At 35.5% G+C, this 144,179-nt stretch overlaps 1 protein-coding gene across 1 annotated transcript; it reads right to left on the reverse strand.

Moving 5' to 3' along the window:
- Positions 1-4,759: 4,759 nt before the first annotated feature.
- On the reverse strand, positions 4,760-111,451 carry TUSC3 (tumor suppressor candidate 3; the record flags this gene model as incomplete). Its single annotated transcript, XM_082282677.1, has 9 exons — positions 4,760-4,854; positions 7,171-7,245; positions 19,331-19,394; positions 54,589-54,678; positions 62,669-62,809; positions 63,348-63,488; positions 65,878-65,995; positions 74,670-74,839; positions 111,326-111,451. The coding sequence occupies 9 exons, from the start codon at positions 111,449-111,451 to the stop codon at positions 4,760-4,762; spliced, it is 1,020 nt and encodes a 339-aa protein (XP_082138803.1).
- Between the last annotated feature and the right edge of the window lie 32,728 nt (positions 111,452-144,179).

The raw sequence follows: 144,179 nt of genomic DNA on the forward strand, positions 1-144,179 counted from the left end.
TTCATATTCTGTAGGCTTTTTGGACTGAAACTGCCTAAGGTGTGGTTTCCAGAGAGCCCTCCAAGCTCCTTCCTGACTAGCAAAGTTAACTTAGAGTTCATGCTTTTGGTTTATAGGGAAGAATAGTCTCTCTGTCACTCCCATGTGTATGAGTTGACTGATGAAATCCTGTGTTGATATAATGAAATTTTATTACTCAGTCACTGAGTATCTGATATTTAATGTATCATTTATTCACTTTAATACTAGGGTGAGAAGGCTTCAAAAAAACATTCTCTAACATATATCAACACACTTTTCTTATCCAGAAAGAATTATAAAGGGAAAATGTTCAACAGTATAAAATAAAATTATTACATAATCTTTCAATAGTTAATTATATCAATTAAAGTGAAAGTTATAGCAAAATGAAAAATTTCATCTGGTTCTCATAAAAAAGGTGGATTACTACAGCCATGAAAAAGTCCTGCCATGGCAAAAATGGCTCTTGCAGAGAGATTTGCTCTATGTGAGCTCATCCATCATGATTGTGTTCGCTCAGTGAGTAACCTTCATGATGACCCCCACTTTGCATCACCTTTCCCATTTGAATGCTTTACTGTATAAGGGTATTTTACCAGAATATTAATTAAACAATTTTTCCCAACCCTAGCCTTCAAGAAGAAAATCATGGGAAAAAATCAAATCCGAATTGGAAAATGTCTGAGGTGAATCAAAAAACGTCCGTCAAAATTACTGTCCCTTCCTACACACATGCCCTCTAAAGAGCACCTTATAGACCTGCACTCATATCTAGCACACCTAGGGACAGTTTGCTGTTATAGAAATTAACAATGGCATTACTAGGGTCAAAGAAAGTACAGAATTCTCAGAACTTGTATTTATGCACATTAGAAAAAAAAAGTCTTTCTCCATTTTTTGACTCCGGCTATGTTTATCCACCTCAGTTTTGATTTATCTTTGCTACATGGAGGTCACTGCAGAAAAGAGGATGCACAGCAGGTTCTGTTACTGTTTCATTTTTTACCACCGCATGATGTTTCACACAGGCATGACTGAGTTGTTCAGTTCCAGAGAACAGAAATAATTTAGGACATTTGAATTTTTTTCTTTTTTAAGTAGGATAGTGAAGTTGATGCTTGAGGTCATGCATATAGCATTAAAGCAATTTCAGTTTTCTTTAACTGTTGCTTTAGGCAGGCCAACATAATGTTACATTTTTCCTGACAGATCATCAGTATGCATTGTTGTTAGTATTGTTAAAGGCAAAGTTTTACTAGCCTGAGGACAATTCATCACATAAAGACCGATAGTTTCAAGGTGAAATCTACAACCAGTGAAAGGAAAAGGATAGACAGATTTCACGTCTTAAGATATAACTGCACTGGGATCAATTGATGAGGCATCAAACAAAAAGATTAATGTATTTTAGCATATATGACTGAAGTTAAAAAGCAGGATACTAAATTAAAAGGGGAATGAGAAAATATCAGAGTTTATATACTTGGTCCTCTCTAGTGTTTTGCATGTTTAGTAAAATTCATAAGAACGATCCACAAAAAATGAAGAGGCTTCTCTAAAAAACACTATGGGATTGTGATGAAGATGACATGGTTGAGACCACTGAAGGGTCAAAGAATCAACAGTATGTTTATTTAAAGTAACAGAAAATTAGGTCAGAGCTACCCAAGAGACCAACAGAAGCATAAAAGATTTAACACTGGAAACCAGATAAACAAATTACACATTTGTGAAACTAATAAATGAAATTTGATAACAGCAGAGCAAAAGGATCAGCTCTAGTGATGGTTTCCAATAATTCTGCATTGAGTGAGGATTTAAGTTTGAATGATTAAGTTATTACCATGAAAACTCAGAAGAATCTAGGACAGACCAACTAAGCACAAAAGATCTTGCTTAAATGTGCAGAAGCCGTAACATTATAAAAAATACCCCAAGAAAACTGTGTAACACTTAGCCAGCTATTAAATGTTTCTCATGAATTTATGCATACACACTGTTCATTTCTTTATGAATTTACTTGATCAGTGTTACTGACTTGTAAGTTGTGGTATTGAGTCTACTTAGCTCCTTAAGACAGAATTTGGTTTATGGATCTAATAATTTCATCACAGTAACAACATGATGTGGCACTACTTGATTTTATCAGGATTGTGATGAATCATCCTTTTCAGCATTGCCCTGGATTTATTTCTTTTTTAAGCAGCTTTAGCATACTAACAGGTACACTTATTTTTGATATGCATCACCTATCAAACGAAATATTTTTAAATTAAGCTTTTAATAGAATTGTTCCTGTTGCAGCGGTTGAGGCCGCAATGGGACCTGTTGGGGAGTTGCAAGGCCCTGGATCAGTCAGAGATTGTTGGCGGGCCGGTACTGAAGTTTAGAATCTCACCCTTGGTTATGGTGAGATCTTTGCTGTGCTATATAGATTAATGTCAGCTGGTTGGCCCGTTGGCCACCCTCCCCTTTTTCTTTATGTTCCTTATTGAATATCCATGTTTTCTAGAACCTCCCACATTGTTTGAAGCCTTATTGGTTTGTGGTTCCCCGGTCCCACCCCTTTCCTTCCCTATTGGCTCCAACCCTGTCAGTTTGTGTCTGCTCCTCCCCCTGGCCCTCACCTTATTGGTTAAGGGCGCTTTGCCTGCCCATGGTACCTCCCCCTATATAACCTTGGAACCCCCGATTGTTCGGATCTTTCGTCCCTGGATCTCTCCAATAAACCTATCCTTTGGAACTCTGTACGGAAGACTCCTCCTGCCTCTTTGTTCCTGGACTGCTCTTTTGGCTTCTATCTCTGTGTGTGTTTGGCTGTGTGCTGCCACGGCACCCGGTGTGTGTGTGTGTGTGTGCTTGTCTGTGGGTGTGCACAGCATCACCCTGGTGTCCCTGACGGGGAGTGGCTGCTGAGGACCAGCTCTTATGAAGGACACTCAGGGAAGTCGCAGCGGCAAAGACATTATCTGGGCTAAACACTGCCGTGAGCATCAGCTCCCCCTACCTCCAGTTCTTGCTGTCCTTTATTCTTAGCTTGGATACTAAAAGAGAAGTATGAAATCTACATACACCTCCAACTTCTGCTAGAAACTCCCATTAAAAGATGTCTGGTATTTCAATAAATTCAAGATTGATTGTGGGGAGAATAAAATAAATCCACTCCACCTAGTATTTACAGCAAACAGATTAGCAAGAAAAGAGGTAAAAGTCCTACATTATTTAAATTAAGATTCCCAAAGGTTATAGTATCTGATACTACAAGATACGTAATAGACCTCAGTGATTAAGTTTGCAAGAACACCAGTGGTATTGTGTTGGCATGCAAACTCACAGAGCAAACTAATGCTCACAGTGCTGTTCAGCACCAGACATCCTAGGTATTAGACAGCAGCCAAAAAACCCTATTGCAAACATTCACAAATGCAACGCAAGGTCTGGCACAGATATATAAGCATGTTGTTAAGAGGTGATATGAACATTCCTAAGATGAAAGAACTAAAAATGAAACTATGCAACTGTCAGGTTCTCTTCAGTAGTTACTAAATTGCATGGCAAGGAACCCACCACCACCACCAACTGCCTTTTCCATTTAATTAACTTGTTATTAGAAGATGGAAGGGAGCTCAGACCATGGATTGCCATTCTTTGGCAGTGCTTCTCAAGTGAGCTCTGAGCTGCAGATTAAGCTCATAATTCATGCTTCTTTAAAGTTTAAGACTTAAGTAGCTAATGGGAGGTAAGAATACCTCACACTTAGGAAAACTGGATCCTGCCTTTCACCCAGGCAGGTGAAAATCAAGCTAGATGTAATCTCCAGAGAGTATACTGACAGGCGGGACAGACTATCCCAAATGGCAAACTGCTAGCTCTATACTGATGAAATTTTGCAGTATGATGCTACTGGGCCCTTTACAGACCTCTTTCCTTACCAGAAATTACTAAAAAGCAGGAGCATACCTTGTGCACATATTGCAACGGGAAGAATTTCCTTGTTTTCAGTATGGTGTTACTAAATGCTAAAACTAATCTGAAGCAACCTAAATGTCAATTAAACAGCCTAAAGAGACCATGCTCTGTAAAAATGAAAGTAGTTGTAAAGTCTCAGAGCAAATTCTAACAGAAAAATTGTAATAGCTGAAATTACATCTAAGTTGGCATTGCAAGGCTGAATCCTTTTTAGTAGAACATAACACAGAATATAAAACTGGCTGTTGTACTAATCATGTGGCTTAATCAGAGAGATCTACTTTTTCATTTGTCAGAAAAATTGCAACTGTTTAACTAACAGGTGTATGTATAATTTAGAAAAACTACAATCCTTTCTCTCCTCCATGGTGTGGCTGACAAAAGAAAAGGGTACTTTTAGTGAAGTCAAAGCTTAGCACTGTACACCACTTTGTTGTTTTGTGCCCTGTCTTATGTACAGCTTAGTTACACAAAAATAAACATTTAATAAAGCCTTATAAACTAAAGCATGTTTTCTTTTTGCATTTTTCCGGGGGCACTGAATATGTCACACATCTGAGCTCAAACCCTTTTAACTGGTCTGCCTTAACAGTCATGCCAACAGTAGCATTCCAGCCCTTTTTGGTTTCCTTAAATTAATCACCATTCTTCCTGCTTCTACCACCTTCCATTGGTTTCAGTGGTAAAGATTAAAGATTGTTTACCTGAAAGCAATTCTTAAACTTCTATAAAGCTATTACAATCTTTAAGATGAGAATTTAATGACAGATTACCTGTATGGGTAGCCATGGTATTTGGAGCGAAATATTGACAGCAGGAAGCTGAAGAAAAAGACCACGAGACCGAGGCCTACCAGACATATTACTGGAAAGAAAACAACTTTGTTTATTAGCACAGAAAAGATTTAAAACTGCAATCTCTACAAAGAATATTATTTATGTCAATCATTTATAGAGAATTTGACACAGTTAAATAGAAAATGTTACTGCCTTGACTACTGAAGCCCACTATCTTCTGACAGGATTTCAAACCAATATGGAAATAATATTTATGGTTATTAGTAAAAAATTACCTGTCAGGGTAAATGTATTTTCAAGAAAAAAAGAGTAGAAATTTGAAAGTCAAATGTATGTGGGTGCAAACACCTTACTGCTGATAATGGATTTAATAACCCATTAAATTATACATATCAAATAATGTCATTTCAGGTATTTGCTTTTTCTTTTTCAAAAAAGAATTACATTTAGAAAAATGTCCCTTGACTAATGGAATCATGTTCTCTCTAGTCAACCATCTATGGCTGAAGTAGCAGTAAAAGCAGCTTAGAACTACTTTATCTATTTATTAATGGCTAAAAATTTCACTGTTCTAAGTTCCAAGGCTGGCAGCCAAATCACTTTTTACTCTTAGCTCACTAGCAATATAAATCTTCAGGTTCTGAAGGTAAATAACAATGATGCAGACCTTCTGATAGCATCCAGGTGAAAGTGCTTTGAGTCTTTTCAGGCAAAGAATGAACTAACAAAGTAAATGCTTAAACAAAAAAAAATTTGGAACATCTGTTTGCACCCTGCGGAGTAATAGCATAAAACCTTCTTGATTGTGATAGCCTGCTCTACTGCGTGTAAATAAATTTTTTAAAAAGGGGGACATATTACAAACTGGTGCATATAACTGAAATGCAGCTCATCTACATTAATGTTTTGATTCTAGTGAGCTACTTTGATTTTTAAAACTCTTCTTATACTATTCCTACTTTAGCCAACTTTTTGCTATTTAATTGCAATATTCATGCTTCAAAAGTATGCTGACTTTGAGCGAAGGATGAGCAAACATAAAGCCCAGGAAACTGACAATGATGCATTTTTTCATTAAAGCAGACCATGTGGAAAGTGACACATGTCAACTGGAATATAAAATTTCTACAGTTATTTTGAGAAAACTAGCCATGTACAAACCTAATAAACATTATATTCATTATAAAGAAATCACCACTGACAAATATGATTTCCAAGCATGGATGAATAAATTGGAAGCGTGAACAGTGCAAGGCAGATACACAGAAAGCATTCACATAATGCCCACAAAGAGCAGAGTCTGAATTTTTACTGCAGTCCCCTGATATTTCACTGTGCCTGTGTTCACAGGCCCAGATGTAAGATCATATTCCAATTAAACTTTTGTCACTGTATCCTTTGACATCCCTGTTAAAGCTAGTTACTGTAGAAGATACTCAGAATTAAATGATATATCTACAGCTTGCTGAAGGAGACCCTCAAATCACTATAGATTAGAGAGATCTCAAGCCATTCAACCAGCTATTATGAAGAATTCTAGAATGCTTTTAAAGAAAATAGTTGGCCAGCTCTATCTGCAATACTGTGTATTATAGAGAAACTAAAGAACTGATCTCAAAAGAAAGAGGAGGCAGAGTAGGAAATTTGGTATATTCCAAAGACCTTTAATGGCTTATATGAGAAAAATAAGTCAGGGGATATAAAAGGTGCAAAGGCAGATGGGCATATTTGTTTCAACCTATGTCATACTCAGAAAAACCTTGTTTGATGTAACAGTGAGGAAGTTTGATTCTGGATAAAACAGTTTCATATTGTGTGTTTATGTGATTCATTGACAAAAAATCTCACAAATATTCTGAGTAACAACAAAATTCAGAAAAACATAAAAATTGAACTTCAAGCTAAATATCTTTAGACATTACAGATTAGGATATGTTTTGTACTACACCTACTGCTCGGTTTCCACCTTACTCTGGAGACATGATACTGACAAGAGTACTGAATAAAAGAATTTTCACACTCTTTTGGATGTTGTCATCTTAAGTACATAAATTCATTTTGAAAACAATGTTTTGAAACTCTTATTCTTTATATCACTGACTTCTGATATAACTGAAGAGCCAAAAAGCATTTCTGCAATGTAGCAGAGATACTGTGTCAACCTGTCCCTTGACTGAGAATGCTTAAAATACTTTTTTACTGTTACTACTTCATGTGAATGCAGTTTTATCAACAGAATTTTTATGCTCTCCTCTTTTCCAACCCACTAAAGGTAAATATGGTTTAAGGCAGAGACTTCTGAAAACTTAATCATATATTCACTTGTAATTTCACAGTGCCTTCTAACTGTCTAAGCATTGCCTTAGCTATTCAGTCAACTTACTTCTCCTTTTTCCAACATCCCCTTTGGAGGTAGCAGCTTCATTCAGGAGTACCATTCCCATGGTGATAGCAGCATCTGTATTGTCATTGTCAAGGAAAGCAGCAGATGTGTTGATACCTCAGAAAGCCACCAAGGTACATCTATGAACTACAGCTTTCAAGTTCATAAAACAAAAGAAGGTATTTACATATAACAACTGCATATCACAATCTGTACTGTGCCAATACACTCACCTGTGGCAAAAATGTGTAGGATTTTTCTTTGTGCATTCTGGATTAAAAAAAAAAAAAATTAAAGAAGGTTCAAGAAACTTTAAAGGACAAGTCATCAAGTAGGACACACAAATTTTGGAAACAGCCATTCCCCAATATTTTACAATATTCTGTATATTGGTACTAAAGGATTTTTTAAAAATGAAAACTATAAGATCCAGGAATCATTCACTGCAATTGCACACAATTCACTGGTTATTTGACACAAACTGAAGCAGTTGGACTGCTTTATCTTCCTCTGCATTTGGATAAGACATTAACTCCCTCTTTAGTGTCATATTGCCTAATAGTTTAGCAGAGAAACATCTCAGAGGCAAAGTCCTCAGTCACTTTCAGTGTTTCGTTGTCTCACTATAACTGTTAGAAATGTGAACACGTACATAACAATAAAACAATTTCACTGATCTAGCAAGCTCTTAAGCCATTCACTTAATTGTTTATTTGAAACTGTATAACCGAAAAGGAATGGTTACTACTGTGCATAACATCTGTTCTGAAGCAGAGGCAAGCCTGAATGCTCCGAAGCAGGTGTGAATCATGAGAGCTAGAGGTCACAATATCAGGAAACACAAACTTCAACACGCTTTACAGATTGTCAAATAAGGTTGGAGTTTTCAACATTACTTACCCCAGAGCATGATAACTACAAACTTCAAGAGTAAGATGTTATTATTTATGCACACAAATAATTCACAGAAGATACTTCAAACATGCTAGAGCCATAAATAATATCTGCATCTTGTAACATTACACTTGCAGTGATCTTGTAATATATTAATATTTTTCATTTTAGGAATGTCAAAATTAGACCAAAATGCTCAAAGACAGCTGAAATTTTCATTATAAAATTTTAATTAAGCAGAGCTTGAGCAAAAGGATTTAGAACTGTCAATGCTAACACAATCACACTTCATCAGAGATGAGCAGCCTGATTCATGTTTGACTTCCAAATTTCATACACACAGACTGAGAAACAACAAATGAAGAACAACAAGATTTTAAAAAGTAAACATCAATAGTGAAAGATGGCAGAAGCAAATAGGCAACATGAAGGAAACATAATTTTTAACATCACCTCTTTGATACAGACATCTACATACAGTCCTAAATTAAGCTCTAGTTAAAAACACACTAGTAGCTCAAATTAAATTCCTCACACATGTACAAGCTGCAAGGCATAGAGTCAGTCTATGAATAATTGGTTGTGTTCAAGCCTTCCAAAAGCTTATGACTGCACTTGACAAAATAGAAAAAAAAAGTGCAAAATATTGTGAAAAAAATAATCTTGGAATCCATGACATAAAAATTGCTTTCTAAAAATTTTATGTGTTACGATTCAGATTCATGAGCATATGGGGCTGGGAATCTCCTGTTTTACTGCTATGCTTCCAGTAGGGAAAAAGAACTGGGGAGAATGTCTTGAGAATCATTCAATTCTTTGTTTTCTGATGTTACAAAAGCATGAAGATGAATTAATTGAGAGAGTTGTCACAAAAAGGGATGAGAAAAAAATTCCACAGGTATTTCTACCCTATTAAAGAAAAGCCCCTAAGGTAGCACTATCTAATAACTTTACCAATTCCTCACTTAGATTTATAGGAGTATTTATGTCCTGAGTTTAACAGTCATGGGAAAAAAAAAAAAAAAACAGTCCCAAGATGTAAAGATAACTTACCAGGCCCTCTTGGGGAAGTGCTATTTTTTGCAAAGATTTTGAAATGCCTTGTAAATGTTTTTTTTGCTTGATTATCTCATGCAATATCAGTACATAATGTGGTCCTTTGCTATTCCCTTACCTGGCTGCTTCTGAGAAACAAACCAACCAACCACAAACTAAAAAGCCATTTGGGAGACATCCCTTCTGTAACTTAGTTCTTATTTTCTTACCAGACCATGAGTTTAATTCACTTTTCTTACCATCAAGAATAACAGTCTCGCAAAGGTAACTTGTTTGCTCTGTGACTGAGAATTATAGATTTGTAACCACCTGAATTGTGCTTGGTTTTTTTCCCCTCTCTTTTGGAGCTTCACATCATTACCCCTAAAGCTCCCCTCATGCTGTCACTATTTTTGCTTCAGTTGTTGCTTTCTAACTTTAGTCATCATTGCTGAGCTTTCAGCCTCATTGGCTGCCTTTTACCTTCAATGATATCAGCTTCATAGCCACAGTGTAACATGGTACTTGCCTCAGCTCTCTGATGCTGAAGTAAAAATTCAACCTGAGTCGTCATTTCAATACTTAGCTTCAATAATTAGCTTTTTACCACAGAATATATAGCTGTCACTCATTTCTCAATATATTTTTCACTCATTTCTAACATTCTCTGTCACGCCTTTACACTATTTTGATATTCTACAATATAAAGCAACAGTCCCAGCTCTGAAAACAATCTTTTATGGTATCTCAATTCTCTAACAGTGCAGAATGTAAAATTTTAGCAAGTGGTTACTTGGACAGTTTTTCATCTGCAAAAAATGATGCATCAAAAGATGTACTTATTTTCCAATTTCTCTTTATCTCCCTCACTATGCATTATGAAACTGTTTTGAAAAGATGAGGGGAATGTAGCACTCAGATAAGCCATGGCAAGCAAATGTTTTAAATTCAGATGTTCATGTTTTCTGATAAATTTATTTGTCTATTGATTTTTTTCTGTGTAAATTCTGTTATTTACCTTCTCAGATTATTACACTTTTACATATGAAACTTCTGCTCTTCCTTTTCCCAGCTGATACATGATTTTTGTAAAAATTGAAAACAACTTATTTACATAGGGCTTTTGAAAAGGTTTCGAATTTTGATTCAGGAAGAACAGTTTTAAGTAGGATGAAAAAGACAGTGATCATCACAATTTATAAGTTTATACAAAAAATGATCAGTAGTAACAAATTAAATATTCAGCCCTGAAAAAATCAAGATGCTTTATCAGAAGTAGGAAAAAAAACAGGCCACCAAATCGAAAACGAAACAAAACAAAACATATTGGATCAATAAAATCCAAAATTATAGATATCCTACAAAATGAAACTAATTACTAGTCAATTTGGGATACTTTTTAATTAGCATATTTTAATAGAAAATTAAATCACAGGATGCCCAAAAGGAAGAAAACCTGATCGTTCCAAAGTTTATTAATGTAATACATAATTTATATTTTTACATCACAAATTGATTCCTAATTAGTAGTAAGTGAGGAATTAAAGAAGGACAGATAATAGCTTGACTAGCACTTGGTTACTTCTGTGAAAAAAGTTTGGTGTTCTCACTCATATTCAGTTGTGTTTCTGCCAAGAGTACAAAATCTGGTATTAGCATTACAAACACATAAAGAAACAACTACCTTTTAAATTGCAGATCATGCAGTTGCTTAATAACATAGGAGCAAGAAAAACTAGAGAACAAAATATTCATCCACTCGAGCCTGTGCTCAGTTTATTGTTACCTAAAATGGGTATAGATTATCAGGCAATCTTTAAAAATTGCTGGTTCAATTTATCAGACATGGAACAAAGAAAAGCCCATACTTTTTTGTCAAGGAGTACATGATCAACAGAAACATCTGTGGAGGTTTCTGAGGTTTCTTCTCTTTTTTTTTTTTGTGCGTGCTTTTTTTTTTTTTTCTTTTCTTTTCTTTTTTGTTTGTTTGGTTGGGTTTTTTGCTGGGGGGGGTGACAATTAGAACATGAGAAATTCTTTGCTGGTCCCCTACCAAAGGGCATATTATGCTGATAGAGATATTTAACTTAACCTTTTCCTACTAAAACTTCTATGTTTAAGATGCCAACTACTGTATGTTTCATCTCACTGAAGAAGGATGATTCCTAACTCTACTGAAGAAGTAGAGAATAGTCTGAAAATGATTTGATTATGAATTTATGGATGAATTGTACACAATCAAGATGTATTTAAGTATTTTTTAATGGCCTGAAATCCATTTGTAAGATACTAACAACAACCCTGAACATACTTTCTGTTTAAAAACCTTCTGGCTTCAGCTACACTGAATGGTTTTTCAACAATTTTAGGAAATATTACATGAGTCTTGGCACTGGAATTCTCCTCAACTCCTTGAAAATTCATCTCAAAACAGTGAAGTAGCTCGAAGTTTGCATTTCAACCATTGAAATGCCAACTATACTACACCACTTTCCTTTTGATGCTTTTTAATAATTTTAATAGAGCAGAGAACAGATGACACACTAATATAGAATTTCCTATAGTGAAAAAGTTTATTATTGATTTGATTCGTTTCAGCTTCAATTCTGAGCCTTTCTAATCCACAGATAATCTGATGGAACCATTGCTCTTGTGGTGCTCTTAGATACCTGAGAATGGAAAGGCCATATAAAAGATTCAGAAGAAGAAAAAGACTCTGGAATCTGTTTTAATTCAGCTGCAAAATAGAGCATAGAGATACCTGATTAAGTTTATGTTAAATCAATAATCAAACATTCAGGGTTTTTCAGCCTGATTTACATCCTAATTATTCACATTTAGGATCAGCTAAAACTAACTCTGGGGAGATGATTTTTACATTTATTATTTTTGACCTTTTTGGTTGTATAGATTACATCTGATGAAATTTCAGGTTTAGTCCTGTCCATCTTGCAAATTTTTATAGTGTGGTTTGCCCCTAAATATCTTTTTCTAGCTTTATTTATATTTTGTAATCCATTACTCTAAATTTTCTTGTCTAGTGATATTCAAATCACAAAAGTATAAACATCTCCAGAACAGGTAGACAAATAACATTACTTTCCTTAATGTTAAGCATACCAGAGAAACAAATAAATGACGGAATTTCTTAACAGTTTAATTTAACTTTTAAACAGAGATACATTTCCTAAAACAAACTTCATTTGAGCTATTTGTATTTATGAGGCTATATAATTTTCTCTTACTATTCTAACACTGTATTACAAACATCTACCTTATTTTCAAGCACTTTATTTCAAACACTAGACCTAGTATGTCTCATCTGTTTGTTAGCACACACTTGATACTTGCATACAGACATATAATCTCCCTTACTTTCCCTAAAAGCCTCTAAATTTTTTTAAGAATATCACACATTCTTTTTCTACACCGTAAGTCATCATCCATATGAGTCTAGGCTGTCTTTTTTACTGTCCATCATTGCTAGGATCTACGCAATATAATTTTATTCTTAGCTGAATGAACTTGAGGACTATTCCACTTAGTAAAAGGTATCTGTGGATCCAAACCATAAAACATTTAACTTTGGACTAGATTTCTGCATCTTTTAGCCATTCAAGCAAATATATTTCTCAACCATTAAAATAATTAACTGAAGCCTAAAGAAACCCTTAAAAATGTCTTCAGCCTGTGGTCAGTGAATGCCTCTTGTTGTTTGGACTAGTAGTCAGCTATTTGCGAAGGACAAATAAAAACAGGCCAATTGCCAGAGCAGCTGACAGCTAAATTAGCTTTACAAGGGTCTGCATTTCCAGTGGAAAATTTTAGTCAGAAACTGAGACTGGTTGAAAATCACTGAAATTCAGAGTTGGTAAATTCATGCAGAGGACACACACCATATGTGAAGGCAATTCATCAATTCCAGTGTACTGAAATTAGCTGATGAAAGAGTATGAATTATGTTTCGTGTTAACAAATGCCCAGCTGTAAATTTAAGGTCTCTGCATATCTCTCTCACATTTAAGACCCTTTAATGTCTTTTCTAAAGGGCCATATTATGAATTGTTTTAAGGTCAAGCAGTAGGAGACTTAGGTAATGTAAAACTGTCTTGATTTTTCTAATTACCTCCTTACACTTCATTACATTTAGGAGGAATCAGACAGCTTCCAGAAGAATCAGAATAAGTTACAAGGTTAACAGGCAGTACTGGTAGATAACACAAGTAAAACAATAGAAAATGTGCAGTATGTTCTGCTGCTTTGGATGCTGATTTCCATATTTAATTAGGAAGCATGCTTAAATATGCTTTAATGTTATGCTTTTAGTCCTACCTTTATCCACCGTAGTCTTCTTTCTTTTTTTCTTATCCTTAAGATCCAGAATACAATAACCCTGTCTCACTGCTTTAGTTACCATCCCCACTCACTCTACCATCATCTCTGGGGAAGATCACAACTAGTTGTGCACATTGATGCACAGCTGACAGAATCTAACTATCAAGAGCTAAGTATTGTTCTACTGACTTTTGACTCAAAGTTTCAGATTCTTATGGTCAGTGACTCTGACATACAGAAAGTCATCTCTTTACATTTGTCCTCTGGAAAAGTTTCCTCACACCACAGAGGCACTTAATACACTTAATTTAAATTCCCTCTGTACGATAGGAAATCTCTTTCATAATAGGTGTAATTTTAATGCTACCAAAAGGATTTGTCTTTTTCCTTTTCAAGCAATATCTTGTATCCACCTACACAGCTGTCCCATTAAACTTTGCCTTGGGAATTCAAATTAGGAAACTGAAATGACATTCCATTTTTACTTAGCTGCATGTGTTTATTCAGCATCAATGTTTAACAGTTTAGTAAGTTTAATAGTAATAATGAAAAAACCAGGTTAATCATAACTGCTAATTCCTATAATAATGGTTTAGATTTATGTCCTGTAAAATAAATAATTTGCTTAATACCTGAAACTCCTTTGGTAATGAAAATATTTACTTTTAAATTTACTCCTTAAAGCAAGGATCCACTGTTACTACAAAAGGGAAAAACTTTTGACAGATTACATTCAAAGCAGTTTTATTTCTCCAGGGAATGACATAAAAACTTGATGAAAATTCATTAGAAATACTGAGTAGTGTCTACAAAAAGGAGGAATAGAAGAATTGAAGAAACCTTTCAAATTCAACACAGTCTATCCAACATTACTATTCCTTTTATTTCTTGCTGTATCTCGACACCCAGAGCAATATTTACAGCTGAACACTGCACACTTCAATGTCTATTTGGTTGCAACAGTCATATACACTATCTGTATTCAACTGTAGTTAATTACAACAGTAATACTGATTGTGCAGTTTATTGCACGTCGTTTCTCTTAGGCAATGACAGCTCTTCATTCCAAAGTCATCTCTCTTTTGCCTTTATGTCTTCTTAATAACTCTAGCAAAAGTACTTCAATATCCTTGTCTTTAGTTCCTCTTTCTTGTCTCTCCAAGAATGTCAAACTACTCAGCATTTAAAAAAATTTTATTAGTACACGATCACTTCTGCTGACTCCTCTTATCTTTGACCCCATTTCTGTCAGAAGGGGGTTGCAACAATAGACAACACAAGCCTGGAACATCTTCTGCATGGGGAAAGAATAGAATTTTTCACCTTGGAAAGGAGAAAGAAAGAGAAGTATGTTTGGCGAACTCTATAAAGCTCCAAATAGAAGGGGAAAAAAAAGAGAGAGAATGGATTATTTCCCATGACTTATATACCAAAGTCACACAGTACATTTATTGTGCAAATTATAGGCTAAAAAAAATCCCAAAGGAATAATTTCTGCATACTACATGAAGTTTACATTGAAAATTTATTGCTATAGAATATTATTCCATAATTAATTCAAAAAAGGATTTAAAAGAAATAAGAATTTATTAATTGATGACTAGAAGCTATATTAATTGATGACTAGAAGCTATAATATTCTTTATGGTCAATCTGGCTCAAAAATCCCTGAATCATTTATTCTGGTTGGTTATTTCGTTTTGCACAATTTTTCTCTATGTTTTTAAAAGTCATTGCTGCACTAATACACATGGATGCAAAGTGATGATAACTTGAGGAGATGCTAAACTTTATTGCTAAATCACAATGTGTTTAGATATGTGCTCTTTTTGCGTGGTAAAATTGGATATCTAGCACACAATCAGACTGCTTTACCAGGATTGTGACTGTGAACAAAGTTACTTCTCTGTGTAAACTATGTAGGCCCTAGGGTCCATAGAGATACTCGGATGCTTCAAAAGCAAAACCTTGAATTACAGACTGCACAATGCCTAGCATGTTCATAGCTCCACAGAAGTTACTGCTTTTATATAATTTAACAAAAAAACCCAAACCAAAGCAAAAAATCACTTAAAAAAAAATCTATTCCATGCTCTTATTTAAATAAGTTTTCTTTGTGTCATTTGCCATATTTATTCTACAGCAGTTATACATCTATTTCCGTAATGACTTTTTGACAAATTTTCTACCTCATCAGAAATTCTCTATACTGAAATAATTCTACAACCCACCCCAAAGTAGTATGTGTGTAAATTGAACCCAGTTGCTTGAAGCACTGATAATCAAGCTGATGTGGGCATATATATTACATAAAACTTCCTTCTCAACTGCATATAATAACAAGGTTTTATTGTTTGTGGAGAAGATATAAAAATTGGCCAATTTCAAAGAACAGTGAAAGCAGATATTGAAAAGACTGGCATATTTTTATGGCTATAACCTCAAATTAAATTTATACCTAACTCTTATTCAGTATTACTTTTTCTCTGGAAATAATTATAAAACTTCTTTCTTTTTAAAAAAAATTTTTAACCTGTCAATTTATGGTGAACAATGAGCTATAATGTGGCATGAATAAAAGCAAACCTTGACTTTTGTTTTATTCCTAGGCAATAAAAAGCTAAAACATAATGGATCTAGTAATTCTACTCCATAGAGTGTTCTGTTCATTTTTAAATGAAAGCTTCACTAAAGCTATTTCATGAATTCTATAAAGCTGGCAAAAGAAATACAAAGGGAAGCCAAAAAGTTATGTCAAACAAGATTGTAATTCACACCCGAATGTGCCATGAACTGTAGTTTGGAAGGTTCAGACTGGATGAAAAACAATTTCACGTCTGAAATTCCCCAGAGAGATTGATTATGTGATCTCCTTCCTTGAAGTTTTGAAAAAATTGCACCAGACAAAACCAAGAAAAACCAGATAGAGTGTTAGTGATAATCCTTCATTAAGAGGAAGATTACAGTATGCGATCTTCTGAGATCCCTTTCAACCAACATTTATATGATTTCCATGACTATTTCCTGAAGTTAACTCTCCATTACAAGAGAAAGGGGAGCCAAATAACAAAACTAAATAAGAGTCATCTTGTCAGCATAACACAAACTGCTCAAAGTAATAGCCTGGAAGTCACAAAAATGTATAATATACAAGCACCACGATGTCTTGGAGATCTTTTCCAACCTTAATGATTCTATGATATCCAACCATGTCTTTTCACTGTTCTCTGCTACATGCTCATGAAGAACTGCAGCCCACAGGAAAGGCTCATATTGGAGAAGTTCGTGGAGAACTTCCTCCGATAGGAGAAAGTAAGGGAAGAGTGTGATGAGTCATCCTGAGGAAGAAAGAGAAGCAGAGACAATTGAGATGAACTGGACATACTTCCATTCTCCATCCCCTTGCACCACTGTGGGAGAGCAGGGAGATAAATCAGGAGTAAAGTTAAGCCCAGGAGGAAGGGAGGGGTGGGGGGAAAGTTGTTTCATGATTTGTTTTTTATTTCTTACTACCCTTCTCTGATTTGACTGGTAATAACTTCAGTTAATTTCCCTGAGTCTCTCCCAGTCCTTATCTTGACTCATGAACCTTTACCTACATTTTCTCTCCCCTGTCCAGTTGAAGAGTGACAGAATGGCTTCGGCGGGACCCTGTCCAGCCAGGGTCAGCCCACCCCAAGTGCCAGTGAAGTTCACCCCTATTACCAGTCCTAGGTGAGTACACTGTATGTGTACATATACCTGGTATGTAATCAGTAACTCTGTATAGATTTTACTGAATTTAATTTTGCTTTATAAAATTATTTAAACTGAGTAGCTGACATCTTCACAAGTCCTTTTTACCCAAGTCCTAATTATGTAGCTACAGCATGGAAAAACAGATCTTTATATAGAAATCACCTAGCAGATGAGGTAAAAACACTATCTAAAACAAAATAAAAAAGGGCAAAGGAAATTAATATTTTTTCATCTGAGGTATTAAAAATTCACTTTATAGAGAAACACAACATTGCATTTCAACATCTAGAAAGAAGTGACAAGCTTACTACTACAAAGCAAAAGAAACAACCAAATGAAACATGTACATTACCAGAATAGTAATATCCTGTTTTAAAATTCAATGCATCTTTTAAACTTTAAAGGATAAAGTGAATGTACTACTTTTTATCCATCTGGCATATTTTTTTCTATTTCCCACATTTTCTAACAACATTTTCTGAATAAACAAATAATGAAGAAGCAATTGAGCAACTCATAATTACTACCAACATTGAAAGAATAAAGGAATATTAATTTTCACAAGTAACTGTTAAAACTCTGTCAAGATTTTGTGTAAAAGATTTCGTTGTGAAATTTGTGTGTGACTAAAAACTCATCCCAACAGTATTGAGGCATGAAATGAAACCTTAGAGAATTCTTTTTGCATGTGGCAATGCACAACATCACTCAAAGGATTCTTTCAGACAGCTGCATTAATGTAGCTCGCCAACTTCCTGGTTTAAAGACAGTATCTGCCAACAAAAAGTTATCACTTCCATGCCTGAGTCAGAGAAACAAAGTATGTCATCAATGAAAATTTTGTTTTTTATCTACTCTGGTTTGGGGATTTACTTTTCTCATTCTCAAGCAGTCAACAGGACTGGTCTAGATAACAGATTTGTTTAAATTGTGGCAGTTCACAAAAAGCAAAAAACCATGAAAACATAAATTTCAGCTCTACAAAGGAAAGCAGAAAGATGATACTAGTAAGATGCATACTTTATCTATTAAACAAGAAACGTTCCTGTACTGGGGGACCCAGAACTGGAAACAGTATTCCAGTTCAATTGCAAATATTACATTTACTCTGCAAAATAAGATCATAACTTTGAAACTAACTATAATGGCTATTTATGAAGCATATAAAGTTTCACAGGTAGCAAAACAGATGCCAGGCAAGTGAATGTAATGAAAGTGTAATGATGGTGGTGTCTTTGGATAGCAAATGGCAAAGACAAAGGTAGACAGGGAAGTTTGAGGAAGGGCAGGTTCGAAGGCAGTGTAACTTCAGAGAGAGAACAAGAGAGTAGCCACAATCATAAAACTGGGATCTGTCTATTACTGCAGATTGGGAAATATTACTTTCTTTTGCTTGTTCCCCTTAGAGAAAGGTATTTGTGATGGCACAACTAAACTTTAAAAATGGTTAATGGTGACTAGAGTCCTCACTAAATGAATAAAGCTGATGAGAATCAGGGTTTAAAAACCCCAGAGAGCATGTGAGTTTTTCTTACAGTTTATTAAAACTTTCACCCAAAAAAGCCCCAGAAAACCCCAGCTTAACTTTCTCTGACTCAGTTAGACTGAAAGAATAAAAGTAGGTCTCAAAGTCTGTCTGTGAGGATGTGATGTCAGAACAAATGTGATTGAGTTATTTGTTCCAAGAAGTAATAGTAAACTGTTTAGATTAAGTGGGGGAAAAAAAATCCAAGGACTATTGGAGGAAAAATAATGTTCATGCACAATTGATAAATTTCTGGATGGTTCTCTGGTAAGTAAAAAGAAATAAAATTATTTTTTCATTGCATTTTTAATTATTATAAGAAAGAGTAAAAAAAGAAGAAAATTAGTTTCTGCTACTGGAAAGGTAACACTTAAAAAAATTAAGAATAGTAACCTGGCACAAGACTAACAAAGGAGATAACAAGCTGCACATCAGTGAAAAGCAATGCCAGTGTGACTTGGCACTAAATAGCAACAACAATGAATATTTATTTCAACATATAATAAGTAAACCAAAATACAATACCTGCTTAAATGTTCAATGACATTCACTGCCAGAGCAATTTTATTTAAGAGCACACCGTGCCTCAGCTTGGTTTTTTAATATTCATTCATTCACCAGTTTGAAGGATACTCAGCAGAAGAATAATATGCGACTCTGCCACAAACTGAGCCTGACTGCTTCCATGTATGTAACTCTGTAAAATAAAAATGAAAAACATTCCTCTTTAAGAAATCCATTGAAAACAGCACAACCTTATATTGTGAGAATAAAACCTGTTTTGCAGAAAAATGCAGGCAGCAACAGCTAGAAATTAATAGCACAGTTTATATAGGTTTAGTAAAAAGGAATGTTAAAAATAGTATATTTAGGCAAAGCACATATATACAGTAAATGTAATGTTTCAAACACGAAAGCATTACGCTGAGCTCTTTTTCACACTGCTGCTACTGTGGAATAAAGAACATGCATTTATTTGCTCAGGTGATACATTTTCCAGAAGGGAGGTGATAAAATCAAGGGCATGCCTCAGCACGGTTTTTACAAAAATGAAAACTGAAGCCTGCCTTAAACAAATCATTCTACTTTAGTCTTTCTCAGATTAAGCGAAGTTTCTTCATACAAAGTCTATTTCATCTTTCTCCAGTAAGGTACAATTGTGTCCATCAAAGTTCCTAATGCATAAACCATCTTATTTTATGGAAATATTGTAAAATAAATGTTAATATTAAAACTAAGTCTAACACAGTCTACTACCCTCTATCCCAAATAACCTTGGTAATGGGCTCCCTTTGTATATTTATTTCAAGAACCTGTAGTGTATTAGTGAAAAGCTGTCAGTGTTTATTGTCAACTTTCTATGACAGCAATAAAGGAAGCAAAAATCTGAAGGACTGTCAACATGCACAAAATGAGGGATATTCTCTCTTCCTCTCCTATATCAATTACAAACACTGAGTACAGTTTTTCATAGCATGCTATGTGAAATTAAATATATCCATGTTCTGAAAGTATTATTTATATATATTCTTCTTAAGCATAAATAAAATTTTCACCCACCCCAACTAAATACAAAGAAAAATGCTCACTAGTAAGGCAAAGAAACAGAAAACTTTTGCCCTCATTCTGAATGTAGGGTTTTGTTAGTTTGTTTATTTTATTAACTGATACATGTTGCTTTAGTTCAGTTTATTCTGAGTAATTCTGGCAGAATACCATCCTTGTCATGATTCGGAACAACTCAGATTTGAAATAATTGGATGCTTCAGCATACAAAAGAATGCCTTCACCCATGCTAGTAAAAATCTGTTTGATGCAGTGTCAGATCATGTAATTTGTATTTACTCAGTATAATTCTATCTATTGTTGTCAAAATTCAATCATATTACGCTCCTTCAAATAACCAATTCAAACCTCAACCAGGTAAGACCTTCATGTAGCTGAAGTTTCCATTTCTCAGAGATACTGTTTTTCCTTTAACAAGATAAAAATCACTGATCTCATAAGAATATCTCATTGAAGTATGATATGACAGTGAGCCAAACTGTATTTCTTGATTTTTTTGCATGATTTCTTATAAATTTCACTAAGACTACATATACATATATACACATATACATATATATATATATACACACATGATACACATGCACACATATACATAACAGAAAGGAAGGAAATAAGAATATTTCACATTAATAAAAATTAATGAAAAAGTTAAAATGCTTGATAGATTGGGTATTCTGATTCAGTTGTGACCACTCTCCTGTGAATAGTGACCTTCTGTCCTTATCTCTCATGCAGCTAAAGCAATATATATACATGTAGGGATACATGTACACTTGCAGAATCTGGATTCAAGTGTGCCTAACAGACAAACATCTGTTTCTTCTAATGATCACAGCACAAAGTTATAGTCTAAAGCTTACAATGATTACATTTTATATAGTGTATTTGTTATTACAGTGTGAACTGAAATAAAAAATGAGCCTTTCATCAGAAATGCATGACAGGGTCTAGTAGCACTATTTAGTTATTATAATCACTACTATTTGTTCTCTACACACATGCTAAATTGCATGAAAATGCACACTGGGAACTAAAGAAATACACTCTATGTTAAATATACACTGTTATTATCACTAGCTAATAAAACCGCTACCTGACTCCTCAGATTATAAATGCTGTCTGTAAAACATTTACATGAGAGATGTCATTTTTATTCATATGCTCTATACTTTCACAAAGTAAATTACTTTTCTTCTTATGCTAGCAATTTAATTTACCATAACACCATTGGAGGAACAGAATGCAATGTTTGTACAAAAATACATGTACATGCAGACACTATAGACAGAAATTATTCCCTTCCTCAAAATAGTTTGCTGACATTACATTGTTTAGTTTTCTTAGTTACTAGGAACGAAGAGAGTCACTTCCAGAAATTTTATGCTACTGTTTCTGATGACAAAAACCTATTCCATGCTGGGGAGGAACCACATTTTAAGCGCTAGTCTTCACTGACCAGCATAGTAACTTTATTTAAAAATATCACTCAAGCTTGTGTGACTTCTGGTTTCACTTGGCAATAAAAAATAACTACAAAGAATTTTGTTAATGAAATAGGACAGTTTCATAACCATGTAGCTGTCAAACCTGTACAGTAATGATGGTTTTAAAAATGCCAACAAATATCTCTCAACTCTGAAAATTTCAAGCATGATTTTTCAGTAGCTATTCATACTTGAAAAAATGACTAAAAAATCTAAGGATGATCAGAGTCTACAGGAAACTCAGTTTGCAATATTGTCCATGTAGACTACTTACAATGCAAAGCTGAAACACCACAAAAAAATACTAAAAGCTTAAAAAAACTAATTACATGGTTACTGCTTTTAAAATAATATTCTGATTTTAAAAAGATGAAAAAAAAATCAGAAGAAATTCTGATTTAAAAAACTTTATGGCAAGTTTTTGAATATTACTGAAGTGGTATACTGATTTAATGTAATGCATTAGCAGGGCTCGTATCTCAAGAATATAAGGATACAGCTGTTGGAAAGACATTCTCAAAAATCTCTCATTAGAATAATAGAATCATAGAATGGTTTGTGTTGGAAGGGGCCTTTAGAGATCATCTAGTCCAATCCCCCTGCAGTGAGTAAGACCATAAAGTAGGTTAGGTTGCTCAGAGACCTGTCCAACCTGACTTTGAATGTTTTCAGGGAGGGGGGATCTATCACCTGTGCATGGGCAACCTATGCCAGTGTCTCACCACCCTCATGATAAAAAATTTCTTCCTTGTACCTTGTCTAAATCTACTCTCTTTTAGTTTAAAACTATTACCCTTTGTCCTATTGCAAGAGGTCTAAAACATCGATCCCCATCTTTCTTATAAGGTACCTTTAAGTACTGAAGTCTGCAATAAGGTCTCCCCAGAGCCTTCTCTTCTAATTCATTGCTAATCATTATGATAAAATCCTAATAACAACAAACAATTTAGAGCAGAATCTCTTTCCCTGCCTTTTGGTTAAATTAAAAGACCAATTAGTTTTATTACATGACGCAAAATATGCATATTTATATCAGAATTTGAACAGTCTCTCAAAAGATAAAAGTCCTTAAGAAAGTAATGGAAACAAAGATATATTCATTATCACTATTAATTAGGTGAAAGATAAGAGTCATAACTGCCATCTGATACTCAGTACAAAGAAAACAACATGAACTAGATACAGTGTATTTGCAAATGTGATACTTGAACCAACCAACCAAAAATCTGACACAAAAAAAAACCAGACAAAAAAACTAGAATATTAATTTCTGGCCAAATGTTTCATAGGGATACATGTTATAACTATATTTCTTTAAATGCGAGTTGCTAAAGGCATAGCCTTGCTTACAAGGAAGTGGATGTTCTTTGATTTAGTTCTGGAAATCTTATGTGTATATTAAAAAGCTAATAGGAGACAATTATTACATTCCCAGAGAGGGGACAGAAATGGATAAAAGCAACGGTAGTAGCCACCTTAAACACAGAAGCCAAGTTTCATTTTTGAGAGGGCAAGACACCTCAGGTGAACAGAGAGAGTTGAACTAATTGAAAGCACTAGCTGAAAGCCACTCTGTTAAAGAATTAAATAAGGCAGATGTTTACTGTATGGTATTGCCTTCAAAAAATAAAAAAGGAAAAATTATCATTTTAACTACTAACTTCTTTGTTCTATTACAATGTTCTTAGGTAGATTACTCTTAACAGTTACCTAACAGTAGAACTGTGTGTGATTAATAGGGTCCTCAAATTGTTTCCCCAAGACATCGTTCTCCAAGTACTCAAAACAGTAACATGGCACATTTCCTCTACAGCCATGGGTCAATTAGAGCAATGCTAGGTAAGTACAGAAAGTGACAGACTATTCCAGGGATGAAGATTAACCAAAATAATTTGCATTTGACAATGTATTGTGAATCACCTGAATTTATGGCAGTAACTCATCCCATTTCTTATAAGGGATGGATCTTAACCACTTCACTAAAGAATTACAGGGTGTGTATTTTCCTCAATGAACCTATTTTCTAAACAGACCAAAAATAAAGTAGAAGTTTTCAGACGACAGAAGAACAGTATTTAATGTAAAAAATTATGGCAAACAACTTTTCTTGAAGAGAGAATGGTGAGAACTGTATGGCATTTGTCTTTGTGTCTTTCCCCACAGGCATATGACAATACTGTGAGGCCGCTTGAAGCATGGATTATGTGTGTATTGAGACATATTTATGCAAATTTAGCCCCCAAACACCAGTTTTGTACACTGCAATGGCCATTGACTCATCAAGTTTTGAAATTCATGGCCATCTGTGGCTCATACTTACCTAAAATAAAATGTATTTAAAGAAACTTCTTTAAAGAATGATTGAAGAATTAGCTACTTATCAATTCTCAAGCTAAAGAAAAGACCTGGTTACATGTGAGGTTTCTTAATTTTCATACTACTTCTTTCCTTCTATAAGAAGATTGCTGAATGACCCCCATGCAAGGCACAGATTCTCATGAAATTTTATTCGAAGCTACAAACCCTTAAGACACTGAGAAGTATAATTTCTGGTTTTGCTATCTTTTCTGCTTTTTCACACTGAATCCACTTAATATTTGGAAACTCTGTGAAGTCTATCTGGCTGCAAGTGCTTTAGGCAAATGCTTTAAATAAATTCATGAATAAACTCAGCTTCTCTCTTTGATTTTGAAGGCAGCAAGAGGGAGGACCATGTAAGATGAAAAGATAAAGTCTATCAGAAGAGAGGAAACCATAGCTTGAGCAGAAAACTGTACACCCACACAATTAACACTGTCACACAACAGACAACAGCAAATGTCATGCTGGTAGGACTAACAGGAGAACCAAAGCCTGAGTAACTCACACTTTGAACAACCAGTCCTTTTCTAACTCCAACATTTTCCCATCTCATATCTTATTTCACAGAAGCTATTTGAATTCTGAACTGGAATACTCATATCCCTAAATCAGGCCATTTTCTTTAGCAGTGACAAACAATTGTTCAATGCATGCATATTTTTACAAAACTGTTTTAAATGTTTATCTACTATTCATAAATTCATTAAATATTTAGTGTTATTGAACTGCAGATGGTACACACACATATATAAAATCCCACACCAGGATACTTAAGGATAACAGCAATGTAGTAGCCTTTTAAATTCCCCTAAATGCAGCATATGTTTGTGATTTCCCTTCAAGAGTGATGGTTGTCATGGTTCAGTAATATACTTAAGTATAATCTGTCCTCTTTTATTCCTTTCTGTTAATGCAATGTAAATAAACCAGAAACAAGGTAAGGGGAAATAAGGCCCCTGCAAGACGTGCTAATTCTTAAGGCAAGAAGAATTTGTGGAGTACTCAAAATTAAAACACGATTTCAGGTGCTTCAGTAATCTTTCCTAAAACAAACATAATGATGTTTATTTTCCATTAGAATGTACAGGAAGGATGCTAGGGTGGAGGGAGCCGATAAAACTGAGTTGGGTTTAGTAATAGCCTAAAATACAAAGCTACTACACGAAGTATAATTTGGGATAACTGAGAAATAACTTGTCCTGAGTTTACGAGATGTGACACACATCTAATTAAAAAGTGTATTGAAAACTGATCAAAAGCAGACAATTTTGCTAATAAATATTCTTGAAAATGATGAGCTGAATTTAGATTGTATGTTGAAGAAATCCCTAGATGGAGACTGTGCCCTGAAGGAGACAACAGGCCAAGTTCAAGCTAATGTATGTAGAAAGCAATGAAGCAACACAGTAGTTAACTGCCCCAAAGAGAGAGTTATGAATTCCACACCATTAGGATAAGCACTATTAATCTATCTTCTTTTACTACCTCAACATTCAGGATGAAATTCATCACAGAAAGGAACATTAAAGAAGGCTGTGGATTACTTAATTATGATTGAGCCTTCGGAATGGCTTATTTTAATTAAAGACCACCAATTTTGCCAAGAACATGCATTAGATATAAGCAGTTATTTTCTCTTAATTTAGAGGGGAAAGAGAACCATGCAATATTCTCTATCAATTCCAATTTTACATGTTTTCCAAGTCCAGGAATAGCAGGACTTTCAGCAGTATTTAAATGTTTAAAAAGCAGAAGTTCTAAAACATTCTCTCACGATACCACTTAAAGACCTTACCATTTTAAGTATGAATGCAGAAAAAGGTTAAACATTTTATGGAGGACAAATGATTCATTCAGTAAAGCAAACACTTTGACACCAAACATCAAGGAATATTAATAAATGTTTTATAGTGTGATTTCATGATCATACCTGCATTTCTCCAGACAGGTTTTCTTCTATGCGAACTATGTAACACTTAAAAGCAGCTTAAACTACCCAGCAAGATTAAGAATAAAATCTTATACAGCTCAAAAGCCCAAGCTTTCTGGCTCTGTTATTGCAGCTACCTATTCAAATATTATGTTTTTTTAAACCAGCACAGTTTCACATAGCTTCACTTGAAGCATATACTCCAAATATGCTTCTTTAATTCCTACATAGTAGTATCTGTTCAGTTTATACAGGTGAATCAGAGTTTTAACTTACTTACAAACCCAATAGGGGACTTCCTACAAACTTATTAGCCTAGTCAGGTCCACGAAAATCTTGAAACAGAAGCCTGATCTAATTCCCTGCTTTCTTTCCATCACAGAAGATACTATTATCTGCTGGGGATAGCACATATTCAGTGACCTATTTTCCCTGTAGCAGGCAACCCTCAAAAGCTCTTCTTGTGACCAGTGATGTGAAAAACCATAAGATGATACTGGTTTGGGCCTAATATAAATTCTCATACATTCGCATGTATGAGAATGGCTACCAGCTTAGAACATCTGTTCATAGAACATATGGATGTGATTTGCCAAAATAATAATAAACAGACAGAGGGACAGAGGGATGTAATATGGGTATGAGTTTATTTTAGAGAACTTAAACAACACTGAATCTTAGTCAATAAATGTATGAAGTCCTATCTCAAAAACTAAAGAAAGAAAAGAAGTCTTGATGCTAGTTGATTTACTAAAAGAAACCTCTGACTAGTCTAATCCTATATTAATATTCAGTAGTTAGGATAATGTCCAAGTATTTAATAGGGCAATTGCTTTTATTGTAGATAACCAGATATAAAGGGGCATCTGCAAATGATGCTTAATGGCTTCAAAAATTAACATAGTACTCAACACAAAATAAATATAAACTCACTTACTACTAACAGAAATCCTAAATAAATGAATTTGCATTACTAGCAAAATGAAGACCACATATGACAGTAAGAAGTGCGCAGTTAGCTATTTGAGACAATATTTTTTCCAGGAATCTTCATTTTATTTAACAATAAACAGAAACAATAAACTTTAATTTAATACTAACCCGTGTGAAATAGCAATTTCTTTTCAACAGTGACTAGCTTTATGAACATTTCCAACTCAAATATCAGTCAACAGTTCACCAGCCTGGAGAAAATTTCATGCATTATCTTCCTAGAAAGCAATCTCTCTAAGCAATGCCTCTACATGAAATGCAACCTAGCTCAGTTACAGACCAGCAAGACCAGCCCTAACAAAACCGGTGAAGTGCACACACCAGCACATACAAAATGGTGAGGAACAGACAGAATTACTAGATGTTGTACTTATGTACTTTCAGTGATTTTAATCAGTTTACTCAAGCACCTGACTCTAAAAATTAGTAGGATATCTAGAAAATCAACAATGGACATCAACTGAAACTGTATGTTTATTATTTTTTCAGCATCCTTGGTGTAACAGTTAGCACAAGTGTTCAGACTCACTTACTAAACATGACCATAAATCCTCTCAGCCACTTTTGATAGGTGGGTTTAATAGCTACGGATGAATTTAACCCTTTTTAAGAAGTATTTAATGTTGGGGTTTTTTTTTAAGAATTTATGTAATACAGATACACACAACAATCTCACACAGACTCTTTGATTCCCTCATATTTAAATTCAATGAATATGCATTTCAATTTCCATGCCTTAGCTCATTCCTGTGTTCACCACTGCCCAAACCAACAACTGAGTCAAGAGACAGCAACCAGTTTTCATAGGACTGGCTGGCTGAAACAGGCTGTGCTGGCTGCCTTCATGAAGTCCAACTAGCACCAAGCACAGAATATGATCTAGGTTTCCAGCCCTAGAACAAAAGTGGAGAAATGCTCTCTTACTTTTGAAGACTAGCAGACTGGAAAGGGTGGTTGGTATAATTTAAAATAGCATACAAATCCTGGTATATGCTGCTGCCTTGGTTGTTCCTAGGCAGCTTTTATAGCTATACTGCATTATTTAGGGTTTCTAAAAGTACTATCAAAGGAGTCTACTAGTAGAGATTTTCTCACAAATCGCGAAACTGTAAACACTCTGATCAGATATACAGAGGGTTTGATATAACCTGCTAAATAAGAATTAATTCTGAGGGACTTCTTCCCCATTTATTAATCACAAAATAATAAGAGAACAAAAAATGCAGCAAGCCTTCAAAGAATCATATTTTGTGGATTTCAGAAAAAACCCAGAACTTAAACCTCTCATTAGGAATAAAACATTGCTACCCTTATAGCCTTAATTCCCAAGTTACATAATGGACGGGCGTGCAACAAATGTCTTCCCTCTAAATGTGCATTATGACACACAGTACTCAGGTGAGAAACTTTAACAGAGATGAAGATTTCCAGGATCTCTGTAACAGCATGCTGGTAGGTCAGGGAAGTTTGAATGACACAGCTTAGCCTACTTGCCAAAGGAAATAAAATTTTTTGCAATTGTGATGCTGTAGTGGTTTGGTCTAAAATACTCATTACTGTTTATCTTCTGTGAGATAAGAATTAGGAGAAATGCAAAGCAGGCACCAAACTTGAAAGAATATAAAGAAGTTTATTAACAGACCTAAAAGAAGGGAAAAAAAAAATTATACCACCTTCAGAACGCTCCTCCTCCCCCCACCTTCCTCCCTTCTCCCACTGACAATGTGAAAAGACAACCCTTAAGATGTTCAGTCTGTTTGCCACTGCCATAATAACCTTGTTCAGTCCATTTAGAAAGAGAAGTCTCTTCTTGCTCATGCTATGAAAACAGTATCACAACAAGACAGCCACCCACTTCCAAATATTGTTCAGTCCATTTAGGAAGAGGAGTCTCTCTGCCTGCATGTGAGTCCCTTCCCCCAACTTGCAGCTTGTCCAAGGTCACACACAGATAGCAATTGGTTTTCCCTCATTCGAGGGTCCACTCTTGAAGTTTTTTGGGGTACAATTTTAAGGTTGAGCCGTTCAGAAACAAGAACAGAGGCCCTTCTCCTTCCCTGGGAGCAAAGGGTCTTCCTCATCTTCATCGTTAAGACTATCTCTGGGAGCATCTCTAGGGACTGAGGTTTTCTCCTTTCTAATTTGGAGCAAAAGTCCTCATCAGGTCCATCTCTAGGGACTGAGGTTTTCTCCTTTCCCGTTTGGAGCAAAAGTCCTCATCTGGTCCATCTCTCCCTGTCCAAACTTCTCATGAAATTACAGCTGCGTCAGCATCTGCCTATCTCAGCACAGGTGCTTTTGCTCACGAGTTGAACACTCCACCCCCCAGATCTTCATGGAATTACAATGGGATACTCTGATATATCATAGCTGTACAACAGAATTCCAGCTTTAAGCATCTCCTCTCTCTCTTCCCTCAGGTTTTCAGCTCTTCACAGCAATAAAAGGGTTAATCTCACCTCGGCCTTGCAGCCTTGCAGCTGGAATGTTGAATGTTTCTTATCTCAGTGGAGAGGGGGGAGAGCCGAGCCACGGCAAGGCAGTGGGGGGGGTTCCATGGCTGGAACAGGTCCATGGCTCCAGGATGGCCGTGGCCCAGCCCGGCCTGGCCCAAGCAGGGCCTGGCCGGGCCCGCTGGCCCCCACACGGGGCCCGCAGCCACCTGTGCCAGCGCCGGAAACGAGAGAGAGCTTGGAGGGGGAGTTTGCCTATTCTTAAATGTGGATCACAGAGGTGTTCACAACTTTAAGTGGCTTAGAGAATTGTCCATATTCAAACTGGCCAGCTGATAGGTTCTATCAGTTCCCAGAGGAAACTGTAAGCACCCCTTAGCAAGGACATCCCTTCCGGGACTATGCTTGCTAACCTATGACAGATGCCTTGCTTAACAACTTCACTACTTTTTAATCAACTTAAAAATGGCAAAAAAATCTCAGGGAAAAGTGATGTTTCTGCACATTTCATTACAGCTGGACAACCAAAGCAGTAATTCTACTGAAAGAAAAGCTGTGATTAAAGTTCAACTGTTAATAGTTGTTCTGGAATATGGACTGCTTGCATAACACATGGAAGCCAAACCATAATACTTCTAATATGGAAACAAAAGAAATTGAAATGTTTTTTATGAACAGCATTTCTCTAAAAACACAAACATTGGTAATAACAACTACTTTCTGAATTCACAGATATCTCTTTACTTTTTGCCCTCTGATGCTGACCACAATATGAGATAAATATCATTGGTCTTAAGTGAAAAAATAGTTAAAGCCAAAGTATGCACCTAGATTCTGCCATATAACTATTCCACGGTGGAAGTGTGATGATCTTCCCAACACTGGTGTTCTGACAAAGAGTGGTCATGGCTAAACAAGAAAGACAGCTACAGTATTGTAGATCAGAAGGTTTCCTTACAAACTGCAGAGATGGAAGAGCTGAAAGAGCCATTCAGCTAAGCTCATGTTGTTGGTGTTATTTAAATTATGGTTTAGAATCTAAAACTAGTGAAAAAAATATTTGTATCTTTAAGTTTCTATTTTCCTGTGTCTGTAGTGAAAAGAGTTGATCAATGGTTAACTCATGTAAGCACGAGTTAACTATTAAGAGTCAGCAAATATTAATCACAAGCCTAAGAAGCAAGATGTGCCTTAGCCTTGTCAATAGAAGAAGAACAGAATCTGTTTGAAACCAGCGCAGAAACTGCTGAATCAGCCAACGAAGGACTGCACATGCTTCAGAAAGCAAGCTGAAAAGTGCGTTGTGAGGAAGACTGCTGGCCTTCATCAGAACGACCCCCGAGGAAGATGCGGAGCCTTCCTCAGTCCAACCACCAGAGCACACGGCGCTTGCGCGTCATGTGTGCTAATGATATTAATGACTTCTGAGAAGTAATTTGTATAACCACTCCTATCCCAAGAAATGTAATGGATATGCGTGAATGGAACCATATACTGTGCTGTGTAAAGTGCTGCGGGTGCATGTTAGGAGGAGCAATCCCCCACACACCCAGCGCTGAGTAAAGCAAATGCTCACTTCTCTCAGTCTGTGTCTGAAGTGTCTGTAGGCTCAGTTTGGAGCGATTCAGTAGTAGTACTTTCTTTTGACAAAGAAATTACAGCCATTTTGGATAGAGCCTTCAGCATAACCCCATATACCTTTTCATAATATTTATGACTCAATATTTTCTCTTTTGAAATTTCGAAGTGTTATTTCAATTGGATTTCAAGCTGTGAGGCATAGAAGGTAGTTTCACTTAAATACTGAAGTGCTGCAAGCAGAAATGAAGACAGACAGACTTTACTAAGACACTACCTCTAAAATAAGACTATGCTGAAATCACAGGGCTGTGAAAAACACAAACAAAAACAGCTTACTTTGTAGCAGAAGCAAAAGCAGGTGTAAATGCCAAATTACTTCAAAGCATTACTTCCATTAACAACAGTGGAGAAGCTGGGAGACAGTGAATGTTGTTCTGATAAAGAGCAAAACATTTGCATTGACATCTGATGATAAGGAAGTAACATTACAACCCTTAACTAAAACTGAAACCACAGATGATTGTCAGGGTCAGCAAAATGTTACTAAAATAGTGCTGTATACAGCTACAGAGCTATCAAGGTTTGGCCATAAATCAGGCAAGACTGAAATCCAGCAAGTGGAATCCTATCAATGCAAGCCATACATTCAGATTCCAGCTGTTTCTTGTCACCAATTAATAAAATTTCTAATAGACTTGGGAGCACGACATTCAGTAGTAATGCAGTGGGATGCTGAGAAGCTGGGTGTACGATACAGAGGGTAAAGAGTTAAAATCACTGGAGTAAATGGAGCAAGTGTTATCTGCCAAACTGGTGAGGTTAATTTGTGGTTCCTGGGCAAGAAGTAGAAGTCTTCTCATCTTAACCCTAAGAGAAATCCAGTGACTGAAGTGCACTCGTTCCGTGTAGTGCCTGCACTCCTTAAATCAAGAACTGACGGTGTATCACAGTGCTGTATTTCTGCTGCAGCACAAAATGAATTTCTGAAGTTATAGCTGCTTTGGCTCCTCTAACAGCTTCAATACCAAATAGAGGAACCCTAGCAGCCACAACACAGGCACCTGGGTGGTTTCACACTCTCCTAATTCTAATGCCAATGCTTTGGAAACATGACAAGGCTCAACTGGCGCTTATCTGGAAGGGAGGACAATGCACCTTTAACAGGCTCCTGCATAGGTATGAACATTCACCTGTGATTGCACAAACTGTGCTTGCCGAACTTTTACAAGCTATCTCACTCCTTCCAGACATGAAATTAAACACGGAAGAACCTCCTGAAAAGATGGGAGATGCACTACCAGCAGTGCAGCAAGCATTTCATGAAATAAAAGTTATAACTCCACCTGAGAGATATCAAGTTCAGGCAGTTAAACAGCTTGAATCACTTAGGGATAAGGTATCGGGATAAACCCCTCTGAGACTTGGGTTGTTTTCCTATTCCAGGAATAAAGTCAGAACAGCCCCAATGAAGACCACAGGAACCAGTTTCAAGTGGGGGAACTGTCATTCTCTCAATTTACATGAGAAAGCTCACAGAAAACAGCCAAGATGATGTGATAATCACTTTTCCTTTAGGCCCTTTTAACTTTTTAGTTACTTTTGTGGTAGATACAGGAACTTTATCAAAATCGATGGATTGTTCCTTTTTTTTAAATAATCGGTCTATAGTAGGCCAAATGGTCATTTTTGGTTTTATAGGAACCCACTAACAGATGAAATCGGGCTGTGATAAATGGATGAAACCTTCAATTGCCACTATAATTGTCTGCATTTTCAGTTTATTGATGTGATTGTGATTTGTTTGTGTTTTCATCACAAGTGCCTTGCTGGGAGACAAAAATATTAGTAGGATTGCACATTTTATGTATTATTAGTTTGATTTTGGCTAACTTTGTCTTTCCACTGAAAAAAATGGTTGGAGGAAAAGCTTTTACGTTTATCTTACGGATGTATCATTTTGTCTCAACCAAATTTAGTGTGGGAGTTGGTAGAAGAATTCATATTTGGAATCAAGAAAAATGTATTAAGCTTCCCAGTTCTTTCTTGGAAGGCTTTAGATTTATTATGATTTGACTAAATTTTTCAGAGATATTAACAAGTGAACTAAATAATCTTACCAAAACAAAAGAAAATGTTACATACAAAATGGTTGAATACCCCTTCCTAGACCAGAAGGGAGGGCAGCCATGGACCACAGATGGGAAATACAGGAAAGCCTTTTACCAGCTCTCAAGCAACTCTACCTGTAACCATTTTTGGAACCAAATGCATTATCAATCATTAGACATTCCAAAGTATATCAGAGAGTTGTATTTCCACTTGAACATATCTGACGTACTACTGGGTTTCCTACCACATGTCCCAAAAGGGTATTTTAACTTGACCTCACTTCTTTTATTTATGCTAATCAATATGGCAACTATAGTACTTTCTGCACCATGCATACTTCTCAGTTGGGAAGGTGCAACTTACTGTGGCAGCAATTGTAAAAGAATGTGATGAGGGCGATTTGCCCACTGAAATACAAAAAAAGGAAAAGCAACCTGGGATAATAATTTCATTTATGACCCCGCCTACAGGAAAGCCACAGTTTCTGATTTGTGTCAGGATTAAATGACATGGAGCTGTACTCTATGTCCTGGAGAATGGAGTATAGGCCCCATGTAAAGATGTGTTTGCATGAAAACCTTTTGTATGGGAACTTTTTTGTATTTTGTATGAAAACTTTGTAAGCTTAAGCAGTCTGTTGAAGGTACACTATTACCAGTAATGCGTCAAATTACAAAATCCCTGACTAGCAGGGCTCCTTGACAATCTTCCCCTTTTCATCACTCCAAACCAAAGATTGCCTTAAAGGAGTTAACCCCAATTCCTGGCCTCTTTCTTGCTCGTCTCTCTTTTCTATTTCTTTCTAATCTCTCTACCTCACATTTTACTGGTAAATAAAATCCCTGCTATTGACTTTGGCATACACATTTGACTTTGACTTTCATTTGCACCTGAATTCTGGTAGAGGCATCTCTCAATAATTGGATGTTAACAGCTTGTTATCTTCTTCCCAGTACAATCTCTCTCATTTGTTCTGTTTTTGCTAACTAACACTTAGGATCACAAAGAAGCAGTAATTTGGAGAAAAGAACGAAGGAAAAATACAGGCTTAGCATGATTGTAAAAAATTCAAAATAGAAGTGAATGCCTAAAAAAAATGGGTCAAAACCAAATTCCTAATAAGTTTTGCTGCACTGATTTTAAAATTCCTACCAGTATCCTAGAAAAGCCTATACTAATCAGAATTGTACAGCTGAGTTATTAAAAAAAATGTTCATTCTTGCCCAGAGCAATTTTTTGCATGGTATATTAGGTCTAGTGAGCAAATTGGAAGTACTGCTGACATGACATAGGAACTGAGTAAAATGAAGCCTTTAGTAGGACAAATTGAGAATAAAGGAATCACTCCATGTTTAGAATATAAAATTTGATAGCAGACGCACCTGACATATAGGAATTTATTTCATAATAACAAACTCTTTGAATCCATGATTTATGAAGGCAGTTATAAGAGTCACTTATTTAAATTCATTGCTTAATGCACTGGCAGATGCTTCCTAATTATTAGAATAAAGAGTGAGAACATTTTTTTCAAAGGATGTGCATGCCATTAAGCATCTTCTACTTCAGCAACTATCAAATTTGTGATGATGTCTTTTATAAAGTTTTCTTTATGATGTCAGGCAATCACTTAATATACCATAAACGCAAGTAACTAAAAATTTTATGTTATGACACAAAACCTCAGACCTATTTGCTGTGTTATCCCTTGCAAGTACTCCAGCTTGCAATGAATACAAATCAAATACTGCTGTCAGCAAGACAAGTTGCATTTCAAGTTTCTTCCATTAGCTGTCTCCAAGAAAAACACCCAAATAGTCAAGCACTGAAAAGTTCCAGGATTGCAAGAAGCAACACAAGTTTTATAGACATTTGGAATTATCATTACATTCAAGCTTATACTGAAACTTTTTAAATGCTAGCTTTACTAAAGAAGCAACATTAATACATTAATACCTAGAAGAGAGGGGGAAAAAATATAAAATATTATATTACAAGTACTTCATTATTGCAGTATGCTTTCAGCTCTGAGAGAATAAGCTTAGTCATATTCTACAAATATCAGAAGTCAGAGTTATTTAACGTTCAATTACTGTGCCTCAATTGATAAAATAACAAAGTTGTACTTTTCAACATAATAACTGTTTTGAAATAAATAAACAGTTACTGTGTTCAAGTAAGTTTTTAAGCAAAGTCAAAGATTATATAATGAATTTCATTAACAAAGTAGATTGAAATGCAAAGCGGAATTTTGGGAGCAGAAACAATACTTCATGAAAAATTATTCTCTTTCTCTGCAGTAAAAGAAGATGTAACTTGGCTTTAGTAGATCGTGGCTTGCAAGTAAGTACTACTAATCTGGGCAAAGTTGTTGAAAACCAAAAAAAATTAAGATGGTTCAGTTTTAAGAACAGAATATTAATTAACCAGAAAAAGGCAAAATACTGATGTCAACAACAAATTTTATGCAAGAGCATTCATATGTTCAAAGTGGAAACACCATGATGCCTGGAGAAGGTAGATGAAAACATACTAAGAAGAAAAGGGAAAGAGAAAGAACAACGTTCTGTCTGAAAAGGATGCTGTGAAGAAGCACTAAAGAGAGGAAAAGGCTAAACAAATAAGCAAAAGAAAAAAACAAACACAGAAGTCAAATTGCTCAGAAGAATTTCTGAAAAGCTGATTACCACAAAGGAGATAGCAAGAGAGTGAGTAAATCCAGTGAGATCTATAAAGTTTTGAGGGCTTTTATGGGTGTCAGAGACTGAAAACAGTTCACACCTCAAACATTGATAAAAAGTTTTGCTCATTATAAAGAAGCTACAACCAAAGAAGCCTCCCTGAAGAGTGGGACTTTGGACTGAAAGTCAAACTGCTGATTAGATAAAGGGAAACCTATTGTTCAGTCATCTCAGGCTGAGGGAAAGGTATACATCCACAAGAGGCCAAAGTCACCAGCTGCACTGAGAATCATCCCCGGCTGAGTTTGGAGTGGGGGGAGAGCCCAGCTCACAGAAGCCAGGTTTACACAGACTCCCCTCAACCGAGGGGGGAGGAGGAGGTTTCGGGTGCATGGTGCAACCTCTGGTAAGAGGCACTGAACACCCATCCTCTGTTACACAAACAGGCCCAGCTGTGGAACCCCCAACCCCACAGGGCACATCCACGGGACCTTCACGTGAGAGGCATCTGAGGGGGAGCCATAATCCATCAAAGACCCCCCAAAGTGCTCCCCTGAGGCTTTGCACCACAGGACTGCACGTGATGCAACAGATCCAGAGCCTGCTGTGAGAGACTGACCCCTCCCCAGGGGGACAGGCCTGGACATTGCCCCCTGGCTTGAGGGTATATGAACCCATGGGACTCTACACTTTTGGGGGGAATCTTCACCACCAAGAAGACCAGCTGGCGAGGATCAACAGAACATTGTTGGGATCCATGGAGTGGTGATATTTTCCTCATTCTGTCCCAGTCACTCTCTTTCTGTCCCCCCCACCTATTTTCTATTTCCTTCTTTCTCTCTCTCTCATATTTACCATCAAATAAAAGCCATACTATTGACAGGCATATGGTCTCATTTGCAGCTTAATTCAGGTAGAGGTATTTCTAAGAACCTCAATAATTGGATCTTAACAATGGGTTAAACTGCAAATGAGAGAAGAACAGAAATATCACTGTACAAAAACATGCAAAGAAGAACCACAACACAATACTGATTAAGGCTGCAACAGAATATCACAGCGAATTATAAATATAAATGAAAACTAAAATACATGGAAACCTTTTCATCCAATTAAAGCAAGAACAGAAAAGATCCAGGTCTGAAAAAATATTTCTATGGATGTCCTTTGAGTTATTATGGACTAATTATACAATTATTTTAACACAAACAGTGATTTCTTGAAGTACCTTTTAATTAAAAAATAAAAAAAAATTAAAAATAAAAAAAAGGTTTCAACACACAGCTCTTTAATTTATACAAGGTATGAAGCTCTAGTTAAAAAAGCTCAAGGTGACTTCGACCTAAGCAGATTCCCAGTCCCTAATATTTGTAGAAGAGCAAAGAAGTTTCTTTGTACCTGAAGTAATTTGGGTGAAATAAAGATTCAAAAGAAGTCAATAAGCATTTTGCTATTGATTTCAATGAGTCAATATTTCATTCTGATGGTTTATTGCTGATAGAATTTCAGAACATTAATATTTAGAAAGATATATAATATCGAGTAAGCCACTTAATTGCATAGAACAAACTATAAAGTAAAACCATTTACTCTATATTAAAGAATTTCAATATAACATTTATTTCTATATAACATTTAGCTGCAGAAGGCTAAACTGGCTGTCATAAGAAAAATCAAGCTTTCAATATAGAAGAATAGGTTCTGCAAATAACCTTGGGCAAGAGCTTCAGCAGGTAAACTGTCAGCCACATTTTTGACCAAAATATCGCTTACATCGAGCAACTGAACCAGAAAAAACATGTAGGAAAAGTTTAGTAATATCCTTCTAATGCTCCACATCCAATCTGGTATCACACATTTAGCAGTTGAAGTTTCTCTGAGGTAAGGTTTTTTTCTCTGCTTATTATGAGGATACTTTTTTAAAAATTTTTCATGAGTGAACTGTAACTTGCTTACTCCAAAAGGCAACTAACAGATGGAGCTGTGACTTACAACAACAAACAGTGATGGCTAGAAGCTTCTGTACATAATGTACGTGCTCACCCTTCTCAAAGATTATGAAGGGAAGGTCTGATCACACACCAGGAAGAAAACAGTCACAGTCCTCTAAGTATTACTTTTACTATCTCTCAACTCCTGCTAGTAGGAGGCAGTTTCTGCCAATTCCATCTAATCATCTTTTACATGTCCTAAAACTCCTTCAAGTGATAGGGAATGTGGCATCTGCCTTGATAAAGTACTCCAAAATATAAGCTATTTTCAGCACTAGAAAGTACATCTTTATGTCTTTCCCTAAGCAGTTGAAGAGGCCCCTATTAGTGAACTTCTGTTTTTACGTATCTGTCTCCAGTGATCTATATTCCCTCAAAAGCTAATCTGAACAGCTGGCATGCATTGCAACTGCATGTATTAGCACGACTGTGTATTGCTCCCTACCAGTCCACATCTCTTCTTCCCTTCCTCTTTACACCTTGCTAACTCCAAAGAAAGTGAATTAGTATATACAACATGTAAATAATTTAGGATGTCCTTTGAAACATGCAAACTGGCTAACAAAAAGCTATGAACAGCTTCAAATATGTATGTCAATTGTTTAGCTATCTTAAAGACATAGTAACTTTAATTTTAAAAGCTAGTCTGTGAGATCGTAAGTAAAACATTACCAGTAAACCTGTGCTGTTGTCAGAGTACTTTGAATAGTTTCTTTAGTTCCCTATGTACCTGTAACTTCGAAGACAGTCTTAAGTGTCTTTTTCCATACGCAGTGGAAAAAAAAGAAATTATCTTCTATAGCAGAAAAGCTTAACTGAACCACTACTATCTGAATTACTCTGGTAGATGACAGTCTTCAGAAGCTTCCTCAAAGAATACTGTTCATTATCATTATATGAACGAAATAATTGAAAGAAAAGTTGGATAATAAGTGAAGTATTTTTCATCCCATTTTGTTTCTGCATTTTCATTTCTTTCAATTGTCTTCACTTTCTTTTTACATTTTGGATCCTTCTAGAACTACAAAAACTACTAAGATTCAACCTGTTAAGTATGAAGAGAAGTATGAAAATATATATAGTTGAAAATAATACACTTTAGGTGTAGGATTTTAACATTATATTTTTTTATCTTTTTTAGTGCAATTAATTACTCCATCAGGAACAGGATGCACTTAACCTCTTCATTAACCATTTTTTGCTTTCGGGAAGGCAGCTAGATTGGCAAGAGAAGAGATAAGGTAACTACAAACAGCAAAGCGAAAATAACCTCAAATTTAACCTCATTCGGTAAGATGAATACTATAGCCTAATCTCTCATGTAGTATAAAATATGTACTATCAACCATGTACCTTGCTAAAATCAGTAATACTCTGACAGAAGTTTCCAACTTGCAGAGTTCTTAGCACAACATCCAAAATTGATCTAAAGGCCATTGTACGAATTAATTTGGAATCTTCTTGTCAAAACCAATATGTTTGTTATCAGCCTTTTGGGTGATGCTAACAGGGAAAACAGGCAACTTTTTAAGATTTGGGATACTGTTAACACACCAAAGGAAGAACTATCTTCAGTAGTAAAAGTTCCAACCATCACAAAATACGGTCTATTTCGTGTGATACTAACAAGGTTTAGCTTTCAGCAGAGCCACAATTCTGCCTACATAGAATTCTCCAGGCACTTAACATATTTTATGATTTTTTGATTTTCTCATAAAGACTCACTAGATCTTAAGAGTTATTTTTATACATTTGAAATATTTGAGATTGCTGGTGAAACCCTAAGTCCTGTCAACCTTTATTTGCTAACCTATACATTGGAAGATCAGAATTTCATTTAAGCAAAATACAAATATTACTTCCGAATATCTACATGCAATAATTATTCATAAGACTACCTGTGTATCTTTTAGTTGAGACAACACATCTTTCTTGTAGAAATTATCTCAAATAATAAGTGAAATATTGCTAACAATGACCTGTAAGTCAATGGAAATGAAAAGATAGTCTTCAAAGCTCTCTGCAGTCCATCGGTCCTTGATTAATTTCAGTATAAATACTAACAATATGGGCCACATGTGAAAGTTTAGCACAATTATATTACCATGCAAATTTGCACAATACTTTCGAATGCACTGGTATTTTGTGCATTAGCTAGCCCCCAGAAAAAGTACAATGTTTAAAAAATAAAAGTAACAAGCCCATGAAGAGCAGCTCAAACCAATTCTCAAAGACAGGGCTTGAATGTCTAATTAAAAAAAGAAAAAACCAGAAAAATTTAAAATTCCTACGATGGTGATCACAAATAGCATGTAATGGTATTTGTACATTACACAGTGTGCTGGTTTTTATTCTGTATTTCACATTCCAGTGCTAAACTTTGAAGTTCCAACTGTCTGATTATTCAACACGCCCCAGAAAGAAACACATATTTAATGTCAATTTACTAAAGAGGAGGTTAGAAATGTGTTTGAAAATTACTTTATTTTCCCGCAGAAATACTCATAAAAATCTCTGAAAGAGACCAGAGTGGAATTTCATACTGTATCAGGACTGACAGAAACATTCAGAATTTATTTTAACAGTCTGACATATTTATCATTACATTAATATCAAAACTGTATTAAAAAGTGAATTTCAGTACATGCAATGAGAAATTGGCTACACTATAAAAAGCACTGATAATAGTGTTATCTCTTCTGTTCCAGCAAATACAACCTCAAAGAGGAAGCTTCCTTCTATTGACAATTCAAAGCCTTCTTGAGTATTCACATTATGACTCTGACACTTGCATGACTGATAAGAGACAAAGTCAGAAAAAGTTTGAAGGTCATTCTTTTGTCTCCCTTGAAACTGGTATTTTTAATACCATCTAGCAAGCCTTTTCTGGGTAACTCTTTCTTTGGAAATGCACTCTTTTTGGGTAGATATTAAAATGCAACTACTGCGTGACTGAAAGTATTCTACTCACTTTTTTTTAACTTGCCATATTAAAATAAAAACTTCAGGAATAATAATACTGACCTTTAAAATAAAAAGAAGCAGCACTGAGATTAGGAAATATACCTACACATACCAAAATGTTTCCTAGTTATGTTAAAAGATTAAGCTTTTAAAACTGATTATGTCTAGGATCTAAGCAGCAACTTGAATATGTATTTTTACTAAAATTTCCAAAGAACTGTAGAGAATTATAAAAATATTAAAGGACTGAAAACTGTATTTGAAAGTCAGAGGAAAGAGGATAAAAAAATATTTCTATGGTATGACCTGTTAAATACAGAAAAATTATATTCATAGCATATTAAAAAAGCAAATTATCCTCACAGTATATTAAAAATGAATATATGGCAAAGGGCCCAGGGTTCAACCACTGTAATACTTAAAAAAAAGACAGATAATCCACATTGAAATGTTTTTTACATACAAAAACCACAACATATTTTAAAATTATTATCACACATAAACAGCATTTAAGTTAGTTTTACAGTTTCAGTTGAAAAATAAATTTAATAATCAAACAAAAATTATATCAGACTTGTCTCTAAAAGACCTAAAGTAAGTCAAGATGTTAAATCGAAATATTCATTAAAATTATTGTGAATTTGAGTTAGCTATTAATTACACATAGACACCCTCCTAACTCCCCACCACATCATTTAGAATCTCTTCTCAACCCCAAAATCACTTTGCAAATTTGAAATAAGGAAGTTTACCCCTTGGTATAGCCATTTTCTAAACATTCATTTAAAGAGGTACTTTTATTGTCAATAAAAAATTACAAGATTGAAGAGAAAGGATCTTTGACCTAAGTAGACAAACTATATTTTCACATCCAATGTACAGTCTAGCAAAGCCCTTAACTTAGGAAAGCAAAGCATTTAACTCAAGAGTCTGAGGAGCCTACAGACGTTTGGTCTTTTCAAGAAATAGACAGAAGAACAGTACAGTGCTACTAAGGTAAAAGCAGACATGACTCGAAGCTGTATCTTAGCTTTTGTTCATTTATACATATCTCAGCAAGAAATGGATACACATTTATCATATACAATATCATATTCATTTAATGAGCTTCTACCAGAATATGCCTGGTAAAATATAAGACACACCTTCTCTTATGAACAGGTGTATCTGATAGAAATCTGTGATTGAAATGATCTTCATGGAACTAGAGCCTCTTGCACAAAATCACTCTTCGTATCAGAACGAATTTCAGAATTTGACTGGAAGAATACCACCATCACTGATATAAATAGGCTTATGTTGAGCTGCTGTGGACTCAAAGACTGCTTAAATTAGCAAGTAGTGCATATTAATTCTGCAAATCCAATATACATGCCATATACATCTCAAGTAGTTCTCTACCACATTAGTTCCTCTTTGGTCCAACAGACTGAACAAACCAGTACCATTTGGGAGTGTACAGGCTCAATTCCTAAAGTACACCTTCTAGCATTATTTCATGCAAAAGGATCATAGGCCATGTGCCCTGTTTATTGTTAACCAAAGTACAGAAGGTGGCAATAAAGGTGGCATGCGCATCAAAAGAGCAACCCTCATCTGAACTTGGCACTGATGCAAGTGAACATTCCACGCTTTGGAGGAAGACAGTGAAGTTGAGAGAACTGAGACCCTACTCATGGAGAAGGATATTACAGAGTAGAAGAATTGAAAAGCATTCAGAAAGAGAACTCCTTGTGGTAGACAAAAGACTACTTTTCTAGGTAGAGTGGAAACAGTTACTACTAAGAGCAGACATCAATGATCAGTCAGTATGGCAGATTCCATTCTCAGTTACCTACTGGTTCCACAAGAATCAATAATATTTTAAGTGCGCTTTTGTTATAAAAAAGGGCACTGTAAAGACACAGGAAGCACAGAATAATTTCAGGTAAAATGGCCTGAGCTAGTTTAGTAAAATAAACTGAAATAATAATTGCAACACATTTTAAACTTTCCATTTTAGATTTTTGTATTTCAAAAGACCGCAAAAGAAATGAAAAATTACCAAGGGAAATTACCCACACCAGAAATATTTGGAGAACTGAGTGAGTCAGAAACTAACCACTGAAGTTTCTTAAGTTATCTTGAATCTATATCCCACACATCTTAAAAATAAATAAGCAAATAAATAAATTATTGACCTTTCAGAGAAGGATTCCAGAACTAACTGATGAATAATCCCGTATGGAATATAATGAACTACCAGAGCTCAGAAAGAACCGAAAAAGAATAACTAGCAAATACATTTTCCTCTTAAAAGGTCAAGAACCTTAGGGACAAAATGAAAGTTGCCAGGAGGCAAACTGAGGTAGCCGCATAAATTAAACGCAAACAGGTAGCTCACATTTCAGTTGTTAAAGCAGATAAAAAGGAAAAAGGTTAATATTCAGTAAATAGTGGTAATAGTCTGGTTTTGTAATTCTGTGAATGTTTATGACAAATAAAAGGGATACAAGTGTCCACAGCTGACAGAATGCATCTATACCACATAAAAAATTGCATGAAAACTCAAAAAGCAGAATTCCAAAACTAGTACATGAGTCTTAAAGCACAATAACAATTTTATGTATCAATTTGAGACAAATCTATCTGTCCACGTTAGTGTAAATCTACAGAAGAGCATACACAGAAACCAAACACACCCTGGAAAGAAGGAAGTAGAATTTCAGTAACATGAAATGTTTCTGAATAAATTTTGAAATAAAGAAAAACATAAAAAGGAACACAAAAAATGAGATGAAATACAGCACACTTGATCCTAAGAGATAGGTTCCAGATCCATTAGAAATAATCTCTTTCTTAAAGTAATTAATGGTCCTGACAAAAAAAGGTGCTACTATTTATCTGGACTTTGGCATTTCATTCAGTTATATTTAAAGGTGGGAAAAAATGGGATTGGAACAAACTCTATAAGCAGTTTGAATAACTGGCTCAACAGGAGACAGGCTGTTTAAAAATACATAAAGGAAGTCTATATCTTGGGACTAATTTATGAAATTTAAAGTTGATGACTTCGTGCAAAATTAGTACTAATGAATTCAGCTGAGGCCAAAAAGGAACTGAGATAAAAACGACCACTACTTTACACAGGAAGAACTGAAAGTCATATGTGTCAAAAGTCAGAATGATTTTCACAAATTATGTTCTCATTGTATGAAAAGAACTCAGACAGGAAAAAAGTATCCATTATAAAAGTATGGGCCGAATATGATTTACCATGATCAAATAAGTCAAAATCAAGGTACAAAGTGTTGCATGCATGATCCACCCAATAATTAAAAACTTAATTTGAATACAAAAAGGGGTACAACAGCACTGCCAAACGAGTCTGGGAGCAAAACCTTAAGTCAAATACTTGGATAAGATATATTTGCCCATGACTGGACAATGCGTAAGGGCCCTCCTGCTACTGCATACTCACGCACAATTAATTAGGCATTAAAGGTATATTCAAGATCACAGCTATATAATATAGTGTAGATGACTGAATGAAAAAAAAAATGGCAAAAGAGAAGGAAAACAAACTAATATTATGCATATGGACTGAATTTGTTAGCTTGGTATTCATGTTAATAACCCAACTGAACAGACGCTTATTAAATAAATCAAGAGACGTGTACTTGTCACCTATACCAATAAAATCCAGGATTCTGCTGGAAGTTACTTCTGCTTTTTGGTTTTTGTTGGTTTTTTTTCCCCAGTTATCCTTTTCTTTTTCAAACTGCTGTTCTGTATTTACTATTTCAGCTTCGCTGTCTATTTTCAGGATGTGTTTTGCCCTGTGTTATATACACTGTCTTTTTTGGAAGACAGCATATTCAGAACATAGATGTTCAATTTATACAGAATATAATCCTCTGAGTAAGAGAGGTTTGAATGTGTCTTTAACCTGCTCCTCCTAAAATTTTTTTCTCTGCTTTAAAGAAACTTGTTGGAGGGATTTCAATTGTTTGTTCTTCACTAAATGAAGCCTTCCAATATTTTAGCAGAGTTAGGAAATTTTCAAATTAAACAAACAGGAAAAGAAGCAAGAAAAAATACAAATTAAAGTCTTTGTACTGTTTTTATTTTTGCAGTTACTCAAGTCTTGCAAAATATTTGTAGACCTGAATTTGATCTAGTGGGTTTTAAAGGACAGGAACAAGACAGTAGAACACAGGTCTATGTGACCAATATATGAAGTGGCACATATGTTCACATCACAGACTTGTGGTTCTGTGTTTTCCAGAGCTAATTAGTGATAACGTGAGTGAATAATTACTGGGATTTTAAATGACTAATGGCATAATTTTAATTCAATTTTGATCTTAAATCAATTCTAAAAATCTATTATTAAATTGTGCAGCTGATCCAATGCTTGCATTATCTCCATTTACTGTAGCACGCTCCTAGCTAAATGCACATCCAGTTCTTTACAGGGCCATGCAAAACAGCTATAGATATTACTATGTTGTACTGCTTTTAACAGCAGCAGGGAAATTACACTCCAAATAAGCCACTTCCCCTCCCCACCCCCCCCTTTTGCTAATTTCCTCATTTCCAGCATTAAGAATATCTTAAATGACAGTACTGGACAAGAGCAGATAGTATTTATTAAGCCATTATACCACTGATTTAAGTGTTCTCTGTCTACAAACAAATAAAACATCAATAATAGAACTACTCTTAAAATTGTTTTTTTCAATGACTCTAGTATTTAGCCACACAGAAAATTGTGGGAAAATTCCTACTTTTATATATCTAACAGGGCTTACTCTGGTTAATATGAACTATGGAATAATTTTTTTTTCTTCAAAATGTTTTTTAGAACACTGACTATAAAAAAAAAAATCATAAATTCTTCTTTCATTCCATTGACCCATATTAGAAGTGTGAGAAACTGGTAAATGCAGACAGCTTCCTTCTTTTAAATGGTAGTGCTATTTTTTTTCATCTAGAGCATTTTGCTATGCTAAGTGGCCCCAAAGATCATTTCATGCTTTTGTTTACTGCTCAAAAGCTAGGCTTGCAGACTGTCAGTAAAGAACTCTTTTTAATTTGCACTCTACCTGAAGTTAAAGTGCCACAACCTTTAATAGCTTTGGTTTAAATATTAATGATAGACTTTTATGGGGAACAGTGACAAACACTTCCTTTTTCAGTACAAACACATACAGAAGAACTACAGTCTATTTCAAATAAATATGAAAGTTTGATTCTGTGATTTCTGAATACCAGGAGTAGGTGATGCACATAAAATCTGCTCCTCAATACACTTCTGTGCATAACATTAGCTTGACACAAGATGCCTTTAAAACCTCTAAAGAGCAGATCAATCACAGCTATGTTATGCATGAGCAAACTCTCCTAAGACGGGCTATAATTTTGCAATGGCTTTTTAAGTGACAGACAGAAGTATGTGTGTCTAAAGGCTACTGTGAAACAAAAATAATTCCTTGTTCTAAAGCTTGTGTAAAGCCTACTCCTTTTGTGAACTTGCTTCTCAACAATGTGTACATAAAAAAAGTTTGAATGCTGACCAGAATACAGGCTAGAAGTTGAATTATGTCCTCCTCATACTCCAAGAATAAGGACAAACCAGTCTGAAAACAATAATTGCCTTACAAACATTTTTGGTGACTTTTTGGAGAAACACTTCTTGCCACTTCCATAGCATAACCATTAACTTAACAATGTCTGCTTCTAAATATAAGTATTTATAATGTAAAAGCCATGTAAGCTATTCTTGAGCAAGATCTAATTTGAACTAATATAAATCAAATTTCTCACCCAATAGTTTAGAACAGAATCCCAATAGTTTGGCTTGCACTTGTCCTTTGGACATAACAGAAGAGCAGAAAGCTTTAATAGTACTAACACATGTTGTATGGCATTTCTGATAACACAAATTTTTTAGAATCTGCAAAATAGCTTTAGATTTCCAGGATATTTTACAATGACTATTGAGAAGATGAAAGTATATATATATACACACATTCAAATTCTTTTATAATTACAATCATTACAATAAACAGAAGCACAACACCAACCACTGAACATTAGATAAAGAAAGTATTATTCTGAAAAATACAAAACAGGAAAGGAGGTCCTTAATTTATTGAAAGATTCTCACTGTCTGTTCTAAAGCTAGAAAATTTTTTATTTCTGCTATTGAAGCATTACTGTGCCAAAAGAAAAATGAATGCACACATGTTCCTCCTTCAAGCTGATTTTTATGGTTGCTTTGAATAGGTCTAGTGTTATAAAAGTCACAAACAATACCAACCCCTCCTCTGCTCCAATCTAACCAACCAACTACAAAAACAATTGAACCAGTCAACTCTTGCCTTTACCAGAGCACCTACTTTCACATTCTGTTCATATGTATAACCTTGCCAAGTACCAGCTTAATCTATTTTAATTTTAGTATAGGAACAGGTTTTGTCTATCTGAGCACACCAGCTGCAGTCAAAACTGATTCCTTAGCCACCAGGGTTCACTCTGTTTAATCTTAATGCAATTTTGCTGCTAGGCACTGGGGGAAAAAAAGAGAAACTACCAAGAACAGGACTCTTTTAAGTCTCAAACTGAATAGAACAAATACGACTAGTTGCAGCATCATTAACCTTGAGAATATTTATAATGCTTAAAAAAAAAATGTTAGGAAAATAATGAAAGGTATGTGCGTTTATCCCTGACTACAACATATATCTTCAAGATTTGTGTGGCAACATCTATAAATAAAACAATTTTGAAAGTCTTACGAATTATTCAAAGAACAGAAAACCAAAGAACACATAAACTGCCACTTAATATCCAGGAACACAGAAATATTTGATATCTAATAGGTGAGGTATATAGTATCACCCTACTTGCCTTTGAAGGCTCAGAAGAACAGACTGCAGGTACAATCAAACTTTTTAGTTTACCTTTTAATTTAGTCCTTATGTCTTCTTCTACTGAATCTTCCTTCAGAACAGTCAGTTAACATGAAAGGTTAGCCAAAGAAAGGAATTAATGCTGCCACCAGAGCTAGACAAAAAAAAAATGTCAGAATAATTTTTGTTTCCATGAAAACATACAAAAAGCATTTTATATTTAATAAATTATCAAGTAGCAAATAATTACTGCCTTGTAGAAAAAAAAAAAAAGACAAAAACCCAACCAGAAGTTCCTTATGTTCAATAAAAAAAAAAACCAAAACATAAAAAATGAGTAATGACAATAAAAAGGTATCTTTCTGAACCAGAGATTACAGATGAATTAGTCCATGAAGGACTATCTGAAGTATGCTGCTTCATTTACATTAACACACTCAAATGCATGTTCCTTCTTTTGACAGTTCACAGGCATAAGAAGTTAACCTGTTACACTGAAATGACAGCATCAGAGCTCACTAGCAAAACTATAAGGAAAGGCAAGAGCTCACCAACATAAAACCACACCAGCTCTAGAAGGCTCTGCAGGACAGAAAATATTTTGAGACTTTCCTAGTAGTTCACAAGACAATTCCCAACCACTGAAACTTTACTTCAGGAAAAGGAACATCTGCACCCTTGTACTACAGACTATGTTTCTACAGGGAATAGGTAAGATTCACAAAATAATCCATCCAAAATAGTGAAAGATGTTGTTGCACAATATGGAAAACATGGTCCTTTCCTCTCCTCTGCCTTCCCCAGTCTGAAAGTTGTAGGATTTTAGAAGAAAACAATTGTTTTAGAGTTACAAGAAGAACATCTGCATGGCTCTACTGAAAGAGCAGAATCTATACAGAGAAAAATCTCTGAACGCTCCATGTGTACTATTTTCTTGTTGTCAGTGTGGATTTTGAAGTGATATCATAGTGTCACTTAAGCAAAAGTGTGCTGTCAGAAGCTCTGAAAAGCTGTACCACTGGTCTAAGTCCAAATTTTATTCAAGTCAATGTTAAATTCTAATTAAGAACTCAGCTAAATCAGCTTTACTGAAGAGGATAAAATTTACCTTGACTGCTCCTGAGGGAAATTAAAAGCAAAAGATAAAAATAAATTAAAAGGTAAAATTCAAAGAATTCAGTGGGTGGTCAAACACTGGAACAGGTTAGAACCATGGAGACATTCAAAATTCTTTTAGACAAAGCCCTGAGCAACCTGACCACCTTTGAGCAAGCAGCTGGACTAGACAATTTTCAAAGTTACCTTCCAGTCAAAATTATTTTAATAGATAAGGCCCCTACCATATACATCTCCACAACCAGTAAAGTCCAGGAAGACAGAAAAAATTAGATTCCTGCCTGGCATTTAAGCTGGCTTTATGAAACTGGCTCTTGCTCTATTAGTAACAGAAGAACATGAACCAGTTTTTCCCATGTGTCATTCTGGTTTTCTGCCTTAAAGTATATTTTACTGTATTGCATTATCATTCTGTCTTCAGATACCTCAAGAATTCATGTATTTGAGGCCTCCCTGACTTCTGAACAAAGAGCTGTTCTGCAGAAAACAGTTTTTCCAAATGAAAGTAAATGGCTTCTAGGAGCCCATTTACACTTAGCAAAAGGAAGACAAGGAGTGGGGGACAAGGGGTGTTTATCAGTTGGAAGTGGTATCAATTAAAATTGGATTTCTGTTATTACAAGAAGCAATTAAAATCTGGCAGCCTCTTTAATTTTTATTTTATTGAATTTTATAATGATAAACTACTTGCTGCATGACTACTTGTCTGAAATCTGGTTTTACTTCCTGAGAATATGTTCCATCCTTACTCAGACAAAATAACAGCATTGGCAATGGAATGGTACTACGCGAACATCTACAGCATGTGTGCGTCCAGAATTGACCATTTAAGAACACAGAGGTTCTGATTCCTTCATCTCAGCAATCCTTCTGTCCTGACCATCTTCTAACCTCTTCTTCCCACAATAAAAAAAGAGTACCAAATATTGTGCAAGGTTTCCGTTTTCTAATATCAAGTTAGGAACACAGATTACACCGAATGCCAGACTCAATCACCCTTGCAATCTCAAAAATTAGCACAGATGGCTTACACAGACTAATAATTTTCCCAACAGTAGTTTAGATATGATGTCCAGTTGTTAATGTGCTGATCTGTTAACAGAATTAAGATTGTTTTATACTAGTTCTACACCTTACACTGCCAATCAACAGCTTTTTTGACTAAATCATGACAGAAATGTAATTTAAAGGCTTGAGAAACCCTTTACCACTTGTAGTTGCACTTGTAGTTTCTGAATAGACTCACAGCTTTGATAACCACAGGAAAGCTATTTCATTAAAAATACTCGTAAGTAATGCACTACTCATTTCCATCCAGCGTGACATTAAAAATAATTGGCTATTACAGTAAAATATTAAGATGTATTTTCGACAGTACTATGGCTGTGATTAGTGGCAACAGATGCAGCAAAATATTGCTGTGGCAAAAGGCCAATCTGGATACCTTACGTTAGTTACTGATAACAACCTGTATGAATTTTTTATCCAACTGCAAGACTAACATAATATTATATCACACAGTAAAGTGACTTTTGTATGTATTGAAACTGGTACCATCAATATGGCTACTTTTAGAAAAGTCATGCATTACAAAGACAATCTTGACAAACTATACTTCAACCATGCTTCCAGATACACAGAAGACTAAAGGACAATGAATTTACTGTGACTTACTGAGCTTGAAAGGGTGAGTTGTTCTTTAAAACTGTTTCAAGAAACAATTCCATGTATTTTAATTAGATTCATATCAGAAACCACAGAAGAATTAACCTTGGTAAGTGACATTTTATCCTGCTTAGCAGTAGAGGACCAGCACAAATTAAGAATCTCAGGATCCTTAGCACAAATTTTTCAGAGTACCTTTATTTTGCATTGACAAATGAAAAAATGATACCAGCAGTCAAATATAGCTTTCATTTAGCTTCATAAACATACAGATTACTACATATCTGTATCACCAAGAAAAGTGAGTAACGATCAGTGGTTATAAAACTACGAAAGGTAAGTAGGGGAAAAAACCAGGATGAATAAACTCTAAAGTTGAACAAATATTTGTATTTAATATGATATTACAATGTGTTCTATCTAAAAGAGCTGTTAAAATACAAATTGCTTCCTAAGGACATAACTTGTGTTATACTTTAGGAATTTTAACAACCCTTTAAATATAAGACAGTAAAAAAATCCAATTAATATAATGGTAATATATAAAATTATATTATATAATTATATATGTTATAATATAATATAATATAATGGTAAATAATACCATTGTCCATTTCACAAAGCATCAATTTACGCAGGAAAACCATCTAATATCTGGTAATAAAATACCGTATCTTCCTCTTCACACAAAAACTTTTCCAACTTCTAATACTTTTTTTTAAGAGGAGGAAAGAAAATTATGAGCTTTGGAAACCATGTTAATTTGGCATTTTAGATCAAGCTTGTCCTTTTCCTTGTTCTCATTTACAGCAAACTTCCAACAATTGTATAGTTGCAATCTTAAATATATTGTACAATAAAAATTCTAGAATTTCTATGCAAAATAATAATAAAAAAGGCAGCTAACTCATAGACAGATATACATAAATGCTCTCTTAGCCATTGCTGCTTTTTGTTTAAAAGCTGATGAAAATCTAGTCAGAATTCTTTGCTATTAGGTCAGTTAAACAGCAGCAGAACCACCTCTACAAGAAGCTCAAACCCATGTAATTTGTAATTGCTTTCACCAGTTCTACTTCTCTCACCACCAGCTCTATACAGATCAAGCTCTGAGTAAAAATCAGAACTCTCACAAGACTTTCTACACAGACACCAATAGGATGTTTAATTGACACCTCAGTCCCAGTAAACCAGGCACAGATTTTAGCATAACAGGTCAGTAAGGGCCCAATCCTAACAAAATTATTTGGCAAAAGATGGAGACCTCCGGAAATAAAACAGAAATAAAGCACGTGTCAAGATGGAAGACTAGCACCAGTTTCATAAACCTAAACCAGAACTGAAATAGCAAACAATGTTACTGTGGGATTCAGCTTTCTACAAGGTCTTTGAGCCTGGAAGAGCTTTCTGATGCTCTTGATGCGGACGCAAAACCTGAAATTAGTTGATAGCAGTAGGGAATAAAGGAACTAACTGCAAGAACCACAGTAAGAGGGAACACCAGCTTTATAGAACAGACCACACAGAAAGATAAAAATATGGTTTAGAAGTTTCAAAGAGTACCATTATGCAGTTAAAGTAGCTTAGGTAATCATAAACACAATGCAAAAGCCAAAAGTTTTAAGAACTGGTGATGTTACTTGAACAAGATACTGGCAAGAGTAAGTAGTGTTGTCTAAGCAAAGGAAACAGATGTCTTTTGGTCTTCTGAAAAACACCAGGAATTTAAGAACAAATTAAGTGTCATCTAAAATGACTGCAAAACAAAGCATACAATAGGAGGTATTTGAGGCAAAGAATAGTTTATGAATACAGAGTAATCTCACTTTCAAAGTCTGGTGGCATATCAGACTAGTATTGAACTGAACCACTAACTTCTATGAAATATGAAAAACTAAGAATCTATAATTTTGAACTTAATAATAAAACTATCAAGCATGGTGGGCTATTCTATGCCTCCTCTTAAAACCAGAAATTTCCGTGGTAAGACTGTCAACAAAGTTTCAGAGTATCACGTGCAAGTAATCCTTGTAAAAAGTTAGCATTCAGGTTTGGAATTGTTGCTAAATGCTAGACATTGGAAAGAAAGTGATGAGTTAAATTTTATTCAGATGTAAAGACAGGAATTGCTGACAATTCACAAAGTGTTACAGTGAATTATCATGGTTGAATAAATCTCACAGAAGGTTAGATAAGCATATTTACTGCTTCAAATTCACAGAAACACATATAAGTGTTAGAAAAATGAAACAGGAAAATTTTCAAGTGTTATTTGAAGACAAAAATCCTAAACCACAGTGTAAAATAGGTAAAGATCTATAGCATACTTATTAAGCTTCTAACACTTCTAAAGTTAGAGCTTTAAATTACAACTATAGTGGTCAGTGATAGCTTAATTAAAGCAGGATCTTGGTAATCCTGCATTTATTCTTCTTTTAATGCATAGAATCTAACTGGTTTTACTTACTGTCACAGACAAAGCTCCTAAGAGGTCAGAGTACTGACACATATGATCAAGGAGAGACAGCTGAATTAGAGGCACAAATAACTTACCTGAAGTCATATAATGCATCAAAGCCAAAAAGAGTGTGTGTTGACCAATACAATAGACTAGTACCTAGAATTTAAAACTATCTTTACCATTATTTCCATTACTTAGTTGTGTGTGCTAACATTCCCAAAGTAGCAGCGCTTCAGACACACAGGATATCAGTTCACACTTTGAAAACACAGACAAGCCAGCACAAATTCAGGAATATTTCAATATTATTAAATATAGGGTATACTTCCAAAACAGGTTTAAGACAGGCAATGTGTATAAAATTGGATAAGGTAAAAACTAATTTGTCACAAACAGTGCTTTTCCTATGCAATATTTCTTCTTTCTGTCACTCCATAGAAAAGTGTAATAAATTTAATGCTGCAAGGCGGAAATGAAAAATTCCAAATTTTCATAAACACTGTTTTAACGAGATTATTTATTGTATCATTAATTCTGTTTCTGAATGACAAAGTTCACAGATGAAATCCTGTCATATTATGACATCAATATTCTGCTTCATTCCTGATAAAACACAGATCAGTAATCGAATTCGAACCATAATTTTTTGCTACTCCAATTAAGATATGACAGAAAGAGAGCTTAAAACAAGTCTTTCTTTAAGACATAAGACAGTTTCCTATAACTAGTGATGGCCAAAGCTGAAAATAGCTCAATGGGCCATGAGTTTTAAAAAAAAAAAAAGTTTCCTTATCACTACATGCACTGCAAGTTTTGTAGATTCCATCTCAAGAAATTACTTTAAAAGTGGTAAATAACAAGGAGTGGTTGGAACTAGTCAAGGTCATTTTTACTTTCCTAGTAGGCAAAAAGAGTTTATTCTTCTGAGATCTGATGAACATTTGCTGATTTGTGAGCAGGAAGAAGCAAATAAGGTAATCCTTTAAAGGCAGCAGTAGCAGGATATAAATGTAGTTTTGGCAAGAGTCAATGGTAACTACTTAGTAAAGCTGATAAAGAGTTTAAATTGAAGGAGCACAGATACAGGAAAAAGCATTTGTAGTGGAAGATTTACAGACATGATGGAGAATGGTACAAAGCACATGAAAGTACTTGGAATCTTGGCATCTCCTTTTCTAACTAAAATGATTGGGAGAGGAAGGTAAGAGGTTACAAACTGCAAAGGCTTGTGTGAAAAATGGTTTGTGCAGCCTAAAAGGAGGAAGCAAAACAAATTTGTTTTCCACTGTGGGAGGAAGCACATCCCTACAAAAAGACACAATATCTACATTTATCTTTGGGCAGTGGGTACTGTGGGGTATGGAACACTTTCTAACAAATTCACTACAGCTAAGAACCTCATAGAGAGAAATTTGAACAACACAACCGTCCATTTCAATGCTCAAATCAGAGATGGTGGCACCTTCTAAAGATCTGAAATTCCCAAACAGACTCTGCTTGCAACTAGATTTAAGACTCTGACAGACTGTCATACTGACCTATGGAACTGCAATTATTTGCAGTGGGTAGGCTCACTGTAGCAAGTGACTGTCTACACATCGTTTCTCCTCAAAATAAAATTAAAATAATTAACTCACCACTTGTCCATTCTGAGGATTTTTATGTGCATACGGTGGTCCACGGATGTGATTCCACATCTGACCAGATGTCATAGCAAATACAACACACTAGAAAAAATAGAAAAACAATATATTCGTTAATTTACTGTGAGGGAGTGAACAGAAAACCATTTTGATGGTTACTCTTGCTTTAGATATATAATTTTTTTCACTAAACAGACACAGTATCTACGCCTATTTGAATTTTAGGATAGTATCTTCAGATGCATTGCTTTCATAAAATTCTTAATTGTTTCTGCCATTCTGAAAATGAGTCAGCTCAAGACAGATTTTCCAAATCTCACTTGAAATAATCCTAAATTTATGCACCACATTTACATATCTACATGACAACAGGCACTTGCAGCAGTAGAAGGCATTCATTGCAAATGCTCTGGAAACGAGTATTCAAGATTTATACAACCTTCCACAAAAATATTTCTGCCTCTAAAGCCTATATATTTATCTTTCCTTTTTGCTTTCAGGTGTCTGAAATTATATATAAATTAATAGAAAAAAACCCAGTTATTAAAGAAAAATCTGTCGTATTTTATGAAATTCTCATCCTATATGACTGTGATTCATTTTAGCTATGACAAATAGCAATGGTTGAATTGTTTAAAAAGTTGGAAATTCCCTACAGAAAAAGCGTGAAGTTAGGTTAGGGATGCATGACAACTGTAAAAACAGACCTTAATTATTGTAGAAGATCATACTATAGAGAATACATGACAAACACCAGTCATACCAGGACTCATTAAGACTATTTTAAAGAGGAAAATATAGTATCTTTTTGATTACCAAGTGAGAGAAATAGGAAACCTGTATCATCTAAATATGTCTTCTGTTTTATTAGTACAGATAATCCTTACAAAAACTACAATTTAAGTACAATTACATACATGCTCATTTTTACTGTACATCAATATTCCCAATAGCATAGTAAAGCCATACAGGCATAGGCAGATGGATCATGAATGTAAAAATTCATACCACAGTGACTGACTAAACCAGAGTTTACTAAAACCCTTTGGAGCATTTTATTTAAAGAATGTTTAGTAACATGTTTGTGAAGTAAATATAAACTAGTGTAGATGTGTATCCCTGTAAATGCAGCATTGCCACCTCTAGAACTACGAACATAGTTTGCAAGGCCTTACAACTGAATCTTGTCAAGCTTTATTAAAATCTGTCTTGGCTTTCCTGGTTTTGGGTTTTGTTTTCATTTGGGGTTTGGGTGGGTTTTTTGTTTGGTTGGGTTTTTTGTTGTTGTTGTTGTTTAGTAGTCGTTGAGGGGGTTTTACTTATTTAGCTGAAACAGTAATTTTTCCAAAGACCAGGCGACTATATCTAGTTTACATTATATTTGCTTATCTTTGCATGGCATATTAATTTTTTTCCCCCTATTCTGTTTAGGATGAAATAGATATAACCAACATATTGATATAGTACAGTCATGAGATGACAGCAGAGACAACCAAAGTGTAAACATAGGCTGCAATGTATCAGTATGGAATGACAAGAAAGGATGCACAGGATTACACTGGAGATCCCAAGCCTATCAATATTACAATAGTGAATAAAGAAACACACACATGGGAGCTTGCTGAAAACAGTTTTAGGGCTAACAAAGAAAACAAAAGACAAGCATCCCACATATTTAAGACCACCTCATCATACTCCTCCCAGCAAATGGAATGCTGACAGCTCACCATAATACCACATCATCCCAAAGCAAAAGAAGGATCTCCAGATCCAGAGAGAAGCAGTGGAAGAGTAATCATGACATAAGAGAAAGGCAAAGATACAAAGAAGTACATGCAGAACAACTGTGGTAATGTTACTGAGACTTCTCTTGCAGAGAAAAGAAAAGAAAAGAAATTTTGTAAGAAAAGATACCTTTTCATACATGGTTTAATTGTAACTCTTTCTTGTAGTTTTAGTATTTTAATTACACTAAAACCAGGTTCTTAGTTTTAATATAAAATGTGTTTCATTTTGCTTTTAACAGGATTTGGAATGTAACAGCATAATAATTAATATGGCAGATGAAGACACACAGTGATTGCTAGCAAATGAATTGTGTTTTAATTAATGATATGCAACAAAATGAAGAGTATACAGTGACATTACTGGGAAAAGAATAACATAGTTATTTCTATACCTTGCAGATTGTTTTAGCAGAGAAATTTTTACTGCACTTTTGGTGATGAATCACATAATAGCTTATGTGAAAGCACAAAAGTGTAGAAAATTGAAAATATGGGTAACAAAAGTAAGGTGCAGGATATTTAGAAAGGCAAAAAATTAGCTGAGAAAACATTGAAAGATAACAGATGCATAGAGTACACAAACTGCGCCTCTCTGAAAGTGTGTTTTCTATGAGAAGCAATTTTTCTCATTTTTAAATTACTGCTGTAATGTATACTCCCTAGGGCCAAACTGCTTCCATACTGAAAGATCAAAAAGGCTCTACTCCATTTTATATATAGTCATATATTTTATAAAGGATAAATCTCCCAAATTACAGAAGATCTTTAATGCTTGCTTTAAATACCACACTGTGAGACAGTATAATATCTAACAAAAAAATATCTAGAAGATACAATAGTGGGGAGAAGAAAATGTCATGTATAAACATAACTGAAAAGCATGGACTCAACAATATGGTTATTTAACCTGGAGGCATCTTTCATAGTCTTTCAGTTCAGACTGTTAATGACCAAAAAAACTAATTTGGTGTACCACACACTGGATCTGCCATGATTTCCTTCCATCATGTTCCTTTCTGGTGTTTTTCAAAATTACTTTTTCAGCAGCCAAAATACATTTTCCAGCTTCTCCCTTGTACTCTTACAATCTTCACCTATTCTAAGTATCCTAAGAACAGAACATTTTCATCATATTCCTCAAGCAAGAATTTAATATGCTACAGATAGTGCTTGACATTCAAACTTATTTTGCTGTGCCTATATTCTCCAATTACAATCACCCGTGTGAAAAAACAACCATTGGAAAACACAGCCTTCTACTGTTTGTAAAATACACACCATTACTTGTAGAACAGATGCATGCTTTTATAATTCATCACGCTGATACACAATGCTTACCATTCCATAAGGCAAAGCTTCCATAGGATCCCATGCTTTGGGATCCAAAGGTGTCCAACACACAGAGTTCACTAACCATTACTGTGAGTTGATTTTTCCCAGTTAGGAACTTTGCCAAGTTAATTCCTACAAATAATCAATTTGTTAATGAATTTGTATTAACTCTCATATGCAGAGAAATGGCCCCTTTCTTCAGTTTTCTTGGATCTTGCCAAGGTTCAAAGGATGAAAACTGCAGTAAAGGAGAAGGTTCAAGCTGAGGCACTTATCTCTGAGCACAATGCCACTTTTCCATAGTAGAGTCTGTATTTCAGCAGTTCTACAGAGAGGAATACTACAGAAACACCTTTCATCCATCTACTCCTTTCTTTCTCCTTGTCAGACTCCAAGAACAGCACTAACTGCTGCATGCCACCTGATTTATCAACAGAGTTCAGGGCTTTTTTCAGGGATTAAGCTATTTTAAGAGCTTCCAGATTTAGGTAGCTCATTCTGCAGCTAAATGATAAAAGCAAGCTGATTATTTGGCTCTGTAGCCAAATACTGGTGTACTGGCTGGTGTAGCATAGAGATGAAAAGAACAATGATTTGCTACAACATAGTATGGTTCCAAAACCAAATGCCCACAAGATTTTTTCAGTGGCAATTAAGTCCACCCCTATTACCAGTCCTAGGGGAATACACTCTATGTGTAGATGGATCTGCTGCAGGACCTTGTTAACAAATTACAAGTGATGCTTTCTTGATGGCTTCCATCCTTCGTTTCACTAAGGGGTAGACCGCTTTAAGCTCATCTGTGGTGCATCTGTGTGCAAATCACAAGGTTCCTAAGAGCAGATGCAAGATAACTGAAATGCTAGCAAGACACAATCAACAGAATTTCTAAACCATTCTTGGTCTTGAAAACTTTGTCAAATTATTTATTTGGGTTTAATACATCCCTTTCTCAAAGGCCTAAGTTTTGTTTAACACTGTCTGCTAGTTCATTAAACAAAATTGCCAGAGACTTAAAAAAGCCATTTGGAATGATTTTGAAGAAAAGCTTCCTATACAAAACCAGTAATTAGATTTCTTTGCAAGTTAGACCCAAGAACATGGAAAACACTTTGTAGTGTAAGAAAAATAATGAAATTTTAGTTTAATTTATGATAATTGTTAAATTCAAGCACAGGTTCAATAAAAAGTGGACACATGACAGCTAGTTCTACACTTAATTTCTATATTGTTCTGTATATGTAAATTCTAACCATTTCAGAATTATCGTTTTAAAGAAATGTAATCCTTTCTTATCCAGTTTAGCCTTGCTTTTGTACTCAAGGACGGTTCTCATGCTATGAGATCTGTACTCCATTTCTAAATCCGTCACTTATTAGACTCTCCAATAAGAGATATACAGTTAAAGGACAGAGTACAACACAGAAGCAAAGAGAATGTATTTCTGTATCTTTAAATGTGCATCTCTAAAACCTCTACCTATAGGAAGAAAAGGAAATTAAAAATCAGAATTTATTGATGTTCTTTTGAGATGCCTACCTAGTCTCACAGAGGAACCTGAGTTTTTCCATGTGTATCTTTAAAAAAAGCACATTAATTTTTTTATCCTCATTTCCAGAAAGGGCTGAAAAAGTCACTAGTAGGCGTAATACTCTCCAAGCTCCTTTGGACCAATAACTGATGATGAATGTACTATGTGGTGTAAATACTGGGGACTGTATCAATACAGTACACACTTCTCCTACCCATTAACTGTTTTGAGAACAGTAAACACATGCTTTGTCTCCTCATTCAAGTGACCTGTCATATTTTGCCCAATAGAGTTAACTCCTAGGCAGCTGCCGTCTAATCTCAGCACAGATTTTGTCTTCCCTGATTCCACAGGTATGTAGGCAAATCTGAAATATACCCATAAAGTAAAACTGAAAATTACATGCAGAAACAACAGTGGCAAAGAAAATGCTATCAAAAGACATTCTAGCCAACAGAACAGAAATTCTCAGCACATGCACTGTTGTCCAAAATTACGCAATTCCTTATCTAAACTGTTAGAAGCTTGCTTAGTTTATACCATCTGACCTTTTCTTCTCTCTGCTTAAGAAATGAAAAGCCCTGAAGAGAGTCTGAATTGCTTCCTGTTATCAGCATAAAAGGATAGGACTCTGCAAATATCTAACGACTGAAGTCCTTCCTCATTTTTGTGTTGGCATGTCAGAGGGAAAAATATCCATAGATGAACAGCAGAATTTGAATTAAAGTCCAAGATAATCTAGGGGATAAATTTTGCATGTGATTTCAAAAGACATCTTTTGGGATATTATGTACTGTGACTCAGCCATCCTGGTTTGCCATTCTAAAAATCTTCTGGGTAATGTTGCAAGAGAAAATGCCTAAGGCATACAAGATATTACCAGAGCCTGCAGTGCTTCAACAAGGGGATGAAATCACAAATGTTGCTGTTGCGCAATCTAATGCTGAGGACGAAACCAATTCAATGGTCTTGTGTGAGCTGGCATTGGAATCAATGTGTGACACGAAACCTGTGGTCTTGCTTCTGCAAGTCTATCAAAAGTATTAGATGAATCATTAAAAATTGCATTCCTAAATATTCTTCTAAAACACTACTGGAAATATTGTCTATGAGACAACATTTTTATATCAATGGAGTTATCAAATTAACATTTCTGGGATCCTCTGTAAAACAGCACAGGCTCTTTATGCTGAGAATTTTCTTCTCATTTTTAGCAATAGGTCATTCAATCAGGCAGAGTGGCACCATCCGTTTTTCATTTAAATAAAAAGTATCCATGTTTTTTTTTTTAACATTTGGGAACATAAAAACTGTTCAAAGCAAACTGAGCAGCTCCAAAAAAACAAGAAAAAGATAATGAGAGCTCTCTGTTTGCAACGACACAGTTTTCAGTCACTGAATCCTACAATCACTATGAAAAAGTTTCAGTTGAAATTAAAAGATGTTATTTTCAGTATGCTTAATGAATATTAGATACCTAGCATACACCATCTCCCAAAAAGCATTTAAACCCCAAACCTACGGCTTTTAAAAAAGTGCTTTTGTGCTTTCTCAGTTCTATATCCTGTGAAAAAACAACTGCCAATAAGGAACAAAATAATTGTCAATACTTCTGTTGAAAAGATGGGCTTTCTGTAGTTTTTACACATCTTGCCAGACCTTCTCTGTTTAATTTGGTCTTGAAAGTTCAAAAAGGAAAAAATACTAATGAAAAATATAATGATTTAGAATTAAATAGTTATTACTTATTTATACCCTTCATAAAAAGCATTTTCCTATGCATTACCTTCTCTCCTTAACTAGACACCAACCTACCAATTTTTCCTTTTAATGAGCTTTTCTCAAAAAAGAAGCTCTAAGTTTTACTGGTAGAAAAAAAGCACTATGTAAGAGAATCATAACTACACAATATCGAATAGAATGATTATAAGTGACTGTCCATTTTACTCTATGAATCATAACAAATTCTGGTCATTAACTGAGGTCATAAGGATATCCAGATATAGGCTGCCAAAGGCCCACCAGCTCACAGTATCACAAAAAGAAGGTATCTTCTCATATTGTTGAATCAGAGCAGAATAGCAAACCAGTAACATGATATGGCTTTGAAAAGGAAAAACCAGTTTTAGTTCTAAGTCTAGCAGAACTAAAATACACAGAACAATTGAATAGCACAGGTTGAAAGAGATCTCAAAAGACCACCTGGTGCAAGCTTTCTTGGGGAAGGGAGACTAGAAGAGAAATAAAATGTGATGCTGATGTACAAAGAAAACTCACATTCCATCTACAATCCTAGCCATGTTCTTTCAAGAAAGGTTACATCATATTGATACAAGTTGAAAAATAGCCTTTAAAATGATCAAGGCAATAAATAATTATTTAAATGGCAAGAGAATAAGAACTTTGTTTATATTGTAAAAAACACGTGGATTAATTTCTAAGTAGTTCTGTTCTCAATTAATATAATTACTAGTGCAGTAAAATACTGGCTAGGACTCAGTAGTTACAGACACTATTCTAGTGTTGATAACCATATTTCTGATGCCATGTCCCTATGAAAATTAAGCCTTAGATGCTTCTCCTCAGAATTTTTTCTCTTCTGTCAGTCACAATGATGCCAGAGAAATGAGTGCTTGTTGATACACTATAACCAGCATCTACCATCCTTGAAGACTATCCCGTTTAAAACTGAGACAGCTAAGTTGCACATCCCACATTTTTCATCAGTCTACTCAGTTATTTGAAAACTACCATGTAAATAAACACACTGCAATAGACTATTAAGCAAATTAAAGCTTAATACATTATTTATGGTTTTGGGGATTTAGCTGACTAATATTTCAAACAGACTTGGCTAGATTTAGTCTTTCCTCAGAGCTAACACTAAGATCATCCTATTCTCATTTAGGTTAACAGTAGATTGTTAAGGTCAGTACTACTGAAACCAGTTTTGGAAAGAATTCCCCCTTTGCCTTTGTTTCTCAGATCTTTTATCATTGTCTTACAAACATATAAAGCCTTTGTCTTTTTCTCAACCTGTCATTACCCTAAAGTGATACAGTCTGACATCAGTATCTACACTAAACCACCCGATCAACATTTTGGATTTTATCAAAAGAGGGCAAGTTGAACCACAGCTGTAAACATCAGTAACAATTATTGGAAAGATTTTCATATTAAAGCTCAAATAAAAAACTGCAGCTATCAGAGAATTTGCTAATTTTCAGTGAGTCACTCGTCATAACTGATACTCACTGCTTATGAGAATCAGACCCAAAATCTGCATTATACATCTTTTTCTGACAGTATCATCCTGAACAATTTACTAATGCAATGGTTTTTAATTTACTGTGAAAGTTTTGAAAACATATATGCTAAGATAAGAAATTAATAAAAAGCATATTAGTAAGGAAAATCTGCATACCAGAGCTGCCATGGCCCAACCAGTTTTGTTATAGATGAACTCTAGATTATTTCTTCGCAGATATAACAAGCCACCAACAAGAGATACCAGAAGAGCCAGTGCAATAGTACCAGAATAGTTAGGAGGCCTGAACACTCTAATCTGGAAGGAAAAATGCAAATGTAGATTTTAATAAATGCTTACATACAGATCATCTTCCATATAAACATAATGGAGCACCTGAAATCTGGTTTCAGAGTCAGTCAGTTTCAGTCAGAAAAAACAGTACTTTAATAGGCACATACTTTGAAAAACGTTCATTCTTAATTTTGAACTTTGCAACCTGAAACATTATTTCTGCAACAGATTTTCAGGTTGTGTCTGAATTAAAAGCAGCTACCTTTGGATCTAAGTATTTTGTATCCAGTTTTGCAAAGCACATTTAATTTATTAACAACTATTTATTATTGCCTGTTTTTATCCGGAATAAGACTACATAAAATTTAACAAAGCGAGAATGGACTATAATCTGCAGATTGCAGAAGTTTTTACAAGTACCAAGAATGTTATTTTTTAATGTGTTGTAGAACCTTCACTTGACAAAAAAAGGTCATTTAGGAAAGATGGAATTTACCATCAGCCTGTCTCAAACCACAAAGATACATTTGCCATCAGCTTTTAAAACGATCGAAAGACTTACATGAACATCTGTTCTGTCAGCTATCCATTTAGCTAGCTGTTCAGCTGCAAATCCGATTCTCTGCAGGTCAAACGTGTCAGCTCTCTTGGGTTTACCTTTTGGAGGAAAATGCATGAAAGTCGGAGCAGAGTTCATATTCAGCTACAAAACCAGGAAAAAAAGAGGGAAAAAATCAGTAACTATTCTCAAAATACAACACCACAATACCATCAATAACACAAATCTAATTAGCATAAAAATATTACTTGCCTCCATACATTACATTTTTTAAAACATCCGCATATATAGTCCTCCAAAAAGAGTGCTCAAAATATTACTTCCAGTAGATTCTTCAGGATGTTTAAGTATTCAGAGTGTTCCACCCACAAGCTTTTCTATATAAGGATATCTTATGCTTTAAAGTTCTCACACACTGCATGACCTTTCCTGTAACTGATAAAACAGAGACCCTGCATCCAACCAACCTATTAAAGTATATTAGGTTATAATTCTAAGGGAGCAAAGTAGCTTGACATAGTTTGCACTGGCTACAGGAGACTATCCACTAGTGACTAGCCTTTTTTTGAATCTTTTTTATCTTTAGCTGGATAACTAGCTTAAAATACATAACTTGCCCTAGAAATTACTGTTAATTCATGTATTGATGTCACTGGAACTATTCACAGTATATAAAAAAATCCTCAAAAGTGACAAACAAATAGATCTACATATACATTGAAATTCTGACTTCGACTTTGCAATGTGGTATAGGAAAATTTAATTTCACTATATGAGATTCCTCCAAATTCAGGCCATCTCAGAAATTATGCAATAAAACACTTTAAAAAATGAAAATTAATGTAATACTTAAAGGTGATGCAGTATGGAGCTCTTTAAAAAAAAAGTAAGCTTGTTTGTTTCATTCCTTAAAAATGAATTTCATATAACATCAGCAAAACTTTATATTGAATTTATCACTAGAAATTACCAACTATTAAAATGTTTTCCATCTAAGCAAAAAAAATAGCCCTCTTCTTTACTGAAATGATTTGGAAATAATTTTTTTTCCAAAAAAGGCTGACACATGTTGTGAAATAGTTAAATAAAATATTTTATAAGATACAGAAACATTTGGACATTGTATAGAGTTTGGAGAAAGCTGATCTGGAACGGTTTTATCATTTCTCCATAAACATGGCAAAAGCTGAAAAAATCAAAACCACTACTTTTGGGATAGTGTACTTTTGGGGTGTTTTTGCTATGGCATCAGTATTACATGACTTTGCACATATAAATGTGAAGTCAGAACTGCATTTCCCTCAAATCCACCTTAAAACAATATAACTTATACTAAAACTAGTATAACTTATTCTTAACACTCTGTCTCTTCAAAAAACCTCTTACATGTTTATGCTTAATTTCGTCTAAAGGTAAGCATGACTTTAAATGCATGCCATTTGAAATAAACTGAATTTTTGCCCCATTACACAAGGAATAAGTTGAACTGGACTCTTCTAATGTGTTGATTGGCTTAAGGCAAGATCAAACAAAATATTTTGGATTATTATAACTATGCAGGTTACAATAACACAAATTTTTATAAAGTCTTTAATTTTTATAGCAAAAAAATCTTTAATTTTTAAAGCAAAATCTTAAGTCACTAATAACCATTCTTTACACAATGCATTCTAATATTTCAATTGGAAGTAAAAATATTTATTAAACACATTAATTTAACTTTTTAAAATAAGTATTTTAAAAATACATATTAATCTTTTCCCTTGAACATTTTAAGTCACACACTCCACCAAAAGGTATTTAAAATACGCAGATAACTTTGAAGTTTTTCACTCCTCTTAATCTGCATTTTTAGCTTCAATCAATGGATAAATATGGATAAATGGATAAAAATGGATAAAATGGATAAATGGATAAAAATGGATAAATATCAAAGATAAGCATGTCAGTATTTAGTATTCATTTTCAAGGGATGTCTTTTTCCTAGACTTCTCAATTTCAGAGGAGACCTTAAACTATTCTGCAAATTTCGCTCTTCCTAGCCCATATATAAAATGCAAACCTGTCTCTTCTCTTTCCCCTGAAGAACTTTCAGACTAAATATTATTTAGGCTGAAGAATATTTATTGTATTACATAAAAGCAATTAAAAGTCTCTTTTACTAAAGAGCTTTTTTTCCTTAAAGAGAAAAGAAAGGAAATCTTTAAATAAAAATGTTATTTACAATGTGTTTAATTCTAAAAAATGGCCTAAACAATTGCTTAGAAAAAAAGGCTGCATATACATATATAATGAAATCTGCAAACAAACATTATAAACTACACTTGGAAAATATTGCAAGTGGTTACTAGTAGAGTTTGTCTTCACTGATGTCACAGAAACTGGTGTGGTTTTAACCAGGAGGAAATTGTATACAAAACAGAGGTACACAGAGGTACACACCTCCATACAGAAAATAATTTATCTTGTGTCATTTGAAAAACTGACATGCAGTTCTGAAAATTAACAATGCTTTACAGTATTCAACATTTACCTGCTGAAAAACATCTGCTCCTTCATCATAATCCACTATTGTGAAAAACAGTTTGTTTGAAAAAGCAGATGAATAGCGCCATGAATTAGCCAGCACTTGATATTCCTCATTAGCTTGCCTGTTAAGGAGAAGAAACAAATGTACATCCATATGCCATTCACTTGCAAAAATATTCTACAATCAGCTGCAATGGTTAGATAAATCGCATTTGCAGTACCATTCTCAACATCCATACTATCAATTTAAAAGTTTCAGCTTATTTTTGCAACTTTTGTTTCTAACCTGTCATCTCCAAAATTAGAAATGTGTGAAGTTACACAATACAAGAGAAATCCCAAAATGATATTAAGAAAAAGTTATGTTTTCCATACTTAAAAGTCTCAATAAATGGGACTGGTCTTAGTGGCAAGTGTCAAATAAATCTGCTAACAGATCCATGCAAGTATATGTTTATGTGGCCCTTGAGTGTGCTATCAGGATATACTTGCTAGAAACAGCTACACATAAGGAATTCTGAAACCAGGGGACAAATAACACAGAACTGTGAAAGCAGTATGCTCCTAAAATAGCAGAGCTAAAAGAGAGCTGAAGAAACTGCTAAGCACTCGGGAAATGATCCTAACTGAATAAACAGTAGGCTTGTAAGCAGCATAATAAACTCCAGATTACTTCTCTAAAAGTTGTTTTAAATGTGGTAATTTTGTAAAACACATAAGTAAGCTTTCCTATCATCACTAGAAGGTGATATGCTGCTAAATAGCCTCCTTAACAAAAAAACAAAACAACAAAGAAAAACCAACCAACCAAAAAACCCAACAAAAAACCCAACAAAGAGAACACAAACCAAAACAAACAACTTTGCCCTGACTGCACCAAGAGGAAGGCAAAGACAAAAGGAATTCCAGGTGACACCCTCTAAAGCCATAAAAACACAGGTTCTTCCACAGGACAAATCTATACCAACAAAAATTCAGGGGGAAAAAAAAAACAAAATGAAAGAATGCTCGCAGTACTTTCTGATTTAGACAGACTCCTTTGCTAATTTCCATATTACTGTTTAATTATATCCACTGTGGAGTCCAAACGAAGGTTTTACCACTTGACAACTCATCTTTGCATATGGTAAGATACAGAAGTAGTATAAATAAATGTATTCTGCAGCTTTTCTCAAAACAGTGTTTCTAGAAAAACAGTTCTGTGTGTTTCATGGTGCAGAACACTATTTAGAAGTTGTAAATGCAAAAATTTGTTTGTTGCAAGAGAAACTCTGCACTAAACATATATAAGAAGGGGAAAAGCATTACAAGATCACAGATACCATAAGACTTTCCCCATTTCTTCATAACTGAGATCAACCTTAGACATGAAACATATTACATACAAACTCCAGCACAGCTGTGTAGTATAAAGAAATCCACTGTATATGAAAAAATATATCATATAACCCCAAGACATAAAATGAAAATTTATCATCTCTTTCTCCCGCAAAGAATTAAATAATAACATGAAGCACAACAAAATTCAACTTTTGCCCTCATTACCTGACTCGGTAAGATTTGCTACCTAACACCCTTACTCAATGTGCAGTTTGCAATAAAAAAAAAAAAAAAAAAAAAAAAAAAAAGCAATTAAGGCATTAGATTGGTTATTTCTAGAAACAGATATTGTCACTAAGCAGACTAACATATTCATTGCCATCCTGAAGAGGGCAGTCAGACAACATCAAAGGAATGCTGTAAAATCTTAAGCAGTATCTGTAGTGCACTGTTCTGTTAAACCTGCTATATTAAAGCTGAACCATTTTTATTACAAGACGAAACAAGACAAAACTCAGTTCATCTTGATGCCATCATTATTCTTTATCTACCTTTCACTTGTGATGAAACAGTATTTCTGGGAAATTCAGATACTCTACTTTTTGAGAGGACTCTTGTTCCCATTGATCTCCATGCATTTTGCATCTTCAAACTATTTTGAATTAATGGGTACTATTTCAAGTATTATTTTGCAAAAGGCTGCATTTCTTGTAACAGACTTAAAGCACAATTTCATCCACACTGAAAATAGCAAACCATTCTACGATGCACCCTCACAGAAGCCCTTGAAGGGTGTGGAGAAGAGTAAAACAAGGAGCAGCAGGAATACAAAGTTAAAGGATTACCACACACAGAACTGAAGATCATCCTACACTCCACTATATCATTTCCAATTGATATATTTCTGATAGAATAACATTAGTAACTTTTTGTAGCACTGATTCATTCCTTTTTAGACACATTAACAGTAAAAAGCATAAGCACTTGACTGAAAAAATTCAGTCTTCAATTAACAACAGACAATATCAACTGTCAACTTTTTATCTACGTATCTCTATACTTAGTTCATACCCATTCTATCAGTTTGTTTCTAGGAAGTAATGTTAATTATACCAAATTACTAGAATAATCATGTGAAAATCTGTAAAGGCATAAAAGCAAAGAACTACAGAATAATATAATGTTAGCACTGTTCATTTGCTTGACAAGATTTTTTGATAGATGGAGAAGATTTGAATGTTATTGCTGCTATAGCCACCTCTTTAGAATTTCATCATAATAGCTACACAGGAGCTAGCAACAACAATGGTAATATTGACCAGCTGCCAGAAAATAGTGGCCAGATCAAAAGGGAATGCTACGATTAGATTTGCTCAGAAAATTCAATATACTGGAAAGTAAGCTGCTAAGCAAATGCTCTACAGCAATTCTTCCATGACGCAAGAGGAGCTCATGAAATATTAAAAGTTTTATTTAAAAAGATTAATTATGTGGGTGTCTATGGCAGCTAATCAGATTTGTATAACTTGAGCTATATTTAATGAGATTAATTTTATTATATTGGTCTGACATTATAGTAAGGAAAACACAAACTGAGTATTAGGAAAAGAATAAAAGAGTGTGGAATTATTTGAGAAAGAAAGCAGTAAAGCATTATTTTCTGGCACACTATGTACAATACTCACAAATGTACAGTTGGCACAAAATGTACTACCAGGTTATTACACATTCTTATCCATCTGTTTAAAGTAAACTGTGATCAGTGCTGCAATTTACTTCCAAAACAACTTTCGGATTTCATTTGGAATGGTGTTCCCCAAAACTAAAGGAACAAGGGGCTAAATGGATATCTTGACACCTTCTCAGTGTCAAGAAGACAATAAATTCAGAATGTTTGATTTTGTTTAGGGTGACTCATAATGTCTTGATGAAAAGCACTGAAATCTACAAATGTGCCCAGAAAATTCACTAAACACAACAGAGAGTATAAACACTCATTGAAAACCACACAGGTTTTGCAATCTAGGTATCTATAAAAGGGGAAAGCAAGCTAAAATCCATGCTACTCTATTTAGAGCATCCCGAGAAATTTTCAATATTCTGCAGATGAAAAGAAGCTATGAGGTCCTCTTTTGTAGAAGTTGCAAAGTAAAAAAATAAAAAATCATGATCATAGAAAGAATAAAGAGTCTCTTATGATCCAAGCATAAAATTACTGCCTTGTTAAGCAGGACTCATCAATACTTCTATCAAGGTCCTGAAGTGCACAGGAGAATAATTGCAGAACTTTCAACAGCTCCTTCCAAATTTTCTATTCCTTCACTGAACAGAAGTTCAAATGACAATTCCCTTTCACTACATTTATGAGACCTGTTAATGATTGTCTCACTACCTGCTCTTGATCAGCCAGCAAAAAACTGAAAGTCAGAGGATCCTGTTTCTTCTTTCTGATGATGCTCCTTGACTGTCACAATTCTTTTTGCTGTTGACCTACTCTTGGATTGGCTACTTGAAAATATATCTCTTTTCTGAGATTTTTTTTTAAGCAAGGAAACAAACAAAATTCCTCTTTTTTCAGGATTGAAAAAACCTCCTCTTGGAGGCCTCATTGATAGGGTAAGTCTTAGTTAAAGTATTTGGAATCTCTTCTCACTTATTTTGCCATTTCCTTCCATGCACAGTCAACAGAAGAAGTTACATTCACAGCCCTTTACAAAACAACATACTACAACATTAAGCTCAAAACTTAAAAATACACAAACTGTATGCTGAATTAAAAATTACCATTTAGATAATCCTGCAAGAAGGAACAGATTCAAAAAGAGTTAACATTGAGCTCATTCTGCAGCATGTTTTCTGCAGTAACTATGAACTTGTTCCAAAAGACGCTATTAATAATTTTTAACAGAGTTCAGTCTTGTCACTAAAATTAAACCAAAGTACTCTTTAGAAAACATGTGTCATACCTGAAGAATTGACCTATCTCCCTGATGTCTTACATATATTTTTTTTCTATATATGTACATGTATATTTATATACACACATGTATTTATACACACAACTTCAGCTAATCAGTGTTCATTTCAATATAACAAAACTTCTGGTGCTTTTAAAAATGCAACAGTCTCATCAACATAGAGATGAAGAAAATTACTGGCTACCCAAACTACTCTGTATTACCAGCCACTTCTATCTCTCTTCTTCATAAATCCTCTTTGCACAGTCTTTGCAAAAGTGTGTTTTCCAAGAATCTGAAAGCAGATTTGTTACTTCCACTGTAAAATACTAATAAACATCATCCAGGACTGAAACAACACAGTTTTTAGCTTGTGCAGTTTACAAGTTTGTCTTCACAAGTGGTTATCTGCAATTGTTATAGTCTTCCTCTGTTGCATTTCCCCATTTTTCTCCTGATCATTTATGATGGTAATTTTAGGCTTCAGTCTTGATTTGCAATGATTCAAACAGGCTCAGTTACCTCTTTAAAGAAAACACTTGAGAATTTACAGGCATAAACAAGCATAGTACAAAGTATGCAAAACAAAATCTGTTTGTTTCAAGTAGCTGTAAATTCACAGAGAGATGCATACATCTAATTTACATGTTTTAACCATTATCTTAAAACAAACTAGTGGCAGAGGTTAAAGTATAGAGCCTATCCACTGAAACTCAGCATCTTTAGCCTCTGACAGTGAGTGCTCTCATCTTTTCAAGGAACGCTAAGAAAAAAATCAACACAAAATAAATAAAATTTTGTTGATGGACTTCAGCTGTTGGGGAAAAGCTCAAGTGACCATTCCTCTGACCCAGATATCCCTTTCTAAATAAAAATACCCCAGCAATGAATTTGAAAAATGAACCTGACAAAAATGTGAACTGTTTGGTAACAAACAAAACACCTCTCATATGCACCTGTATTCAAAGCAGAGATGGCTGCTTCTGCCAGTCAGGTAAGAGAAGCAGAGCTTAAAAAGTAAACTAAAAGACCCCATATAATGTGTTTATGGAATGGTCAGATGGTACAGCAACAAAAGAAAAAAAACCAAGGAGTTAATTATAACAATGGAAGATGCAGAGGAGCAGTCAGCATCATCAGGCTTGAGCTAAAGCCCTTTTGCAGCTGAAAATCAAAATACTAATAAACAAGTAAAGCAGGGGGGTCACTGAATTCTGGCTGGTAAAAAGGTGCTGATCACTTTAGAAAAATGTGGTTATAATAAAATGAGGGAGCAGATTGTGAGACGCAAGAAGATAAAAGGCACAGAAGCTGACAGCAAATTTTCACCCAAAAATGCTTTCAGGTTCATCCAGTAGTTACCATTTGGCTGTATGCAATACAAAGTACAGGCTGAAGAACAGTCCCTTCATGTCTGTGATGATATTCCTGTCGGAGTGAACGTTTTTTTTGACCTTACATACATAAGTAATTTTTTTCAGTAGTGTTACTCTGGGTAACAGAGATAAACTATCTAGTTGAGTGAAGACCTAGGACAAAGAGAAAAAGGAAGCTGATCTTACATCCTGAGGAGTCACTATTTAAAGTGAGATTATTTCTGACTGCTCATCCAAACTGACTAATCATCACAGTGAATCAAGGGCCTTTTAGTATCTGCATCCAGTGTGCTGTTGAAGACTATATGCACCAAGAATAGCAGTAACAGATAAATCAATTAAAACTAAACAAATCTAATTTCCTGGAACAAGAACAGTTTAATAAAACACATTTCAAAACATGAATGGAAAAAAATCATCCTAAGCCATTAGAAACACATTCCACCCCCATTCAAGAGCACATTGAGTATCTAATCTGTTTTTGTTACTTCATCTCCCAACACCAGCTATGTCATATTGAACTTAAATAATTGGGACAACAGGAAAACTGACATTTATGCTACCACTAACACATTTGTGAAGGCATCAGATGGCTTTCAATACTCTTTTAGATCATAAAATTAGAACTTGTTTGTACACAAAGCTAGACAAAAGAGTTTTACTCCAAATTCTGCTTTAGAATAAAGACAAAATTTCTTTGAAAGAAACTCTAGAAGCACGACTAGAGGCTCTACTAATACATACACACAGCTGCTGGTTTTCAGAAGCCTTCATGTGTTATGACTAGATTGATTCAGACAGGATTGACTAAAAGGATATTTTTTACATACAAAAGCTTTATCTAAATATCTAGAGTCCAAAAGACTTCTTTGTATGCAGCATTTTACAACTAAGTTGATATGATTTCCATACACTTTCATAAATCATGTGATTTGTGTGACTGATGTTATAAGATCCTCCTTGCTGCACAATGAAAATCCTTAGATTGTCCAAGACAAATTTGGTCAGCTTTCCACATATATCACAGAAAAGATAAAATAAAAAAGTGTCAAATCTAGACATTAAAAAGAAAAGACAAATTTGTTTTGTTTTGTTTGTTTTTTGGGGGTTTTTTTTTGGTAGTCCTGTGGTGCATAAAACAACCACACTCAATTTTTAGTGGGAAAAGAAGTTCTCATTCTTGTGACTAAGTTACCCAAAGATTTCAGCCTAGGTGCTTTTTCATATTTGAAATATGACATTGATTTTTTTTTTCTATGCAATTATTCTGAAAATATTTTGACAAGTAGCAGTTAACTTAAATCTTGGACAAGAGCATCTTCACAGAACATTACAGATTAAGTTAAAAAATCTATTTTTCCTTTAGGCAAAATGGCTAGTGAATAGCTAACAATCAAGTAATGCATGCGTTTCAGTTCTACATATCCTTTCAGTGCTCCTGTCCTTCAATTAGCCATTGATTTGAAAATGTCGATTTTCCTGATAATGGTTTTATGTGCAGTATGATCAGCCTCATTAAATTCCTTTTATTTCACATGAACACGTGGATCGCAACTTCACATTTATTTAAACAAATCCAACTGAATGCAGTACCCTGGTTTTTCCTTCATTTTATGCCTAAATATTTTCAGTTGCTTCTGTACAAAATGTCTAGTCTGGTCTTTTCTAAGATGAAGTTTATAAGCTCTTTTTCAGTACAGTAAACAATACCCAGTTGCAAGCAAAATTAACTTCCTTAATAACAGCAATATTTATGTTGTTTAACATGCCCTACAAAAGACCTGCCCATAGAACAGGGAAAGAATTTGCTACGGCCATTATAATGACAAATACAACGACCCTTATAAAGCTGAACTTGGTGCTTCTCCTGGAGCTTTGTCCACTGGGTAGGAAAATAAGGATGATATAAAACAATATGGTAAACTTTCAACTCCTGTATCATCTCCTGAAGCTGAACTCTGGACACACAAAGAAGAAACAATAGCAAAGAAAGTGCTGAACTAAAAAATCATATCACTTAAGAATGCTGGACAACTTCTGTACCTAATCCTTCGGTTCATATACGGAAGGTGAAGTCATGGAAAGACAATTTATATACTCTCTCTCAAAACTGACCAACTGACTTCCATGACAGAAAATTAATATACAAAACCCAAAAATCTAATAAAAGTCATATACAACTACAGGTACACGAGTTAAAGTCTCAGTTGTAAATGTCACATTCCAACACAATAGAAATCTAACATGCTGCTAAATTTACCAACTTTGTATATAGTTTAAATGCATGTATTTAAAAACAAGAAATAGTATTTCCTCATATATGGCTTATATTTTTCATAGTCCTACAAAATATTTTGCTGCCTACTTAAATTGTGTTTAGAGCTCCCTGCTCAATAATCCCATTTACTGCTAAACACAGTAACTTCTAACGCATATTTTGGCTGAAGAAGGTTTTATTAGTACAGTTTCTGATTTAGTGAGGTAATTAAGTGCATGACTACCTTTCAGTGCCTTGGCCCTATTTCCCTGTCTATCATTAGTTATTTTTGGATTAACTTACTGCACTAGGAACTTGCACAGAGAGATCTTGAACTTAGAGGACTACCAGAGGCACTCTAATACATATTCAGAATGGAGCAACCAGAACACATCAAATTGCAGTGACAGACAGTATTCCACAATAAGTATGACCTCATGGAAAAATGTGCATGCATGTAAGAACTGTCCAAAGCTGTGAAATCAGAGGGTAAGTCACATCTGCATCAGCACCTTGGACATCTCTTAACTGAAGAGATCAGTGAGGTGTCATATTATTAAATGGCAATGAATCACTTCTGTCACAAAATGTCTTTGGAAGATCATGGTTAACTGATAATAAAGCTGACTTCTTAAAGAGAAAGTCTTCCTCAGTTGCGTACATTTTATTCAACTGTAATTTAACAAAAAAACAAAACCAGGAAGAATTCTAAAATGTGACATATAGATTAAATGACAGTTGAAAAGATGCTGTAACAAGCACGTGAGCCTATTGACTAGTGAGCATCTATCCCATGCAAAGAACAGCCCTACCCAGCATACTGCACATTGATTCCAACATTCACTTGAAAACTGTGGTAAGGAAGGGTCACTAAGGTATAAATTACCTGCAAACAGAGCACTGCCGCTGTGGCTGGAGGGCAGTGAACATCACTATCACAGAGTAGTTACGAGGTGGAGCCTTCACAAATCGTCGGAATTTATCTCCATTCATGCGGACGACTGAACGCCTTGAGCTCCACTCCATCAGCTGTTCCACTTTCTCAGCCAAAAGATTCTGTAATTAAGGACAAGGATGAGGAACGTTTAAACTTTAAATTTAAGTGCTTTGTACCTATATTCTGCCTTTGCACCCTCCAAATTCCGCTGCGCTCAAGACAGAAGTTATATATAGCTATATGTAGCAGAGGTTAGCTTATAGCATAATTTAGTCTTTCATGTAGTAAACAAGATTTTAAGTATTTAAAAAAATAACTCAATGTGGTTGTAAACAGAAAGAATACATAAAATGAAATCAAACAGGTTGCTATCAAAGGCAAAGGAGTAGAGTAAGGATCACTGCCTAAAAAGAAGTTACCACTACAGCAATAATTTAACTTCCATTTTAAAAAATTGAAGTTTTAGAAAATGCAGCCTTATGTTGTATTTATTCCATTTAGTAAAAATCACAGCAGGATACTGTCAGTCACCTAAGTATAAAGATGAAAGAAAATTGTACCTACAAAGAGAGAGAAATAGTTATATGTTTAGAATTTCCTGCAAATGTATCACACTGAATTTAAATTCATGAGAGTTTTATATTTTGCTACAGACAGGAATGCACTGTCATATAAACCCATCTAGGTACATTCCATTATGAGACCAATGTTTTAAGCTGACCTCAAGACTGAGAAGCCCAAAATATTTTGATTGCTACCACTGTATAAGAAAAATCTGCTTGTGCATTGTCTTTTGCTTGAAAGCATTCCATCACATGAATGATTTAAAATCAAGCTATGGGACATGTTAAACAACAGCCCTCTTTATCTAACTATTCCTATGAAAATCCATTTAGGTTTTTTTCTTTTCAAGTAAGCCTGATTCCACACCTGCTCAGCAGAAAGTGTTCAGTTTCCTAAGTTACCTAGGCTCAGCAAGGTTGTACTGACCATGCTCTATATGGATTGCTGCATATAGGTTACCAGGATCAATGCATCTATATTAGTTTAAGTCTTCAGTTCCCTGCTCACTGGCCCTGTGGAAGCTGCCCATATCAAATAAAAACTAAAAAAAGAGTAGAGAAAACTGTAATATTACAACTCAGAAGCTGAGTGCTGAGAGAAAGTGACATGGACAGAGAAGGTGGCAGACAGACAGGAACAGAAAAGTGAGGAAGGCACATCAAACAAAGAGGAAACTAACTTCAGAAAACTTGAAGATGCCAGACCTCTGTTAAAATACACATAAACTAGTGAAAGGGTTTACAAATTGATCAGGCTACACTGTGGAGGGGTAGAACAAACTAGCTTAAAAAACATATTGAAATAGGAACACTCTCAGAAAAGAGAGCATGATGACAGGTGAGGCAAGGATAAAAGTCAAACACTGTGCAAGAACAACTGAGCAAGGAGACAATCAGTAATCAGTAATGCTATGAATGAGAGTAGAGATAGAGGTATGAGGGGAAGGAAGGAATGAACTGCAAGGATAAATAAAAATTATACTGTGCCTGTCAGATCTTCCATCCTCAAAATTATCAGAGCCCCTTAGGCACAGGTCATCAGAAGGCTTGAGTACAAAAGAAGTTTTGATGAATGTGAACCATGAACAGTTCTGAAATACCTGCATTTACACGACCCTATAAAAAAATTCCTTTAGGCTTTTGTTCCTGTTCTCAGAATTTAGCTGGTACTTGTAATCATGAATGTGAAGGAGAGATTACAGCTCAGTTTATCATGAGAGTATCAATGACTCAATTAATACTGTAATTTTTCTTCTTCAAAAAGACGTATGTTTCTGGTGGTTTTGCTTCAAGTAGATATTATATAAGTTATTTTCTTTAAAAAGATTCATAAAGCAAATTACATAAAAAATGAAGCCTACACATTTGTAAGACTTCCTTCAATTAGCAGTGCCAGGATTAAATCTTTGTTCATTTCAATAGATTCACTCCTTTTGCATCAGGCACTCCCAGCCAGTAACGCACAACAAAATACTAGGAGCTAAAAACAATGGGAACTAGTATATCCAAAAGCTTTAATAACTCAAGCAAAAAGATAAACCAAAGAGAACTAATAAAAAGACATAACTTTTATATTAACACAGGAATGATGCATAATATCCTAGTTGGTACAGAAAAACAAATACTTTTCAGAATAGGCCTTATTCAAAGAAAAGAAACCCTTGAAATAGCATTAAGGGTATGAAAGCAAAAGCATGATCTTGACAGAACGAAAAAAAAAAAAAGGAGAGGAGAAAAAAAATCCAGCTCTATTAGTGCTAAATAATTTGTTTCTATAAAATAAAGTTATATGAAAGAATCTTACTCAGAGAACTCCCAATTCTAGTTTTACTTGGAAGCTAGTTGCCAATAAAAAATAGTCTTGTTTTCTTTAGATTCAGCCACGTATAATGTCACCTTTTTACACAGCTCTTGTGCAATATTCACTATAATGTTCTCAACCACTTGTATCATTTGTTGTTGTTTGGTTTTTTCTTATATGCACAAGGTAAAAAGCTAGTAACTAAACTAACTTTATGTATGTACTACACTAGGTAAAATCAAACTAATATTTCAGGAGTGTAGTCATTAGGTACAATGTATATACTTGCTTCACTGCATTCTGAAGAAATCTATTCTTTTCAAATAGAAAGTTATTAAATAGACTGCAGATAGTGGCTTGCATCATGAAACATTCTGCTACACTTCTCTTAGGTAACTAACTGCACTTCAATACCCTACCAATTTTTTTGTACACTTTATTTCAGAAGACTTCTTTCGCAGAGTAATTGATAGAAGGGACTGACAACTCTAGAATTCACAGTGCAGTCATTCTGACTTAAGTCTTTTGAGAGAGATGAAGGTTTGATATTGTTTTTGTAATTTATAAAATATTTTCACAATATATGCTCCTGAGTAAGTTAGCAACCTTTTCCTCATTTCATTTAATAACGAAATCTAAGAAATAAATCTACGAAACAAAAGTTTCCATTTTAGCCATGCATTTGACTTTAATGCTAAGTCTTAAGGAAATATGGCACATTTAAAATTCCAACTGTCTAATTCAGCTTTGCATCAAAAAGGCACCCACTTAACAGACTCAGAAAATTGGTCAGTGTGTTAACAGGTAGGCAGCAGGGGAAAGTGTGTTTTAAGTATACTGAAGCCAGCAGACCAGTCTTAAGGATTTCATAATTCAGGATCCAATTTAAATACTTTTTTTAAGAAAATTATTTTTTTAAAATAAAAGTGTAGAAAACAGAAAAACATACTGTTCAACATACTGTTGAATATGCATGAGCATATTTATGGATGATCTCTCTCCTCAGTCAAAAATTTTCTCTTCTGTGAAAGAAGTGTTGAAAAGTGAAGAAAATTTGACAGAAAAACATGTAGAACCAAAAGGCAAAATTTTTCATATTACCCTAATAAATCTACTAATATCCTGGAAAGCAGTTAGACCATTGAAAAGACAATGGTCTATCCCAAATTGTTCTTGCTGTGAAGATACTGAAACTGAACATATTTTCTTCCAAGATTTACCATCCAACTACACAAACCATGCATAAAACTGTCACCAAAGTAAATTCCCATTAGGATTCTAGACACATAAGTTTTATTAACTTGCCTTGTTTCACCCCCTGGGATAAGTCTTCTGCCAGAGAAAATCTGAAAGTAGGAGAGAATGGCTAAATCTAACAAAACACATCTTGTGATGACAGAGACACAACTGTTACCTAAATCCAGAAAACAAGGGACACTACCTCATTTTCACTCCAGATTTCTAATCTTCTGCTCCTTTCCACAGTCTATACAAGTAAGGACCCTACATATGTTTAAACCTATTCATTTACAGAATTCCTCTGAGCACTTACTAGCTTTATGCTGATAACTTGAAAGAGACTGTTTTAGCTAAAACACTAGGGCAAAAACCCCCAAACAAACAAACCCCCCCAAAGCCTAAGCACGAGAATGGAAATTCTTCCTGTATGAAGAAAACTCAGGGTTTGATGTTGCAAATAACTACAAAAGGATCAACAGGTAACAGTCGGTAAAAACACTGAGAACATTAAATCAATGGATGAAGAAGCAGCCATGTATAACCTATTTATTTTTATTAGCTGATTCTCCAAGCAGAATAGAAGAACATGTATGGTCTATGTGTGGAAACAAAGTAAATGCTAATTTCTGCAAACAAACAGAACTATAACATTACTTGCTACTCCTACACTATTTTGTAACAAGTGAAAATGTATGGCACATCAACATTCTTACAAAACTAAATAATCCTTAAGAATGTAACTCAGAAAATCCAAAATCCAGGAATTTTCTTACACAACAAGTAAAGCTGTTAATTTTTTTAGAAAATGGGATTACTTCATAAAGGAATCACCTATGAAAATTGTCTTTGCTCCTGAAATAGTGACAGTCATTGGCATTTTTTCCTCAATCCTGTTAAGCAGATGAGCACTCCCCACTGAAATAAAAGCTGCTTGGGAAAACAATTCTAAATAATTCTTCCTTTATCCCTAAGGCTAGTAAAATGTTTTTCCATTTGCAGTTGTCCCTATTACTGAGTCAAGAAGAAAACAAAAGAAAAAAGTTAAATTTCATCTATTATGGATCTTGGTTTTCCAGTGATGTCATGAAACAACTATGTTACCTGTCAAAAAGCAATGTGTGACATGTTAGGAAACTAAAGATGCTGGTAGGCCGAGCTTCTGGTATCTGCCCCCGAAGCAATTCCCTATTAGGGATTGCTTCCCAATGATCCCCCATATCTCCTCTCTGCTTCTTAACTCAATAGAGGTTGACATCTACAAGCCTTCCCTTTCATACTCTGTGACTAGCTACTCAAAACACAGCTTTATTTATTCACTCTCCCAAGACATGGTGCCTACAAGACAAAGCATAAAAAACAAGAATCACCCTGTATACACACATGTTGCCTCACTTGACTGTTAATCTTTCTTGTCCAGATTTTCTAAATTTCTTTTGGCCCAAATAAAACTCTCTTGGGGGCAGGGGGTACCAAATAACAAAAAACAAAGTACCACACATATTTTCCTAAGTGCTGCTTGTTCTGTCCAGTGGATGGTTTTCAAGATTTCTTCTTTAGACTTCCTTTCATTTACTTTGCCTTCAGTTAGAATAACCTAACACACATAAATTAAGGTATAAGCGGCTATTGGGAAAAAGCAAAGAACTAAGTCCCAACAATATTAGTCATTGAGTCAGTGTTCAAACTAGTCTCCTTCCATTTGAAACACACCAGCCTTACCACTTTCATCTTTCAGGTTTCAGAAGAGGTTTTGGGTCTTTCTGATGTAAGAGGGTCCAGAATACTGCTCAATATGGGAACCTGGAAGACTAAGACCTCAGCTCTAGAAAGACTGGGTCAAAAGACATCTATACTAGGAAAAGTATAAATTAGCCAGGGACTCAATCTACTAATAAGGCTGAAGCATTGGTTACTAGCAAGCCATTCCCCTTTCCTGATAAAAATTCAAATTCACTCCAGTACTTCAAATTTCAGTTTCTGTAATGAATGTAATGAAAGAAATAAAGTACTAATTAAAGTTTCTAATTAATGTTTTGATACTACATTTGCTACTGGAGATGAGTTAACTACAGATTTTGTTAAGTATTTCTGAAATGATGACGCTGCAAATAATAAAAAAAAAAAAAAAGAAAGCTTGACTTCCATGTTTCCTTTATGTGTATTTTACCAAAACTAGCTAAGGCAGATTGAAAAACCACCCTTGATGAAAATTCTGCTTTGTTCACTCAGATGCATCAAATCCCCAGGAAATGCTAGCTCTGTACACAATAATTTCAGGACAACATTCATTGTAAAAAAACCAACCAACCAACCAAAAAACAAACCACAAAACAAAGTTGCACTGATAGGGCACGTAAAGTATCTCATAAATCTATCTACAGCATGTAGCTTAAATTCCAATTTATTTTAACAATCTCCATTTTAGTCTTTAATTACACTAAGAATAATAGTACAGAGACACTAACTGCACTAATAAACACATTTCAGCAGTATATTGTAATAATAGTTAACTTCCCTAAAAATATGTCTGATAAACATTCACAGACAGGCAATTACTGACCCTATTACATTCGTGGCAGAAAGATGATGGGATCAACATTCAAAGTGTTCTTACAGGCATTCATTCCTCTGTTATCCCTTGGTCACCTGATGCCTGCATAAAAATGTCATTTATGCCACCAACATATCAATATCCTTGAACATACAAAAAATACTTTTATCATTAGTAAAACTCAACACACAATAATATATTTAGATAATTTCATATAATATTTCCTACACACTAAAAAGGGAGAAGACAGAAGGCTACTTTCCTGCATAAGTCTTCAAAACAAGATTTCAAATAGCTCATGGACTTGAAAGTGCAAAGAAAGGTAATTCCTTTGATCTTTCCACATCTTCACTCTTCTCTCTAACATTTTCTAGGCTATTCTAACACCTGGGGAAAAAATTAAAATATATTTCACTTTTGTCAAAATTTACTCCTCTTCAAATTAAGGCAATCAGCACCAATAGCTTTATCAAAAATACTTAGTTGCTGTTTTGAACTTGTCTTTACCACAAGAATAGAAACCATTGGTCATGTCAAAGTTACAAACTGTAATTTCTTGATTCACAACCCTAGGCCTAATGGAGAACTCCAGGATTAAGTATCTGAATATTCCACTGAGCAACACATTACTCTGCAGCTGTACACTAATAAACTAATTCTACAATTGAGAATGACTATCAGTACTGCAAATGTTTTCTTCTCTGATTTCTCCCCTGCAACAAAAGAGGAGCATAAGTTAATGTAAATATTACTAACCACTAAAATATACAGAAATCTGTTTGGATACTTTTTTCATTCTCAGATTATTTATTTATTTAAAAGCCATTGCCTGAACATAATTGAGAAGCCATGTAAGCTGCCACAGTATGACTGACTTAATATTATGCTCCATTGACTCAAAGTCATTTAGCTGTGACTGAGGATTTGCTTTTTGGAATGAGACACTGATTTTCATCTTTGTGTAAAATAGCCTACATTTTGTGGCATTAAACCTAAAAATGTCCTTTTAAGGCCGAGTAGATAAATGAATGGAGAAGCAAAAGTACTGTAGGTTTTTTATTTTAATTTTAGCACATAAGTTGTTCTATTAGCAGTTTCAGAAAAATCTGGTTAATTTCCTATTACATGAAGCTGTCATTTTCTGTACATTATACAAGAAAGTATTAAGATCAATATTTTCTTACACCGTGGAAAATGCAAGATTGAAAATAACCTGTATAATGGTTTACATGGATGTATTTTTTCCCTTGATTTTACAGAGATCTTCAATTTCAATTGAATACAATCAAAAATTGATGATTCATTTCAAAATACAAGAAATTCACCATTTTGTATTTAATACTTTTCAAAATTTTCAAAATTTGTCACAAACTTTATGATGATTTCCATTCTTTAAAAAATAAAGTTCATCTGATTTAAATAAAGCCTATAAGATCAACAATATGAATTACAGAGTAAGACTCCAGTATTGTAAACAAGCGCACAGCTTATTTCAGGGAAGATAATACCTACTGTACTGCATTAAATAAAAACAAGCTAAACCATTTAAGTTTTATTGAAATAAGCCTAGGTAAGATGCCTTATACAACTAGGCTTTTCCCCTATTATTTTATTTTACTTTTTTTTCTTTAGAAGCATGGAAGTCGTTTATAACATAATGAGGAATATCAAAAGGATGAATTACGAATTAGAGAAAAGATTCTACAACAAAAGCAGCAGCTAAACTTCAAAGTACATTTTGCTTAGGTCACCTTTATACTGGAAGGATATTAGTCTCAGGAGAGCATAATATAGGACATCCAGGATGATTCCGAGAGTACTTGTTATACACAAAGGCTAAAAAAGCTCCATTTACTCTCAGTGGAAAACAGTTCAGGGTGACCTAGCAAAAATATTGCAAAAATTCTTGATTAAGATGGGAAGAAATCTTTAGCTAAATATTAAAATTATGCACAAAAAGTTAAAAACTAATTCTGCACATATATTTTAATTCATTAAGACCAAACTCCTAATCCTAAATTACAATAATGTTTTTCAATATTCGGAACCTTCAGATTCCTGGGAATTGGATTCAGCCATACCTTTCAGAGTGCTCAGTTTATGATTTTTTAAGCAGATACTTCAAGTTAACTCTATGCACAATTATTATTTCACAAATAAAAACTCTTTCTAAATCCAGGAACACATCTCAAAGCTACAGATCATCAAGATGTTTAATATCAACTTATTTGGCCTGTAATTTTCAAATATTTCTGATTTTTAGGCAAAATTAAACTTAGCTAAACCAGCCTTTTAAACCAGGCGCTATTTATATTGCCATTCTGAGTTTCTGGACCCCAAGGCCTTTTTTTGTTAAGTTCAGGTTTCTGCAAGAATCATCTCACATCATTCAGCAGCCTGGTTCAATTTCCAGTGTAGAATTATGAATTAACTACTGAAAGCCATTCCGGAACTAAGATATACTTTGTGTACCTCTCCCTTGCTACAAAGAATACTGACTTCTCAACACATTATTAACATTGTGTTTATGTATAAAAATGACCTCTGATCCCATGCTTTTCCTTCCACATCTTCAGGGTTTGCTGAAATGAGCAGGCAGGCTAATTCAATCTAGATCATTTGAAGAAGCGGTATTTCTCTACTAAAAGCAAAGTTTCACACTACAGGAAGACACAAGACATTTCTCCTCCTTTTTCTTCATTCTAAAACTAGAGTCCACAGTGTCTTTGAAAATGTGAAAACGAGGTCTTTCTTTTACTCTCAAGCACTATTTGTGAACTTGAACGTTCTACATACAGTGCTATATAACCAACTGTTCCTTCTCAGCTTTCTTGCAAAATTTTTTTTTTCAGCCAAATCTCTTTAGCTATTAAAAAGGAAAGTGTTACAGAGTAAGCAATAAGAACCTGGTAATCCAGGATCAGGTTGCTCATATACAAGTTTTGTACACACCAGAGCATGTAGCTCCAGTACCCCATATACCCCAAATGAGGACATGCTACCCTGGGAGAAATTCAAATAACTTATGTAGTATGTTCCTTAGGGAAAACAAACAAACAAACAAACAAAACAAATCAGAAACAGATTTTAAAAAAACCAAAACCAAATGAAACCACAAGACAAGTAACAACAAAATCCAGACAAAATAACCAGCCACCCCTAACCTCTGGGCAACTCCTGACTATGCTCAGTCATCTTCACAGTACAGAAGTGTTTACTAATGTTCGGATAGAATCTTTGGTGTTTCATTTTGGGCCCACTGCCTCCAGTCCTGTCACTGGGCACCAGTGATTCTGGCTATCATCTTTACTCTTCAGGTATTTATTTACATCAATATAACTGCTCCTGAACCTTCACTTTTCTAGGATAAACATTCCCAACTCTCTCAGTCCTTCCTCAGAATCTTTTCAATTTCAGAACATCAGGTGGAAAGCATAGTATTTAAAGGATGTGCATGAAAAGACATCACTTTACTGAACACTGGTTCCATCCTATTTTTTGCCTTTCTTTTCATGAGTGTAAAGCGAGTTCTACTTTACAGAGCAAGTAGCATTTAGAGAAAAGGCGACTTAAACAGACACCAACAAAATTGTTCCTTTGTTCAAAGTGTATTTGTTCCCTGTTTCACAACGAAGTAATTCATAAACTGAACTGCTGTTGAAATACTGCCAATCATCTTTCCCTTTCTATCCCTTACTGCACATTTCTCTGCATACTGGTGGAATGACATGATTTTATGTTGGAAGTTGATAAAGTAACGATGATAGTAACTTCACAAAGAGGTAATTCACCTCAGAAATGTGAGGTTGCTTTGACTTTGGTGGAATGCTACCAATAAATGTTACCACAGTTTGAAAGGGGTCAAAAAGCCAAATGAGCAACTAAATTTCAGGGTACTACAGGATTTTCTCCCTGAAAAATTAAAAATTAAATAGAATCTGGATCTTCTTTGCATTCTGTAAACAGCCATGCTAGAGAGACATTTTACAAAGCCATTGATAACTCAGCTCTCTTCTCTGTGGAATCACCACATAGAGACTAATCCCTCAAAGCCCTTAAGCACTGGGCTACATTGAAGAATTACCCAGACAACCAAAACACGGCTAATGCTAAAAAAGAACTTTCTTCCTCTTCTTAAATTTTCTCAGTTATTTCTAACACCAGGTTAAAATACAGATGCCGTATTCCCAATCCCTGGAAGTACAGAATAGATGACTAACCTGCTACCATGAAAATAAGTTTCATTAAAAAAACTTATGAAATGCTAGATAGGGAAAGCATCAAGAATTTACACTGAATTAGATTAAAAAGGAAGACTGGGAAGGGGCAGTAGCATATACTGTTAAAAGAAAGAAGACTAAGGACAAATAAATTCAACAACCATTTAAAATGTAAAATGCAGAGTAAATACAAAAGAAATCAGAGAAGATTTTGTTCTGTAAGTGAAAACATACCAGAATGAAGGGGCAGAAATTAAATTGTTCTAAGGCACATAAGCACTGTTGGTAATCAGAAATATAACTGCCTGAACAGGAAAACAATGAGGCCTCAATCAAGCATACTGAAATAATTTTGACAGAATCCCCTTGAGAATAATGAATTTATTTCTTTTTAAACTGCTCCAACAAGGAATATAAGAGTATTTCAACTTTATTTGTTATTATATAACAGACATTTAAAATGAGGGTATATAACATAAAAGAATTTTAGAGGAAGCTAAGTGACCTTTAACAAGATCAACAAATCAGCAGAGTCCTCCATACAAGCAAAGAACAACTAGTTAACTTCACGCAGGGAATACGTAAAGCACCTAGTTGAAAAATATTCTGGATATGTGTACTCTGGCTTCTTCATCTTCCAAAACGTTAAAAAACAAAACATAATAAAACAAAACCAAAAACACCAATCAAAAAACCAAACCAAACACAAAAAACAACAACAAAAAAACCCGCCCAAACCCCAAAGCCAATACATAGGCAGATGTCATGAATTTGTCTTTTTGGTATTACTGAGAGAATTCTCAAGTACCTATTTCTTATTGGCACCTTAATGTTAATACAAAAGGTTATCTTGCTGATTAGCACACTGGGAAGCTAAAAAACAGAATTAAATTTCTCACTTGCTTCTTCACAGGAAGTGAATTAAGAGAGTAATGTCAGAGGGAAGATGTGGTGATGATAATAAACACTTTCTATCTTGTGACAACGCAGTTAAGTACTTTCTGAAATAAGATATCTAACTATGCACAAACTAGTCTGTGCAAAATTTAAGAATTTTTAAAAATTATAATCAAAAATTGCAGACAAAATAATCTTTAGAGTGGAAAAAGTTGTTATTGCCAAAGGCACTGAAACGTCTTATACTACCTACCACAGATACAAGTTTTACTTCTTCCTTAAAATTCTATGTGTTCTTGATATTTTACCCATTAACCCACAGGATTAAACTTCCTGTGGTAGAAAAGAAATAAATATTATGCAAAATGTCATTACTATTCTCACCAAACAAAAAAGGTAGCTCCAGACTTGGCTGATGTAAGACATATCAGTGTTAAAAACAACTGCAGATTTAAAACAAAAAAAACCAAAACCAAACAAGAACAAAAGACACCAAACAAACAAAAAAACCCATTAGATTATTCTTTTGCTAAAGAGGAACATAATTTCAAGACCTAAACAAGTCAAGAAATAATAAGTGTCAATTCTGTAACAGATGGAGTACAGACTGATGATTATTCTGCATCTAAAGGTAAACAAAAAGAATACTTGCACTTTTGAAGTATAGAGTACTTAGAGAAAAAAGAGAGAAATTATTTGGCAGTTTGTTTTCTGTTGTTGATTTTAAGGAGTCTGTCAATATAGAATAATGAAAAATGTAAAAGGAGAAAGGAAGCATGACTATAAAATTCGACATTCCACAGACCAATCCTAGAGATTTGCTTTGAAAACAGTTAGAAGGATAAATCTGAGAAGCACTCTTCCTTTTTTTTCCCCAGCTGAAAAAGAGACTCTTTTCCTAATTTTCCTGAGAATCACTTTTCCTGATTACCGAAACGCACAGATACATTCTGAAGCCCTCTTAAGATCCCAAGTCTGTCATCTTAAGCACATAACATAGGCAGTACCAGCTCAGACCACAATTCAGCCTAGTCCACATGCAATACTGGATTCCCACAGAACATTGCAGGTACTAAGCAAACATATTAGATATACTAGTATGTATCTTCCCAGTCCTCACTATTTGCATCTCAGGGACATCCTCAGGTAGAAAACACTATCTTTGTATTGAAAATAACTCCATGAAGAATTAACATTGGAAAATTACTGAAGTCAAAGGGTACATAGTCTTTAAAGAGCAAATCCATTAATATGGGAATAAAATTTATGCACATTCTTGTCCTGTCATGGTTTGACGCTAGCTAAAAGATATACCATAGCTAATTCAACTTATTATCCTACATTTAAATATTCTAGTTTTGAAATCTGCATTCTTTAAGGTCAAAATTAGACACTAGTTAAGCACGCCACCTTCCACACCCTCCCTTTCAAAACCCATTCAACCTAGATTTTGAAGTCAGTTTGGCAAATAAAAAATGCACCTCAGAAACCTTATAGCCTGGGGAATCCACAGAAATAGTTTCCCTACAAAAAGTTTTCCTTTTTTGAATGTGAAGTTCTCTAATACTGCACTTTCTCCCACGTAATCCTAAGACAGCCACTTCCCTAGTTCCCCTACAAATGCTACGACATTAGCCATAATAAAGAGCTAGCAAAGCATGCCAGTTTAAAGACAGGGTACATTGCCACTATTTAGCACAATGGTTTAAGCTGAAACAGTTGCTATTGGAAGGAAAACGCAGGAAAACTGAAACAGTAACTGACCCAAAACCACAGAATGATTCTGATCCGTTCACTTCCCAATTTAATGCCACAAAATCATTTATAAAGATAATCTAAGAAGCGAGTTAACTAGTGAAAGATCAAGTGAGAAAAAATATTTTATAAGCTTACTCCCCTCCTGCTCCCTGAAGTAGAGTAAGAGGGTGGATCTTCTGATAGATAAAGAATAATTGCTATAGAGAAGATTAGCTAGACTTGAAACCAATTATAAGTGATAAGTAAGTGCAAAGCACATCAATATGCTTAGCAATAAAATTGGTAAATATTCATGGAACATGCAAGAACAAGCAGTAAATCAACTCATTACAAGGAAAAATGTCGATCAGGAACACTGACATTGGTTGCACTACTTTAAATATAATCAGTATGGGAAATTTTCATCGCAGAAACTTCTTCAGTTTGCAGTCTTCAAAACATGCCAGAGAAAAAGCAGATACTACTTATCAGCTCATTCCAGTTTCCATCTGGCACAATTTACACTCCATGTTGTTCACGGGAGTCAGGGTTTCACAGTTCAAGAGCTGGACATTAAAAAAAAAACATTTTCTACAGAACTGTACTATTCATTGTGTCAAAATTTCCTTTTCCCTGCATTACGTATGTGCATATTCCTAAATAAAATTCTCAACTTACAGAACTAGTTTGCCCCCTCTATATTTAGAAGAAAACAGTTATGAAAAACTCTCATTCTGACAAGCCTAGAGATGAGTAAATAGGAATTACATTCAGGTTCAAGAAATCCACTGCAGACATTTCAACTCCTCCCTGAACATTTTCAGTGAAATAATACATCAGTGACCACAGGGAGGAGAAAGCATCACCAGAAATTAGATGCAATTACTGCCCTAATCCCTACAGACACAAAGACTGAGAATACACTTTATCTCCATTTGACAGAAACCTATCCTTTTACAAGAACACAACATGATTTGCCATAAAGTTTTAGGTCTGAATCACATTTAAAAATAAGTATGAGGCATTACTTTCCAATTTACTTTGCTGGTACACAAGTCCTTATCTCCCACTCCAAGAATGTAGCTGAACTGAACTGAATTTACTCTGCAAAACAATGTATATAGGACACAATAAATACAAAAAAATTAAAAATAACATTGTTAAATATTTTGCCCTATGTATACACATGGAGTTACATATGCAGGACTGAAACTGGATTATTATTAACCAAGAACACAAACAGGTTATAAAAACACTCCAACTTGACTGAAATCATATGGCTGCGTAAGTGACTTACTATTAGTTTAGCTCACTCGCTTTGGCCAAATATCCAATAATTTATTTTTGCATAGTTAATTTGTTCTTTTACAAGAACTGCTTCTGGCCTGAAGTAGATATTTTTTCTCTCTCTCTTAGCCATGAATAGTGAATGAAGTGAAACTGCCAAATTAGTTATAGTCAAACATATTATATAATCAGACTTATATTTTGCCGTGCGCAAATTGGATTGCAATGATGACTTTACTCTCTCTGTTGAGGAGGTTTGTTTACATCTTAATCAGTGTAGTGTGGAAATGTTCTTCACAGTGGGTCACCATTCTTAATAGTAATGTTCTCCTTTTCCCACTGTATACTGCACTAAGACTCTACCAAAATATTGGACTCTCTACTGCAGATGCTTAAGAGCCCATTCTCTTACTGAAGCATGTATTTCTTTAATGGTAATTGGGTTGATATCTGGACCTTTTATTGATGATGTTCTTAGACTGTGAATGCAGTTTTAGCTTTCTGGGACTGAGAGGAATTAAGTAACATTGAGCTGGGAGTAAATCTGTGATCATTTGGCTTTTGAATTGGATATTACCCATCTGACTTTGAAGAAATTTAAATTTGCAGAACTGGACTTTTATGTTGCTTTATGATAACGGCATGTTTGGTTCTTTCTATGCACACGAATGTGGCATATCAGACTTAATCAGTTTTTCAGATGGTAAAAGTTTTATATTGTACATGCTTTGAGCAGGGATTCTTCCCTTCTGCAGATAACTGTCACTCCTCAAATATGCAGTTTCTTAATTGGTGAAAGATCAGAGCTCTTAATTTTTTAAGTTTTTTCTAAGAAACACAAGGAATGGATGCGTTATTTGCATAGTGAAATGACAGAGAGAGCCAGAAGGTGCATGGAGAAGGAAATTTTTCCTGGAAATAAAAGGGAAAAAATAATAATGTAGAGGATGCCCACAGAAGTTGCAGAATCTCCATCCTTGTAGACTTTAAAAACTGTACTGGACAATGCCCTCAGCAGCCCATGGTAACTTCTGAATTTAACTATGATTTGAGGTGAAAGTTGAATGGGATGACCTCCTCAACATTTAAAATTGTAAAAACAATAAGTGTCAAGAATGTATGATTTTTAAAACCATTTTAATTAAAACTACATTACATCTTGATAGAAGGGATGGTGCTGTAGTGAATAGTCATTAGATCTTGAAGTAACTAATAAGAAATGCTCATTTCACCTGACTGTTTTGAATGAGATGATTCTAGAAGTCTTTTTTCAGTCTAATATATTGGTCATCTTCCAGCAGTCATTTGAAGAGAGACAAGTAGGTTTATGCATGACATGGGTTATTTCCTGTGATTAAAAACTAATGGTGCAGTATTTCTCTATATTGTACTCACCCACCTGATTGCTCTGTGTGTGTGGGAGCAAAGTGTGAAGGTCACTTCTACAAGACTGTCCTGGAATACTGTGATGAGGGGGGATGAGGGCAGCCATTTGAAAATGAATACCAGTTCTAAGCTGTTGAAGAGAGGGTGATTTTTGAACAAACAAATGAGGAAGTAATTAGCTGATTACATTATTGCATATTCTTATCATACTGGCATGGGATAGACCATTGATAGGTAATGATAACCATTTCTGATATCATTGCTGAAGAACCGAACATGACTGCATTTCAGAGTGATAGATTAGATACACTATCATGTTAATCATTGGGCTTTGGGTATTTGAAAGATGGTTGGATAGTTTTTGAGAATATTAGCTAAATATTTTATCAGAGTACTCAGAACTGGAATTTGTTGCTGACATTATAAATGCCATTTGTACATCTCAAAGTTAGACCAGATGAATAATGCAAGTCATGCTTTCATAGCTGCTAAACTTTCCACAAGCTGAGGAGATCAACAGTGTGCAGATGTCTAATCAATCAATTAATTTATGGGGTTTCCATCACAAGCCTCAAAGTTGAAATTAAGATAATTTTTGGGGTTTTTTTAGAGCTCATGTAATTTCTCTGAAGCTAGCGCAGTTTTTCAATTCTTTTGGAACATTTGAACATTGTTTTGTCCTCTCTGCTCTTCTCCTCTGTCCCCTGGATGACTTAAATAGGCTAGTATTATTTGAAAATAATGTTTGTTCTTAGCATAAGATTATTTGCATGCATGCAGCCAGTATTAGTATTCAGTTCAGTTATCTGTCATATCTATCTTAGGATCTTTGCTTGTCAAAAGAGGTCTAATGAGTCACCTGAAGTAACTGTATTGGATTAAGTATTTTTAGAAATTGCACTTATACTATCATCAGTTTCAACACCAGAGCTCTTATTCATGTGGTGGTAGCACCACTAGAATGTCATTGGTAACTTCCTCAATGATCTTAACCTGCATTATATGCTACAGTTTGAGCAAGAATATGAAAATAAGGCTGTCCACTTGCTGAGCGTGGGTAGATTTCATGATTAATTTCACACAATGATTAAAACAGCATTATTTTAATCAATTACCTGAGGAAGTGATCAGCAGTGGGGTTGATACCAAGTTTTGGAGACTATATTCAGATGCTCTTTAGTACCAAGGTCCCTGCCATAAGAACTAACAGATGGAATTATTGCAAGAAAAGAAATCGGTAGGTAAACTGAAATCAATTTTTCCATACCATTAATTTGGGGAGAAATGCTTTAGGGTTTGCAGAAATTTAATAAATATGCATAAGGTGATATTTTGTTTTCCACATCCTTTACATTTATACTGGCTTATTAAAGATTTAATTAAGTTTTCAGAAAAGGGAGAAGATGCAGTCTTGCAAAAAAATGTAGATGACAGTGTGGGTTCACAATAATTAGGGCTTCAGGGATAAAATAAAGATTCTCTACAGTTAATGAATATTAAGGCAATGGCTGCTTTGAAAACTTGCAAAAATGACAGTGTTTTACTTACCACATCTGTCTTCTGTTTGTTTTCTAGCCCTAGTCCATCAATATATGCGACAGATTACATACCATTTACTTCTGCAACTCTGAATAGTAAGCAAAAGTTACAGAAGATACTTTACTTTACCCTTTTTGTGCGTAAGCAGTTTTTTTTACCAATTTCCTGCTCTTCATTATCCTGCATCTTCTCTGTTGTCCATTCATTTAAATCTTAAAAACAAGTATCTCAGGATTAATTTTATGAATATTTTCCTTTTGAAACAGCACATCACAAAGCACTGCAAAAACTTTTTTTTTTTAAATCTGTGAGTCCATTTTGCTGTCAAGGTTCTAAAATCTTGACAGTGGTTAGACAAAAAATGTGGCAAAGCAACTGTGCACCATGTTAATCCATGGTCTTTGTTGGTCTCTTGTATTCTGTGTGCAGAAGTACATAAATAAGCAAATGACGTGTGTTTTGTCTTCTTTGACTTGTAGCTTCCAAACTCTTGGGGACAAGAACTGTCTCTAATGTGCTTCTCCTGTAACACACAATTAAATTCTGCTCTTTGATTAGGATTTCTTAGTGCTCTGATTACATAAATGGCAACAATACCAAAAGAACAGTTCCTTTTGCAAAACTAGTTGAGTGTAAATGGATCTATAATATTGTACTTGAATGCTGAACAACAAAACTTGGCCTATAAATTCTATGTCAGTGTTATATCAAAGATATATGTTGTTCTGCAGTTCAAAAAGCAAGGTAGCTGTGAAGTCTTTCGAACAGTAACTCTATTCAGTAAATTCAGAAATATGTCAAATGGACAATACTACTCTAGATAGTAGGAGAGATGAAAAGCACTCGCTTTCTTTGACAGCAAAATACTTGGGAAAGACAAAAATAAACAAAATGATATGACATGAGCCATAAGACTTGTCAATCCTTTCCTGATGCAGTTGTAACTACAGATGTAGATTCTTGAACAGCATCATTCTATAAAGCATGGAAAGAGAGCTGCAAGACCTAAGATTGATGAACTAATCATGACTGAGCATTCCTCATGGAGAGATCCATTAGTGGAAAACATTATGCTCAAGAAAACCAGAGCTGAAAACAGCAGAAGGGTGGAAGATCACGAGTTTGTGAGGGGATAATGCTTCTCCTCCCTAGGTACCTGTTTGCGAATGCTGTTAGAAAAAAAAATACTAGATTAGGTGAACTCAGCCTGAATGAGTTAAGCCATTCTTACCCATCTTATATTGAGATCCTTGATGATTTGATGTTATAAAATATTTAAAGCAAAAAGTAGTTTTAAACCACTGCTCAGAAAGAACTAAAAAAACCCCTATGTCTTCTGATTATCACAATATGGCTTTCCTGTTCTGGGAAGAGATATCATCTGAACCATTTTCACGAAACAGAACACAGCAACAGGACAAACATCACTTCCATAAGGGCTCCTGTCAATAGATGAGTAACAAGAGAGGCAACGATTAGAGCTTAATGAATGAGAATCATCCCTTTTATAGATTAGAGCAGAGAGGGATCATGATGAGATCAAAATCCATTACTAGCCTTGTGTATTTCTGGGAATTGCAGTAAATAAAAGCATTCAAAAGAGATCGCATTTGTTTTGATAACATTTCACACCACGTCATCCCATTCTTCTTCTCCAAGTGCAGCGAAGTACGAAGATTTTATAGAGCAAATTCATGCAGCCTAGTTTGAATTTTCAGGGAAGAAATGCAAACTCAAAACCTACAAGTTACAATGAAGACCTCCAAGCCAAAACCAAGGAACTTATTAAATCTCAAAGACAAAAGGAAGACACAGAGAAACAGAATCGTGCTTAGTCTCTGAGAACTACTACACTTTATGTCATGATTAGAAAAGTCAGGTCCAACAGAATCCCAGTCTGTGTTGAATATCTGTAAAACTGAATGTCCTTTAGTATCTTATGGTTAGAAATAGTAATAGGGGTATTTGAAGGATTTATTCTTCTTGTTACTTTGCAGTGTTTGGAAACATGAGGAGAGCACATGACACTTAAGTATGTGCTACCAATCAGAACTGTATTAGTAGGAATTTTCACAGAGAAAACCTGAATCACATCAAACAGCAACTGAATATTTCTTTCTGCAGTTTGAGCTGCAAGATAGTTTTCTAAAACAATGACTTATCAACATGGAAACTAATGAATGATTGATTCAAGAGCAAGTTAAAGAAGTTAAAAGCTGAAAAATAAATAAAAAAGGAATTCTTAGATTTCTGTCTTTACTTGCAAGGGGTATAGACCTGGAAGGAAAGCTGACATGAGGCAAATAACTGAATTAAGAACAAATACAGCATTCAGTCAACTTGGCACTGGGGATGAATTCAAACAGTGGCTGGCTGATGGCAACTAGGAGGAAGAAGAAAACAGTATGACCTGGTCTTTCTTGAATGCTGTCAACTGAGCCCATTTGGGTCCTGACAGGCTGTATTTGTATAAATACCAGCACTAAATGTGCACAAGGTCTGATTTTAGAATAAAACATACAAATCAATCAGAAGGTAAGAGAAAAGATGAGTACCAAATAATGAAATCAAACCCTTGATTCGTTTCCACATTTGTCTCCAGTTACCATAATGATTACAGGTGTGCCTTCCTCTCCCACTCCAAACAAATCCAGAGGGTTTTACAGGAAAGAACAAAAGAAAAATTTCCAAACAATACAGATCTCTTCAGAGACATCAAAATTTTACTCAACCTACTTTTGCATTTCATTCATCTCTCTCCTTAGAGGAGAGCAAAACGTGACAATCTGTCTTAGAACAACAGAAATAAAACAGAATGTGGGAATACTTTCGAAATCTATCTGTACATACCAAGAAGAGTACAATATCAAATAAAAGGGAAAATTTAAAAATACCAAAATTCTTTAGAAGAATGTTGAAAATATTGCAGAAAAACATGGGAAAGATGAAACTAAAGGTTATAAGGAAAAATAGCTAGATAATCACAGAAATGTGACACTAAGCAAGAAGTACGATGACAAAAAACATATGAAGGAAAACTATCATATGAAGAAAAAAGTAGAACCACTGTGAGTTACAGCATGAATAAACAGACTGGAAGAAAATTAATGCAGTATTACACGAAGGGAAAAGACATACAACCTAATACAGGAAGTGCATGTAGGCAGTCTGAAATTTGACTTTGAACAAACTAGAGAACAATTGTTGGCAGAAAATACATGCATAACTTTCCCCAGGGCAGCCACAAATGTTCCCAGATGAAGTCTGCTCTCTGAGTTGAGCAGGCTTTAAGTTTGTGCCAATATATGTGAATATTCTATTTCTAGAGAAAACAGAAAAAGCTAAGATAATAACAAAAACTAAAAAAAATAGGAACTAAATTACAAGAATCAATCCAGACACAAACAATAAAACCCCACCACCTGGGATATAGGAAGGAAATAAAGGAGACTTTTAGGTTAAACAGAATATTAACGTAGTCACAGTAAGAAAAAAAAGTAACTTTTCTTGTACCAACTTGAGCATGCAGCTGGTGAATCTGCATTTTATAAAAACCCAGAGGGTTTGGAAAACAAGTTATACCTTGAAAAACCAAAGAAAAAACATGTGGAAAAGGCAGTGACAAACTGTATTAGAAGATGACTAGAAATGTCAAAAATCTGCAGAATCCCTATCAGAGGAAGGATACAAGATTATAAGAGACAGACCTACTATTATGCTTTTTCTTTATGAGCATTATGGCGAGAGTTGTGTAAAATTAGAAAAATATGCACCCTTGCATCAATACTTTTTCAATGTGAAAATATATGATGCTGGCATTGTCAAAGTTTCAAAAGACACCAGGAAAACTGGGTTTTCTTGACCATGTGCAACCATAAATATTTGATGGACTTCTATTATACATTTAGTTTTCTTCTGCTTTCAGAAAATACCGTAACACACAGAACTAAATTTCATAAATTCTTTTAGGTCTAACAGTGCTTTTGCAGATTGACAAAACCTATCATGAGTACTTACAGCATTTTTTTTCCAAAATTAAATTTACTAACTTTGACACATTATTTGCTTCTAAGAAAGGCACAGAGCACATACCAAAGACCGCTACTTATTCCAAAAAGAATGAAAAAGAATTTGTGTTGCCATACTTCAAAAATAACAAAAAAAAAAAAAAGAGGAAAAAACCCAAAAAGCAATGTATACCCCTTTCTTTGCTATTAAATGGAAAAAGCGAGGAAAAAAAAAAAGAAGTACCAACCTTTACAGTTTGTAAAATGGACAAGCAACCAAAGACGTTACACAGGAAACCAGTTACATATCTAACAAGTGAATTCAAATACCTGAAGTCTGCAGATGACTTTAGCAGGGGGCAGTCCTTGCCATGTCTCCCTCTCAAGCTGAGAAAGTAAGACAGCAAATTCCTTTTTCTACAAGGATTTCAGAAAGTACTACCTTGTTTCATAGCTTCACATAAAATTAGTGAAAGCCCACTTCAGTTTCAAGGTCAGCTCTTCCAGGATGAAGAAATTATTTGAAATTTTTTTTCTCCAAATATCAGACAATCTGCCTCTCTAAAGAGAGGTACAATTTTAGGACATTAACAGAACTTATCAAAGACAATCAAAAATATCTACAGCACTTTACATGGTTAACAGTAGCAACATGATCCAGTCAATTTAATGGACAACCTACTATCAGACCAGAAAGTGAAGGATCCAAAGCAGAGCATGGAAATTAACAGAAATCCTACTTCATATTAAGGAAAATTCACATTTTTTCTTCTTGTCAGAAATGATAAATTGTAACAAAGAAATGTTCATATGACACAACTATTTAATCACTAAAGTTTGGATGCAAGTTCAGACTTGATTTTTCCTTCTTTCTTTTCAAGATATGCAAAACCATCTTTTTCCTTCTTTCTCTTATGATAAAACATTTCAGTAAAGAGATTTTACAAGCAATTTAAAAAGTTAGAAAACTATGCAATAGGAAAAGTTTTAAAGGCATCACGATTAATTGAATGTAAGCTTCACTTATGAAAATTAGGCAACTTGTGTATTACAGCCATTACCCCTATTTTAATGTATGTTTCAGACTACTACATCTTCTAATACTTTCTTCAAACTTTTCATCACGACTCATGGTCATTGTGAGAGACTTCATCTACCCTCACACTATTTCACTGTCATTTGATTACTAATGATTATTCATAAATTCTTTACCACCTCTGACATTTACTCTCCATAGTTTTATTTTATTGTGCCATCCATTCATTGATCACTTTAATGTCAGAGTTTCCTAGCAAATTTTGTTTCTCAGGAGGCAAAAACACACACATAAATATGATAGAACCACTAAGCTTAGCATTCTTCCTCGTGGCTAGTATCTCAGCATTTTCAAACAACAAAACCTTTTACTTCTCTCAGCTATCCACATGAGGTTCTGGCATACTTGCCATTTACCCATACATTAAGAAACAGAAGTATTACAATTTCCTGAGCAGGAGTTCCTTTAATCAGAATACTACCTTCCCAGTAAGTAATTCATCAGAAGAGAAAGGACATAGCATGGTGCTAAGTTAATGAATGGATTCTGTGGTTCAACAGGAGGTAGACAATATCTAGTGACAGATAAATCACTTAATCCTTTTAATATAAAATAATTACTTTGCACTTTTAGATCTATTTCTGAGTAGTTTAAGGAAAAACTATTCATAGATACCAGCACATATTTTATCTAAATTAGAAACAATGAGATTAATACAACTAAAGCAAAAATTCATTGTGGAATATTAAATCATGACTGTACAAGCAGTCAGGAAGCTTTAATGCAAAACCCAATAGTTTAAATATGTTAAGAAACTGCAGTTTAAACACCAATACTCAGCATTATTTTCTATGTTGAATATTAAAAATTCAGGCACCTAATAGTGAATAACTGAAACTCACACTGAGGAAACTGGAGGTGGAATGAAATGTCTACATTAAAAAAATAAAAATATGATGTGTTTACCAAAATTATATTTCATCCTCATAAAAACTTTCTCATAATATCATGAAGTCTAAATTTCTACCTTCTGAAATTAGCTTCTAAAATTAACATGAAATCAAATTTCTAATTCTATGCCTTTTTCCTTCTCAGAAAAGGTGACTATAGTCACCTCTCTAAGCCCATTTTTAAAGCACACTTTTTTAATTCTTTGTAGACTCAAGATTCACCATAAAAGACTTGAGTGAAAACGTGTTTCCTCCAGAACATTTTTACTATCAAAACCGTTCATTAGATTCAGGAAAAGTTCCATTTTCACTTGGGAGAAGTAAAGACATCAAATTAGTTTTGAAAACAAAGCTGCTGTATCAGCTAATGAACTCGTAATTTTCTCCCTCACTGCCAAGCAAGCGTGAGTTCTGCATGACAGCACAATGCATTCATTGCTCAAAAAAACTGATGTTGCTATAACCGAACAGCTTCAGCTAGATTTTTGAATCACTTAAGATACATGTTGATAGATTAATACACTAACACAACCATAATTATATCACTTTAATATGGTGGGACAAAAAAATGCAATTAAAGTTCTATTTTCTATGATTCAACATGTCACCTGAATGTGCAATATATACTTGAACTTACAACCTATCTAACATTACTCATTTGAGGCTCTTGTAAAATGAACACACCTAAGGTGCCATCATACCCATCCTAACCTTATGAAGGGGATAAGGAGGGAAATATTCAGTTCTTACACAGCTGGGACCATCTTCATCAGTACTGCTACAGATGGCCCTACAGCTGGCTAAAGCTCCAATAGTTACATAACAGAATTCTAGAGGGGGGTGACTTTAGGCTTCACTGCTTTCTGGTGTAGCCCACTTGCTAATATGTTTTCTAAAGTATAAAATATTTTGCACTAAAATTAATCAACTTTAGTGTCTCTCCTCTCATTTATCATTTCATTAAAACGAAGTCAAATAATGTGGTATTTGACCACCTATAGATGAAATCATTATAATCTTGTGCTATACTCTCTTTTGCTTGATATCTTTAGAAGTAACAAGGCACTTGGATTAATCCACACAGAGTAGTTAACAAGGAATTTGGATCTAGAGCAAACAGAAATTGAAACCAGACTGGGCAATTCTAAAGGTGAACAAGCTTCTCCTGTCTGCCACCAGGTACTTACAAAACATTAGATTTTGTGTAATCTCCCCTTGCTCTATATTCTTGTAATATCCAAACAGCCTGGAATACCAAAAGCAAAATGCAGATTTGAGCACCTTTATGTTCCCACCAAGGCCTCTACTATCTTTAAATATTCCAGGGCTGGCTCTTTGAGCACTGGGCATAGTGCATTCTATACTTAGTTCCTTCAGCCATCTCTGCTGTCACAGAAAGCTACAACTGAGGTGATAGCTGCTTAAATGGAGAAAGCAAGTGTACTGAGGTTATCCTAAGAAGCCCTCACTACTTTAAAGTAACCTTGATTTCTTTTACTGCCCTCCCAACTGGTTTGGCAGGCAGTACTCATGTCCAGATGGCGGACAAGTAAACCTACTTGAACAGATTGTATTACAATGTTTTACACTGAACAGTTATTGGATTAAATGTATAAATAGCTGTGGGAACCCAGGACTTTCCTCTTTCAAATGATCATCATTCAGCTAGAAAATTATCTTCCCTCCTGTCACTCCTCTGTGGCCCAGTGAATTCTGCAACATTCTCCAAATCTCTTTGTCGGTATAAGAGGACAGTTCAGAGTGCAAACAATGCTCTAGAGGGGGAAAACAACTGATATACTTCATAGTAGGAGCTTTTTGAATTAAAACAATAATGAAGATCATCTGAAGAGGATACAAACATCCAGAGGAGCAGACATACAAGTGTTCAGGGTACTTTATGTGAAGCAGCATAAAATCTCCCAGAAATCAAATTAATATCAACTGCTCCCACTGTATCAGATTCCCAGACATGTTTCAACCATAATTCTACTGTAGAAAAGGCTGAGATGTCACATTTAATCGAAAATTTAACTCCTATTGTGAATGTTACTAGTTCACAGCACACAATGACTTAAGAAAGCTTAGTTTCTGTGCACTGAATGGACTAAAATACAAGATGGCAAATCAGATGAGGACTGCCTTCTTCATGTACTAAAGCAGAATTTCAGGTCACTATTACTTTCAAAGAAATTGCATTATGTTAGCAGCCTCACAAACCAATATGCAGTTACATGAGGGCATTTTAGTTTAAAGTTTTACTCTGAAAGCTACATTCTCCATGAAGTCTGGTTAAAGCACTTTGATCATTTACAGCATCTAGAGTTACAGGACAAAAGCCCACAGATGTCAACACCAAGGCAAATGTTATTTCATCAAGGCCAAGGCAAACCAATGTGTGTACATGTACATGTGTGCATATACAGGCACACACACCCACAGCTCCACACTGATTTATTCAGCTTAGAGAAAACAAAAAAATGAAAACGCTTACAATGCATTTGAAGTGGAAAATCATTAGCAATGCCCCAACAGACAACAGGGAGAAGAGAAATTTTCAGATCCCTCGGAGTTGCAAAATAGAGCTTAAAGACTAACTAGCAAAGTAGATAAAAGAATGTACAAGTAGACAGAGGATTGTAAATGTAGCTGGAACCAGTGGATAGTCAGGTAATGAGGAACCTAAGTGGTTTTCTGGCAGTTATGTAACAAGCAAATATAGTGCATGCCCTAAGGGAAGTTCAAGGCAAGGTCACTTACAATTTTAGGGGCTCTCAGTGAACAACCATCTTCTGATGACCCTCTAAGACCATAAAAAGACTTCCAGTAAGGGGCAGAGGCATATAAATTAGTTCTAGGAAAAGTGATGTTTATAAATTAACTTGGAAGGATGTAATAATGACTATGTATGGTCATGATGGAATAAATACCCCGTTGTAAAATTTCATGAGACACATTCAATTAGAGGACAAATCCTCCAGACGTGTGCAGTGCTGTAATAAAGAATGAGCGCTAATTCTTCAAATTGTGCTAGAAAGGTTATTTATTCTCCGGCCAATTTTGGTATCGCCCTAAACCCAAAAAAGCATGAAGAAAATAAAAACCAGTTATAATATCTAGAGTCTGTCCAGCAGATATTAATAACTTTATCTTTGCTTCGAAACAAAGTGCTCACTAATGAAGTTAGTGCACTGCTATCAATAAACAGAGATCTGAAAAAAAACTTAGACAAGAGCTTCCATCCACACCTAGCTCAGAAGAAAAAGTACCTCACAACAGAAGGAAAATATTTACACAGTAACTTCAGCATTAATGCACCATTCCTGTCCTTTTCATAACAATTCCTGGCTCACCTACTCTATGTGCTGTCACATTGTCCCTAACTGAATCCACCAGCTGTGGTCAAGTAAGAGGCTGAACAGTCCAACATCTTCAATTTTAGATTGAACTTCCTAGGACTGACATTCTTCTTGAAATTCCTATGAAATTCCTGCCATTCACTTTCCATTTCCATTGGAAGCTTTAGTAGAAATCAGGCATACAACAGAAAAATGGAAAAAGTTTCCACTGAAATGTTTTAGAGTTGAGCCATCAGCTATCAAGAGTACAAACCATGACTAAAATATTTAGAAGTGTGATGCAAAACTAATATGGAATTCAGATAACTTCACAGTACTAGTTTCTGCCCTCTAACAGATTTCAGAAAGATTTAAGGACACTTACTTCTGAGTACATTTGATCATTGAACTTGGCTTCATAGTTTTTATTTTCCCATAAATATTTTTTTCTATCCTCCAGCCCAATGATAAAAAACCGTCCTGCTTTATCAAGGAAGCAGATTTCAGCAAGTTCACTTTATTCTCCAAAACAGAGGAAAAATGGGGAAACAATGTTCAGGAAACACATGATGGGATTTCCATTTAAGCCACAAGAACGTGTAATGTTACAACAGACAGGAGGTTTGCGCTTGAGGCTAACTTGTTTTTCACTGGCTAGATCTGAGGATAGAAGCTAATCAAGTTCATCAACCACACACATCTGCAAAATAGTAATTCTGCCTCACATCCAACTTTTAAGTTGCACAGACATGGCAGTAATGGAGGAGAAAGAACTCTCAATGATCTCTAGACCTCTGAAAGTGCCCTATACTTAAACATGCCATATTTGGCTGTGAGATCAAGTTACAGCTCCACTTAAGAGTCAGGTAAAAAAAGGTAGCAAGTGCATTAGTTCCCCTAGGCATCATCTGAAAATACCTGATATTTGAAAACATCCTGGTAAAAGGCATCGCAGAGGATTCACTTGAAAATGAAAACCACTTATTGCTGCCTGCGTTTGTGCACTCGTCTAAATTTTAGTGTTTGACTCAAGTAAGGGCAAGTGTATTCAGTATCATCTTCACCCACATGGAAGTATTCAGGTCCCACATCTCAGAAATCCCTGAAACCTATCCTGTAAACCATAATCAATAGGCATGCTTGTACCACCTTACATGATCTGAACAGAAACCACAGTATATACCACCTTAACCACATCACCTTAAATACATCACCATGTGATGAAAAAAAAAAGAAAATACTACTCTAATCAAGCTATTATATTTTTATTTTGCTTTTTAAATTGTTATTATTTTTAAGGACAATGTACGTCATCCTTATTGAAGAATCAGTATACAATCACCACTACCTTCTCCTCCTGTAGCTGAAGTCACGTAATACTTTACAGCACATATTCTGAATAGCACAGCCTTTACTGTTTTGACTGAAGTATCCAAATTCTGGAGAATGGTAAGATTTCAGAACCATGCTTCTGCATTTTGTATTCCCTAGTTCAAGATCACTGACTACACAGAGCGCCGGTACTGTGACCTATGACGAGGTGCTCTACTCCTGTTAATTAAACTGCTCTACAACTCCCTCATATAACTGTAGCTTGAATTCCTCTCTTTGGAAAGACACCTAAACATATGTAGATACAGCTAATTTATTCCTTCACTGAATGTAGCCCTAGCCCTGCAACTACTAGAGTATCTAGAAGAGCATTACCTGTGTCAGTCAAAACAGATTTCTACCCATACTCAAATACCTTCTTTATACTGTTAGATAAACTTGAAAAACAAGAGTAGAGAAAGGAACTCTCTCTCTCTCTAAACATTCTGTCTGCTCAGCATTCTCATCCTCTACATTTATCTCCCTTTCAGAATCTGAATCTCTAGTTATGTCTTTTATAGAAAGACAAAGATTTACAATAAAATACTTTATTAGGATTAAAAATAAAAGTAATTTTAAGTTTAATATTTTTAGTGTATCACTATTCAACTGAATCTAGTAATTATGGATTAAATTAATTTATATTTCACTACAGTTTACTACTGAAAATAGAAGTGTGTCATAGGGACTTGATAAGTAAGAGAAGTAAAAAGAACAAAATATTTTAAGTAATAATTTGAACCATTGAAGCAAACAAAGCAGCTACAATTACAAAGGAAAGTTTAAGCAGCACCAACCAAAAATACTCATACTTTATTGTTAAAATAATCATATTCCTCAGTATAGTGCAGAAAACCACTGCAATATAACAATTCATTATTCTAAACAGACTTTTGCATGACAGCAAAGTTTTGAGTTAAAGGCCTAACTTTAGATTCAGAATGCAGCCCTGCCACTGACATGATCTAAAAAGAAAATGTGTGAAAAAGTCTGAATGTGTATATGTATGACCTGAAAATAGGAAAGTATAAAGGGAATTAGCTAATTAATTACCTGAACAACTATCAATTATTTTTCATGAAAAACAGGCTAAGTATCAAAAGACTTCATAAAACGATCAAATTGGCAAAAATGCTTAGTATAAATTATAAAATAAATGCCAGAAATGAACCTTAAACTATAAATGGGAATTTTACAATATTACTGACACTTTTGCCTGACAAGCTTAAAAATCTCCATTGAAGAGATATTCACACGGCTCAGACAGGAACACATACACAGCAAAACCTCTAAAAGCTAAACAGAAATGTCAATATCCAAAATTCAGTAGACTCTTTCATAACTGGCCCTTTTAAGACAATTTGATAAGGAAAGCAACTGAACATGCTAATTTTGTACTAGTGGAGAAGACAGCAATAGTGATTTGAAACTATGAAAAAGCCAAACTAAAAGCAGAGTAAAAAATGGTTTCTACCCTTCAAGCAGCAGATGCTACAGCCTATAACCTTGAGCAGCTCTGTGAGCTCAAAATGTCATTCCACAGAGGGGCTGCATAACTGTAATTATCACTTATGTTATGAACTTGATGTACAAAATGTTCTATGCAACACAGCCAAACTCTGCTAAGCTTAATGACCAGTTCATCTGAAATTCAAAAATTAGTTGCTTTACATTCAACAGCAAAGAATGAGAAAAATTAATGGAACGGCATAATTAGGCTAAGGACTGCAACTGCTTAAGAAGAGATTATGAACTTGGGGAATTCCAGAATAGTATTATCAGATACAATCATCAGAAGAAAGTAAAATCCTAATAGCAAATCCTATTAGATGGAAACACAGTCTGTCCAGAGAAATGCTCCAAGTCCTGCCACTACTTTAGCACTCAGGAAGAAGAGTGTTTTCATTAAGAACCCTGCAATGGCAAGGGTACATTTCCATATAACAGGACTATTTTCTGTAACTAAATTATTGCCTTTTTTTGAATTCTGTCAGAAGCAATCCACTCAATGCATGTATCAATTTGTTTAACTATCTTAGAATATGAAGGACTTGTGATAATCACACAGAAAAATACGAGTTTCCCTGTCCAAAATGTAGCTTTCAGGTTCACTATAAAGTATCTTTCCATTTGTTTCATGGCAATCCCTCATTATAGAAAGTTGTAGCAACAAAAAAACAAAGAATAGCTATTACATTTGATATACACAAACAATGAAGAAGATATTATTACATATTTTTATGAAACCTCATAGCATTAGATAAAAAAACAATTTTTTTAAAATTATAACTGCTTTCAGATTTATTACAGCAAGAGAATGAGGCCTAAACCAAATACGAGGTAAAGTTCCTTTTTAGTTCTGACCATTATCTTAGCCAAAAAAATGTGACCTTGAAAACACTTTTAAAAATGAAGATAATAAATCTGAAGACCCAAACTAATATCCAAAAAACCCAGTGCTTTCCCACTCTAATTTTACTGACTGATTTTTCCAGAGCATGCAGAACTCAAGCAGATACAATCTGTATTTTCCATGTGGTTGCACAGGATGTGCTGTATAAACGGTTATAGAACAGAACAGGGGAAAAGATCAATTATGTCACTGATCTGTCTTATGACAGCAAGGATGACAAACAGAGACATCTGGGACAGAAAAGTTTCAGTAATCCAATCACAAAATGCTATCAGGCCACTATAAGCATCCTTTATTTCACTTACTGTATGCTGTCACTGAAGTTTTCTATACAGATTGGTTAAAATCAAAACTACTAGTCAGTTTTGCCAAGTTTCTGCAAAACTTTGGTTAATTAGAAATAAAAGAGAGAGGGATATAGATGCTTCATGGGGTTGTAAAAAAACTGCAGAAAATAAAGAATTCTCGCAAACATTTTTTTTATCCTGTACTCTGTCCCCATTCTTTGTAGGGCAGAGTAGAGCAAAACATTTAGAACTGCATTTAATGAATTTTACAGTTTCAGGCATGACCTAGCACTGTTTTTTCACTTCAAACTGAGAACATTTATTTTAAAGCTTTAAGCATCGTTTGAAAAAAACCTCTTCTCTCTCTACTGAAACAATAGTTAAAATGTCCAATTACACAAATGAATATAACATCTCCACTTCAAATACATCTTTAAAATGGCTTGAAGGCAAATCTACTCTCAGGCCCGAATTTCCCTCCACAGATTCAACCTTTGCCACATCTCAATTTTTAATAAAGTTTTTAAAGAGGAGTCTGTATTTGGTATAACTGCCAAACACTTTCATGCATCCTGTCTCGAAAGCAAAAACATGTTGTGCTCCACAGTCTAGAGACCAAAATCAAGATTTTCACAATTACAAGATCAAGAAGGCTCTATGCTCAAGTTTAATGTTAAACAGAATTTCAGTAGACCAAGAGAAGAAACTTGAGTTTTAATTATCACTACGTTTTTTAAACAGTATCAGAGATCCTGAAAAAGGAAGAATTTATTTATTAAACTATATGTGAAATTGAATATATGCTGAATACTCCCCATTTATCACACATCTTTTTTCCTCTTTTCTTTTTCTCTACTCACTCTACAGTGTTTCTTAATATTTCTTTCAATTAAATATGCATGCAGAACATTCATCAGAAGAATGCTACTGATCACTGAAAACAGCACCAAGAGATAGAGTAAGAAACTAAGTAGTACTCTTTCAATTTTGGAGCGAAGACCAAGGACAGCAGGTTTTGTTGGCTCTAGCTCTGAATGGGTGAGAATTGCTACCTTTACAGTGAACCACTACCAGAAATTAGATAGGAAAGACATTTTAAAGTGGAAGATGCCATTCTAGCTGCAACATGGTAACAATCAATAGCTGTGAATAAACAAGATAGGCTCACTATGAAAACCTAAAGGAAAACAAAAACACGTGGTGCAGAAACAAAGAGATAGTGCCAATCTATCCCAGTTAATTCCACATAAAGCAGAAAAGTATGTTGAGGACTGAAGATTCTCTCAAAAAAATTATCATATTTAAAACTTTAAGCCTTAAAAAAAATACACAGTTGCTTCTATTTATTAAAAAAAAAAAATCCCAACCAGCCAGTCGAACAATAATCTGTTCTTCATGGTCATGATGAGGACAAGAAATAACAGGCTCAAAAACGTAGGCCTTGAACACACAGTAATTTAGGTTAGATCTTTGGGGGGGAAAAAAAAAAGCCAGAAGTTGTAGAGTCCCCAGCACTAAAGACTTCTACAGGCACATCAGCTACACATCTGCCAGGAATAATAAAAGCAGGGCTGAGCTTTGGGATAAACTATCAATCAGATTGTCCTTCCAACTCTATCTCCCACAATTTCTCACAACTGCCATAACTTTTACACTTAGCTGGGGAAATGAGACAGGGAGAAAAAGGTAAAGAACTATTACAGATATATGAGTCTTGAAATCCTTTAATAATATCAGGGTTAGGGCATCACAGAGCCTTGCATTACAGAAGAGTAAAATTACTACAATATTTTTGTATGTCTTCAGCATCTTTTTTAGTAGACTCAAGCTCAACAAAATACTTGCACCTGAAGAAAGCTTGTATGTTGATCCAAGCAGATACCTTCTCTGTGTCAGATTTAGCAGTAATAACAAACTTACCCCCAGAAAAAGTTACTCCAACTGCATATCAGTTATTTAACCAAGCTTCTGAATCACCCACCTGAAAGCTCAAAAACAAACATCATCCTCGATGAGAAATGCTTTCAATATTGCAAACCCAATGTTCCCTTTCCATGTGTTTCAGTCACAAAAAATTGTATAATAAAAAGCCAAGCAGTGTATTTCAAAGCGAATTACTCTGATTCCTTTAATTTTTTTAATCGTTTAACCTACCTCAAATTTGTATAAGATATATAAAAAGCATTGAAAGGATTGGGAACAGAAAATGCATGTATGTTAATACAAATATATTATCTCAAATGCTGTGGAAACAATTATTATTTTCTCTTATTATGTATATAATTTCTAAGAGAACAGTCCTTCTCCAGTGTCTTGCTGCTACTTCACAATCAAGAACTTTTTTTTACTTCACTTTACATAAAGATACTGTTCAGCACCAAAATTAAAATCATAAAAGCAGGCTTTTCAAATCTAGTTAGCTTCTAAATGTGAGCTTCTTCATCTCATTTTCAAATTAGACAGTCCAGTGTTTTCTCTTTATCTCCTCAGTTGTGAAGGCTGTCATGAATGTCCACAATACAGAAAAGGATCCAGCAAGATTAAAGCAAAGCAATAGGAATGATTTATAAATTCACGAAGTCATTCTAAAAATAGCTTCCATTAAACCAGATGACTAATAATCTACTAATTCAAATCTATTTTTCAAACAGCTCTTTAAATTCTTGCAGGTTTTATCAAATTTAAAACCAACCTTAGCACTTCTCAGTAATTTGCCAGGAAAGACAGTTTCTTTAGTTATCATTAAGAATATTTTATTGTACAGGACAATGTATTTTAGCAATTTAAGAACTTGCATATTTTCTACATACAGCTTTAATGTCGTATTTCAGAATCAACACAGAAATTTATAACAGACTGTTCCAGTTTCCCCATTCATCTTCTCTGTTGGCAGCAAGTCCTTCAGAAACATCTAATATCTTAACTCGGTCCTCTCCTTTCTGCAAAGTCATTTCCACCTCTCCCAGGCTCATACAACTAATCCAGACACCTCCAATTGTTCAGACTTTATGCATACTTTTCTATGTAGTCAACACTTAAAAAGATAAATTAATTTTAAAAAATCATTGTCTTCACCAAGAATACATTCCTTCCTTAAGCTTTAATTCCAACAGCTCAAGTTCTAATTCTGAAGAATTTTTCAAGTAATCAAGTTTTTTTAAAAAAATTGATTGGGAAAGCAGTTTCTTATCTCTAGTCCTTTACCTCTCTTTCTGGACAACCACATCAACAAAGACACACATAAAGCACAGAGAAAAGAGGAAACTGAGATGTGAGTTGGTTTTGTCTCATGAGATACACATTTTAACCCTACTGCATTAGCTTTTCTCTAGCAGCGTTCACTTTGAAACAATTCACTGTGTGTCCAACCATTTTTCCAACTTCCAAAAAACGCTATGTCAGTCTTACCACTCTTTGTATAGAAAATCTCTGGTTCACTTAACACATTTAACCTCCATCACCTTTACCTGTTACCACTGTGTTCCTGCACAGTGCTGTGAACACGAACCTCCCACAGCACAAGATCCTGCACTCTTTCAATTCACATAATTTCCCTCAGAAAAGTTTTAAAACGTTATTTCCAAACTACTTACAGTAAGTACAATTTTAATTCTTAACATACAGATGTTTTCCTCATCATATATATTGGGTAAACCACTACAGCTTTTAGCATGAGGGTTACAGGGCAAGAAGAGGAGCCAGACTTTATATATACAACACAGAAACATAAAATGTATAAAATCCAAAAAAAACCTAAGTTACACTTTACTTATAACCTGCATTTCAAGTGAAGCAAGCACTTGCAATATTGCATTAGTTTCTGTAAAGATGAAGTCATAGATAACACTGTGTCTACATAAAGCCAAGGGTTTGTCTGTATGAGCAGTCCATTATGTTAAAATAAAAATATTAAACAGGAATGAAAAATAGCAGAAGAAAGATCCAGAAGACTGGGATGGGTTAGTTTAAAACAGTTAAAAATGAAAACACTGCATAACAAGCTTTACAGAGGATAAATACCAGCTTGAACCGTAACACCAAGCAGGTGGACAAACAAACAAGCATTTCCATCCTTTTATGTTTATATTTACCACCTCCACAGTAGGATTGGGAAACTTTCTAAAAAGTAGCTGTACATGTCCATTTTAATTCGTCATTATTTACTTGTTAGGAAAGGATTTCACTTAAAAGAAAGATTATTTCAGCTATCTTGGTAGCACAGCTGGCACTCCACATGAAAGTGTCAACAAAAGTTGCAATGCCAGCACATCACAGCAAGAGAGAATCGAAAGTGTCAAACATTAAACACATTTTATTAAGAAAACCTAATAAGCTAAAGTTTTGAAAAGAAGTTAATTATAGCAGCAGAAGGGCAACACATTTACTGCTTACTCATTCCAGAAAGAGTGGAAAAGACAATGCCTAGAGTGAATTTTTCACAATGATGCCCAAGTGATTTATCTCAATGATCAGATTACTTAGCTTGGTAAGACACAGTCAGACCACAATTTAGACACCTTAGTAAGAATTTTACATACTAACTTTGGCCTTGTAAAATCATAGAATACTGAGTTGGAAGGGACATCGTGATTTGGAAAGGACATTCCATCCAACTCCACACAGGGCAACCTAAAAGTTAAACCATATGCACAAAAACATTGTCCATATGTCTCCTGAACACCCACAGGCTTGGGGCACTTCCCTGGGTACCTTGTTGTGTGCACAACCACTCTGTCAGTTAAGAACTCTTTCCTAATATCACAGCTGAACTTCCCCTGAAATAGGTTTAAGCCATTCCTTCCATTCTTGTCACTGGACACCAGTGCAAAGACATTCCTATCATTATACATCTTTGGCCTATAAGCCTTAGTAACCTACATAGTCTTTAACGAAAAACAAAACAAGCAAAACTCAAAAATTTTGACCATCCTTCTCTTTGTCTGAGCTGCTAGTTCAAAGAAACCATCAGCTACAAAAATTGTTCTTTCCTTCTCTTCCACTACCACAAAGCACAAGTCCTCCCCACAACACTAACAGATGCAAAAAAAAAACCCCAAAAAAACAAAAAAAAACCAAACAAAAAAAAACAAAAACAAAAAAAAACCACCACAACCAAAAATGACAAAACTCTACAGTTCAACTAAAAGCTAACTCCTAGTTACAGTAAAACTGTAAAGAGACCCTACTGGGCAGCCTAGCACTCAGTATGCAAAAACCTGGCAGCCTAGGGCAGCCTAGGAAGAGAAGTGTAGCCATCTCCAGTAGCACTGAAACCTGAAAAAGGCAAGTATCTACACTACACATTTTTGCACATTTCCCAATTTAAATACAAAAGCTGGTGAAGATAAGCTGTTGATATGAATTTGAATTAAAACTGCTCCTTCCTCCACATCTCTCTTACCCAGAGGACACCTTAAGTACCATCACGTACACCTGCACGCGTACACACAGCAGCTGTCATCGCTTTGATGCTAGTTACTAACTCTGGCCATTTCGTTTAGTTGGCACCACAAACACGGGGTTTAACTTCGATCTCCCGCGGGCTCCTCGCCCCGGCTGTCTGCCAGCCACCTTGGCCCACCGCGGACGGCAGCCCAGCCCTGCCCGGCGCAGGACGGCGGCCCTTGCCCCTCCTGGCTCAGAACCTGTGATTTCAAGGCCCACGACACCGCACGGCCCCGGCCTGGGCAGCGACAGCCCGCTGGGGACCGCGATGCCGGCGCTACGCCCCTGCGCTCCCGCTGCCCTGGAGACGCCGCCGCCGGCCATCATCTCCCGAGCAGGGCATGGGCAGCGGCTGCCCGGCGCCTCCGCCCCGCCGGCGCCCCGCTCGGGGCCGGGGAGGGAGAGGGGCCGGCGGAGCGCGGGGGGAGGCCGGGCGGGGGGCGCCGGGCGGACGGGGACACGGGGACTCCGGAGACGGAGGCAGCGCGACAGGGCACCGCCGGCCGGGCGCGATGGCGAAAGAAGCGAACGTCTCTACCTCCTTCTTTTTCTGTCCTCCCCCGAGCTGTCCGCAGAGGAGGAGCAGCAGCAGCAGCAACAGGGGGAGGCAGCCCCCGGCCGGCAGGTGCGGCAGCCGCCACGCCGCCCCGGCACCCAGCGCCATGTTCCGCCCCCGCCGGCGGCACCTGCCGCACCGCCACGCCGAGCCGGCCCGCGCCCGGCCAATCGCAGCGCCCCGCGGCGCGGCGCCGCCTGGGAAATGTAGTTCTGCGGGGGGTGTGATGCGGGGTCGCGCTCAGCTCTGCGCGGAGCCCGCGGGCAGCGCTGGCGCCCAGCCCGGCCTGGGGGGTTCTGCCCGCCTGGGCTGGCAGCTTCACTGCTGCTCCGAGCTGCCGGCTGCCTGGAGCACAGAGTGCAGTCCTGAATCAAGACTGTAAAACAAAGCCAGACAAGACAAAACACCGACGAAAAAACCCATCAAAAACCAGCCCAAAGTATCAGACTTCTTTCTTACACGTTTATGCACATACACTTTTCAGATTTCATTATGCACACACAAAGCCATCCCTACAGAAAAGAATATAATGTAATATGCTGGTACAATTAATTCGAATTAAATTCCCAGAGCATTAACTATGCAGCTTTAAATTGATATTCCGATTCATGATACAGTCCTCCAATCAGTGACGTGTGTATTTCTTGAAAGTGCACACTGCAGTGCACAGGATAGGTAATGTTAAATTAATGAGCACATAATTTTCTTTTTTTCCCCTAGAATTCCAAGTACTCTTTATGCTGCATTAGTTACTTACACACATCTGTGCTGAAGACTCAGAAGGCAGAACTATTCATTTTTTGGAGATCTTGCTAAATCACTAGAAATTTTTATGCATTTTTTAATAAAACACCACAATGAAACGGAAAGCTGAGGCACCAAGAAAGTATTGAGAAGTATCTGCTTATTTTGGACAGAGAAATTTTGGGTGGTATTATGATAATATCAGATGCTACTCTGATGACACAGCTGACATCTTAGCACCGAGCAGTTAAAACATTAAATAGACCATTGTGTTTACTTCAGTTCTATTTGCAACATGCCTTTCAGAAGTTACATCTATCCCTAGGAATAGTAGAATGTATTCAAATTATCTACAAACTTAATAAATTCAAGAGAATTCAGACTATTTGTTGCCCACATCCATCAGATTCTGACTATTGTTGGGCGATAATAACCGTAAAATGGTATGCAAGCATGACATTGGATTACAGAGGTTTCTAACACAGACGTCTGCTCTAAAGGGACAGGATATATGTATTGATCAGAACTGTGTGCTTTTAAAAACACTTTTTTTTTTCCCCTTGTCTTTATTTAGGAGATAAAAATTCAGTGGAAATTTTGCACTGGCACAAGAGAGGCATATGTTAATTAGTGTGCTAAAAAAGAACATTTTGTTAGAAAATGTCAGGCCACTCTTGCTAAATCCAGAAGGTGATTTCACTGGAACCTTGTTTGAAAAACTCTTGGTATCCTCCTGACCCTAATAAACCATGGACCTTTCACATTGTCACTGCATGAAAACAGCATTAAAACTACTGAGAATGTGAAAACCACTGAGAGCTCTTCATTCCTTGAAAAGACTACAAAACTCATTTGACACAACTCTAACTGTCAAATTTCTTACATTTATTTTTAATCAATAATCTCAATTTTCAATCACCCGAAGTCCATACCTTAAGCAGGAAACAGCAACATGGACAGTTTTGGTTTCTTTCTTTTCTGTTCAGAGTTTCATATAGACCAGAACTTTCATAGCCTGGCTGCTTTTATCTAGCTCACTGGATAAAGAAGACTTCACACAATTGATGCAGTAACTAGGATGTACCTGTATACAACAAGTGACCCAGTGAACCTGTAACTGCAATGTGTTTTCCCATGTGTATGGTACTCTGAGGCTGTCTGGAGTCTATGCTGGACTGTGGAACGAACCTCACAGATTCCATGTGCAGGCATAGCTGCAGTATCATGGTGTGTATGAACATGAACCTGGTAAGGAAGGCCTAAAGTGAAAGGAAGACATCTCTTTATTCTTTCCTCAAGAAATTACAGAGGAAGGAGTCTAAGCCTGGAAAGAAGTGCAGTGCTAGAGAAGGTGAGATTAATGCAAAGGATTACATGAAATCTGATTGGTTTACCTTTGCTGTGTCATTGTTCTTGAGGTTTAGCTCTGTTAACAGAGTAATGAGGGGAATGGGCATCCTTATCTTAGAATATAGAACATTTTTGGGTGCTGAAATGCAAAAGCAATGCATATAACCTTGGGACAACAAGGGAAGTACATTTTGGGTTAAAGTCTTCTAAAGGCTTAATAAAGAAAAAATATGACCTGTGCATTTTTTGTGAACTTAAATTTTCCTGAGCGATGTGTTTAAAAGCCTCCTGTGAGGTGGAAGACTGCCTTTCTTAATATCACACAAGCCCTCCTAAGACGTGATAGATTAACCAGAGAAGAGCTGTGGGAATTGCCTGGAGTGGTTATCAGAGCAAAGAAAAAAGCAGCATTGGCTCAGATAGCAGGAATGGGATGAGTGCAGGAGCAGGCAATGAAGTGAAGGTACCTAAAACAATAGCAAATGAAAAGAAGGTGCAGGAGTAAGCAGGTGCCCAATATGTGGCTCTGGAGACAAGGAGTGTTGTGAAGCTTGGCTGGAGAGAATGAAATGAGAAGTAGCTAACAGGAACAATACACGTCAACAGATCACTAATTCAGATCAGACCTTATGATTCTCAATCCAGAAACACTTAAAATAAAGACTGAAGATAGCTGCATGAAGGGAAAACAGTAGCCTAGCACTTTCCTAGGAGAAAAAAATTAAAAACCATGAACTGTTTAAAAGCATTTTAGTAATGCTTTGAAAATTAGTTATTCCTGTCTTGCATGCATGATTTTTATCTTTTTTTTCTTGTAGTAAGAATATTTAGTTATTGATTCATGAGTGAAGAGAATCGGCTCTTACAGAACTGGAAAGTTTAATTATAAACATCCAAAGGTTTATAGGTGAAACTCAAGCCAGCATTTTTTTTCTTTTAAAGTAGTCGCCTTAAATTTAAATCTGACCTTTGTTACAGCCAATCAAGTCCTGACAGAAGACTTAAAGGAATTAGGGTTAGCCATATCCAGACATATATAAAAAAAGTTACTGCTCTGATTTTCAGGTATTGTAATTTTCCAAATTTAATTGGAAAAATTTCCACAACCCTGCAAATATTTTTTGCAGCAGTACAGCATTACAAGCTCCAAAACTTCACACTTATTCAGCAGTGGCATTTTGGTTTTTATGAAGCCCATCTATGGAATATTCACTTACAGTAGCAGCCTGGCCCAATGAGAGAAATATCACATGAAGCTTATATGCTGCAACTTCATGGAAAGAGGAATTGCATTTGTTAAGTACGAGTTAACATTTAACTGACATGAAATGATACAGTTTGGTCATTTTACTAAGCTATGATGAACTATCTTAGCTCTGGGAAAGCTTATGTGTTTCCTTAAAACTAATGATGCTAAAATATTATTATGATTTTCATTAAAGTTCTAAGGATATGGAAAAAAAGGATTAATTTCATTGTGATTGGGATCAAGAAAATAATATGTCAGAACTTTCTGCAAGATATTCAGACTTCTAATTCCTGTATAGACTTCTAATTCCTGTATCTGAAATTTGTAGACACAATAGGCTTGCAAAGTGATTTGAGTTAGTATAATCCTGCTCTTTAGGAGATGAGTGTTTTGTGTAGGTGATGATACAGATGAAGTGTCAGAGGTGGTAGCAAGGGCTTCTTCAAGAGAATGTATTACAAACTTCTGGGCAAACACAGTTTCTTAAGGAAAATCTTTAACCACTTTTATATGGTCATTTAACAGTCACAAGTCAGAAGTTGCAAACTTTAATGTTGAAAAATGGATTTACTCTTACAATAAAATGTAAAGATATCCTCTTTTGCCTTTCAGCCCTCAGCCTTCAGAGGGCCCTTTTTCATTCAAGCCCCATTGATCTCTCCCAAGCCAATGAGCCACATCACATCCAAGTCAGGTCTGAAGGGTGGTGTACTGAGTTATATTTTTTCTTTCTGCTGTTGAAGATGAAGCGTGCAAAACAAAACTTAAGAGCTGTTGAGAGAAGCTGCCTCCCAGAGAGGCAAGTTGCCATTAATCAATTGCTGTTGTTAATAGGCCTATTACTTCTCACAGATGTGCTTTTCAAGATACTGAGGCCCTAGGGTTTTGGCGTTGCACAGATCTTGATGCATGCCATTGGAAAAAAATCTGCTCATGCATATGGTTGGCAGTAGTGTAGCAGTTGCTGATTTCTGTTCTGAACTCTGTTTACTCTCAGTAAAGAATATAAAACTGCTTAGCTGTCTGTCAGCCATCCAAGCTTATCAGCTTATGGAGTGACCTATTTCATCTGTCCATTTTTTTGGGGGGGCTGGTGGAGGAAGAAGGGGGAAGGGGGAAGGGGAAGGGGGAAGGGGAAGGGGAAGGGGGAAGGGGAAGGGGAGGGGAGGGGAGGGGAAGGGGAAGGGGAAGGGGAAGGGGAAGGGGAAGGGGAAGGGGAAGGGGAAGGGGAAGGGGAAGGGGAAGGGGAAGGGGAAGGGGAAGGGGAAGGGGAAGGGAAAGGGGAAGGGGAAGGGGAAGGAAAGGAAAGGAAAGGAAAGGAAAGGAAAGGAAAGGAAAGGAAAGGAAAGGAAAGGAAAGGAAAGGAAAGGAAAGGAAAGGAAAGGAAAGGAAAGGAAAGGAAAGGAAAGGAAAGGAAAGGAAAGGAAAGGAAAGGAAAGGAAAGGAAAGGAAAGGAAAGGAAAGGAAAGGAAAGGAAAGGAAAGGAAAGGAAAGGAAAGGAAAGGAAAGGAAAGGAAAGGAAAGGAAAGGAAAGGAAAGGAAAGGAAAGGAAAGGAAAGGAAAGGAAAGGAAAGGAAAGGAAAGGAAAGGAAAGGAAAGGAAAGGAAAGGAAAGGAAAGGAAAGGAAAGGAAAGGAAAGGAAAGGAAAGGAAAGGAAAGGAAAGGAAGTAATAGCAGGTAAAACTTAAACGCTTTACTGATGATCATATCTAAGTCTTAAATGACTGTCACTGTAACCCATTCTCCTCTCAACAGCTGTGCTATTATCTATGAAAACTCAATGTTTGGCATTTGATTATTGAAAAAGGATGTGAAATTGCTTGTGCATTTCTATACGTCCCTCCAGAATCAAGATCAAAATAAGTGTTAGATATGAATTATAGAATATCCTGACTTTGAAGGGAACAATGAGGATCATTGATTCCAATTCCTGACTCTACACAAGAGCAACCTAAAAGTTTCTAAGGACATTGTCCAAATGTTTCTTGATGACCAACAGGCATGACATGAATGCCAAAGTGATCCCTGCTGGGCATATAGGATGGATTCATGTCACCTAACTCTGTTTGAGTTAAATTTTACTACGCTACTCAAGGGTACCAGCTTGTTTAGACAACTTTGTGGGGGATCAGAGGAATCACTCTTTGAGAGCACTTATTTTAGCTGACAGTATAGACAGCTTTTTTCAGAGCAGACATCAAACCGTTGGTTGGTCGAAGATGACACAAATTCATGGAAATATAATCAATAAATATAACACTTCAAGTGAATGAATGAATGAATGAATGAATGAAAAGCAGTCTGCATTTTGAAGTGCAGTTACTACAATAACTTCCCCGAAAACCCTGAACTTTGCATTTCCTAATGGTTGCCAAGAGTAGGAGCTTTATCTTGACATATAGACTCTGGATGTTTATTTCTGGAAATGCAAAGATAAATGTATAGTTGTTATAGGACCTACAAGGAAGACAGGAATATACTGAGGGACAAAGTGCACAAAACTTCTAAAAAATTTATAGTACTAGAAATTATCATCCGAGTTTCAATCATTGTCTTGGTTACTGTCACGTGCATGCTAATTTAGGGTTGTGGTGCTGGCCATTTTTTACTGCTTTGAGGATCGTCAAAATTCAGGACATGTGAAATACTCAGTAGTCTTGGGTATGACAAACAAAGGGAGGAGTATGAAAAAAAATCTCAAGTCAAGCAGCTCAGGTTGTTATTTCAGTAGCAATCTCTTACATGTCTACCTGTGGAAAGGTTTAAATAAAAACAGCCCCTTTGAGATTGCTAGTTTTTTCTTCTCTAGGAAAGTTAAGACAAACATAAATCATTTCTGCATCAATAATGATTCTTTTAATTGTACAGAAAAAGGTTTGATCTATTCCAATAATAATTATTACAGAGTCTTGAAATGCTGTTTAAATGAAGATACTAAATATTTCTGTAAAACACCAGTTCACATTGTGTACTTTTCATGGAAGAACAAATTATTGTTTTATTAGTCAAAATAACATAATTTAAGGACTACTAAATATTGCTTAGTTTACTGTGGGTGGTCAAAACTATTTTTAATCACTAAAGGTGACAAGAATATAAAGGAAAATAATAATAAAAAACCAGACTCTTTAAATAAGCCATTAAAGAGTTAGTCAACTGCAATAATATCACTTAAATTCTAAGTAATCTCTTAAGGAATGATATTAAGAGAAAATGAACATGCATTCACCCAAGCATACTCTTAGGTGAATGCGGATAGCACACAAATTTTAATTGCCTCTTTTAAGTATTCATCACTTTCAGAATTTTTTTATGTGAGCACAAAAGGTGAAATTTAGTCTAGAGAATGTGCAATGAATTAAAATATGACAAAGGGCCCTAGACTCAGTTTGTGAGAGATGTCTAGGTCATGGATGGATGAGCAGTGTATGAACTTCTTTAAGATTCTAGGGAAAAACCAAAGTTCTTCAAAGAGAAAGCAGAAGATTCTGCTGTGTAAAAAAATCCTCTGTGCTGTTTATTGTTTTAACCAAAATGATAAGTTCAGTTTAAACAGTAAGTCTCAAATTTAAACAGCTCTCCCTATGATCTAGAGAAATCAAATTGTTCTAGTAAGACGAATAAAAAACATGGTAACCTAAGGTGTGCTTCTTCAGCATAACAAAAATATTCATGCATATTGAAGCTTCTTGCATATGAGGAATTTTCAGAGGAAAAGGATTTTGTAAGTTTAACTATCTTAACTATTTTACTTATTAGAGTAAGCAACAACATAAATATGTAAATTATGCTATTCATCAAGCATATGAGGATAATTTTAAACTCTTGATATTAAGCGAAGGTAATGGAAATATATTAATGACTTATAATAACCAGAGTAAAATATATAATTTTCTTAATGACTTCTTTTGCATCCCTGTGGATATTTATTCCTCAGAGAAAGCAATTTTCACTTACTGTGGACAGAAAACGACACTGAATTGCATAGCCTTCTAATTATTATTACTTTTAATACTAATGTTCCTGAAAGATCACATATTTCAAAGTACTGGTACATCTGCTAATTTATATTTGAGAGAGAATTTTGCTAATAATTATTTATTTCCTAAAAAAAAAAAAATCCCTCATTAATTCCACTGGAGACGAGGTTCAGTCAGACTCTTGAAAGTCATCAGGAGAGATTCTTCAAATGGGAAGAATAGTAAATTATATTGTTGGGATGGCCGCTCAGTTCACAGGCTATAAATGCCTCCCACTAGCATTTTTATCATTCTGAAACCATTTTAGTGTTCTTTGAGTGCTGCAAACTATTTAATACTCATACTGGGAAAAAGGTTTTCTCCACTTAGCAAATCTTTCAAGCTATTGTACATGTCTCCTACATATAGATAACTTTTTAACATTTAATTTTCATGTATCTTAAAGCCTACCTGTATGTCTATATTAGAGACAAGAGAGGGAACAATGTATCAGAAGCCTAGAGGCAGTGAGAAGGCAATCTCCCTTCCCTTCACTTCCCCTGCTACTCTGTGAAGACTGGGGACCAGTGGAATACATTTTCACAGTCTGTGTTTCCCTAATTCCCAATGACTTGGGATGAGATCTTCAGAAATTTTTATATAAAAATTATAGTATGCATAGGAACTTCCAGCCTTCAGGTTCATCTTCTGAACTTCCTGAGATTAACCAGTACTGCCCTGCCTAACACAAGGACCAACATGCCTCCATAAACTGTATATTGAGAACTTCGAAGACCACTGTTGCCAGTCATAAATCACTTCTCTCACAATTAGCAGGCAAAGACCACCTGCCACGCCACCCTTTCCCTGTTCAGCTTTAATATACTCTCTTAATCTCTTGCAGGAAACCTAAACCATCCATCTCAAACATCTTATTATAAACATCACACACGCATCCTACAGCATGATTCAGCTGTCACCTGTGGTGCTGTGACGCAATACCTCATGCTATTATGGTACAACCATTTCCAAAGCAGAGTTCAAATGTCTGCATGATTAAGCAGTTTGCCAGATGTGATATTTAGTGGGTTCTTAGTTTTGTGAGCATTGTTACAACTGCTGCCACTAATAGAATCATCTTCAAATATGGGAGGAAATCCTTGTCCTGTTGCAGATCCATTCTGTATCACTTTGCTAAAAGAACATCATTTACAATAATTTATTAAACTTAGTCACATTCTAATAACAGCAAGTGAAAACCAAATTGAAATAATTTTTAAAAAGATAATTTTAGAGAACAGTTACAGGATGGAAAAATAGCTATTATGTGTGACCTAGGAGTTATGATTTTGTAATATGACCTCTCATTGCCATGCAATAGCCATGTGGTGGTTCCCTAACACAAGTCTTCTGTGCATAAGCAAAGAGATATAAAATGGAATTAGAAGAGTACTACTGCTTCTCTATAGCAACTAGAGAGACCAAGCTTGGAAAATTTTATGTACATACAGTACCTTTACTTCATGAAATACAGCTAAAACCAGAATAATATAGAAAAACTACTTAAGGGATTAATGTAAGTTCTAACATATCTTACAGTAAAGATTGAGGAAGTTCAAACTATGTAGTTGCAAAAATGAGTACAGCACAACATGATTGGAGTCAACAGGTATATGTGTAGAGAAATGAATTTAATCATAGCTCTCTTTAACCTGTATGAAAAAGACATTAGCGAGGATCAGTGATTAGAAACTGAAGTTAGTTTCGTTCCAAGTAAAGTGCAAAATACCCACAATATTAGCAGTGTGCTGTTGAAAGGCCACTTCAGATATTCCCAATCACTTGAAATCAAGACTGAATATCATCCTTATATATACACTGTTGTTCAAAGTTACAGCTTATCTCCAGAGTAAACAAATGAAATTCAGTTGTCTCTTCCAGATATTTGAAAGCACGCTTTCAGGAGTTTTCTTTGCATTTATAATCTATGTAATATTGTACAATGACTTGCCTTGAGTTTTGTGTTGTTTCATTAATGGGTATTTTAAATTTTCTTTTCAAAGTTCTTAATATTCAAATACTGAAAAAATCTGCACCTTAAGAAAAAGTCAACAGTTAATATGAAATGATCTCTTTCAGCTCTAGGGCATTTATCAAATGCAAAATTACGTGCTTGATATTATTTATAAAATCTGTCTGAAATATGTCAAAACAGATTGTTCTTGACACAAGTGTAATCAGAAACAAGTAAAAAATGTTGATCAAGCAAGAGATGTTGGACTTGTTTTTTTTTCACTCAATTTTTAGTCATAATTTCCTAAAATTTGCCTTAATCTGCAAAACTTCTTAGGTATGGTTGCTCACTAAGTACTGCTTGGGAGCAATTTAAATTTATATGTACTATTGTACAGATGGAATCTGGAGGACAGAATCAGTTATAAAACAAATTTTATTCAGATGATCTAGAACAAACGGAACTGCAGGAAGGAACAATTTCTATTCCTTAATTTCTCAAAACTCATTCAATCAAATAAATACAGAATTATAGAACTATTTAGGTTGGAAAAATCTTTATGATCAAAGAGTCGAATCATAAACCTAGTACTGCTAAACACACCACTAACACCACAAAACCATGTCCTTAAATGCCACATCTACAAATATTTTAAATAACTCCAGGGATGGTGACTCAACCACTTCCCTGAGCAGCCTGTTCCAGCGCTTGACAACCCTTTCAGTGAAGAACTTTTGCCTAACATTGAATCTAAACCTCCATTGGCACAACTTGAGGCCATGTCCTTTTGTCCCATTTCTTGTTACTTTGGAGAAGAGAGTGACATCCACCTCTCCACAACCACCTTTCAGGTACTTTATAGAGCAGTAAGACAAAAAGACTTGAGGTGATCTCTGTGTGATGATCAGTCCTAGACAGTCAATATGCTTAAATTCTAGAGATTTCTCTTCATGATAAAATTAGCAGAGACAAAACTACTGTGTTCCATATTTACCATTTACATTGTGATTGTTTAATTGGTATCAATAGATAAAAGTACTTGAATGAATCAAATATGGCTAAGAACATGTGCCTGGTATCAAAATAACTATATTCTTTATTTCTACCCATATAGAAATTAGATTATGATTAGCATAATATTTAGCATCTAAAAAGACTATAAAAAGAAAATAGCTGTAGAAAACGTGTGTTGGGATTAAAACCCCCAAAAGACATTATTCTTTAATAGAAGGGCAGGAAGACATCATTCACCAGTTTCTGTCCTAGGCAAAACAGACTAGACTTAGGGAAATTCAGTTTATTACCAATCCGATCAGAGTACAATAATGAGAAATAAAACCAACTCCATACCAACCAAAAATACCTCCCTGCCACCCCTCCTTCCTGGGCTCAACTTCATTCCTGAATTCTCTGCCTCTTCCCTCCAGGGTCACAAGGAGACAGGCAACGGGGGCTGCAGACAGTTCATCCCATGTTATCTCTGCCGCACCTTCCTCCCCAGGGGGAGGACCTCTTACACTATTCCACTGCTTCAGCATGGGGACCCTCCCATAGGAGAGCTTCTCTCACCAACTTCTCCAACCTGAATCCTTCCCACAGGCTGCAGTTATTCACAAACTGCTCCAGTGTGTGTCCCTCCCATGTGGTCATGAGCTCCTGCCAGCAAATCTACTCAACTTCAGGCTTCTCTCCCCTTGGATCTACAGTCCTGATAGGATTTTGCTCCTTTGGGCATCCACCTGCTCTGGCAAGGGGTCCTCCAGGGGCTGCAGGTATATCTCTGCTCCACTGTGGAGCTCCATGGGCTGCAGGGTCACAGCTGCCTCACCATGGTTTGTCTGTTCCCAGATGAAAAGATAAATCAGAAAAAAATTCATACATGGCTTGAAAGCCATTTAAACATCAGCTTATACAAAATGTCTTCAATGTGTGTTAGGTCCTATGGGGACAATCTTTGAGCTAATTATTTAATACATATCCATATAAATGTAAGTGCCCTGAGCAAAGAGATTCAGCTCTGGATTAGGAAATGCAAATCAGCTTCAGGAATACAAGCAGCAAAGCTAACAAGAGATTAGCATAGAAGCTGCAAAGCTAACAGGGGATTACCTTTCAGAAGAGCTTACTAGTTTATCATAATGAACAAAAATATAACAAAAAAGATGAGAACAACAATAACTATGAAGGAGAACATTCAGGGTAAAATTACTAAACTGTTCCTGCAGTGAATACATGGCGCTATATTTCTAAGCACAGACCTGAACACACACTTCACACCAGACTTTCTAACTCCAATCAGGTGCAAGTCAAGGGTGCTCTTTAAAGCTAGGTACTTTCAATTAATTTCAAAGCCTGACCCACATTATTCAGCAGCTGAGTTTCAAGCATGCTTCTGTCCAGAGATAGCTGGACTCTGACTGTAAGCAGGTAAAATGGGTTTGCCTTAGAAAACATAAGGGCAGTTGGGAAGAGACCTTGGTTGCTTGGTGGATGCTACTTCTGTTTCCAGCACACACACACACACTCACACACATATATATATGAGTACAAACCTAAATGATACATCAGTCAAAGGAAGGGTGTACTGTTGAGAGGCATTAAGTACAGGAAGTTAGAAGGCTTGTAGAAATAACAGACCATACAAATACAATGTTAAAGCAATGATGTCCTAGGCAATACTGGAAATTTTATTAGTGCAACTAAAAGTTGTCCTGAAATGTGAAAAATGGCACCCAAAGTCTATTTTGTCTGCAGAATAGCAGAACTGCATTGCTTATTTCACAATATTCAGTTTTATTTTAATAAGTTTATACTATAATTATGTCTCACTTAAAAACCCCCAAGCTCAATATGCTGAACTGTACTATCTACCTGCATGACAAGTTTGAAAAGACTTAGCTGAATTCAGTTCAGATAAGGTCTCACCTGAAATCATTATCAAGATTTTTCCTGTAAGCTGAATGCTTCAACTCTACATTCTGCTTCAATGGGAGCAAGCATTTGCTTTTCATTACCCCTGTTTCACAGACTGAGAAAAAGACACCTTCCTGAGAAGAAGCTTGGAATTCATTGGTTTTGAGAGTATCAGACATACCCAACCTAACTCTCATACTCTTACCTGCTCTGGTTTTCTATTAAGATATTGGTTTGACCTGCTTTTTAAAATTTTAACTGTCAATAATTACATGGTTTCTGTTCTGGAAGTAAGGGATCTGAAAGACAATTGCAGTGAACTTCATGTTCTTTCCTAACCAACAACAAAACTGCAGTCCCTTAGAATGTTAAAGATTGCAAGAAATACCTTCATACACCGGCCAATGAATTAGGAAGAATTCTCTTTGTGAAGCTGGGAGTATAGATAAAGCAAAATAAAAAAGTTATTAATAATTTGTTACAGCCTGTCCCTACCACAGTGGATACATATGAAACTGTGGTCATATTCATTTCTGTCTAAACCAACTATTTTGTCCTTAACTCGGTGAGGAGTTAACTTACTTGATATGTGTAATGAAAGGCACATAAATTTTTAAATACTTTAAGTACTTAAGTTTCAAGGTCTTGATCCCTGTCTTATCTTTAGATTGCAGACAATTCAAGCAGAGCATCATGCTGTATCACATTCATTAAAGTTCATGTATATTAGTCTGATGGTCTGGACTAAATTCACTCTGAAGCATTTGCTCTTCACAAATATTTCAGTGAATCATACCCAGATTCACTAACAGATACCCAGTTACAGATGAATTAGCAGCAGCATGAAAAGATATTGAAGTAAATCTGTGCACCTAGTTCTCCAATGACAGCACCTTGTAAAAACCTTTAAACCAATGAGAAAGGCAAATCATTTACCATCCCTATTTAGCAGGCTGTTGTTAATTGGACAGGTGTAAATTAAAATTATCCACACAAATTTGCTTGAGATGCTAGATTAATTACATTTGCCAATTTAATTATGCTGACATAATATCTGTGACATGCATATTGCACATTATTTCACTTTTGGGTAAGTCAGTCTCAAACCATTTTTTCTTGAAACCCTACCATTATTATGTCTGCCTTAAACTGAAGAGTGTATTTGTGATGGTGTCACACCTGAATGGTTCAGGTTAAGGAGGAGATGGATCTGTTTGCCAACCTATCTTCCCTCTGCTGCCATAGATAACTAGCCTTCAAGACAAGTGTGGCTGCATATTTTACTCAGAATTCTGTGCTTATTACTACTAAAACACAAAATAATGCCTGCAACTTTTGAACTGAAGAACTACCTTTAACATAGAAAAATATAATCTTTATGTCAAAAAAAAAATGACATGGAATTTCCTGTGGAACATGTAAAGTTACTGAAACTGTCCTTACGGCAGTTCTATGGGTTGTAAGCATCTTAATCTTGTAGGTTTTACTGAGAGTGTCCTAAGATTCTGGGACGACAATTTCAGGCTGATCTCAATTAAGCCTCCAATACCAAAATCACCTGTTTCTATTTAACTGTGATGTATCTGCTACAGCTATAACCCTCTACCACAATAGTCACAGAATATGGTATCAGCAATACCAGAAAACAGCAGTTATTTAAGAGAAAGCTGAAGACTTGGCTTTTTCATTCCTTTAACATATGGTTAGTGAAGACTTCAGAGTCTGAAGTCTTCTATATGCTACTAAATAGTCTTGACTTAAATAAAGCTGTGGGTACTTTGCATGTTATGCACTGAGTGTTCATCTTCCTCCCACCTTTTTGCCCTCCCCCATGACACTCCTGGAAGATACAGTCAATAATGCCACTGATTGTGTATTCTAGAAAATTCATCCACCTACACAATATTTATAACAGACTCACAATTTTTCTTTCATTATTAAAAATAAAATAAGCACTTACTTGTGTTGGAAACAAAGTAAGTAATCTCTATGATTTCTGTCTGAACCTTCAGGTTCAACCGGGTACTTTAGACTCCTTCTTGGGAAAGAACAAGGGCACTTATGATCTTACTACTTTTGACAAGTTACTTTGACATACTACTTACTAAGTCCCAGTAGCTTATTGCAATACATGCAGTTGGATGACCAGATTCAGAAATAGCCTTTAAAAGTGTCATTCCCATGTTTGCTAGTTTGTGGAGAAAGATGAAAAACTGATGCTAAAGGCTTTACCAGATTTTAGTGCTGTATTTTAATTTTTCTTTAGACAGAGTAATATTCTCTTAGTCTTAAATTACTCTCAAATTAGTTAGAAGTAAAAATTCTGACCTTTAACAAGTCAAAATGTATATGCAAGGAAAAAAGAGCATGTACGAGCGCTTCTCTCTAGTAGCAACTTGGGCAATACTTACTAGTGTCTTCAAGAAAAGCAGCACTTTTCAATATTAACGATGTTGGATGCAAATGCCCCACATACACATGATCTCAGCTGACTAATTACACATAATGGATTTAGGAAGTGTTTTTACTATGCTTATTACTTTTTTTTTCTTACAAGTGATTAAAGTTGAGTGGGTTTTTGTTTGTTTATTGTTTGTTTTGTTTGTTGGGCTTGGTTTTCAGTTTGTTTGTTTGTTTTACTATACATGACAATGTATTTTAAATCATTTGTGCTAGACTGTAATCTGTACATGATACTGACTAAATTACTTGTTGGTGTGACCCAGCCCACTGCGGGGCTGGGGCAGCGAGATGCCAATCAATCCCGGCCCATCCCCTGGATCGAGTTTCCCAAAGAGGCAGACTCAGAGGATGGGTTGATGGGTTGATGGGCGGCTCAGAAGCCTCAGCTGCACCCCCTGGGCAGTGCCCGGGTCCAAGCAACCTCCCCCGGTTTGGGAAAATTCCCTGTTCCTGGGTTGTTCACTGGTTCTCTGTTAAAACTCCCGCCTCTTGGTTTCCCCCCCGAGTGGTTCTTGTTAAATTGTATCCTTCCCCTGGCTCCTAACTCATTGGTTGTTTTCCCCTTTTCACCGAGATTTTCAAATTCCCTATACAGCTGAGGGAAAAGCCTCAGTATAGGATCCCATCGCATCCCATCATTCTCATCACATCGGTTTCCAGCCTTCCCAGCTTGTTTGGGTTGCGAAACTTCTAACAATAAACCTGTTAGAAGCCAGACCCAAACAGCCTCTCTCTTCCTTTGTCTCCGAGCTAGCGTGAGCCGATCCCGTCAGCTCCTGCCGTGTTTCTCTGCAGAGAAGCCAGCCAGCCCAGCCAGCAGCTCCTTTCCTGATGCCGAAGTCACTTCAGCGATGCACAGAAGTAGCACAGCTGGGCTCTCTCTGACCTGGGGCACGCCAGAGCTCGTGCCTCAGGCACCAAATGCTGCGTTAATTACAACAAGTATTTCCTTTGTCGTCTATTGACCCCTGAGATCAGACTCTCAGACAGTGTGAAACTTCTGCTCTAGAAGGTTTTCTCCCCACTTGCTTTTGTTTAGTTTTTAACTTCTAATTGCTATGTTTTTTCAGAGAGCAAAGCCCACTTAGTTGGCTTAGGAAGTTATAAGGGGTCAGAAAAATGGCAGACCTCTGGGCCCTCTCCAAATATGTTCATCACCTGTTAGTTACGTTGCTAATAATGGAGCTATTTTTATTTTCCCAGGTTTTTGTTTTGGTTTGGTTTGGTTTGGTTTTTTGCCTGTGATTCATTTTGCACATCAGCTGATGACTGCTGTCACTTTCCCCCTAAGGTCAGTGTCCTGGTTAAACCACCACAGCCAGGTAGCTGTGTGGATGCTTTGCACACTTGGTTAGTAAAACTTAAAGTGAGGAAGAATTGCTATTCCAGCTTTCTGTGATACCTTGAACTGCAATGCCTCTATGCCAACCAAGTGCAACATTACTATCAGTAACCATGCAACAACACTTGGGTTTACACCATGTGCATCCCCTACATGCAAAGTGGTGGTTGAGAGTTTGACCTAGTGTCTAGGGTAGTCTGCATTCTAGTTGTGTTGTGCCTTGGGGTCCTGGTCCATCTCCTTGGTAATGTTAGGCCAAGACCATTTCCACTGCTTCATCGCCACCACCCTATCATGTCAGTCACCCACAGATGCTATGCAGAAATAATTTCTTTTCCCAAATCAAGGTCTTTAGCAGAACTGCCGTTGGCAGTTCATCCACTCTTAACTTGTTGTAGGACTCATGGTAGAAGTCTCTCAATCTATTTTATGTTAACACTTCTTCCAAGAGAGTAACATGTTATGAAATCGTCTCTTTATCAATTCCTCTGTGGCCATTTCATTTATCCAGGTGATTCTGGGGGATTTCCAATACTGTGGGATTTCCAGTGACTCCCACTGATTCTTCATGTGGCGCATATACTTCCAGGATTGTCCACCATCAGTGCTACAGCCTGAGTTCACCAGAGCAAGTACATGGTACAGTTCCAGGTACAGAGAGAAGTGCAGGTGCTTTAGCTCATTGGTGCCACTGACAGCTTGCCCCGAGACCACTGTCACCTTAGCTTTGAGAAAGTCATTACTCAAAAATAGCACATTGGCAATGCAACATATGACCTGTCTACCTGTTACCATCTGCATAGACATATATCTTAATCTAGCCCTGCATGGTCGTGTTTGGTGCTTCATTACCTGTGTGGTAATTGAGCAGAATTTGGGCGGGACTGAGATGCTGATGGTGCAAGATGCCTTTCCTACAGACTTTTCATGCAGTTTCTTGCTATACAATCTAAATCTTAATGTGTCAGGATTCTGCAAACAATGGTATGCATGAGGCTTTTCTGTTCATATTTCCCAATTTGTGTGCTTGTTTCGATTTGCAAACCCAGTGATCTCTTGATATGTTTTTATTTGAATGTTTCACATTAAAAATGCAAAAAATATGGAAGTACAACCAGCTGCTTTCTAAATCTATTTAGTTACTTCTTGAACATGTTTGACTAAAACTTGTGGTAATACAGGCACACACATGCTACATTTGCACATTGGTTTTGTTGGTTTTCAGTGTTCAGAAACTGTTGATAAGAAGGCATAAGAAAGAAAAATAGGCAATTTTCATCCCAAAGATGCATATTAAAAAAACTGGAATGAAAACCATAAAATCATAAATGTCCTGGTGAAATCAAGGCAAATGACAATGACAGCAGTTCTAAAATTCATCAAAATCTTTGTGGGTTTTAATTATTGGGGATATTATGTATCTACATGGATTATGTTCAGCTTTTGATTAAATTGTTTTAGATGAATAAATGTAACTGTAATTTTAACAAATTTGGTCTTTTGACACTTTTTATTCATACAACTACATGTTTAACCATTTAAGTAACTTCAACAAAGTAGATCTAGAACAGCTACGTGTCATGTATCAGAATAATAAAGTCATCAAATCACGATGTTTCTGGTGGTGCTCTGCTGAGAGCAAGTTAATGCTACTATTGAACATTTTTGTTAGCTGTTCTAGCGTGAAAAACTCCTTAGACATACTGCTGACAAAACTTGGAGACTGTTTTATTATTGTCTGTTATCGTCACCAGTCTTATTGAATCACTTAGATAGCAGGCGTAAGATATTCAAGAAAATAATGTTTTATACATCTCTAAAAAATAATTTCAGTCCTTAGTCATGAACAGGGGAATCCTGAAAAGGATTTACAAGAAAAAAAACAGTTCACAGTAACCTCAGTGTAACCTGATCCTTGGCTGTAAACAAAGAAGTGGGGACTTAATCTCTCAGGGTGATGTGGCTGACTGCATTGTTGGAATACTGCATATTCTACTGCTGTTCGTGTTTAACAAATTGGAGAAGGCAGAGAAAAGAATCAAAAATCACTGAGTGCTGAGAAAATGCCTTGGAGGAAGAGACTTAAAAACTTAATCTGTTTAGCATGTCAAAAAGAAGATTGAAGGGTGGCTTGACACAATGCATAAGTGTTTCCTTGAGGAACAGAAACATGGCATTAAAGATCTTGCTATTTTAGCAAAGAAAATCTTTAATAAACCATAATAACTAGAATCCAAACACAGTCAAGGTAGAAAGAGGACATACATTTTTAAAAATAAGGATGTTTGTGCACTGACTCAAACTGATGGAAAGAGATAGAATCTAACTGTTGGTTTTTGGTACAAGAACAAAAGTCCTTTAAAAAATAAACAGTTGGCATCAACTGGCTGAAATTCAGCAGCAGATATGATACATAAGGCCACAGTAGATGACATAATGCTCTCTTCTGGCTTAAACACAAGTGAAAAATACCTGTATGAATATTAAGTATCAGAACTACAAAGCAGAACCACATTTGCATTCACTAGTGTGTTTCAGGGTAGATGCTAATAATTAGTTTCATTAGTAGATGCTAATAATATGCATCTACTTCTTTGAGTGTTGAACTCTACAATCAGATGTCTGAGTAGAGCGTTATGGCAAACAAAGCTATTTAATTCATGTAGTATAATCAATTCAAACAATTGTATACATATTAAGTTGTAGTCTTGATGTGGTGAGAACAAAATCACAGCAGCAATTGCCCAATGCAGTAAAATATAGCTCTGCTTCTGTCCCAGCTAGAGCAAGTCATCTGTATCCTTCATCAAGTGACCAAGCAGATAACCAGTAGATGAGGTTTTAGCACATGTATTCTGGCAATATAGTTGCTCCTACTCCTTATGCACATTCCACCTGCTAGAGCACAAAATACTTTCTTCAGCAGAAGAATCTAGGGTATGTGAAGGGCCAAGTTCTTTGAAAAGGAACTTCATGCAGTTATTTGAGAGCCCAGAAATACTAAACAGATCATGGGTGACTGTACTGCAGTGTAGACAGGTCTTCTGCATCATGAGGCTGGCATCAGCAATGCCTGGCTCCCAACCTAACCCGCCATGTTATGTACTCTTCACCACAAGAGCATGCCAAACTAATCGATGGTAATCAGTCAAAACTGTCCAAAACCTTAGTTTAAGGGCTGCATATTAATTTCAGTACTTCTTCTTCCTTAGATAAACCAACTCCGTGCTGTTATTTTGCCTCTAGTTTTCATTTATGCGTTAAAATGTAAGAATTGATCCAACTACTTGTGTAATGTAGCCATATAAAGCCTAAAAAATCAAAATATCAAAATCCTTAGCAAAACCCTTTTTTAAAAATTTTTTTTGGTTTGGTTTCGTTTGGTTTTGTAGTAGACAATAAAACCTTGACCTTATGCTATCCTATAATACTAGTACATGTAGGCTAGGAAAGAATATCTGGAGAGATTTGCCAACTGTAAGAAAAATGAGGTGGGTTTGATTCCAATTGTAATTAATGGAAAACAATCTTAAGCTTATTAACATATTTTCTTAAGGAATATAGGTTAATTCTATGAATAGAATGCACTATACTTTGCAGAGAAAAGAATTAGTGTAAAAAACTAGTGATGTCAAAATTCATATGGTGATATTTTTCTGTGGCCAAACCTAAAACCTCAGGTGGCCTTAAGTCCTGATACCTAGAAAAGATTTTTCATTAATAGATTTGTCTGATTTAAAGTTGGAGCTTCGAGGCACATAAAAATATCTTGCCAGTGGATATAATAGATTTTAAACCCTGTGAAATTAACAGGAATATGTTTTGGCAACTATTTATTGCTACATCACAGTAATCCTGAATGAAGAATTGAACTAGTAGTCATCTAGTTAAGAAGTCCTGTACAGAAAAAGGAAATGTAAAAATCTGCAGTATCGGTATCTCCAAAACAAAACTTGAAAGCAAGAATTTAGTATTCCTTACTAGGACTATATTTTACATAATTTCTTAATAGAAATTGAGTTTATTATAATGACATTTGAAACATTTCATTGAAGTATTTGTTGTGTGCAAGCTTAAAGCACAAGCTGATAATTTTTAGAGGAATTATTTTGAAGTACACATAATAAATGGGTATTCCTACATCTGTATGGTAAGGTCCAGAACACTTCAATATCAGAAGCAAGTGCAAGACTTCATGAGTAGATTTTGATGGGACACTTCATGACCAGAATTAAAGGGCTCATAATCAATATCTAAATTACAGTTAATGACTAAGCTTAAAGACTTCACAGTTCAGAAACTGATGGAAGGAATTTGCCCTTGGAAATAAGTTGAGACATTGCTTAGTTTGTTTCTAGAGGTAATTACTATTAACTTAGGGTTTTTCTCAGCAATACCTCAAGGGCAAATGAGTAAATCAAGTCTGTTTTGATAATTTGCATACAAGGTACCTTCTTAATTGTATTTAACCATAAAGCCAAAGCACTTGAATGCTGCTCGGGTAATTGATCTCCAAAGTGCATCACCTATGTTCTCGCCTCATCATATTTCAAGTTGACATAGATGGCTTACAAGAAGCATTCTTCTTCTCCCCTTTCACTTTTGAGGCAGTCTCACAATTTTAGAAATGTAGCAAAGGAGAAATCCCTGTGACCCTCCAAGTCCAAAGGCTACAATTAGACAATGTCCTTATTCAAGCCTCACAGGCTCTGGATGAAGAGAAAAAGTTGATTCCCCTTTCTCTCTGCATACATCTGCATAATTTCTGGGCACAGTATGACCCCTTGTGAGATAATATACATCTTTTTTGAAAGAAAGTCATCCTTCCTGGCTTAACAGCATCTTTGAGGGTACTTGCCGGTAGCAAAAGGAGTTGTAGCTCTTCAAGAATGATCACAACGATCACTGCAATTACCAGTGAGCATTCTGGGCCCTATCAAGACTGATTCTGGGTTGTCAAGCCTTCACTGTAAAGTCGTATAATCCCTATTTTTACATTAATAAAAATACTTCTGACTCAGGGCTTTACAACATTTCTTGTGAAACAAAGCACACACGCTGTGATGGTTCAATCATTGGCGTATTACAGATGTTAACATGGAAATTACTTGTTTTTTCCTCTAAACCCAATGGATTGATCTCTTTGAATGCACATTACAAAAGGCACATGTCAAATGCAACTGAATAAGACAAAAATAATCTTGAAAGACATCTAAAAGACGCAGCTTTTGCTTTAGATTTAATACTGTCCTCTAACTGCACAAGCTTTAGTACTATATTGAATTTTCCCTGTATGTAGGCACAATAGAAATAATAGTTATCATTTTGACATTATTCTATCTTAATAAAAATGTAATAGTGTGTATGTAATTAAATAAGATTTCATATAGCTCCTTTCTTTTATGGTTACTATGGAATATACTATAATTAGTTCATGATAAAATGAAAAGCTTTTCTCTTTCTTACAAGGATCAGTGATAGGGAAAGCAGTGCTTTTAATGGTTTACTGATCATACAAATACTTCACCACTTTTCTAAAAAAAACCCTACTAAAGAGAAAAGAAAAAAAATTGTTTAGCTTACATCTCCAAATATGACAAGGTAATCTGTTTAATATTTATATGAAGTTAATTTCAGCTAGTTAGGTTGTGAGTTTATAGTTCATCTAGCAAATCATTATTAGTTCCTATCCTGCATAGCCTGAATGTATACTGAAGGCAGACAAATATCGTAACATGAATTAGAGAGCTGATCTGAGCAAGGGACACCTAGAGTACTAAGACCACAGGGTATTAGCTCATGTCTAGATGAAGTGTAGTTTACTAATCTGTTGCATTAAGTAGAAAGACTAAACCAAACCTGACCACTGCATCCAGAGATGAGCCTCTCAGCTGGAGTGTCTCTATTACCTAGCTCTTCTGCTTTGGAGACAGCACAGGCAGACCTGTCTGCTTTCACCTGCTGGCTTACACACCCAGGGCAGGGAAACTTTAAATCTGTATCAGCTTGTAAGTAACTCATGGTCATTATGAGTGCCAAAATGTGGAAGTAGTATCAAGTAGCTAGTGCTGTAAATCACAGCCCTGAATGCTGTATACTAACACCTACATGCAGACAAGCTTTGGTAAGTCTTTTCATATTACTGCTAGGATGAAAATGTCTTCAACTGCCACCTTGTTTAAAATGTCTTTAGACAGGACTTTGCACAGACTAGAGTTGTTAGTGGCAGAACACAAAAGAATGCAAATATCTGCACCTTTGAGATCAGGACATAGATGCTCATTGAGTAACATCTGTGATAACTCAAATGAAACTGAGCGGGGAAAACCCTTTCTTTACAAGGATAGTCTGCTAAGCACCTTCTTCTGTTACATACTGTTGCCCAATAAATCCTTTATATTCTTGAAACACATACAAGCTTCCCTGGAGGTGACAAAGTTTCAGTCCCAAGAAGGCTTTTATCTGCTTCACCTGACTATTATGGCAAGTTTCAAAACTTTTCCAATGACAAGTGATTCCTCCTAGAGCTAAGCCCTATCATTTTTTGCTTTATTTCCATTTTTGTCCTTAGTTTTTGCATTTCTAGGTAAGACAATCAGAGGCTTCTTTGCACTCCAGGTTTTGATTTTCTCACTCAGCCCTATGACAGCATGGTGCTATGAAGGAAAAGTTTCTTGCTTCAACATTTGCAGAAACACAAACTGTGACTGTTTCACCTAAACAACCCTACTAAACACAGGCAAATATATAATTTTGAACTGGATAAATAATACAACTTGTTTTCTACTTAAAATGGATTACCATATTCTTAAAAATAAAGTAATTATTTTTTAAGATGTCCACAGTGTTGTTCCTATTCAATGTTGCTGTTTTCATGGTTTCTCTAACTGTGGTGTTTTGGGTTAGCCTCCATAGGCAACTCAGTACCACACAGCTGCTTGCTCAGCTTCCCCATTCCAGTGAGATGGGAGAGAGAATCAGAAGGATAAAAGTGAGAAAAGCTTTGGGTTGAGATAGAGTTTAAAAAGCAAAGCAAAAGCTGTGTGCTGAGGAAAGTAAAATAAGGAATTAATTAACTTCAGCCAACAGATATTTATTCTTTTCAAGGAAAGCAGCACTTTATCACATGTAACAGTCACTTGACAGTACAAATGCCATAACTCCATGTTACGTCTCTCCTTCTTCCATCTTCCTCCAGCTTTTTTTTGCTGAACATGGTGTCCTATGGTACAGGATATCCCTTTCGCCATCTGGATTCAGCTTCTTGGGCACTGCCAGCCTGCTGCCTGGCAGAGCAACATGAGAAACAGAAAAGGCCTTGACACCGTCCATCCCCATTCAGCAATTAATTAAATGTCCCTGTGTTACCAAAACTGTTTTGATCACAAATCCAAAACACAACATTATACCAGCAACTATGGAGAAAATTAACTCTATCTCAGCCAAAACCAGCATAATCTCTACTCCTTATTCCACACCATTTAGGTCATTCACAGGCCCCACTCTAACCAAAAAGTTTTCATTAACCATCAATCCCCTTGCCATCCTTTGATTTCTGTAGATATCAATCACATAGTCTATGAACCACTCCTGAAACATGCCCACTGAGCTCTTTTAGCCCATGCCTTGGGGCTCCATCTGTTCTGGTGGTCACTTGGGACAGGAGAGGTGATGTGCTGCATCATGTTCCTGGACATCGAAGCCAGCTCTGTCCAGGTCACTGCAGCACTTTGACTGCTTCTTGTAAGGCTTTTCCTCCTACTATAGTACATAGCATCTGTTAGCCTGCTGGAAGCTAGAGCATAGACATACCTTGAACTGTTTACAAAACCCGTGTCAGTGATCTGGCTGACATTTCTAAGCAAGCTTTAAAGACTGTGCAAATTCCTCATGGGTAATGAGAAAATGCCAAACTTAGATTCTTCCATTTCTACAAAACTGGAAACAGCCCTGTAGAGAGCATTCTAAGCAGATGATTGTTCACATGAAGAATTTTTGACTAGTCTTAAATGCTCCCAACAACCCAGGTAAAAAGTAAGTGTCTGCTGTGATTGCAAGTGAAATGAGTATTATGAAAAAAATATACTTTCATTTTATGAAGAAAAATGGAAAACTATATAATGTCCTCATCACTAGTAGTGAGCATTTCTAATAAAGCTTGGCAAGTCCATGTGGATCCCCAATACCAGGCACTACAGAAATTAAGAAAGAAGTGCATGGGGAAAAAAAAGGTACCAAATATTGCATTATTGTGTTTTCTTGAAAACAAGAGGTCTTATTTATCTTTATTTGGTAATACTATATGGAGTGCCAGTGAGGTTGCTAAATTGTATGCCAACACTCAAGGTTTGGTGGAAGAGAACGGGTTTGAAACTGCTAGCTATCTTTGTCAATTATTTAATTACAGAAAATGTCTGATCAGGTGTTTCTCTCGCTCTTTCCTAGTCCTTTATCCTTCTTACAAAAAGAAAAAAAATTTGGCTTGTAGAAAGTGAATATTCCTCACTCTCACTGTGAGCGCATCTACATTTTTTAAGTTTAATGCTTATAAATCATTTGCAACATCTTTTTTAAAGGACAATTAATTTCTATTTTTTATGATCTGCATCAATATTATTTTCAGCCCTTAAATGTGCACCTTGCTATAACCAGCAGTAAAATTTCTGATTCACCAAATAACTATAATATTAAACCAGAAATTTTGTTCACAGTTTAACAATTTCTTCAAATGTATTTTACAATGGATTAATCAATCAATTAAACAGTGACTGAATTCTTCCTAAAAATATCTTTGCCTTTACCAATTCTGAACAAGATGAACTTATAGTGCTAAAATTTAAGCCCCAAACCATGTTTCAAATATGTTTCTTTTCTGTTAATTAATTTAATTATTTTTCCCCCCACAAAAATATTTGACAGAATAATAGTCATTTCATGTTCAGCTAACCCTGGCATTATAGTTTACAGGGGAAAATGACGCTATTTACATGTCGGTTCTATAGTCCACATCTGTCTTTTTTGATATACATGACAGCTGATTGCCAAGGAAAAACTTCCTTATTTCTTTCTTATTTTTGGCTGGGACCCTTCTGAGCAGGGGTTATGTACACAGGTGTTGTTTAGCATGCATGCAGTCAGCCTCGTACCTTCTGTAAGAGTCAGACCAGGTAGGCATTAACTGCAAATGTACAGAAAATTTATATCCCACGCTCCCACCCTGAGAAAGTCAAATCGTTTGTGCAATAATCACGCAGCTGGTGCGACATTTGCCTTCCTGTAGATGCACTGTATGGCTAAACTGGTTCTATTCCATGGACATGATCAGGTGTCTGCAAATCCAATAGCAGAAAATCCCGTGTGTCAGTGATTCACATTCCCTCCTTGTCTCATACTAAAATTGAAAGTTCAGGTGTCGAGTTTGAACAACAAAATCAAAGAAATCTGATTTCCAGATTCCAGATAAAGTTCATTTCCCTAATGACTGACTCTCACCTTTAGTAATACAGCTTCAGCCTAAAAAGGTCATAAAACAAAATTAAATTGCTAGAAAAATGTAAAGTGTTCTTAGTAAAAAAAAAAGATCACCCTTAATGTCACCTATTTTATGTGGACAGGGCTCTAAACTTTAACATATTTGGAGCCACCATTTAATGAAGGACTCTTTCTCTGTGCAATTATAAACCCAAGACAACTTCTGAGCATGATCTACAGCTTCTAGCTTCTGTAGGTTATATTTAAGTGCTTACAACTTTGAGTAAAAAACAGAATTCAGCAACAATTCAGGATAAGCAGCACTGGAATTGAGGCAGAACTAGTATATCCTGGATATAAATAATGGGCTGAAAACTGCCTGAGATTTCAGAGGAAAAAGCCAACACCTGAACAAAGAGCAGATCTAGAGGAACTAAGCTGCTGGTAAAGTTGTTTTATTTGTTCTCCTTAGAACAGAAGGCTTCAGCTGTTCAACTTTTGTAAGATGGAAAGCTTTTATAATAGTAGGTCTTTGCTGCTTCATCTGCAAAGCCTTAAAACAGCTCTAAGAATGTGGAGTAAACCACAAAGATCATGAATGTCTGAACAGATAAATACAAGCAAATTAGACCTTGTTGTCAGACAAATATCTACTGCCTCACATAATACAATCTGGGTTCTTGACTGCTCTACATAACACTAGGAAATGACTACACACGACCAACTTCCCTGACTAATTTAAAATGAAAATTGCACACTATATTTGAAAGGCTTTACGAAACAAAAATCTGATCTGCACTTGATGTGCACTAGGAAGCTGCCGAGTCATATGAGGCAAAGCTATCAGTTTACATCTTCTTAAACAAGTTAAAACAATATTAACAGCTAACTAAAGTGCAAGCTGCATGAGCTGCACCTGTATCAGCAGAAGGTTAGAAATAAGAGCTGCCGAGCCTTTCCCTGAACAGGGGCATATCAACATACCTGTTAGATCATTGTATATAAGCAATGAAACTTTTTTCCTGACTCTCTGGAAAAATCCAGTCTTGTAAATAGCTTCTCTAACAGACAGAAGCCTCAATTTGAAGATGAAGTGTTTATGGAAACAGTACGGCTTAAGAAGTTCCTGCCTTGGCAAGCTGCCACGACTCACTGTCCTCTGTTCAGCTATTTGCTGGATTCCCCTGTGGACTGAGGGCAGCTTAAAATAAAAGAATACAGGGACAAAAGAAAAGGAGGGAGGGAGGAAGAGGCACTAGTGTTTAAAGAGAATATTTTGGTCCAGGTTGACCCTGGCCATGCAGTCATTTGGTTTGACACAGTTGACAACCTAGCAGGTTGCAGGAGCACTATCAAGACCAGGCGCTGTGAGGGTTTGGAGGGTGACAGGAGCTTTTGAAACCAGCATTGCCACTAGAGCCATTCATCCAAAAGTAAAAGAATTATTTTCATATCACAAGATATGAATGACAAAAAGAAAATCAAGTGTTATGGCTCAAGAAAAAAACTTCCTACCACTTAAAGATACATGTATAAGGAAATGAAAGAAGGATAAATAAAATTTCATTAACAGCATCTGATTTTAAAGTTAACTAAAATTAAAATAACCTCATATTGTCATCCAAAATCAACCATGCTCCAGTTACAAGACAGACAATTAAAAGTTAATAAAGAACATGCTTTATTTACCTGAAAGTGTAATTAGCCCATTGTAAAATCTACATTTTTTAAAAATGTATATGAGGACTTTACGGGCAACTTCAGAATTCACCATAAGATCTTCTACAGTTACTTTAGAGAAAATTAAAATCATCCATTGATATTTTCATACTTCAGGACGTGCAATGACTGACTGAGGGGAATTGAAAAAAAGCTTCCAAAAATAGGTTACCACAATGTTCTTGCATTTTACTCAAAATTATACTGATTGTTGTCAGGCAGAATATACTAGATTAGAATGATCAGTGTTCTCATCTATAACACTACTGTAAACCAACCCACAAATGTCAGAGTGATTTTTTATATGGCTTCCTATTTTGCTCGTAACGTATATGGATCTCCTTACCTCTAAGGCACATCTAAAAAACTATTTAAAAAGCATGAAAATCTGTGCAAGTCAGAGTGTTGCCCATCTAGGACCATAATTAAGTCAAGGAAAACAGGTACTGTAATGGTTGGGAGCAAAAGTTTGCATAATGGCATTTCCTATAGGTTTTCCTAAGAACACTGCCACCAACGTTATAGGATACTTGTCTCGAAGGAAACTTAACAACCCTGAGTTACTTCTTTACAGAAGTGTGTTTAAAACCTGACATAATCTAAAAAAAACCAGGTGATAAATAGCTGCCACTGGTAAGTAGTAAGTTTTTTGGAAAGTGATAAAACTAAGTCAAGGACATAAAGAAATAAATGTGTGAATAAAAATCCAAATTTGGAGGAGAATATGTTGAACATTTTAGGGAACATACAAAGTAAAATATTCCAAACAACCAACAAGTAATGAATTCTCAGTGCAAGATATATTGAATGTACTGCCAGACAATATCACTTGGTTAAAGATTCAAGAAAAATATGTGCTATCTTTAATGAATTGTAGTGTAGGCACGGATCTCGTCTCACTAATGAAGGGTCTTATGCAAGTCAAAAGAAAACTTACTGGCTTAGGGATTGTCTAACAAATGTTTCATCTCATAGTTTGCAGTGCTACATAGTTACATGTAGGGATATAAAAACCCATGTGTGTGCATAGATATTTCTCAGCAAATTAATTGCATTCTTCATCTCTGCTGCTGAAATTTCCTAACAAGTCTAACAAAGGCAGGTAAAAAAACCCCAAACGTTTTCTATGCAGATAGCTTAGAGGCAGAAAAGCTTTACTTTTATACAGTACCTCAGAGTTGAAACTTAAATAACTAAAATACTTTGACAGAGATTTTATTGGACTTCTTTAGCTCTTTTTTCTCCCCTACGTGCACTGAACTAGAATTTCAGGACTGCTGAGTGATGTCATTTTACTTAATAAAACTAGCTGGAGGATCTTTGAAATTTTATGGCTTCTGCAGCATAAAAAAATCAAAACCATGCAATATTCCCAGTCCTTGGCAGGAGCTCCCAGAGGAAGGAATTAGTTTTCTCTTAACCACAAGAGTGCTTAGGTTGTGGGCAGAAAGACACAGGGACCATCAAACTAAAGTTTGTTTCTGAAAATGCTGAGTCTCGTTTGATGTTTCATACTTTGAAGAGAAGCTTAGCTTTGCTGGAGACGGAAGCTGCAATGAAGGATGACAACTAGTTCAGAGGTGCTTTGAACAGAACTTTAGCACTAATTACAGCAAAGGCCAGGCAGAGACCAAGGCAGCAACATTTTTGCTAAAGATGCACAGCAGGAACTAAGGATGTTTTGAAACAAAACTTATCACCAGAGCAACGAATTTAGTCTTCATATTATGTAGTTTCTGTTCTTTTTGTTAGGATTTTTGCTTTGTTTTTGCTGTACTGATGGCTCAGATGGCTTTAAAAGTTTCTGCAGTAATTTCAAGTAATATATCCTGAAAATTATGGGAAAAGACAAATGAATAATCTCTGTAACTTGGATTTTACTACATTTAAGCTATACATCCAATTCAGGTTAATTTTTCCGTTTCCAGTTTCTGTTGATTTTTGCTTTGAGTGTTTGAATAATCAGTGTAATTTTTGCAAGAAAAATTACATCTAAGATAAAAGACTGAAGTCTGTCGAAATTATGGGGACAAAGGAGACTTCCATTGCATAATTCATTTTGACATTTAAAACTCTGAAATATCATGGAGTAGGGAAGAATTGTGTAACAAAAAAAGATTGGAAAAATTAGAAGTAGTTACTGCAGTAATTAGGAATTAGAAGGGGCCTCTGCAATCTAGTCCTGAGATATTGCAGCTCAGTATAGCTTTTCTTAGACTGACTTGTACCAACTTTTGTGGCTCTTTATACTCCAGTTGGAAGACTCATTCATTCAGACTGCCACTCCTGCAGTACTTAAACCTCCTAATTTTAGAAGAATTTTGATGTGATCTGTTCAAACCCCTTGTTCTCCACTAGCATAATCATTTAGTTCAAACAGTTCTCCCTCCCAGAACATGCTGACCTACTAAAAATCCTTACTATCAAATCAGACATGTCATTTGTTCATTACTGTTGTGGGGTTTTTAATTGAATTTCCTAGTAAGAGTTAGCTGGTCCTCAAAATCTTGGAGAATTATTTTGACTTGAATTGGCAATGGAAATGTCTCTATCCACATTTCTAATAGTCTGGTACTCTAGTTTATTCACGATTTTCAACTGTTAGGATAAAATGAGAGGAAGGGTTCATTTTGTCTTCTGGACTGTACCAGTATCATCTGAACTGCTAATGACAACTTTTCCTTATTCTGCTTTTATTTATGTAGCTTGTTTTTTGTATGGGGACTGTTTAATGTTTACTCTTGATTTTAATATTGTACGATGAGTCCTACTTTAGGCTATATTTATTTTATCTCTACAGTTCTTGATCTGTAACATGCAACATTCCTTAAAAAATGAAGCTTTTCATGCCCCTTTTTTCTAAGTTCGTTCTTTAATCCTATCATTCCCACGATAATGATCTGGAATCTGTTTAAATTTCTGATAGCATTTTTACCTTGCTAAGAAATCAGATTTCTTTGATTTCAAGAAATTCTGAACCTCTTCTGAATTCAAGCTCTTAAGCTTTTAGTTCCTATACTTTTACTAACCAGTTGTCTTCACTGATCAAATGTGAGCATCTGAAATTCAAAAATTTATCACAGAACTCTATCATCCTCCTATTCTACAGAAATAAAGTTTTGATTGTTGATACCACTTTCCTCCCATCCCTCTTTTCCCCCCATGATCACCATTTTGATCACATTTTGAGATCTTACTGAAATGACTTCTGGCATTATTTTTCATTATTGATTAGCTGATGAAAAACCTTGTCAGCTATGAATTTCCAGAATATAGAGACCTGTAACTGCATTGTAAGGTCTATCATTAGGAGATTAAGGTCTTCAGTACTGACCTAATCTTCTGTATGTATTCTCCTGCTTTATTTCTGCGTATTTTTTTCCTGTCCAAATCCAGTCCAGGGACTCTATTGCAGTACTACCCAAATACAATCTACTTTATAAACCTTTCCTAAAATGAATGTTTTCTTGAAGTAGGTTTTAGTTTATTCTTGGTTATCCTTTTTTCTTTGCATCTGATACAGGACTATTTGCAGTGGTATTCATCATCTTTACTTTTATATCTGACTTTCCAGAATGATTTGTGTCAGGCAGTAGCTATGCTATGTCATTATTGCCACATTAATAACTGCTTTCAATAATTCTGGTGGCACTATTTTATGTCTGAAATCTGGAACAGAGCAGAAGCCATTCAACTACTGATTGTTGTTTTGGTGTCCCATCCAAGTTTCATTATTTACATTACTTACCTGCAGTTCTCCCCTGTAACTATACGTCTTTCTGATGTCTAATCCTGTTTTATCTGCTGCCATACCTTCATTTATCAGCTCTTCTCTGCATGTTTTATGGTCATGCATAAAGTTGCATACGTACCTCTGAAAATTCTTAAATTTTTAAGGTTTTTTTGCCAGTATAGACCAAGGTCAGCCCAAATAACGTTATTTCTTTAGGCTGTGAGGTAAGAAATCCCTTCTCTAGTCACACTTCCAAGTTTTTAAGCTTTCTTCAAACTCCCTCGAAGATTTATTAGTTTGAGACATTTGTTCATCTTCCTTGTTGCATATCCCTTTGCTCCCGCAAGTCAGAAAAATTTCACTGAAGATAAAAAAGTTAAAAGTTAACAGATTCCACTGCTTTAACTATCTTCCCTGCCTTACCCAATGGATGTTTTCCATCTGCTCAGGCAAGTCCTAATAAGTGTTATTTTCTGAAATCTGCTGGATGATATCTTGCAACAAAAATTCTTTTGCCATATCTTATATCTATTTTTGGCATTCAAGCTGGTGATAAACAGACCTGTCTTCTGGTAGGAATCTAGAAACCTCTTTCTCTTCACTGTTGTCTCCAGCTCTCAGCTGAGAGAATGCAAAGCCTTTCTTATTGGCAGAAACACAGCAAAAAAAATCCCTGGTGGAACAAGGTGTGCTCTTCTCTTACTAGGCACAAGTCTCTTTCATATCTCCACTTTCAAATTCATATCACAAGAGACTAAAGCTCATTAAAGCCAATGAGAAACTTTGTCATATTTTCAGTAAGGGATCAAGTCCATGCTATCTGTAGTGCTTAGCCTTCTCGTGCAAATACACTTCATTTTAGAAATGTATTTCATTTTACAGATTAAAGAATCTTCCAGATTCTTTTAATGTTTTCTTTATGAGAGAAAATCTGACTATATAATTTACATCTCCATTTTCTTTTTCATTCAGCATACCTCCTGCGTGCCCTTTGGCTCACCTCTTGCCTAAAGTAACTCGTCCTATGAAATAAATTTTAAAGGAAAATTTAAAAGATCGTTCATTTCTTTTCAGCTATCACAGAATAACAGGATGAGAGAAAAGCTGATGAAAGCATCTAACAGACACTTTTAACAGCTGTTATGACTGGCAGAGACATACATATTGCTCACTACATCCTTAATCTTTCTTTTTATTCCTCCAGATTTGTCTAGCTTGATTACCAATTTGCAGTAACTAATGTCATCCTGAAAAAGACAGTTCCTGAACAGACCAAACACTTCAATCATACACAGGAGTGACACGGATTTCTCATCTGGCTTTTATAAGTTTACTGACTGCAACTACCTAATTTTCCATTTTGGCTTGCTGCTACAAAACCAACAGCAGCAAAAAAACCCCCAAAAAACCTAAAAACCAACAACAAAATTAAATTTTAATTTCACAGTAGAAGACTTGCAAGATATCAAGAAATATATTTATAAAACCCACTAAGACCAGTGGTTAAGCAGTAATTCATCAACACAGTATATCAAAGAGCCTCAGTATTTACACTACATTAGAGTATCAGTGAGCACTGTAACTCAAGTCGACATAGGGTACAGAGCTCACTAACATTCAACAGACATAAATTTCTCTCCTGTCTTTTATACAAACTCAGTTATCTAAAAGAGATTACATTAAGGAAGTATCCTACCACCAAAAATTCAAATAAAATGTTCTTTCTATGAAGTCACAGAACTATTACTGATGACAATGTCAGATACATTCTGTGATAGGATAAGAGGCTTATTTAGTGAAACTAGGCAGATTTATAGGATCTAAGAACTGGCCCCTGAGATTGCAAACTTATGCCACATAAGATCTGATTCTGTCCTGA

Source organism: Coloeus monedula (genome assembly GCF_965178545.1).
Source record: "Coloeus monedula genome assembly, chromosome: 5".
NCBI classification, from domain to species: domain Eukaryota; kingdom Metazoa; phylum Chordata; class Aves; order Passeriformes; family Corvidae; genus Coloeus; species Coloeus monedula.